General features: G+C 37.3%; 4 protein-coding genes across 4 annotated transcripts; 3 read left to right on the forward strand and 1 right to left on the reverse strand.

Moving 5' to 3' along the window:
• The first annotated feature begins 11,404 nt into the window (after positions 1 to 11,404).
• On the forward strand, positions 11,405 to 50,335 carry LOC105217072 (disks large homolog 5). Its single transcript, XM_054229011.1, has 9 exons — positions 11,405 to 11,506; positions 35,476 to 36,290; positions 36,367 to 36,499; positions 40,668 to 40,798; positions 47,859 to 48,154; positions 48,223 to 48,543; positions 48,611 to 48,782; positions 48,888 to 48,998; positions 49,330 to 50,335. Exons 2-9 carry the CDS (start codon positions 35,487 to 35,489, stop codon positions 49,408 to 49,410), a joined length of 2,049 nt encoding a protein of 682 aa, XP_054084986.1. The 5' UTR covers positions 11,405 to 11,506; positions 35,476 to 35,486; the 3' UTR covers positions 49,411 to 50,335.
• A 6,216-nt stretch (positions 50,336 to 56,551) lies between these two features.
• Positions 56,552 to 78,587, reverse strand: LOC105216985 (uncharacterized). The gene is made up of 2 exons (XM_011191817.3): positions 78,207 to 78,587; positions 56,552 to 57,351 (listed from the first exon to the last, which is right to left on the reverse strand). Exon 2 carries the CDS (start codon positions 57,287 to 57,289, stop codon positions 57,059 to 57,061), a length of 231 nt encoding a protein of 76 aa, XP_011190119.1. The 5' UTR covers positions 57,290 to 57,351; positions 78,207 to 78,587; the 3' UTR covers positions 56,552 to 57,058.
• A 13,087-nt stretch (positions 78,588 to 91,674) lies between these two features.
• LOC128921397 (whirlin-like) lies at positions 91,675 to 94,127 on the forward strand. Its single transcript, XM_054229012.1, has 4 exons — positions 91,675 to 91,869; positions 93,543 to 93,734; positions 93,809 to 93,901; positions 93,975 to 94,127. Exons 1-4 carry the CDS (start codon positions 91,816 to 91,818, stop codon positions 94,101 to 94,103), a joined length of 468 nt encoding a protein of 155 aa, XP_054084987.1. The 5' UTR covers positions 91,675 to 91,815; the 3' UTR covers positions 94,104 to 94,127.
• On the forward strand, positions 94,104 to 98,416 carry LOC128921403 (zinc finger CCCH domain-containing protein 13-like; the record flags this gene model as incomplete). Its single annotated transcript, XM_054229031.1, has 1 exon — positions 94,104 to 98,416. A coding segment is annotated over one exon (1,236 nt), but the record flags the coding sequence as incomplete, so codon positions are not given.
• Between the last annotated feature and the right edge of the window lie 2,641 nt (positions 98,417 to 101,057).

Genomic DNA, 101,057 nt, shown 5'->3' on the forward strand with positions numbered 1-101,057 from the left:
ACAATAACTCACACCAAAATTCGTGAAGATACCACTTCAAATGCGAAAATTTTCCATACAAGCCATTGATTCCGATCGTTCGGTTTGTATGGCAGCTATATGCTATAGGAAACCGATCTGCACATTTTTTTCGGAGATTAAATTATTTCTATGAGCAAAAACTCAGACCAAATTTCGTGAAGATACCACTTCAAATGCGAAAATTTTCCATACAAGCCATTGATTCCGATCGTTCGGTTTGTATGGCAGCTATATGCTATAGTGAACCGATCTGAACAATTTTTTCGGAGATTATATTATTTCTATGAACAATAACTCACACCAAATTTCGTGAAGATACCACTTCAAATGCGAAAATTTTCCATACAAGCCATTGATTCCGATCGTTCGGTTTGTATGGCAGCTATATGCTATAGTGAACCGATCTGAACAATTTTTTCGGAGATTATATTATTTCTATGAAAAATAACTCACACCAAATTCGGTGAAGATATGTAGTAAAATGCGGAAGTTTTCCATACAAGCCCTTGATTCCGATCGTTCAGTTTGTATGGCAGCTATATGATATAGTGGTCCGATATCGGCAGTTCCGACAAATGAGCAGCTTCTTGAAGAGAAAATAATATCTGCAAATTTAAAAAAAACTGAAGGACTAATTCGTATATATACAGACAGACAGACGGACATGGCTAAATCGACTCAATTCAACATACTGATCATATATATATTTAATAATTTTCAATTATAACAGGCAGCAGATAGATCGAGACCCACAGGGAGACAAACGAGTCACATAGGTTTCTCTGAAACATATTTGAATCTCACACTTCTTTCGAAGATGACTACTCATTCCTAACGTAAGCTGGCGCCTTCCAAGTTCCAAGTTTTGAAAAATACGATCTAACTCTATGACATTAATTAAGAATTTTTCAAGCGGCTATAACAACAACAATTAATACCAAATCATAGAGCCAGAGAAGCTATGCGAAGTCTATAATTGGAGGATCTGAAGCTAGCTGAGTTGAATTCTCGGAAATTCGAACGAATACATCCCGTGTAGTAAACTTTTTTAAGAATATATATACCCATATACTCCATATTTATTAGATATACCATCCAACTATATCCAGTTCAATTCCTTAAACATTCCTGGATTTGAAGCATGCAACAAATGCTTCTAACGAGTGCTCGCTCCATCATTTGTTGCAAAGAGCAGCAATTAGGGCATTTTGCCAAATAAAACGGTACCAAGCGCACACATTTCATAGTTTATTTTCATGTTTATTTTTTTTTTTGTTGCAACCAATTGGCCACTGGCGTTGTTGGCAACACAAAGTTGGCCACAAATTGCAAGTACATGCATTCTTATTTATTTATTATGATCATTAACTGGCAGTTGTGAGAGCGAATGCTGTGGATGTACGAGCAATTGTCTGTGTGTGTGAGTGCGATGTCCATAAAACTAATAGACCATAGAGTGTATGAGGCAATTAGGTTAAAATAAAAACGGAAAAATGCTAAAATAATAATTACTGCAAATGAGTTGAGTAATAAAGATAATGAATTATGGTTATAAAATAATGAGTACTTTCCAAGTACAATAATTGTATTTAACTGCTTGTATATATTGAAACTTTATTGAAATATGTGGCATATAACGGAATTTGCAATAATTGGGTTTGAAATTACGTATGAACCCAGTTTAGAAATGGTTGAAAAGGTTATTATATTCCGCTTAAAATACAAGGACTAAAAGTGTTGCCTACATTTAGGCGCGCCGATTTCATTTTTGTATCAGAAGATTACCCAATAAGCAAAATATATACAGTTGAACTTCCATCACTTAAACTTCTGTAACTCGAAGTTTTCCATAAATCGAACTCTTGAATTGACAATAAAAGTAAATTTTCATACAAATTACCTGGCATAACTCGAAGTCTCTCTAACTCGAAGTTTTTTGTGGATTGTGGTGATTCGAGCAACTGTATATTATTTACCTTCGAACACCATAAAGTAAACAACCGATCTTTCCATCAAGATTTATTTAGTAGCTTCTTGAGTAAAATAACAAATTCGACTGTTAACAGAGCCAAAATTTAAGAAGTCCAATTATTCCAACTAAAATGTGCTTTCCCAAAGTGAAGTTCACTCAATCAATTTCACCATTATTATTTTGCGCTCCTACAAACACACCCTCTTCAAGCCATCTACGTGTGTGATTTCCAAGTTCAGTTTACGAAATTAGCAATGGCACTTGTACAAACAAACATTCTCAGAGTTCTTAGTTACCAACTAATGTTGGCTAACTACGTAGTAACTAAAGGAATTTGAAATTGTTGTTGTTGTTTTTAGAGCATGCATGTAGGTAAATAAGTGAGCAACTGGCTTTCTTGCCAGTATTCACTTGCAGTTTAGACTATTGTAACGGCAATGCGAAGGTTAAGGTGATTCACTCAGGGCTATTGGCTTCAAGTGCAAGTTTGCGTTCACTCCACCAACAGCACTAACACCATTAACACACTTCGATAGCCAAATTGGCTTGGGTATTTATGCAAATTCTTGCCAGAATCGCTGCACACGTTTAAGAATGTCTGCGAAAGTCGAATTTTGGTAATGAATTTAGTGGAAAAGTGTGGTTTAGATTAGAGTTTCAAGTTTGGGGAGAATTTGTTGGTATAGAAGCACCGTTATTTATAGAATTAATTCACTAAAATTCCAGAATTTGTTAAACTCAATTCGTGATTAAAAAATCTTTGCACCAAATATTTGTTCTTAATATTTTTGAGCATATTTTTAGGCGCAAGCAATTTCACTTATATCGTGTCGTCGCTGTGAAATTCTCGGTTGGTTCAAGTTTAGATTTTTGGTAATTCTTTTGTTCAAGGAACTGTCTCTACCTGCATATTTCTCATTTAGTTAGAATATTTTGTAAAAAAAAACGACTTAGATACTACCAAAGAATTCTTATAAATAATCCCATAAAAATAAATTTTACAAGTTCGTTAGAAAAATCCAGAAACACTCCATGAAAAATTTTAATGATTATTATAACCCAGAAAATATGTTATTTATAGCGAAATTCCTTGCATAAATTGAACTGTGAAGAGAATCAATGAAATGCCGAATATTCATATTTTTGCACTCAATGCTCCCTCCTGTGATTTTAATAAGTGTATACAATTCTTTTTACTTGCCACTTGAACTCAAATCCTTGCTCACCCACCGAACTAAAGAATTCATCGCCATAACTGCAACTTCTGCATGCCTCAAGGATGCTTACATCTACAGCCAGCTTTGCGCACACATAAATTTCACTTGCAAACAGTTATGCTTACGAATTTATTCAATATCATTTGCATGCACGTTGTTATAGGCCAATGCTGTGCAGAACTTTCTTCTTCCCTACGAAGACAACTTATTAAACTAATGGAATCTGTTCCCAATTGCTATGTAGAAAAGTACACTAAGCGCCTGTACTTGAAGCGGCATGTTCTAGTGAATCCAGTGAATCTTGTGTCGTGTAGACAAGCAAATCCTTTCAAAGATATGTTGCATACAAATTGCAAGGCATTTCGAACGCGAACCAATATGCGCTCAATACGCCAAGCTGCAGGCATACACAAACACAATACCGGCTGTTATGAATTGCAAAAACAAAAGCAAAAAAAGAAAAAAATAACAGGAAAAAACAGCGAAAAACAATTTTCTTTGACCTTTTCCAATTCAACGGCAACAAAACGCCGCGGCACAAGAGATCTGACACGTACCACGAACGCTCACACACAAACGCACACTCACATATAGAGAGAGGCGTTGCATTTGGCACCAGGAGTTATGAGGCGGCATTCAATGTGCAATGTGCTATGTGATCAACCAACTCACAACCATTTCACTCCTCCTCTGTGCCACACCACTCTCCACCCCACTTGTGTGGCACTCGGCCGCACTTCAATTAAACTTTGGAAGTACGCAAGTGAGCCCTCAATGACATGCTCGACGCCGCGATTGCAATTGCGAGTGCAATATTTGACAGACAAGAGATCAGAAGACAACTGCACAAATTACTAGCTGAGGAATGTAGGAGAGTGTGTTGTGTACTCTGCAGGCTTGCGGGTGTACGGGGCGTATGAGTGACTTGACAGCGCGATGTTGCTGTGATTCACTACTTCAGTGTGTGTATGTGTGTGTCTCTTTGCAGTGAAAGAGGGTTAACAGTGACGTCATTATGAGCTCATGCACTTGTTTGCCCACTCAAGCGCCGTTAGCAAGCTGGTCGTCGTCGGTGGGTGGGTGTGAGTGTGAGTCTTCATGTAGGCGCAGCAGCAGCTGTTTGCTGTTCAATGTTGGTGTTAGTGTTAGTGTTGACGTTCGTGTTTATTTTGCCTAAGGGGGGTGTCCCATTTAAATTTGCCCCAAAAAACTATTTCGTCACAAGCGCACAACAACAACAACTACACACACGTAGTACTAACAAGTAAAAGTTAAGTATTTACAAACCTACATAGTACAACAACTCGTACATAATTATGCGCAGACATGAAGGCACCAACTGTAATGACCACACAAACACACACACACATAAACAGAAACAGAGTCATATGTATATACACACGGCACATATATCACATGGGGAGTCAAGCATGTTGGCGCAACATAAAAAGCACCAATATCAACACCATTTTGGAGCGCTTACAGCAAACAACGTCGAAAGCTATAAAAACAACAACAACAACAAAAATCAATAAAACCACAGACAATATGACGCTGTCGACGAAAAATAGTTGCTTAGTCGTATAATGAAGCGAAGGCGCATCATAGTGGTAAAAATAACAGCACAACAACAACAACAACAATAACAGTGGCAAATTGAATATGTTTTAACTTTTATAGGTTAGGTATGCCTTTAAATACATAGTAATGGTTGTGGGTTTTGCACTTAGAAGTGACATTAAAAATCAAAGCTTGAAATTAGCTTAAATTTAGAGAGTTCTGCGATAAATTTGAAAAAAAAATTGGAAATTAGTTTGAAAGTAATTTTGAGTAATAAAATATTTATTTTGCTCAAGCACATATAAATGCTAGAACCTAGAATTTTAGAGCAGAATAATAGATTACAAATTAAAAAAGTTAAACTACTATGAGTTTAGACATCAAGTAGTGAAAAAATAACTAGTTCGTAACTAGTGATAAACGAGTTAGTTGTTATCTAAAAGAAATTATTTAGAAATTTGACTTATAAAAAGCTGACCATGAGTCGATGGCACTGAGTACTATCTTGTTTTTACTGTATAAATTGTATAAAGTCTACAATTCACTGTCTTCTGATCAAATATGAACTTTTGAAACACTTGAAAACCCTGAAAAATTTTAGGTTGGACTGAATATATTATGATCTCATCGCATGAAATGACTTTACTTGGTTTTGATTTCGAAAGACTCTTGAAATTCGCTTCATAATCCCAATGCTTATTACTCTCTCAGTAAAATATACGCTTTCGCCAAATATTGAGTAAACATATTGCTTACTCTTAGCGGAAATTGTGAGAGGAAGCTGTTAAGTGAAGGAAAAATGACTTTCTACAAGAGGAAAAATCAAATTACGAAATAGTGGGAAGCTATTTTCAACTAAGAATTTCTATTCAAGTAGCCCAAAAAGCATAGTGGACCTACTACCTCCTACAAGCAACCAGCTTACATATTTACGCGTTGCATCACCTTCGCCAAATGACGTTTCGGCCTCCACCACATCCGCCGCATCTTCAACATTCCACTAAAAACCTCACAATCCTCTCACACACAATCCTCCTTTACATCCCTCAATCGCGCTCTTCACTTGCGTTCGTCATTGATGACTTTGCTTTTTGATTGCGTTTAATTGCATTGCATTGCGGAGGACATAATTGTTGTTGTTGCCGTTACTCTTGTTGCTATTTTGACATTTCGCTGCAGGCGAGTTCAATACATTCTTTTTTTTACAGTGTCCCAAATGACTTGCAAAATGTATGGACAAAAAAACAACAACAACCATATTAAAGAAAGAAAGCAGCAGTGACTGAGGCAGCTGGATGCTGTTGTCCGCAAAGCACATGTTGCCAGCTGCAACGTGCAACAATGCGCAACACATTGTGGCCACAAAGCGTGTGTGGCTTAACAACAACATGCAGCTGTTGGTGTCTAACCCTTTAACTTTGTTGAGTTTTGTTGTTAAAAAAAATTGTTTCAAATTAGAAAAATAAATTAGAAAAATTATCGAAATTTCATATAACGGAAAATATATTGAGGAGTGTAGTGTTGTTGGCAGCAACCGTCCACATAGCACATTACAACTACTGCTAACCAATCGCTCATTTGACATTCCTCTTCGATTATTGCATATTTTATACTGTTCTACACATTTCCTTTTTCCATACTCGTTGGTTCTTCTACTCGTTACTTCAGAAAAGCTTTTCAACACAGTTGTTCTCTTGGCGCATTCGTTGGCGCTCTGAGAACTGTTATTAGACTCGCTCATTTTTTAATTACACACTGGCTCTCTTTCACCTGTGCGTTCCCAGTGGGTGGGGATGCTCGGAATGAATTCAGTTTCGAACTATTGCAGTGTTTTGAAATGACGATTGATGGGGAGGACCTGTCGCTTGGAACACAGTTGGATTTTTTTTAAATGAATTTGCTGAATATAAGGATTTGTGTGAGAACGTTTTTTGAGATCTGGTACCAATATTAATGATTTGAAGTCGATGCTGAAATTATCGGCAATAGGGGAGATTTTTAATTTATAATTATCGGAATCTTCTTGGCTAAATGGGACTTGCTAAATCAAGGGATTGCTTAAAAAAATATTTAGGTCTCCACTGCGACAACAAAGGAAAGTTGCATTATAGTTGCTTTAGCTCTGATTTCTTCCAGTGTACCCCCACGGGACACCACACAAGTGGAAAGCGACTTCTTACAAGCAGAATTTTAAAAAATCCGAAATAGTAGCAATTCGTACAAGCAACTAGCAGACAAACGGGCAGACAGGCATGCAGACGGCGAGGGGCCACTGAGCGCCAAACATAAGAGCACACGAAGAGCCAACGACAGCTCTCACACAATTCGCCGAGCTGACGAATGCGTAGAGCTTTTGCTCGGTCTGAATTCGAAACACGCTATGGCCAAAGTAGTTGGAGTGGAGGAGCCTAACCGTTAAGACACGCACGCGAAACTCGGCTAACCAAAATTTCGATGCAGAAAAAATTGGTGTTTGAAAAAAAAAGTGAAATTGCAGATGCAAAAGTGTGCTCAAGTGCCAGTCGATGAGTGAAAAGTGCAAATTGAAAAGTCAAGCAATAAAATATTCAATAAATCAATGTCAAATCACACGAAAACTGTGCAATGGCAGCAGCATTAAAAAGCGAGAAAACGAACGACGACGGGCGAGCAAACGAAAAGTGAAAAAGGACATTCACGAGCGCGAGGACGCAACGCAGGCAGCAATAAAAATTGTGACAGAAGTTAAAGAGGAATAGATACAAAGTTCTAGCAGCCAGCAGCAAACAAGCAGGCAGTAGGTAGTCACCACGACCACCAAAAGCGAGAAGAAGTACAAGAACAAGAAGCAGCAGCAGCAGCAGCAGCAGTAAGCTTGTAAAAAGAGTGCTGTAAGAAGTGTGAAAACTATAGGCGGGGGGGCGTCGCTGTCCGCAAAGGCAACGAAAGAACGAGAACGTGTGCGTGAGTGGCCCGAGAGGCGGCTGAAGAGGCAGCGAGGCAGCGAGCAGCTAGTATGTGGTGCTGCGCGCTGGCGGAAAACACCAGCTGAAACAGCGCTACAGAGGCGCAGTGCCTGCTGCGAGGCGACACAACGTCTCTACACCGTGCAAACCCTTCGGCACTACAGCTATACCAACAACAGCGCAGACACGCTTGTAATCGCACAGCGAAATGGGCAACGCAAGGTAATGAGCCAAAAATGACGGAAATTAATAGGCAAATGCAAATTTGCAGAAAAAGACGGGAGTAAGCTGTGCAGGTGAGGAGGATATTTAGAATTTTCGGAAAGCCATGAAAATGTCAGCATGAAAATAGCGTTGCATGAATTTCGGGAAAAAAAGGACTAAAAAAAATACATTTAACGCGTTGGCATGAGTGTGGTACGCGAGTGAATAACGGGCTGAAATGAGCTTTTCGTGCGAACGAGGCATATTTTTAGGGGTTTGACGTGAAAGTTATGCCTGACTAAGGCGTAAAGCAACAAAAACCGAAAACGCCAGTTGTAGAAGCAATAAAATATCAAATTATTACTATTGACACACATAAAAACAAAAACAACAAAGTGAAAGGGACCTTAGCCTCCACACACCCGCCGCCATTCGTTTAATTGCTTACTCGCTGAGTAACCTTGAATGTGCAGTGTGGCAGCGCTGTGTTGAATGCTCACACACGCCGTGGGGCTATTGGCGGGGCTGGCAGCTAGGAGGGCGTGTAACACAGCGCATCTGAAATGTTGTTGTAATACAAAATCAAAACAACAAAAACATTGAAATTGAAAATCGCGGAAAAACAATGCCAGTTATGTTGCATGCCACATGGCCAAATGCTTGACGGCGGGGCGGACCCTACATGCCTCGCGACATTCGTTGCAGCAGCCAGTCACACGGTAAACAGCAACAAGCAGCATCTTCCCAGCGCCCACCCAACTCACTCCGATGACGCATTCCAGCAGCAACAGTCTGCTGCAGAAGGTTAACTCGTTGCGTGCGGGCATCATATGTACTGCCAGTTCTGGTTACCAGCGCCACTACACAGTGGACGACCGCTCCGCTTGCAGCGCGAATGCTGAGTGCGCAAGCAGCAGACGTGACTTTGAAGTAGCCAAGCAACTGAAGATTTTGCAAGCGTCAAGTGGCACGAAAGCCGAGCGCACAAGTGAAGGTGTAGCAACAGCAACAAACACACAGCGCCACAAGGACTACAAGCAGCCTCGAAACGAAACACAACAACAACAACAGCAAGAGCAACTTGTATGCACTGGCAACACTACACAGGCAGGCAGCAAGGCTTCTACCAGCGAGCAGCGAGTACGGTGGCTTAATGCGACTCAGCGCGAGCGAATTCGAGTTGTCGACGCTGTGATTGATGCGATTGAGCGCAAATTTGAGCGCTTCGCTCGTGAAACGTTCGTGCTGTTGGTTATGCTGTTGCTAGTCGTTGCAAATGCGACGAGTGCGAGTGTAGCGAGTGCGCTCGCCATGCTTGAAGGATGTCTGTTTATGCAGTCGTATAGCAATGTTGTTTCGCTCATCGTAGTGTGTGTGGTGAATTTGAAATTGTCAGAAATAGCGAAACATAAAGCAAGTGATAAATACAGTGAAACAAAAGCAAATCAACAACACAAACAAAAGCTGTGTGCAAGTGTGTGTGGCAGATGAAAAAACGTACAAAAGGCGAGTGTGAGCAAAACGCACGGGGGCCAGAAACAACATACAAAGCAATAAAGCGAGAATATGCAAATTGAATAAAAAAGTTAACGTAAGTAAAGAGTGCAAAATAAAATGAAAATTATGGCAAAAGCACAGCATTGTGCAGGTGAAAGAGATATCAAGAAATACAATAGTGTGGTGAATGTGCGGAAAAAATAGTGAAAAAAGTGAAAAATCCGTAAATAAAAATATGAATTAAATTACGAATATGTACTAAAAAACTAAAATGGAAGAGAAATTGTTTTGAATACAAATCATAAATGTTATGAGGTGAAGTTAAGTGGTTTAAGCGTGAAATCATTCAAGAAAAATATTTTAAAAAATATATAAAAAATATATTAAATGAAACTTGGTAAAACATTAAATGATTGCCAAGTGGTATCAGTAAATATCAATTGAAAAATATAAAAAAATATAAAAAATCTCCAATGCTTGTGAAAACAAAAACAAAAATTACTTGAAAAATATTTAAACAAAAATAAAAGATTATCCTTTCAACTCACGCCAGTTTGGGCAACTGCTACTACTACTCCTAACCTATGTATGTAACCTGCTGCCAATTCAAAACAATCCAATCCAAATAGCTTATAAATAATAAAAAAAAAATAATATAAAGAAGAAGAAAAACAAAGCAAGTAACTGTTATTTCCAAAAATATTGCCAAAAGATTCACAATTCCACAGTTCGAGTATTGCAAAGGTAGGCAAAGCCTTTCAAATTGACATTGAAATTCAAAGGCAGCGCTTCGGCTAGTGAGAACCTTGAGTATTTTCAAACACAACTGAGGTCTTAACATCACACTAACTTAACAATAAGAACTACCTTTTCGAACACACTACTCGTTGACGTTACTGCAAATTACCTCAAGTCCCACTTTCCCAGCAAATAAAATCCAACCAACAACAGTAGCAAACGCCTGCGGACTACGTCAGTCGCAGGCAATCGTCATCGTCTTGTCTTGTAGTTTGTTGTCGTCGCAGCGGCGGTAAATATTCAATTTAGAAAATCAGGAAACGTGTCAGTCAACGGGCAGCGCATACCGTTGTTCAGCTGCTCGGTCAGCGCGACAGTTCGTTAAATCATTGTTGCATTGCATTGGCTGGCAACGGTGTGAGGCTAGCGCGGTGACAGTTGACGCTGTATCGTGTGTCCGACACGTCCGTTATGCCAGCGACGACCGGTGGCACAAGGAAGTCAAGTCGGAAGGAAATAGGCAGGAAAGTAACACTTTGCATACCAAAGGCAGGCACCGGATGCAGTAGCGCAATGCATGGCAGGACAACTTTAGGCGCAACATTAACAACAACAACGAGAAAAGCACGCTGCAACTGAAGAAGTGCAGCGACGAAAACACGACGTTTTGATTGTAAAAATAACTGTTAACTGAGCAACCAACAAACCGACAACTTCTGAGTCATGCGACAGTTAAATGCGGCAACAAATACAACAAAAGCAACCATTGCACGAAGGCAAGTGATGCAAAGCAGATCAGACGGCGATATTGCAAGACTTGTGCGTTAACTAAAACCAACAACACTTGTAATAATTAAACGCTGCGAGTTCTATGACGACAGCGAGCGCCGCATTCAACAAATTTAGAACACAAAGGCTAAAAGAAACTACAACTCGTGCAAGTTAAGCGGTAAATGAAAACTTTCAGCAGCCAAGTGTCGCCGTCACAAGTTGCAGAAGTTTCAATAGAAAGTTGTAATAATAACAGCAACAACAACAACAACAACTTGTAATAATGCAAGCAGTGCAGTGTATTGCGCTTGAGTTTGTTGAAAAGTGTTCCGTTATAAAAGCAGTGGCTTAAAAAAATATGAAAAGTTATAAAAACAAGGCAAAAATTCAAGAAAAATGTAATCAACGTCATAATAAAAATAAAAAAATTTAAAAGAATTGTGAATTTAAGAAAAATTGCAATTACTGATGCTTTGAGCAAAAATATATTTAAAAAATAAAAGTGTCACAAAAATATACAAATACAACAACACGAAAAGTACCAAATCTACTGAATCAAATACATTTTGATTGAAAATAAGGTGAGTAGTGATCGTGGTAGAAAAATATACGTATATTAATTATAATTTGATTAAGAGGTTAGGGGTAGTGAGGATTTTCAAAAAATCATTTTTTTTTGCATTTTCGTTAAAAGTAAAATCTTAAAAAATATTATCTGAAAATTTGAAGTAGATCCGATAATTACTTTTCGAGTTATTCGACAAATAACAAAGAGCTCTCAGGCACACTCCAAAACACTAGTGTCAAACTTTAAATGCGTTTATCTCAAAACTATGTTTTTTTCAACTGGTGACAACTGTAACTCGATAACCGCCTGATCCGAAGGATTTTTTTTTCAAAATTTCGATTTTTTAACACCAATTAACTGTTGATTTTTTTCCGAAAATCTAAAAAAAATGTCCTGAGGCCGCCACTTTGTTAATTTTTGAAAAAAGAGCTTCGGATCAGGCCCAGGATTATCTATTTATAAAACTAATTTATTTTATCCGATTGATTTTGAATGAATCTCCAAGGACTTATGATTGTCACCGCGAGGACCTTTTTTTGAAACTGGGTCTACACAGACAGCTATAACTTTGGAAATTATAAATTTTTATTTTCAAATTTTCGTGACTTTAAGTCAAAACATTGTATAATAATGCCATATTATTACTTTTGTAAAATAACATGATTTAATAGCAAAATCATCAATCTCATTTTTTGGTGTCTCTGACTACCCCTAACCGCTTAATTTTAGGAATAAATAAGATCATTGAGATCATTTAATAACTGTTTCAAGTTTAAAATGTGGCAATTTGTCAAAAATATATCTATTAAGAACAAATCAGGTTCAATATAGATATAAATTTACGATATCCCTCATAAATCCATCCAAATGTGAGCCAAACCGGATAATTTTTCGTACAGCTCGACTCAAAAACCTGCAAAAAAATTCTATTTGTTTTTTTTTTTTTTTTTGTTATAAATACATTAAATATAATAGCAAAAATTCTTAAACTTCTCTGAAAAAAAATAATACGATATTATAATATAGTAATATAATATACGATATTTCATTATACGTATCAAATATAAGATTATTTCTTGGTCAGCAATTATTTGAATCAATATTTATTTAAAAAAAATTGATTGGAATTTTTTAAGCAATACATATCAAATTTTATTATTATTTTCATTACTTTTTCAAAAATATCACTTCTCTAACAAATAACGTGTAATTTTTACGATATTACACGATAAACGCATACGATACGTTTTTACGTTCGTCTTACATCGTAATTATACTGTGAATGATTGCCTGCTGATCAAATTTAGCCTAACCTAGCGCTTGGCCAACAGGTGGCGCGGCAACGACTAGCGCATATTGGCTGCACATATTGTTGTTATTGTAAAGAACAAGCAACACGAATGCAGCGATACATATATATACATTGTAAGACACTTCAATAGAACTTCTGCATATTAACAAATTTTCATTAATTTCGTCTTACCTTGAGGTTTTCGAAGCTGCAAAACCCAATTTGACGCTCATCCAGCGTGCTAAGCACTGCTGCACTTCAGAATATCTTCATTCTAATGCGCTCAACTGCATTGCCTTTGGCAGGCACACACTACACTGATTACTACACGGATTTTCTATGAAAACACTACGCCCGCACAGATATTTCATGATTTCCTAGTAGCGAACACTTCGAGGAAACACTTTCTACACAAGAAACTATATTTTCATAAGAATTACAAGAGAAATTGATAATTTTCACCAAATTGTTCACTCGCGGCAACGAAACCGACGCGTCGAGCTTAAATGGCGGCGGAAACTGACAAGCGCAGCACTGCATTTACTCCGAACGAATTTGTTAGGGGTATTCACAGGGTGGTGCGGAATATTATGAAACGAAAAGCAAAATATTTATGAGTTGCAATTACAACAACAAAAAATAGATTATTTTGTTAAAATCTTTCATTTTATAATTTAATGCACTGAGTGCCATGATATCAGCGGCTTCTTCCGCATTAGGTGTGTGTATGAAATTAAAGTGTAAGCAAATGCGTTAAGTTAAACAAGAGATATTAGTTGGTATTACTGTGGAACTTCCATAACTCGAACTTCTATTACTCGAAGATCTCCATAACTCGAAATTTTGGAGTGACAGTAGAGTGCAACTTTCATACAAATTTCCTTCCATAAATCGAAATTTTCGACAAGGGCAAAATACAAAATCTATTCTTTACTATCGAGGCTTTATTGTACGGAGGCGAACAAAAAATATAATATTACACTTATAGATTTCATAAATCGTATAACAAAGGCTTAAGATATAGACGTCAAGAGCCAAACAAAAGCAAAATACAACAAACAAAATTACAGAAAACATCTTTTATCGTATGTCCATAAAAATTTTTTGCGAAGTAACTAAATAAAAAAGGGTATAAATCTATATTTTACAGCTTTTTCAAAATTTATATGTTTTAATGAAATTTCTATAACTCGAAGTCTCTCTAACTCGAAGTTTTTTTGTAGAATATGGTGATTCGAGTTAGATTGTTGGCAACGCGTTCGAATTCTTTTTCGCCAAACAGTGAATACCACCAACACTTTTTCGGATAGAAAATGCAGCACTGTGTTCTGTCAAATTTCCGCCGCCATTTCAGCAAAGTGCTTCAGTGCGCAGCGTCTCGTGATAGAATTTAGTTAAAAATGTGAATTTAGTGCAAATTATACTTGGAAAATATAGTTAAACGCTTTTACAACAATTGTTGAGTGCAGTCTCTGTAAGAATTCGTGAAGTGCATGGAGGTTCCGCTGTTCCACTAAGAAGTCACTGCGTTGAGGCTGCCGCCTGCAGTAAGAGTTGGAATGTTTGTATGTGAGTATGTAAGTGTATGATATTGGAGTGTTTCTGGTAATGAATATTGTATTCTAACGGAATATAGTACCGCTTTATCCATTAATAATGATCGTTTATGTTAAAGCATAGGTTGGCGTTAATGAGCAAGAGTTCCTGCAAGTGACAAGCAAGCTGGAGCCCTACCTCTTTGACTTCTTAACAAAAACAACAAATTTATGCAAGTCAGCTTTTGCAGTGCCATCTGCATGTCAAAATATTACCAAAATCAAGCAAATTGTGGAACCCTGTGTTCTTGATTGCTCCTTGCGGCTGGTAGAAACAAGTGTCAGGTTGGTAATTAGAGTGTCATCTGTTGGTCGCTTGCTGAGATCTTTGCACTGTAAGTTGCTGAGAGATCACTAACTAATCACAATAGACAGCATATATGGATGTTGTAGCACGCAAATATATATTTATCGTAAGAACTAATAACTTAAATATCGTAAAAATTTGTTTTCTGTCGAAAGGATATATGAGATGTGTTCAAAAACTAACGGGAATATTAATTTTTTGATACAATATTTATTTATTCATCTACATTATTGTTGTTGCCACCTTCAAAATAGTCCCTATTTGATATTATTTGCTTATCCCGCGCTTCTTCCTAACGTCGAAACATTTCTTAAACGCAGTTTTTTGGATAGCCTTCGGCTTTCAGCGATTTCTTGTTTGTTAGGCGATAGCTCTTTAAGGCTCTCTTTATTTTTGGAAATAGCAAAAAGGCAACCGGAGTTATGTCGGGCGAATATGGAGGCTGGGGCATCGTTACAGAACTGAATATACAGTTGAATTTCCATAACTCGAACTGCTCTAACTCGAAGTTCTCCATAATTCGAACTATTGAATTGGCAATAGAAGTCAAACAAATTACCTTCTGAAACTCGGAAGTCTGTCTAACTCGAAGTTGTTTTGTAGATTATGGTGATTCGAGTTAGAGAAGTTCCACTGTATATGAATATCAATAAATAAAATGTTGACGATTGGACTCTTCTAAGGCCATTTTACAATCTTTAAATAATTTTGTATACGTTTGAAAAAGCCAAAGGTTATTCCATGTCTCTCAGTAGTAGTTTCCCTGGCCATGGGCTGAAAAAAGTGGGTTTGAGATATGCAAAATAGACAAGGACTTGCTAATAAATTGTTGATTTTACTATATACATTGGAAATGACATCCAGAGAGTATGAGAACCTCACAAATATAAATTGATTTTTGTGAAAACTTTCCTATTAAATCTCACTTCGATCTCAGAATTTCTTTTAACCTCAACACTTTACTGCAGAACATGAAACTTAAACTGTATCGTCAAAGCAAGTTGTATGCGAAAATTGATTTATTACAAACCAGTTTTAACCTGCCGCTACAGTTGTATAAATTTAACTGCTGCTTTGGCACAAACAACCAGACTCCACCGTGTAAACGACGAGTTTATAGATGCGCATTTACACATTTACTTTATTTATGTGACAGCTGAAGGAAATGAACAGAAGGCACACCGACCGTCCGGTGAAATATGTGACCAACGAACAAAGAGCGCACATAATGAATATTCTATTATTTGCTCACAAATATGTGTATGTGTGTATGTGTGTGTATTGGTTGGTTGGTTGTTAAGTAGTACAGCGCACTATGCGGCAGCGGCGGCGGTGGCGTATGTTGCACGTACACGCAGTTAAATATTCCTAGTCAAGCGACATGTGGCATATGGCTGATAATTCACACACACACACACACACACACATACATACAAACATTGAAATATCGGTGTTTAACTGTGTATGTGTGAGAGTGTGTGTGTGTTTGTAAAACCGACTTACCGTTGTTATTAGTTGGCATAATAGATGAAATGAGAATGCAAAGACAAATGGACATAAAAGCAAACGAATAATGCATAGACACAGCGCAGAGCAACAACAACAACAACGTCATTTGTTGTTTGTGAAAATATTAACATTTACAAATGTTTGCCAACACAAAGGCAAATGAAGGTTCGCATTCATTGCAGTAGCCGCCTGACTGCTGGCTGAGTGTGTCATTTCGCCACTGCGGCATGCGCCGACAGCCGGTGTAATAACGCATTCAAGCCGAGAGTGTCCATTGTAGTTGCAATAAATGAGGAGAGCAGGAGTGTAAGGGCGAAGAAGAGGCGGGTGAGAGGAAGAAAGGGAGTGAGGGGTGTCCGTAGCGTTAAAACAATGAAATGTGAAACATTTGTGTGGAACTTCAGCTTGCTTGTGCTATATTTATACAGCATGTAATGCTAACTAACTCCATCACTTTACACAAAAACAAATACAAACACAAGCGCAGAAATGTAGATTTACAGCAATTCTTTATTTTAGCACGAATGTCCTTCGCATTCGCATTCGGTGTTGTTTGGGGCTGTGCACTGCGCTGTGACTTAATTATTCCTTCTTAGCAGTGTTCTTCATTGTTGTTGCTGTTGTTGCCTTGTTTTGTTACTATTGCAGTCATTGCTCGCCTACTTTCACCACAAAAACAAAAACAAAAAAGCCCTAAACTTAGACAATAAAATTAATTATCCAAACATTACACTGCATTAGGCTATACGTTGTTCGTTGTGTGTCTGTAGGCTTTGATAAACTCAAGTGTTCTGCTGAAAAAACAAGAAAGAATCTTTATTAGTTACATACTTGTATTAGTATTTACTGCCTTATAAGTCCGTGGCAGCTCCTCAAGCAACTGAGTACTAGCTACTTAATAACCACTACAAACATACATATACTATATATCGAAATATCCTAATATATACAGTGGAACTTCTCTAACTCGAAGATAGGAATTCTTAAAAATCTGCCTCGATAGTAAATTTTTAAATTTTGTGTTATGTTCTGGTCGAAAAGTTAGATTTATAGCAGAAATTTTGTATGAAATTTGACTTCTATTATTATGGAGATCTTCGAGTTATAGAAGTTCGAATTAAATAAGCTCCACTGTAATTGCGTTTGTGTTAACTACTAAATTCCTTAATTTCCTTCGCTGCGTTTTCGATTTTCCTTTAGTTCGTGCACACGTGCACACTTTGGGACAACGCGGAGACATTCAAGGTCATTTGTTTTTGACTTCATAATTACTGGTAAAGGTAGATAGTTTATGGGAAAAACCAAAAATCGAAACCAAAAATATATTAGCAAGCAAAGTCCAAGCTGGAGGAAGCCGCGGAAGAGGACGTCCTCCACTCCGGTGGAAAGACCAAGTGCAAAGTGACCTGGCTTCACTTGGTGTTTCCAGGTGGCGCCAAAAAGCAAAACGGAGGACTGAGTGGCGCGCTCTGGTTAAAACGGTTCCTACGCCAAATATATGTATATATATCAGTCCAAGTAGACCCGCAAACCACAGCAAGTCTCTTTTGACTTCTTTCTCTCAAAGAAGACATATGAAACTTTGACTATACTTTATTTTTGTATTCTTTAAAGACATTCAGTAAAATATTTGAATAAACAAGTTTACAAAAATAATTAAACAGCACAGCACACATAACCTCAAAGATAAGAGGAGTCGTAAAGCCGTCCGTTATCTCTATGCAATTCACTTTACAAAGTTTTGTCGTAAAAATACTCATTAAATTCAACGTAAAAGCGCAATTAAACTTGCAGAGCGCGCAAGACAGACAGCAAATGTTGAACTCTGATAATGAAGCATAACTTTCGGCAGAAACAGTTTGATGTATTTGGCAATTTCTGGTATTTCTTTGGAAATTTGTTTTGAAGACACATCATGTTTGCCGTGGGTTTATTAAACAAGAAAGATGGGAGAGAATGGAGCAGACAAAAGTTGATCCGATGAGAATCTCTGAAGTAAACGCACGAGAAGCATACTTTTAGGCGATTTAGAGCAAATTCTTTGTATAAGTTAAAAAAAAAAATCAAAAGACGATCTCATTAATTTCAAGAGAAATAGTTCGAGTACTCAGCTACATTCTAAAAATCTCGTGTAAGTGTAATATTGATCTTATGTGGGATTTGAAGTGATCTTAAATGAATTACCAGATCAGTAGGTCAGTAATTGGGGTAAATGTATCGTTGTGATACGATCTTGAGTGAATAAGGTTTTTCTATAAAAGTCTAAATCTTATTATATTAGGTCTAAAATTTTGCTTCCGCCCCCTTTTTTTGTAAATTTAAGGCTTTATTGTATAAAAATGGTTACAAAAATTTTATTCAAAATATTGGCCGTCGCTAGCTACTTTTTTTGACCAACTTATTGGCAGCATGCGTATTCCGTGACGAAAGAACTCTTCATCTTTCGAGTCGATCCAAGTATAAATCCAATTTTTGACTTCTTCATAAGAACTGAAGTGCTCGTTAGCTAGACTGTGTGCCATCGATCGGAACAAGTGGTAGTCAGATGGAGAATAAGGCGGGTGGGGTAAGAACTCCAATTTCAGCGTCTCCAAATATTTTTTAATCACCTTTGCAAAGTGAGGCCGAGCATTGTCATGCTGGAGAATGACTTTACCGTGTCTTTCCTCGTACTGTGGTCGTTTTACTTTAAGCGCTCGGCTCAAACGCATCAATTGCGTTCGGTATCGATCTCCTATGATGGTTTCACTTGGCTTTATAATAGCTCATAATATATCACCCTCAGTGGGTCCCACCAAATGCAAAGCATGGCCTTGGCGCCGTGAATGTTCGGTTTTGCCGTCGATGTGGAGGCATGTCCAGGCTTTCCCCATGACTTTCTTCGCTTAGGATTATCGTAGTGGACCCATTTTTCGTCGCCAGTTACAATGCGATGTAAAAATCCCTTTTGGTTGTGCCTTTGAAGCAGCTGCACACATGCAAAGAAGCGTCGTTCGACATCTCTTGGTTTCATAAGTCATAAGGAACCCAGTTTCCTTGTTACTGAATCATCCCCATGGCTTTGAGGCGTTTTGATACGGCTTGCTGTGTCACTTGCAACGATTCGGCCAATTCCTCTTGGGTTTGAAACGCATCTTGGTCCAGTAATGCTTCCAATTCAGCATCTTCGAAAATCTTCTCCCTTCCACCACCATGCCGGTCTTCGACTTCATAATCACCATTCTTAAAACGTTGAAACCATTCGCGACATGTTCTTTCACTTAGGAAAGCCTCACCGTACGTATCCGAAAGCATTCGATGAGCCTCAGTCGCACTTTTCTTGTAATTAAAAAAGAAAAGCAAAATTTTCCGCAAATGTCGAGAATTCGGCTCAAAAAGTGACATTTTCAATTGAGAATAAGTTTGGGATGCAAACAGGTCTCTACAAATATTTTGTTGGTTTAAAGTTGACACAAATGTCCAAGATCGATATAAAACGTTTTAATCGATTTAATCGACCAGTGCTTGACACTAGAGACATCTATTGGAAAACGGCGGAACGGCAAAGTTGTAGACCTATCTTGTTATAATCAATTTAAATTCCAGATTTAGCCTCAACTTCGAATAGGCAGACATATTTATACCAAAAAGAAAAGGAAATTCAAATTAAAATCCCAATTGCTCTAGTACATGTGATCAATTTCCAATTCTTTTCCTTCAAAATAGAATTCTACATCTAAATTCCCATTTCATGGCGAAGAGCAAACAAATTGTGCTGGTCAATATCCAAAATCACACATGAACACACATTTAACCATACATGAAAGTATCTCACACCCTCAGTTTCAAAACCCCTCTTCGGTTCACACACACACAGAGAAGTTTACACATAAATTCCGAAAAGCGTATTGTGGCTGCCACAAAACCGACTTTGCTTTGAATTTCTTAATGGCGATTAATACATAAAATCGCATTGAACTTGCCACTGCTGCCACACAATTGAGGAATACGCGTATAACAAGAGCAAGGAAAATAAAATACAATAAAATTTACCAAGCTACACAACAACAACAAAATGCCGACATATACTAAATTTCCATTGTATTCAAGCAAGTCCAAGTAGGCAAGTGGTGAGTGAGTGCGGCTTTCGAAATGGAGCATTAAATGTGCTTACAAGCAAGCAGCCTGCCTACCACCACTCTCGGCCGGCCAATAAAGGAGTGTAATCCACTTTTTGTTTGCGTAGACATGACGATATGGCGAAGCAGTAGAAGCTTGGGGAAAAGTTTGGCAAAAGTAGCGCGCGCAAGAAGACATAAAAGTCCAATGAAGACTTAGACGACCAAACAAATGAAGCGAGTGTGGCAGCAGAGTGGGGTAGTAGCGAGAGAGAGAGAGAGAGAGAGGAGGGCCGTTTGTTGTGGTGCGTGTAAGCGGGTCATTTGTATGTTTTTATTGTGTCACCAACTTTAATGTCAAGCATTTCCGTTATATGCCAAAAGCGGTGTGTTGGTGTGTAGAAGAATCTCCAGTGTGTCAGTGTGTGCTGTCGGTCAGCATGAAGATTTGAGCAAACAAATGAAGTCGCCTCGCAGTGGATGCGTGTGTGTGTGTGTGTAAATATTTGAGAGCGTCAAATTGTGCTACTTTCTGCTGTTTGAGCCGTGAGAGTTTATGAGTTGTGCTGGCGAAGGACATCAAAGGCGCACTTTGTGTGTGTGTATGTCTGTTTATCTTCATATTTGCGCCGTAATGTATGCTTGCAGTCTATGTGACATGGTGAATATTTTAAAATGCTGCTGCCAAACATTTTCTAATTTTTTTACAGTATTCTTTACTCTTATTTGCGTAGTGCTCGTGTCTTCCAAGTTTCTCACGCTGTACACATTTACTCATAGCACAGAAAGTTGGTAGACATGCGTGCGTGTGACACACTTTGTAAAGCACTGCCAACCCTCTTAATGCCGTTATTCGCTACAATTTCGCCTGTCATGATTAGGTATATAACGGTTTGTGCTTGCCTGTGTGTAATTGTAGCCTGACTGCTATCCAATCAATAGTTCTTGTTAGACACAAAACGACGACAGTCGTGAGTCAAACACGTAATAATAACCTTCAAGTATTAATTTCATTTTCATGCCGCCTCATGCCACTCGCCACTGTCGCTACAAACCGTTAGTTGGTGTGTGTGTGTTGTTAGTTGTTGTAAGCACAACTAGGTTTCACTAATTCTTTTCGATTTCCTTTCTTCGATTTCACTTTTCTTGTTCGCAAACAATTTATTTGAGTTTTTATGCCTTCGTGTGTTCGCCGAGTATTGAAAGGCAGCGCACAAAAGTCGCTGTTTAAAAGTCACAGCGAACAAGCAGAGATGTGAAGAAGTAAAGTAGAAAAAAGTAGAAAAGTAGGAAATAATGTGAAAGTTAGCAGAAGTCAACTGAGTGGGAACTAAGAATCTTTGCAAGAATTGCAGTCACACATTCCACTTCGACGAGCTCCTTTACCTCCGCTACTTACTGAATTCCTTTTCTACTGCGAATTAATTTGTGCACTGAGCGCGAGAACTTTTTCAATAACATCGAATAAGCGGACGCATATAACGCACATACTAAGCACTTCTGCTGCATCCTAAGGCTGGCTGGCTGGCTCGTTCACTCGCTCACTCACTCGCTGGCTCACCCATTCGGAAGCCGCATTGTGCGAAACTCTTTTCTTAAGTTGTGTTGCAAAGGTGAAAGGTGGTGTAGTAAGCCACTTAAGTGGCATATTTCACATTTTATGATGTTGCTTAAGGTGTGCAATAACAGCGGCTTTAGAAAGTATGTGGCATATTTCATAAAGGAAATTTGTAGATGGCAGAGCATGTGAGCTTTCTTGAGTTGCCCTCCCAGAAAAGTTGCTCATAATGTATATGGTTTGTCTATAAAAACAATTTGTGGTTACAACGACTTAGGAACACCCGCCGTGCGTTAACTAAATATTAAAAAAAGTTCCTAAACCTCTCTCTCATAAAGTAGCTGAAGTGTTATGTGCTCGTTAATGTAATTATGCAGCAGCACGCTGCTTAGGCTGAGCACACATAAGAAAGTGAAGTTAAAAATATACGATTTAATTGGTCAGTTGAGCAGACAGCTGAGAAGACATATGACGTGTGTTCAAAAAATAACGGGAATTTTCGGTTTTCGAAAAAAATATTCAAAAATTTTAACAATATTGGTTTATTCGTCTTCAAAATGATTCCTATTTATTAGTTGAAATCAAAAAATACAAATTTTTCAAATTTATCTTTAACATTTAATGGTAATATACGGTTTTGGCATTCGTTTTTCCCATTAAGGGGCTATTCTGGTCTGGCATGAATTTTAGGCTTTTTTTAAACTAATATAAACAAATGAAAACATTTTTTCCATTATTATATATGTTTTTTTATTGACATTTTAATAATATAAAAAAATAGCAAGAAAAAAACCAAAATTCGTCGAAATATGGGCCGGTGGAGTGGGGGATTCAAAAAAAAAAAAACGGAGCGTCCTGGTTGACGTGATTTCAACACTTGTAGAGATCTAAAACACAAAAAGACAAGAAGATTCTTCATTAGCAAGGATGTCGTTATCGGGTTGACCATTTTCAGAAAAAAAACAAAATAACAAAATGGCGTCGACTTGAAAAAAAATTTTTTTTGACCCGATTTTTTCGACCTTTTCGAATTTTTTAAAAATACTTCAAATCAAAATTTTTGGAAACTCAAGGCAGACACGATAGAGAAATGTATAAAGAAGATATATACCAAATTTCAGGAATCGGTTCAGTAGAACTTGAGATATCATGTCAACCACCTCAAAAAAAGTAGTTACGATAAAAACGCGTTTAAAGTTTAGGAGACCGTTCGAATTTTCGAATTTTGAAAAATCCTTCCAAGGTCATATTTTCGAATATCTAAACTTTCAAAATATGCAAAAAAAAAGGATTTTTTTTTTCAAAATCCTAGACCAGAATACCCCCTTAAGTTTTTCTCACTAAAAGGAAGTACTCACCAGCATCTTTATAGATAAAATCCAAATTAATGTCTCATATATCAAGGAGTTTCGGATCCATTTTGCAGTTACAAAATTTTTCAGTTCATTTATGTGGTCTCCATATGACTGGCGGCAGTTCTCCCACATTTCCAAATCTCTATAAAGTCAATACCAAAAAGTTGCTCATACGCCACGTCCATCCGCATGGCTATTACTTAATAGTGGAGAATGTAGTGCCCGAGCAAAACGTATGTATTTAGCAAAATAAATAAATTATTATACAAAAACAATATAGAACCCTTTCTTGCAGTCCTCTTCACAGTGTTAAGTTATTAAGACGGCGGGTCACATGCGACCCTAAATTGCACACACACATACAAACACAAACAAATGCATATACAAGCGTGTGAATGACAGCGGCGCTATCGCAAATAGCCTAATTTCACTTTAAAAAGGGCTTATATGTACGTATATATATATGCGATTTCCTGCGCTAATACCCAAACACACACACACGCACACATATACAATTGAACTCAAACATTGCGCTCCCCACCTGCGCTTCTTCGCAGCTGCTCATCTTTCAACATTTCCCATTTTATGCCACTTTCTCTCATATTTGCTGCGTCTTAAGTGATTTTCGTGACGAGAGGACACTGTGGACACCCGTGATGGGGGGTTTATGTGAGGGACAACGAGTACAAGCGGCATTGCAGATGGTGCCCTTATACTTATTGCTAACGCCATAGATCCCAATGAGGGTCCACTGTGCATCTGTTTGCGTGCGTTTCATACGCCTTGAAAGTGAATTCCAAATGTGGAATTATGTGTGTGTGTCGAGCACATAAATTTGCGGCTACGACTGTGGCTGTGGCGGCTGCAACGGCAATGAAGGCGAAAGCGAGTCCGAAGGCAACGCTGCTACGCTGCGCCTGCCAGTGCATAAATAAAAAAGGATTATTCGGAATGTGCGAGCTGGTTGATTTTGCTTACTTTCGCTAAGCTTTAATGGGGTTGTTAAGATGCTGCTACCTATTCGAGCGCTTACCACTTTCTTTTGGCTGCGGTGCTAACGTGGTTTGCTTGCTTGTTGTTGCTATTATGCTTACTTAAGGGTTGTGTTTTTTCGCATATATTTTCTATTCCTTTTTTCATTTGTAAATCTCGTTGCGGCACACAGGTGCGCTTACTTCTATATATACGAGTATATAACGGTGTTTATGTATGTGCATGTGTGTGTGTGTGGCAGTAGATAGCGCCAAAGCATTTCTTTTCACGTAAGAAAAATAAGTTCTTAAGCTTTGCCGGATAGGTATTTCGTGCATATGACCGTTATCCATCCTTTTTCTGGTTATGCTGAGCCATTGGCGGAGGCAGTGAGGCGCGGAAATGAGACATTAAAATTGCAAATTTTCTGCGCCGTTCCATGATGATATTGGAAAATGCTATTATCCGCGACCAAATATTTTGCTTAATTTTCTTTTGAGCGCGTATGTATGGTGTGCCCCTAACTATGTGAAGGGATTTTAATTTTGATCAGACAATAAATTTTTGGGAAAAATTTAAGCTCTTAAGACTATAACTAGATGAGGAAATTACAATTTGAATTTATTATTTTATTAGGACGGTTTGAAGACTAAGGGTCGTAGCTGTTTTGATCGCTCTACCGATTGCCATATTTACTCAGAATATGTTGTGAATGTCTGGAGGTGAATGAGGACAAGACGAAATATCTCCTGTCATCAAGCAAACAGCAGTCGCCGCATTCGCGTCTTGGCTCCCACATCACTGTTGACAGTCATAACTTCGAAGTCGTAGATAATTTCGTATACCTGGGAACCAGTATCAACAACACCAACAATGTCAGCCTCGAAATCCAGCGCAGAATCACTCTTGCCAACAGGTGCTACTTTGGACTGAGTAGACAATTGAAAAGTAAAGTCCTCTCTCGACGAACTAAAATCAAACTCTACAAGTCGCTCATTATTCCTGTCCTGATGTATAGCGCCGAGGCGTGGACGATGTCAACATCAGATGAGACGACACTAGGAGTTTTCGAGAGAAAAATTTTGCGCAAGATTTATGGTTCTCAGAACATTGGCATTGGCGAATTCCGCAGACGATGGAACAAAGAGCTGTACGAGTTATACGACGACATTGATATAGTTCCGCGAATAAAAAAACAGCGGCTACGCTGGTTAGGTCATGGACGAAAACACTCCAGCTCTGAAAGTGTTCGATGCAGTACCCGCCGGAGAAAGCCGAGGGAGTGGAATGCCTCCGCTCCGTTGGAGGGACCAGGTGGAGAGCGACCTGGTTACACTTTGAATAACCAACTGGCGTCGAACTGCGATGGAAAGAGAGGAGTGGCGCGCTCTCATCGATTCGGCTATAAGCGGCTAAACGGTTCAACGCCAACTTGTTGTGAATGTCAAAGTTTTTTTCGAAGATTTATTCTCTCTTTAGATGTAGTAAGATTAAGGAGGTTCCACCTATTCGTGATTTATATAGCGATCTTTCATACAACAGATTACACGGACTATCCGGAGATTAATATTATTTTTTTCCTTTCATGGAAGTCTAGCTTCCTTGTTCTGGTTTAAGAACTCACCGTTCTTTGGTTTGTTAGAATCCAAAGTATGATGTATGTTCAAAAAATAACGGGAATTTTTATAAAAAAAAAAACTAATTCATTCGTCTATATTAATTTGTCGCCTTCAAAAGAGACCAATTGTCGAAATACTTCCAAACTCAATTTTCGGGATAGCCTTTGTCTCTTTTAGCCATTTCTCGTATGCTTGTATGCCGCTATTTTATGAACACACCCATATATAATTGTTCACACAACAATTTGAGGAAAATCAAAAGTTTGTAGAATTCAAAAACTTTGTCAATTTGGCCAGACAAAGCTTACCTGCCAAAGCACAATACTATGAATTGACCAAAGCTATTTACTAAGAATTCTTTTTAAGCTTAAAGACGACATTTAAATAAACCGTAACAAATAGAATTCGCGCATTAAATGTAGAAAAACTTATTCCTAAATACAGAAAATAAACAAAAGTTGTAAAACTTCAAAATACTTTGAAAAAAAAAAAATCGAAACTTAATCTAAACTTTGCGGCAAAGTTTGGCAACGGTCCCAAAAATTGCCGTTATATCGATAGGAATTTGTTTCGCAACACGCGGCGTTTGAAACCTTTGGCTTCATTTGCTTTTGCATTGGCGGCGAACAGTCATAACTTTTAATTTACTTCACACCTGGGGTCCATATGCTGGCACACAGCTCCACCCCTCCACCGAAACAACCTGCACTGATGAAAGTGCAAATAAAAATATGAATAGGGACGTCGCGCACCTGAGTCTTGAAAACCGCACCACAAATGCTGAAATGTAAAAAAATAAATATTAAAGCGTGAATTCAAATAACGGTGAAAGAGTTGTGTGAGATACATATCCCTGTATATGATATAGAATTATTGAAATGAATGCTTGGAATTGAGTCGGTGTTGTTGTCAAGTGGAGGCGCAACTAACCTCACTAAGCACACGGCAGCAGACGCCAAATGAACCAAACAAGCAATTGGGGCGCGAGTGGCAAACAGTAGAGAGGGGGAAATGCATAGAACGAATGAGTGCTGCTGGCGGTGAGGCAAAGGATGCGACGTAAAAAAGTAATAACTTTCGTGACATCTAGCATTGTGGGCCAAACATGCGCGCACGCACACACACACAGACACGCGAGCAATGAAACATGGCGCACTGAATATGCCATGTGTTTGTACATTCTCATTTCGTGCGCTCATAGAATTGACAAGAGTAATAACGGCAGCCAACTTTTTGTGCCGCTTTGTGCTGCTCCATTTACCTTCACGCTACAACATCACGCCACGCCATGCCATGCCATGCCGCTCCAAATTATGCCGCGCCACGCTACGCCACTCCAGCGCTGCCACGTGTAGTTCGTTGCTCGTCAGTGCACGAGCACTCCGTTCGCCGTTCACCGCTAGGCAAAGCGCCATCCTTTCCGGCGCTTGCATCATATCAATGTTCATATCAAGCATGTCATGGCGCTTTTTGCCACTGCGCGCCGCACGCCGTGCCACTTGTGACAGCGCAACGCCGCTGTCGATGTGTTATTCGGCTGCCAATAGAGACAACCGTTATTTGAGTTTTGAATTGTGCACGCGCCTGGAAGAATACGTAGATTGATGGCACTGACTCTACGAGTATGTGCTGGTGGTGCGGTGGGCACGACGCCGTTGGGGAGGCGCAGTCATTTGATTGGGAAGCGCAGCGTGTAGAGATGGAGCGCCGAGTGTCTCTTCGAATTTCGTCAAAAGACAGTTATTGCTTGATTTTCATATTTTTTAAGCCTCTTACAGCAGACAGCAATATATGGCTGAGCACTTTAATTTACGCTTCCACAAATGCGATGCGACAATATGCTATCAAAGTTTGTTACGTCAGCGCTTTGTGTGAACGATTTGTTGCAAGCAATGCTGACTTGAAGCAAGTTATTGAGCTATTAGATAATATGTCTTATGTCATATTTGAAAGGCGAGGAGTTAGAAATATATTTATATTGGCAAAAATAATGAAATCTCTGAAAAATTTTTGATGCGATTTTGTGTTATGTCCATATGTCCATTGATATTAGATTTTCCTGGAAACATCTATATTGAGCATACTTACTGTATTAACAACCTCCACTTGTAGTTCTGTGTAAATTCTGCCATGTTTTTGTTTTACAAGTTTTGTCTTTTTTGCCAAAATTAAGAAAAAAAAAAACGAAAACAGAAACAGAAACAGAAACGGAAACAGAAACCATTTAAAAGTTGAAAAGTTTATGCCTTCGTGCTGAACAAAAGTCAGCCAGGCAGACATTCCCTTGTTTCCTGTCGAAATAATTCTTTTTGACACAAACACACACACTAACGGTACTTGTGTACATATGTATGTGTGCAACATGCATGCCGCATTTGTTCTCACATTCCGGTGCTTTGTAGCCAAAATATTTGCTTCTTACCGAAATATTTGTTACATTTTTTGGCCAACTACACTCTCGCCCCTCTTCGAACACTTTGCCACAAATGACACATACAATACATGTGGCATGCCTCTTTGAGTTGTTGAGCTGCCTTTATAGTTCTTGCTATCTAATTAGATTTGCTTGTGCTTCCTATAAATTTAAAACACGCGTTCTTGGTAAGCCATAATGAAATATTGGCGCAATATATGCCGACGCTCGTATAAATAAGTTGACTCTACGCAGTATTCGTCTCGTAATTATATGGTCGGTGTGGCTGCTTCGCAGGCAAACTCACTTATATGGTACTTTTCGAATGTATGTACATACTCACATATGTTCACGCATAGTTATTTCGCTTCATTACATAAATATATGTATGTAAGAGTGCTCATTTCCGCCATCATATCCGCGTATCCGCTCTCCACACATATCCGTTTCCGCCGGTGCGTAGCGGTGCCGTCCTGCGCCCAGCGACGCGACTGTGGCATTACCACACACGTAAATTAGTTAGGCGACTGGGCGCTGTATCGGTAGGATATTAAAAGAAACTCATCTTTAAATTGGTCAAATGTATTATGTACAAACACAGCGATATACAAGCCCACATACATAAGTACATGGCGGACGTGACGACATGTCACGAACAAGTTTTCGTAGAAATATCTGCAACAAAGCCATTAACGGTATAATTTGATATTTTTACATCAATTTCCAAGCGTCCTTAGGGCTAAATATAACCTCAAAAAACAAGGGGAAGCCAGGTCCAAGGGTAAAACCATAAGAAACGTATCTGATAAGGATCTGATGAAGATACTTATGAAGCATAGAAGAGAGTATCCCGATTAATACGTCGGCTTTTAAAGTGCTAGAAAGTACCTTAAGCATTCAGTGAGGTTTGATCAAATATCATCTGCCATCCAATAAACAGTCAACCCTTTCGAGACTCGGTTCCCACTTCACTGTTGGTCACTTCACACAATTTTGAAGAGAATTTCACTTATTTTGGAATCAGCATTAACACCAACTGTAATGAAATCCAAGGCAGTATCAGTCTTACCAATTCTCTTTCTCGATGAATAAAGACCAAACTCTACAAGCCTCTTATTATCATTCCCATCCGAGGCTTCGAGTGGAAGGTTTTGTGGAGAATTTATGGTTCTTTGCGCATTGGCTACCACGAATATCACATTCGAGTTTGAGTTGTACGAGTTATATCGCGACATTGACATACACACGTAATAGTCAGCTGATTAGGTCATGTGGCCTGAATGGATGAGAACACTCCAGCTCTGAAAGTATACGATAGAGTACCCGCCGGGGAAAGCAGAGGAAGACCTCAGCCCCATTGAAAGACTAGGTGGAGAAGGCTATAATGACAAGAGCGGTGTCTACCCCAGTAAAGAAGAAGAAGAGTTGATCATAACAATGGTCAGTCTCGATTCTCTAAAAAATCCTTTGGTAACTAAAAGGAGCTGCCTTTATGACGCGATGTCTGAATTTGGTATCCCTACAAAACTAATACGGCTATGTAAACTGACGTTGATATTGATATCATCGGAAACAACAACCGCTCGGTTTGTTCTGTTTTTTCCAGACTAGATAAAGAAGCGAAGCGTATTGGTCTGGCGGTTAATGAGGACAAGACGAAATATCTCCTGTCATGAAACAAACAGTCAGCGCATTCGCGTCTTGGTTCCCACGTCACTGTTGACAGTCATACCTTTGAAGTAGTAGATAGTTTCGTCTACTTGGGAACCAGCGTTAAAAACACCAACAATGTCAGCCCTGAAATCCAACGGAGAATCACTCTTTCCAACAGGTGCTACGTTGGACTGAGTAGGCAATTGAAAAGTAAAGTCCTCTCTCGACGAACAAAAATCAAACTCTACAAGTCGCTCATTATTCCCGTCCTGATGTATGGCGCCGAGGCGTGGACAATGACAATATCTGATGAGACGACTCTTGGTTTTCGAGAGTAAGGTTTTGCGTAAGATTTACGGACCTCAGAACATTGGCAACGGCGAATACCGCAGACGATGGAACGATGAGCTGTACGAGTTATACGGCGACATTGACATAGTTCAGCGAATAAAAAGACAGCGGCTACGCTGGCTAGGTCATGTTGTCCGAATGGATGAAAACACTCCAGCTCTGAAAGTGTTCGATGCAGTACCCGCTGGAGGAAGCCGCGGAAGAAGAAGACCTCCACTCCGGTGGAAAGACCAAGTGCAAAGTAACCTGGCTTCACTTGGTGTTTCCAGTTGGCGCCAAAAAGCAAAAAGGAGAAACGAGTGGCGCGCTCGGGTGGATTCGGCTATAATCGCTTAAAGCGGTTTCCACGCCAAATATATATATATATATATATATATATATATATATATAACTAAACTACCTAAAGGTTATCTCTGAAGAGGCCTAACAATGCTCATTTGTTTAATTCCAACTGACTGATTGAGCTTCCAAGAGCTTTTCAGGAGTATTTTCCAAATGTTAGCTTGTCACAACCTCACTCAAGGCAATAAACATTTCCTCAACTAAATGCTACAATTTTCAAACAAAAAAGAATTTCCCAGTTAAACTTGATGCCCAGTATATTACCGTTATTGATGTAATTGTACTTTCCATTCAAATAAAATCAATGTAACCCACTTATATGAGAACACAATGTTTGCGTAAGGCAACAACAAGCACAGTTAGCGTAAAAAGCAATAACAACAAATGCATGGCAGCACAAATAATAATCAGAAAAAAATGTTGTCATAACCATTTTGTTTGCTTTGGCCGCCTCAAGCCCCCCTCCTTCGCGCTCATGTTCGATGGTTGTGTGTCGTATTGGGATTTGTATTCAGGGCGCGGCAAACGGAATTGATTTTTCTTGTTGTTATTTCTTTTAATTTCTTGACTGTCTGTCTGTCTGCTCTGTTTTCTTTTCTTAGTATGCCCAACCAGCTGTGTCAGCTAGGCCACGCACGCCACCGCAAGGGCTCCAAGTGAGATTTAGACTGAAGCAATGTGTTTTGTAACTGTAAACGAGCTATATTGTTAGGCATGTCTATGATTATGTGTGTGTTTGTGGGTAGGAGAGGCGCCTAGCGTGGTGCACACCCTAGAAAGGCGGCAAAGCCAATGCCCTCCACGTCTTGCAGCTTGCTTGGCGACAGTTGGCGCCTCCACTGTGAACTCAGCGCTCGAGTTCATTTTTCGTTTGCCGTTTTTGAGTTCACAGTCGTTCAAAACATTTTACTCGCAATTTGAATACCCACTCTCTGCACGTCCCGCAAGTCCCGCACAATATACGACTATCTGGTATCTGCTTGTTTGCCTCAATTTGTATGCTCGTCTTCGTGCCTCAATGCATCCCTGCGTTGGTTGTGTGTTTTTTATTTCTTTTTCTTTTTTTCCACATTACACGTAATATTTGTTTGCTGGCGCTGCTTCTTGCAGTCACATCTTTCGCCTCTTTGTGCCTCATTAATATTTAATTAAAAAAAATCAATATGTATGTCATGTAAGTCACACATTTTTGCCATTTTTCTGGGCTCTTTCATGCCGGCGTATACAAAAAAAAAGGAAATAAATAAAATGAAACATAGAATTCGGAACGTCTTTTCGACGCCTAACAAATTCTCATTTTTATGTTATGTGTTGCGTGTGTGTGTGTGCATGTGGTTGGCTTGGCTTGGCTTGTCTTCGTCTGGGTCTTTTGCATCTCGCTGCTTTGAAGTTTCATTTTATTTTCTCCACTCTTTTCAGGCGACTTGCTGCGAAGCCTTTGGATTTTTCTAGGCAATTTGGTTAAGCTGTTAGTTTTTTTTCGCATTTCTTTTTTTCTGCCTTTTTTTTGTTGTTTTTGTTGGCTTTTGCTATCATTTTTATAAATGGTTGACTGCCATATCAGCTATGCTCCGCCTCATTTCTCTGGCTGTTGAAATTTATTACCTCGAAACACATGGCCAATATGCTATCGCCCGCCAGTGCAGCTCTCTGTTTTTCATAAATTCTTAATTTCATACCGAAAAATGTGGAGCGGAAATGCTTTTAGACTGATTCTTGCCTGTGGTTGCATGCCGCTCTTTGCTGCTGAGCGTTTCTTCTCCATTATTAATTTCAATTTTTAAAGTAGAAAAGAAAGTAAAAAAAAATTGCTTGCTACAAGTGAGAAAAATGGGCTATAATGTCCTTAAAATGCAATAGATTTATGTTCGAAATTTATAAGGTCGGAAAGGGGTTCAAAAATTAGTCGCTGCTCAAGATATATGAATTTCTGGAATTTAGAGAGGATTATAGTCTAATAGAAGACGCGATTAATTCTTATCTAAATCCTGTCCGCTGTCTATTACAGCGCTGCTGTTGGTACTACGATGTGCTGGCGCTCACCCCTGGACCATTAAGTCTATACCTTATGATCTGTTGCATGAAATCCGGGCATCTTATTTATAAGGTCGAAAAGGGTCCCGAAAATTAGTCCCTAAAAGAGACTGCTCAAGATATATGAATTTCTGGAATTTAGAGAGGATTCTCTAATAGAAGACGCGATTAATTCTTATCTAAATCCTGTCCGCTGTCTATTACAGCGCTTCTGTTGGTACTACGATGTGCTGGCGCTCACCCCTGGACCATTAAGCCTATGCCCAGTGATCGGTGGTATGAAATCCGGGCATCTTATTTATAAGGTCGGGACCCGAAAATTAGTCCCTGAAAGAGACTGCTCAAGATATATTAATTTCGGAAATTTAGAGAGGATAATAGAAGAAACGATTAATACTTATCTAAAGCCTGTCTTATTCTCACGGCTGACTATTACAGCTCCTCTGATGGTACCACAATATGCTGGCTCTCTTCCCTGCACCATTAGGTCTATGCCCTGAGATAGTGTCTGCTCATTTTCAAGGTTCCCCGATGAAAATCGATAAAAGATCGAGTTGAGTGTGGTATCCTGCAAGTATTTGGCTGGGATTGTCCCTTCAGAAATCAAAAGACCCTCATTATAGTGTATATATATAATGCTTGAAATTTTATTGTGAAGCTAAGAAGGCTCGTGCTCTGTTAATAATATTAATGGCTTAATTTCCTGCAGAAGCTATCTACAAATGGAAGGCGCTCAAATGCCAACAGTGCTAATATTTCAAAGTATTATTTTTATTATCTAAACTTCATTAATTCTGTTCTTCTGCCACTCTCGGCATTCATTATCGCGTATATTCAGCGTTTTTTAACCTAAAAAAATATATTACTTCACAGCTTTAAACGGCAGCCATGGCGGGCGCATAGATTATGCAAATTTATACGCAATCAACTCAGTCGACCATTTGCTAACCAACGCGCTGATGAAGCGCTGAAATATCAAATAGATTGTTTTATACTTGCCACCTCGCAGTTTTTTACGCCATCCCTTATTCTTTTTTAATCTGCGCGTGATAATTTTATTGCCGAGATGTCAAATGCTCACGCTTTAATTTTGCGCTTCTTCGCAGTTTCCGCATAAAAAACTCGCTTTTCTGTCCTTTTGCGGATTCTCCCTTCTTTACGCTTGGTTTGCGTAAATTTTTATTTATTTTAATTAACCGGATTTTAATTGAAAACCACAAAGAGCTGTTGTCACTGAGCATTTAACTCGTAGTTGCACTTGCTGGTCGCGTGACTTGGCAGACTGGCTGACAATTTGTCTCCGTCCGTGTGTGCAACAAGTCCGCCGCGTCGCGTTGCAGGCCAAAAAGTCGAGCTGCACTTACTTGGAGCACGCTCTCCCCTCACTTAAGTCACTGCACACTGCACAGTATCGCCTTTCAAATGCCACGTTCGCACTTTTCCGCGGCAGCGCGCCAGTCGTAGTGCGTATTTGCACAGCCTGATTGGGCTGCCCGGTTGCTGGGCGTCTGTATTGGACATGCGAAGGTAATTTAAATTTTATTAGACCACATAATGTATTTACATTTGCATTATTTCAACTTACCACGCCGCGCTCGTGCGACCGCGAGGCGTCCAACTGCTGCGTTCCGCCGCTCGAATGCCTGTGCACCGGGGCGTATGAGCAATAACTCGTCTGACACTGGTCCTTTGGCAATTCGAGCAGCGCTCGAGTGCAACGCGTAAATCACAAAAATGCTCGACAACTACACTTACCAGCGTTGCACTAGCGCGCCTGTTGTTGTTGCTGGTTTTTTGTTGGCTACGCGCAGAGCAGAGTTTAATGCTGCGGCTTTCAACGCCATGTGCCGCGCTATGCGGTTGTGTTGCATGTCCTCACGGTGTTTTATGTCGCACTGTTAGTTATGGCTCCGACCGCATGCGTATATATGTGTGTGTCTGCATGCCAAGCCCACTCACATTACACAGTTCAAATGCAGAACGCACGCATTTGGCCAAGCAGCCAACTAACTGCAGTTGTATTGCCATAAACACACACTCACGCACATTCACGCAAACGCGCGTGCATGTTATGCCATGTAATTGCATGTATCTCGAAGCGAAGCAAAAGTTCAGTCGAGCGCAGACAATAAATCCTTCGAGAGTGCTTCAGCGCTCCTTACGCGCTCCGCCTTGCGCGTCGTGACTTCTGTTTGATTTCTGTTATTCCACAATTATGTGGATGCGTGTTTGCAGTGAAATTATTCAGTGCTTTTAATGTTCCAACAGATTGATTAAGCTGTGCTTTGGTCCGCTGGGGAACGCTAAACGCTGGGTTAGAATGTCAACCGCGAGCGGAAGAGCAGAGGAGCACTCTTCCACGCACATACTTTACATATGTCGTTGTATGGGTGTCGAGGGGATTAATAGTTGGTAAATAGTGCGGTTTTATTTATGCAACAACTGGTGGCATATGCGCTCGGCTATTGTTGGCCCTAAGTGCCTAAGTGAAGTAGGTTAGAATTGAATAGGTTGAATGAGAAAGCGCGTTGGCATTCTGCGGTGATGTATTTATGGTCCGTCTCTCATTTGTCCATGAAACTTAACTGAATGGAGGGTATATTTTTTAGATCTTCAAGAGTCATAGTAGTCCCAGCTCGCAGGAACTTGAATCGAATTGGGTTCGAGTCCGAAAATATGGAAATATTTAATTCTATCTTAATATAGTCTCACTTGGTCATTAGTTAACATAAGAAATCTCAAATATAACAGCGAGACTCTGCTGAGATCCCGCAAAGGTAAATGCATAACCACTTACCTATGAAGTCAACTAATCCAATTCCTTTTTCTCCAAAATTTTATTATGAGATTCGCTAACATTTTTCTTTTTCCTTTGTCTTCCCGCAGCGCGTCTTGTAATGCGCCTTGGGGGCGGCTTACCATACGACGGCGACCCCCCGACAATGAGCGCAGCTGGCAATGATTATGCAGAATTATGCGATCTTGGACCCTCACGATGGAGTTCGCGTGGCTATTATTATGCACCACCCGCACATGCGACCGCCTTACATCCTAGTGCCGCACCTGGCCTACAACAACCGCAATCCTCATCCAGCGTACCGACCGGCAATTCGGCCGGCCTCAGCGGCCATCCGTTGCGCACACCGAGCAGTTACGAGGCGGAAGACGTTTCCTTTGGCATGATTAGTCCACCGCCGGGTGTGATCGGTCCGTCGTCGGTTGGTCTTAGCGGTACGTACGGCATCGGTTCGCGTATTGGCAATAGTACGAGTTCGTTACGTGGCGGCCGTTCCGGTCTCTATTACTCACCGCCCGGCACATCGTACACAATTGTGGAGCGTCCACATTCGCCACATTACTATTACAATACGGCTGGTGCACCGACGAAGGGTGGCTCATTGCCGGGACGCGGTTCGTCGTATCTCTCATCGACAGCATCACCCACTAGCCATATGGCGGCGACGGGCGGTGGCGGCACGCTGCCCAACTCAACGGCGACGATGGGTGGGCGTGCGCACAGCAGTATGGGCATGGCGAATGGCAACAAGAAGCGACCCATTTCGCCGGAGCAAGTGCTGCGCATGTTCGGTGCGACGCAATCATCTTCAGTTCCTACAAGCAGCTATCACTATAGCAACGGCACAAGAGATCGTACCGGACGACGCAGCCCGGCGAGTAGTCCGCCCTCGACCACGCATCAGGTGGGTGTTGTGTCTAATTTAACGGTAAATTATTTGAATTAATTTTGTTTGTTTTTTTTTCGTTTTCTGTTTGCAGATGTATCGTGAGCGAGATCGAGATCGTAGCATAACGAATATACACGAATTAACCACACGTACCATAAACATGTCACGCGATCAGCAGATCGATCATGGTTTTGGTATTTGTGTTAAAGGAGGAAAAGACTCAGGTAATTGACATTATTCTTATTCCAAGACTGGCTTGGTAGCTTAGTTGAAGACTACGAGCAGAGATTGTGAAGTGAAGTACTTCTGCTGGTCGCCCGATAAACCCGAAAGGTTCTATACTTCTTAAAGGAGACTGTGAAGAATAAGTAGTGAAATATTGACTCTTACTTGCTAGTATACCAGTATCTGATTATCATTCTAATGTCGCAAATCCATTCCGTCAACTTTTTAACAAATTCAGCTTTAAAGGTTCTCCAACAATTCACGAACAAAAGCTATTAAAGACTTGCTGTTCCATCTTCTTCGCACGCCTTCAGCAGCGCTGTGACCTTGATCGACAAAGATTGCTTTTCACTGCCTTTCACAGGCTGGCACAGGCCCTCCAACACGCTTCCTAGAACCCTTCAGAAAACGCTGCATTCTCAAAACGCGCACGTGAGTGAGTCTGTGTGTGTGTGCCGGAGCGTGTGCTTGTGCATGTGACACATTTGAATGTAATTTGACATTCTTTGTTTTCCTTTTGCGCTTTGACGTTTCTCCTTGCCTGGCAGTCAAGCAGCCAGCAGCCAGCAGCGAGCAGACAAAACGAACATTTTCGTACATGAGTACACTGCGGTTTTTCCAGAATTCTGCTACGGTGGAGGGGGAGGCGTACGGGCAAAATAATAATGACAATAACAACAAAACTATTAACCACAAAAGTGCCACAGCAACAACAAGAATATCAAACAACAAAAACGCTCGTAAAGACGTCAATGGCAGCAGCGAGTGGCAAGCAGCAAGCAGCAACCGGCAATGCCGCAGTCGAGTTTATTTCTTTTATTTTCTACTGTATTTGCTACCCTCCTTCGGTGTCCTTCGGTTATTGTTAACAACACACAACCCACACCCGCACAAGCGCAAAACCAAATACTGCAGCGCTGCAGTGATATCGGAAAATACTTATGTTCCGAGCTGAAGCAGAGCGACACAATTGCAACGAGCCGCAAACCAGACCGCAAAAACAACGAGCGCAGGCGGCGAATTGCAGTTGAGCGCGGCGAAGGGCACGTAAGACACATAAATACCGTTACATACACAGTTACGTGAATTATTACGTTACGTGTGTATGTGTGTGGGTGTGTTATGCCGTGTGCACTGTGCCATACTTAACGCTTAATGCTAGTGATATTTATAACGTAACAGTTGTTGTGTTGTTGTAATTTTTAAATCAATAAGTTCTATTATAGCCAGCTCGTGCGGGGACATCGCTGTCATAGTAAAGATAGCCACTTGCAGTCATATACACCCACATTTCATGCGCACAGTTGCGGCTATGTACATAAGTACACTCCGTCTCGTAGTATTTATGGCGAGCATTGCAGTGTGCTGCTAAGACCCATATCAGCCATAATGGGCGGCACGTACTCGCTTGACATCGTTACAGTTAGCTGTTGTGACCCACACAAGCACGCACGGACGCCTACACGCATTCACTCTCGCAGTCACGCACACACACACACACACACACATATCCGCGTCAACCAGAATTTGCTCGACCGGCTTGCAACTGTCACAAGTGCGCATTCAACTGCAAAACAGGCTTAGGGCTATTGCCGAGTCCGTAACTCATACGCACCGCCACCACTGACCAACTCGCCTACGGTGCTTGCATGCCTGCCCACACTGGCATGCGCGTCTTCTTGCAATTGTTGTTGTCGCCTGCGGGGTGCCTGCTGCCTACAACACTTTTTAATTACTGCAATTTGATAAAAATCGCAGAATTCAACCTGTTGGCGCTGTAGATCCGCTCTTGCAGTTAATGTGTTTACGAGTTGCACTGGTGCATAACGGAGAGTTAATTGAAAAATATTTTTTTGTTTTTGTTTTTCAGCAAAGTACAGTTTATTTATTTACAAACTCGGCATGTGGTTGATATGATTTAAAGTGAATCCAATTGTTTATGCTGCGCGAGCTCAGCCTGTACATCCTGTCCGCTTGACATTTACTGCTGATCTTATGTTTTTGTCTCCCGAAGATTTTAAATAGATTAGATTAGATTTTATTAGACGATCGCACTGCGTCCTACGATCTATTGTGCCCTCTCCTATTTATCACAGCACACCATCCAGTCCTGTAGCTCTAAGAAAACTTAGTAACGCTGCAGGGCTGGTGGTCGCGATACTTTCCCTTTGGGGATATAGAGACCCCATCGCCTGCCTCCTTAATCCCGCAATCGCGTGACATTCCAGGAGTAGGTGCTCAGGTGTTTCCGCTTCCAAATCACGGAATCTGCACAGGTCCGTAGAGCAGATCCCGAGTTTGTTCAGATGACGCCTTAGTCTGCAGTGGCCAGTGTAAAGTACCACTAGTTGTCTAATTTTGTTTCTTGCTTGAATCTTTTGCGGTTGTACACCCCCTAGAAACAGTTTGGAGTGGCGAAGTCCCTGCAATTGCAGCCAGTAGCGATTCCTACTTTCCAATTCGCCTTCGAGTAGTCCATTTTTGAACAAAAGCAATGAAGGGCTCTGGCCGCACCACCGTTCTGGTAGCCGCGGCCTTTCTAGCTAGCTGCTCTGCGAGTTCGTTGCCTTGCATGTCTCTGTGTTCCGGTACCCAGAACAGTGTTTGTCTGTTGTTGCTGCACACGCTATTGAGTTTTCCGATGCAGTCCAGTACCAACCCCGAGTTTATTTCGAAGGATGATAGTGCCTGGAGAGCCGCCTAGCTATCACTGATGATGTCAATTCGTTCTCCGTGATAGTTCCTGTCCGATATTACTTCAGCGCATTTGCCAATAGCATAGACCTCAGCTTGAAAGATACTGGGAAAATGTGCCATGGACATCGACAGCTTGATACGTGGGCCCGTGAGCCCGGCACCTATACCATCTGTGGTCTTAGACCCATCAGTGTACCATTGCTGGGTTCTTTTTGCTTGCCTGCTTTTGCTTATAACTTCCTTAAGGGAGGAATCCTTTGATGGATGATTTTAATTACAGGAATCTCTTTGATGAAAATCCTGTTTGTTGTTGTAATTAATAATAATAATTTTGCCAGAGTAGACAGTCTTCGATTCAATATAAATCCCAGACAATTCGGTATATATAGACCTGGCTGTCTGTGCATCTCATTAAAGACTCGACTTTTATAGACATTTAGTATAAGGTACAGGTTATGTTCAATACAATTACTGCTTTTGAGCCATCATAAAGAGTCATTAACTAAAATCAAGTGGTCCAATATATGAAGATACCTCTTAAGTTGCCAAAATGATATACAGTGAAACCTCTCTTGGACGAACAGACATCGTCGAGCGATTTTGTCCGCCAAAGAGAGGTGTCCGCATAAGAGAGGGTCATTTGTTATAAAAGTTAAACTTGGTGCATGAAAAATTGTTCGCTCAAGGGAGATGTGCGTCTAATAGAGGTGGCCGCTAGGAGAATCTTCTCTGTAATCTTTTTAGTATTATTCCCTAATTCCTCTAAAAATTTTCGGATCATTGATTTCACTTTGACCAAAATCGCATATACAGTGGAACTTCTCTAACTCGAATCACCATAATCCACAAAAAAACTTCGAGTTAGACAGACTTCCGAGTTACAGAAGGTAATTTGTAGGAATTCTGACTTCTATTGCCAATTCAATAGTTCGAGTTATGGAGAACTTCGAGTTATAGCAGTTCGAGTTATGGAAGTTCCACTGTATTTCTCTCATTCATTCAAAATTTTTAATATTTTTTTCCAAATATGTTATATACAATATTCGGTTCTACTCGCATTTTGCTCCCCCTTACTTGTTCAGACTTTAATTTTGTATCAACAATATTTTACTTCTCAAATTATTATAAACTTATGAATAGTTACAGGGTAACTCATATTTTTAGAATTTTACATTTTCCAACAATAATGAAACTAACCTCAAAAAAAATATTTTCTAACTTGTACTGAAGATCCACTAACCTAAATGCTAACAACCCACTTTAAAATATTGCTGCAATTGTAAATTGATTTCGCCCCCTCTTCTCTTTCATTACTGCTGCTTCGCAACAACTTTCAATTACAACAACACCAAACCGATTGTGCAACTAATCACCACGACGCACACGCAATTCAACGATTTAATAACGACACTATTAATAAATATATGGCAATATGGCGCTGTGGGTGATGTGCTGTGGCAAAAACGGCAGGATTAGGCGTCTATATCTCACGCATCGAAGAGAATTCCGTGGCAGAGCGCGCCGGCCTGCGCCCCGGTGATACAATCCTAGAGGTGAATGGTACGCCGTTCACTTCAATAAATCACGAGGAGGCGTTAAAAGTGAGTATGACATACATACGTACTATTGGCTAGCGAACATTATCACCAATCACATAGAGACTACATACATACATAACTATCATAGCCAGCAATAACTACATACATAACTACCTGCCTGTGCGTTATAATATAATCGAATAATCAGGCAATCAATCAAACGTAGCACAATCATGCCATCGCATTGCAATCGATTGATCATTAAGCATAGATAGACCAAACACTTGCATGAATTCACACACTGACACTCATACACACACAAACTTGAACATAACCGCTGCTCAGCATAAAATCTGTATTCAAGTAGTTTTGTAGTCAGCACATACATACTCATATTCATACTCATACGCATATCCATACAAATGCGTGTATTTGCCATTAAAAATTTCGCTCATTCCATTACCAAATCATTAATACAGCTCAAGTATGTATATACACGCACACATACAGATACACAGAGGCAAACACATGAAATGTGTGAATATGGCGATAGCTCGTTAGCGTAATGACAATAGTTTTCGCCATACTTTGTGAATTTAATGCCTCACTCACGCACACACACACACACATGAGTATTTGCAAATCTGCTGTCAGATTATAGCCTTCATTTCGGAATAGCACGTGCATACGAGGTGCGTTCAAAAAATAACGGGAATTTTTAAAAATTTAAAATTTCGCCAGACATGATTTCGTATGACAGCTTTGCAATTTTCAAAAAAAAGTGAACCTTAGAGCGTCGCAATTTTTCAAGCATACGAGAAATAGCTGAAAGAGCCAAAGGATATTCGAAAAAATCGAGTTTGTGAAGTGTTTTGACCATTGGAAGAAGCGCTGCCAAAAGTGCATAATAACGAATGGCGACTATATTAAAGGCGTTAATATTAATTTAGACGAATGAATAACATTTTTTTTTCAAAAAACGAAAATTCCCGTTATTTTTTGAACACACTTCATACATCAACTGGCGTTAACAACCAGCACTCACTCACACACACACACCCATAAAAGCATAGATATTCATCATAAATTCAGTGCATTTCACATTCTCACACACACACATGAACACAAGCGCACTAACAACAACAACCACTCATTGTCATTTAAGCTTTGGAGCAGCCATTAAATTATACTAACAATGAAGTTAACTGTATGGAGCATTTGTAAATTTCATTTAATGTTGTTCTTGTACGGTTTATTGATTTTTAATGTAATTTCCTTTGCATATCATAACGAGAACACTTTAACACACACCCAAACATACACACTCATACATGCACATGCATATCATGCCTGTGTGATAATAATGCAGCCGGCGTTGAGCACATGTTGTGACACCCTGTATTCATCAATAGTAATCTCAATTGTCGTCGATCAGCTTACATGCACCAACAGCCAAGCATTTGCATATCCAAACACCCACAGAGACACATATACATATATATGTATGCATCCATTTAGCTCAACGTATCATTTATATTCAAAACCGCTCATTCACTTCATTCACACACACACAGAGGTTTGTTTGTTTGTATGCGAGTAATTCATCTGCGCAACTTAATTGAATCGATTTATGAATTGCATATCGAAATGTCATCGCTTTGTCAACATATTAGTAGCTGTAGTTGCCACCGAGGCTGCACTTGCATACCGGGTGAATTTGAGTTTGAGTTGCATGTATAAGTGCCGTTATTAATGAAGTTGATAAAAGATAACAGATATTCGAAGTTAATAGTCATGGAGAGTTGTTGAAATCTACTCAAATTTCAATATTAAGTTCTTATCATGATATAAGCCTCTGCTCTGCTAAATATTTATAAGCATTAGCCATGATTATAGCATACTTTTAGGCGCGTCATATACTTTTTCTTTTGCTTTGTGCTAAAAATGCAGACTTCTCGTCTGTCTTTTGGAATAATTCCTATGTTATATCCTATTTTGGAACACGAATTCTGATACTTATTGGTTTTTAGCACCTAAGATAGTTGTAGCTCAAATCAAAAAGTTGAATAACTGTAAATTTTGTAGAATACAAGAGAACACTGAGAAGAAGATAACATTGAAGAAGTTTGTTTCTTGATATTACAGACCAAACTATAGTATGTTTAATGTTTAGTTGATAATGTAATTATTTCCCTTCTCCACCAGGCATTTGGAACAGTAATTTAAAAAATTCTATAAGGTTCAAAAATTCATAAAAATTATTCCTGAGTATTATCAAACTTTTCAGAGTATATCATCCACAGAATGAAAATTCCTTTATTTATATATATTATATAGCAAGTGACTTGATAAGCATACATACGATGTGTGTTCAAAATGTAACGGGAATTTTTGGTTTTTTGAAAATAAAAAATACTCATTTATCCATATTTAAAATAGACTCCGCCTTTATACTTCAGGGGATTCCTTTATTTCTATATATTATGTAGCAAGTGACTTGATAAGCATACATAAGATGTGTGTTCAAAAAAATAACGGGAATTTTCGTATTTTGAAAAAAAATTTACTATACATCTATATTTAAAATATACTCCGCCTTTATACTTCAGGGGATTCCTTTATTTCTATATATTTTATAGCAAGTGACTTGATAAGCATACATACGAGGTGTGTTCAAAAAATAACGGGAATTTTCGTTAAAAAAAATACTAATTTATCTATATTTAAAATAGTCGTCGCCTTTATACTGCAGAGACAGAATGGACTGTCTAAACTCGTGAAATTTTAAATTTTACAATTCCCGTTATTTTTTGAACACACCAGGTATTTAAATATGAAAGAACATTTGGCAAATGATTGCTGCTCTCATCCACATAAGCAAAAGCAAATTGTTTGTTATTAAAATACAGCTAATTGCGAAGCGCACTCGTACCAGTACAACTCGAATCTGCACAGAATGAGGTAATAATAAAGCACCGGTGCCAGACGCCATTCATGCAACACAAATTTGTATTGCAGAAGCTACCAAAAAACGAAAAAACCAAAAAAGCGGAAAAAAGCGAAAACATGAGAGAATTTGATGCGCCACATGCAGTCGTGTTGGCGAATTTTAAAATGAAATACCAAAAAAATCTAGAGAAACTTCTAGCGCATACATACAGACACATGCAAGCCATGGCAAGTGGCTACATTCCCACATAGAAAATCACACGATTACACGCCCCCACCATCACTGCGCATTACAATTTTGTTTATATTTGTATTTTATATGTATATGTGTATGTGTGTAGCAGAGTGTGTCTAGATTTCACCACACACAAATTTCAATTGGGTGGCTTTGGGTGTCGAATGTGCATTAATTGGCCTCCACCAAAGATGCGCGTAAATGCATGGAAAAATATGCAAAATATGGTAGAAAAAAAAAAACAATTTTGAGTATGAATACAAAAGTATTTTTTTTGGCAAAAAAATTTAATTTCCACCTTCATAAAACGGATATGCAAAGTTATTTTCGCGAATTTTACACAAAATGCCAATATGCAAAATTCTGTATTTAAATATGTGAAAATGCAGCAACAAGCTGCGGGCGTTAAACAAACAAAAAATGTGTGCGAAATTTCGAAATAATTGAAAGAGTAGCAGTTAGTGGTAGATCCAACCTCACTTTTTCAACTCTAAACAGCGGTAGAACAGCTCCAGTGGTTGGCAATTAATTTTAATTAGTGTGCTAATTAGGCTAAGTGAACTGTGAATGGATATGGAATACATCAATTCGACAGCAAAGAATTAAGAACCTTGTGAGGTTTGGTCCAAAGCTCATACAAAAATAGGTTTTTTTATTATTCTGATGTATAAATATCGGTTTGAAGTTAAAAATCAAATCGCCAGTTGTTGCTTTAGTTACATACATAAGTTTCTCAGGTGGACCACTACCACTCCTAAACGCACCAGTCTCTGCCTCAACTTGTATAGCACGTTTTGCTACTGGGTTTCCAAAATCGAACATATGCCGAGCATAAACCTGCGAAATTTCACATACAAAATTATCATGATGCAGTTAACTGAGCACTTATTTACATACCAACACACAAACAAGGCATTTGCTGCTGATTTTACGCCGAAATCAGGTCAACTGTTAAACCGAAAAAGAGTTGACAGCAATTCGCCGATTTTCATACGAAATGTTGGTCAACGGAAAATGCGGCTACTACGCCAATAAAGTGTCGTCGATAATCGACATTAATATGGTGATTATCGAACAACAATTTGTGGAAGTTGGCAAGCTTTCATCGCGCACATATTTACATATATGAATGAGCTTATGGGTATCTATAGTGATTTGGAGCTAGCTGGGAGCCTCAAAAATTACTTTATTTTACAGAAATGTGGTTATCTGCAGTTTACAAAAAAATGAGTAGTTGTTGTAAAGATTTCTCAGTAGTTTAGAGCTCAACTCATTTTTATTATAGTTCCACACACCCTTGTAAATATTAGTGTAAGTTGTATTCATCACTTTGTGCGTAGCCTTTGTGTAGTTGCACAAATTAGTTTAGAAATAACTGTAACACTTTCCAAAGAAAAAAAAGCAAAAATCACCTTTCATCAATCGCTACATTCACGCACAAAAGTATACGTACATCTCATCAGCTCACGCTATATTTATATATATGGTATTATTGAAAGTACTGTTATTAATAATAAATATTCAAATAACAAAAAACCAACCAATTTCCCTGAAATCGAAAATTCAAAATTGGCAATTTTTTTGATTGAAATGAGTTCACATTTTGATTGAGTCAACCGATTGGCCATGTGACACAATGCCCTTTGACACTTTTAATACACAATGAGAAAAAATTGGCAATAGATAAGTTTTCGTTGAGTTCTTCGTTTGTGTTTTTGTAATGTCTTTGTTTTTAATTTTTTTTTTTTAATTTGTTTCAATTTATGAGATCTAGTGTCTCTGATTAAGTTCTTTGCTATAAGTTAACACACACTGACCAATTGCTGGTGCACATGGTTACAATACAGTACACTCACATTAGTATTCGTACAGTGTCAGTATTATGCTACAGTATTCAATTTGCACAATAAAACGCACTTTTTCCCGAACGCAGTACTCAAGCTTAGCAAAGTGGACACAAATGGTAGAAAAGAAATATAAAGCAAAAAACATTTTAATTTTTCAGTGTGTCAAAATCATAACGGTTAAAGTTTTTTAGATCTGGCAACCTTTTTCCCACTAAAAAATCCTTTTAGCAGTACATCCCTTAAAGCTTTGCTAAACGTTTGAGCATCCTCTCTTTCAAAAACCATCATATACATCAGATAAATTGACTTAAGAATGCGGTATAATCTATATCTATACTACTATTATAAAGAGGAAAAATTTGTATGTATGTTTGTAATGAATAAAATCAAAAACTACTGCATCGATTTCAAAAATTCGTTCACCACTGGAAAGCTACATTCACCTCGAGTAACATAGGCTATATTTATTGCTGGATTCTAAACTTTCTGGAAATAGTTCCCAGCTGAGGGTATCAAAAAGACTCCATGATGGAGAATCTTAATCTGAAACTGAAAATCATCGTCAAAATATTAGAAATACACAAGCTCACTTCATAATCCGAGAGAAAGACATCGGAGACTAGACTCAAAAACATAAGCAAAAATATCACGTGATCTTGTAATTGCATCACGCGATCAGGGTCGGGTCATTGACCTCACTCAAAAATATAAACAAAAATATCACGTGACCTTTAATTGACATCACGTGATCTAGGAGAGGTCAATGACCTGTAAACAAAAATATCACGTGACCTTTAATTGAGATCACGTGATCTGGGCGGGGTCAATGACCTGTAAACAAAAATATCACGTGATCTTGTAATTGCATCACGTGATCAGGGAGGGGTCATTGATCTCATTCAAAAATGTAAACAAAAATATCACGTGACTTTTAACTGACATCACGTGATCTGGGAGAGGTCAATGACATGTAAACAAAAATATCACGTGACTTTTAACTGACATCACGTGATCTGGGAGAGGTCAATGACCTGTAAACAAAAATATCACGTGACCTTTAATTGACATCACGTGATCTGGGCGGGGTCAATGACCTGTAAACAAAAATATCACGTGATCTTGTAATTGCATCACGTGATCTGGGCGGGGTCAATGACCTGTAAACAAAAATATCACGTGATCTTGTAATTGCATCACGTGATCAGGGTGGGGTCATTGACCTCATTCAAAAATGTAAACAGAAATATAACGTGACTTTTAATTGACATGACGTGGTCTGAGAGAAGTCAATGACCTGGGTCAAGATTAGCCAACGCAAGAAACGGGAAGTACATACATATGTATGGGATCGTGTGTAAAAATGTATAACATTTGAAATGTTTGTTTAAACCCATGCGAAGCCGAAGCGGTCAGCTAGTATAAGATAAATTCCTTCAAAATTCTGTTTTAATGTGATAAAAAATTTTCCAATAGAAAAAAATCTATTATGAACAAAATTGAGATCATGAAAGCGCCGATAAAAATATGTCCCCTCCCGTATGAATGCGCGCAATTCAATAAGCATAGCACAGCAAACGGAAATGAATAATTTATTGAGTCGAAATCCGTTCATTCGTTTAAAACCAACTGAGCTCCTCCCGTTTACCCGCTCCGCACATTCGCACTGCACAGCGTTGTATTCGCCACTGCAACAGACACGAAACACACATACAAACAAGCAAACAAATAAATAAATAAATCTAGGAAAACTCGTAGACAGACTGCACGGCACATATTTATACCACAGGCACAGGCACTTAAGCTATTTGACAATTGAGTTCTTCACTTATTTCTTACATTCAGTTTCCGCTTCCTTTTTAGTCGTCTGATTTGACATAGTTTCCCGTGAATTTTGCTTTTGTGTGCGCTTCATTTGATTTTCATTTCGGTTATATTTAATTCCGTTTAATATTTTGCTTGAGTTCGATTTCGAGTTGAGTTTTTTTTATTGATTTGATTGATTTACGCTATTATTTCCTTCGTTTATTTGTCTGTGCTCCTCCTTCTCTTTTCTCTTTTGTCTCTTCTATTGCCAAATTTTTTCTTAACGCAGAGATGTGTGCAGATATTGAAATCATCACGTCAAATCAGTATGACGGTGCGCTCACCACCGACGCTCAACTCCCACGCGCCACTGCATGGCTTCGGTCCACCCTCGTCGCGGGATCCCATGTACGCATCGATGGCGCCACTACTGCCACAATCGGCGGCCGGTCTACCGCCCGGAGCGACGATGATTGGCGGCGGTGGTCTACCATTTCGTCAGACATGTTCCTGGATGGACCGACATGGTCGTCCCGCATCGCCACCCATGGAGTATGGCGGACGGCATACGGATCGTCGTGAGCGGTGAGTTCTCGTTGTACCAAAGTGCAAAATATGTGATTTCGATTTCATTAAATACATAAATTACTTAGAATCCGACGCGTTGAGCTGCTCATTGAACCGGGCCAATCGCTGGGTCTCATGATACGCGGCGGCGTTGAATACGGCCTCGGCATCTTCGTCACCGGCGTCGATAAGGACAGTGTTGCTGATCGGGCTGGCCTCATGGTCGGCGACGAGATACTCGAGGTCAATGGTCAGTCATTTCTCGATGTGACCCACGACGAAGCGGTCAGTCAGTTGAAATACCATAAACGTATGTCGCTTGTGATACGTGATGTTGGTAAAGTGCCACACTCCTGTACATCCATTGAGATGGAGCCTTGGGACGCGTACAGTCCGACGGGGACGAGGTGGGTAGCAACTTTAAAAAAGAAAAGGAGTGTAAAAAAAAATTAATTTTATATTAACTGTTTGCAGAGCTCGTCGAAAAGGTCAAATAACCGCTATGGTGGAGGAGAAGGCACGTTCTCTGCTGCCACGCCATCAATTCGCAAGTCTCTCGTATTATATCGCCGAATATGCTGCGAGAGCGATGACCATAGATGCCTTTGTTGCCGTCTTATTAGAAATGTTAGACACATATGAGAAAGTAAGTGTGCGTTATTAAAAAAATAACAAATTCTTAAGAGAGTCATCTGAAGAATCATAATACGTACTCTTTTAAACTCACTAATCGCAAACTCTTTTCTAATAGCATACGTTAGTGACGGAACTACGCGAACTTATATATCCCGAGGATCGTACGCGATACGATGAGCTTGTTTATCGTAGAGAACGTGATCCGTACAGCGTGGAGAGGCACAGGGTGAGTTCACATTTTTCTACTAGTACTATATTGGTGCTTAGATACATATCTCTAAGGTTTATAGCAGAAAAAACTTGTTTTAAGGCTAGCTCAACTCAGTTTTTAGAGAGTTAAAAGATATGTAGAGATAACTGCTTTTAAAGATAACTATTTTAATTTAATTACTCTACACAAATCTAACGGTGTTTGGAAAATCATTTTATACTCTGAAAAAGTAATCCTTGGGATCTCAAAGTTAATTCTGTTGTAGTTATAAGGTTGAGTCTCTTCAATTGAATATAAATTATTACTTTACCTCTCTTTCTGTCACTCTCTTCATACAACTCTATAGCGTAAAGGAGAAACCGCACGTGATTTACCGGTAAGCTTTTTAGAAGATTTATTCTACGACACAGACACTATTTACTATTAGCTACCTGAAAGGTCTATAAGTGTTTTCTTCTGACTATGCGAAAAAAAAATTAAGAAAAAAATCGTAATTTATACTCTAAACGTTATTATTATTAGCTATATACTATTAGCCCGTATACTAAAACAAAATACTCGATATACAATGCAAACAACTACACACACAGATATTTATATACATATACTATATGTCAATGCTTTGCAATAACTAACTAACATACTAACACTAACTAACTGTGTAACCTAATAAATGGCATGTTAACTATACTATACTTGTTGTTGTAATGTAATTGTTGTATTAACCAAAAATTCTAGCTTTATACTGTATATGTATATGTGTAATAAGTAATGAACAGTTATCTTTAATAATATTAATGATTTAATTATGATTTTCACACACACTGTAACAAATCTGCCAAATACTCTATTTATCTATATATATTTTAAAACAAATTTTATTGTTGTTGTTTATGAAGAAGAAAAAATTGTTGTTCTAGCTTTTCTATTAGTTTTCTTTATAAAAAATACAAAATACTAAATACAAAAACAAAACTAAAAAACAACACAGCCTTAAAGAAGTCTTAAAGATTCACGAAGTAGAACACATAAAAGACAATAATGCAGACAAATCATCATAAAGCAGAACAAGAAAAACCGCAAAAAGTGAAACAATTTAAATGAAAAACTTAACTTTAATTTTTATTACAATGTACACTTGAAACACTTAATACTACAACAACTACAAAAACATTTACAAAGTGTATAATTTTTCATTTTTTATGCTCTTTTGTTCATAAAATATTTTTTAAAAAATACAATTTAACACTTAAACTGTAGCAAATGTACTAACCTTAATATGCCTTAAGCGCTCAGCCTCGACGAGCTGAGCATTCATTGTCAAAGAACTAATTAAGCGCTGCTGTAGCCCAGTTGCATTAGATTTGCATATAAAAAAAAATATTAATTATGAAAAATATGAAAACTCAAGCAGTTAGCAAACGTTATACAAGCAAATACAACAAAAAATATTCAATAAAGCTATGCAAATTTAAAGATGCCAACAATGAGTTTGAAAAGTCATTGAAGAATTCTCATATAAACATATAATATATAATATAAGCTCTTGTACATAATAATTTCATTCATTTAAGTAATGTGCCTTCATTGAAAATGTTCATAAATTGTCGCGCGGCAAATATGCTCGAGTGTGACATTAACCGCTCTACTACTGACGTCACAATAGCGCATCTCTCAACATTCAACTGCTAAAGTGACGTCATCTTACAACTAAATTCCCACATTAACACTAAATATGAAGCCGCAGTTCGAATAAGTAGTCGCAATTTTCGAAAATGTTTAAAATCAGGGCATTATTTGATCTTCGAATGTCAATTTTTGATTTTTAGCTAAAATGGTGTAAAAACTAAGATAATTTGGTATTAGCGAAGATATAAAAATTTTAAATAAAATTCGGGTATTCGCAAAGCACTTTTTAAAAGTTTATGACTAAAGCATTTCATCTTGTTTACTCTTTGTACCTAATCGCAATGTCACCCTTCTACTATTTCTTCTACAGAGAACTTAATAACTCATATTCTGAATAATCATATATTTTTTTCAGAAATTTGATACAAATGCACTTAAAAACTTAAGCACAACAATTTTTTCTTAACACCATAATTGAAAGAAGTTGAAGAAGGTGTCTCAACTTAGGCATAAACCTTGTGTGAACACAGATATGTTATTGACTGGTAGATCTTCAGCTTGTTGATTCTTGTATTATATACAAATTTTTAGTTTAGGTCTGATTACAAAAAAACAAGTAAGAAAAGGCTAAGTTCGGGTGCAACCGAATATTTTATACTCTCGCAATTTATTGATGTAATTTTATAAAGATAACACAATTCGACCCATATATTCGGCATAAAGTTCAATAGAATAACGAAAATCATCATAAATAGTATATGGGGACTGAGGTAATTCCTAAACCGATTTCACTCGTTTTCAACACCAAGATACAATGCATCGAAGACTACACGCACACTTAATTTTATATTGCCTATAATTAGGTATATGGGATCTGGGGGAAGTTATGACCCGATTTTAACCACTTTTGGTACAGAGAAAAACTGTTATAAGAAAAAAATTCAGAGGGTATGAATTACATTAAAATATCTGAGAGATTTGCCGATATTTTCGGTGAAAAATTACCCTTAGGCACTGCGTTCTTCATGTTCGATATCCGGGGCCTTGAAAAGTTATAGTCCGATTTCGACGATTTTTTCACAAGTGATGTCACGGATCATATACAGTATTTGTGTAAAGTTTAATTTCGCTATTTTCATTGGTTCCTTATGTATATCTTATAAAGTGAAGGAATCAGATGGGCTTCAAAATTGAGTTATATGGGAAGCAGGCGTGGTTTTGAACCAATTTCGCCCATATTCCACCCGTGTCATTAGAGTGTCAATAAAGTGTTATATACCGAATTTCATTTAAATCGGTCGAGTAGTTCTTGAGATATGGTTTTTGACCCAAAAGTGCGCGACGTCACGCCCTTTTTCCATTTTGTAAAAAAATCGCCGTGTAGTTTCTTTCTGATATTTCTTCTGTAAAATTTAGTGTTTCTGACGTTTTTCATTAGTGAGTTAACGCACTTTTAGTAATTTTCAACCTAACCTTTGTATGGGAGATGGGCGTGGTTATTATCCGATTTCTTTCATTTTTGGACTGTGTAAGGAAATGGCTAAATGAAACGACTGCAGAAAGTTTGGTTTATACAGTTTTTTGGTTTGCAAGATATATACAAAAACCCTATTTGGGGGCGGGGTCACGCCCACTATTCAAAAAATATTACCTCCAAATGTGCCCCTCCCTAATGCGTTCCTATATCCGAATTTTGACTTAGTTATGACACTGTATAGGTCATAGGTTTTCGCCATTTTGTGGGCGTGACAGTGGACCGATTTTGCCCATTTTCGAAAGCAACCTCCTCAGGGTGCCAAGGAATATGTGTTCCAAGTTTCATTGAGATATCTTAATTTATATAACCCCATATATAACTCTTTTATTTCTTGGTGACACAAACAACAGTTATGTTAACAAAACTGTAATACTCTGTGCAGCATGTTGCGAGAGTATAAAAATCGTTAAAATGATTCAAAGAAACTCAAATATTTATTTTTTCAAGTATTATTTAAAAAAATACTTTTGAATTATCAAAGCTTAATAATTCAAAATTTATGAATATTTGGAATTTCGAAGAAAATATGATCTGATTCTACTCTATGCTTAAAAAATAAGTGAAATTAATATCTTAACTAAACAAAATAAAATAATATCAATATCATATAAACTCAGAACTCATGTAAAATAATCCCTCAGCAATCACTCACCGTTTATGCACTCACCACAATGCAAAATTTAAGTCACCAAGCAAATAAATGAAAATTGGCAAAAAACCCATACCCAACTGCACCAGCAATTCACCAGTATTTCACCAGAAAATCTTTCTTCACGAAATCGCCTTTAATGCCTTGAATAACTACACCAAAAATCTTGAGTACCCCCTCCAACCACCAATGCACCGGCCACATTATGTTTATCGTGACAATCAAAATGTACTTAGTGCCACCATCACCATTCACCATAAATAATCACCTCAGCATACATACGTGCATACAACAACAATAGCACACACACACATACACTGTGTAACGTACACCCAGCAACGCTGTCCTCTCTCTCTCTCTCTCTGCCACCACACTCTCCAACTTTCTGTAGAGATTTATTGCCGCAAACTGAGTCACAAATTAAATTTATGAAAAAAATATGTAAAATTTAAAGCATATTCTTCCAGACATACTCGTACGTACATACAAACTATATACATACATAGATACATATGTATGCGGGCAATTATGTAGGTCGGCCACTCAGTTTCGTATATGCTTTTGTGTACATACATACAAACAATACTTGAATTGCCTTAAATATCTGCAGGTAACCGATGTTGACTTGGAAGTAAGCGCCGCCACCAGACGCAGTCCGTCGTCAGACTCCGGGCTGGGCATGACAGTGTCGGACGGGAAGAATCGGTACAGCAATTAATGAAAACGCAAAAACAAAAACAAAAACAAAAAATTTAAAAAAAAAATATATATCTTTTTCAAAAAACGAAATGTTTTCTTTCCTTCTATTCCATGCTCTCTTTGTTTCTTTCACTACATCCTTTTGGATTGCGCATTCCTTGAAAACCGTTCTTTTTATTTGATTTCTCACAATCGCATGAATGCTTGCCTCGCTGGCATTCGGCATTGTGGTGACCCACAAACAAACAAACAAACAAACATACAAACGTCCATGCGTTCGTACGTACATTTAGGCCAGCGCAACAATTGCCCTATCGCCCCATGTCTGCCGGCCCCGTATTGCATCGCTCATCCCACTATTACCATCATCCAGCGTCATACCCACATCCGCATCCACCACCACCACCACCACATCATCACTCATCGTTGCGCCATCTGGGCGGCTCGGCTGCAAGGGAGCGAGAGGCGCGTTACATGGCCACCGCCGCCGCCGCCGCGGCCAATACGAAAACGATCGGCACGAATACGCCAAGCAAGAATATGCCGGCGCAACAGCAGAATCAGAGTCAGAAACAGCAACATCCACAGCATGCCTCATCTTCATCATCGTTGTTGGGAACGCACAATCAATCAATCAATAAAACATATGCCACCGGCGATAATAACAACAAAACTGACAATCAGCATCAGGTGAAGCATAAATATGAAATAAAATGAAATGAACAATTAACAAAAAAAAAAAAACAAACAAGAAATTAACAAAAACAAAATTTGAAAAAAAAATCGTAGAAATGCAAAAGTGAAAGAATTTATTTGAACGTGACACACTTACTGCTGTCTCTTTCTAACGCACTGTAAGCAGCAATACACTAAAACGCTTTCAACTACTAACTACCAACCACTTAACTTAGGCTAGGTGCATAGTGGCGCGTAAAGTGTGGAGGTGTTGTACTTCCCGAAGTCACTTGCTTTCCTTTTCTTATAGTATTAGCCCCACTATGCACCTAACCTCAACACACGCACTTTGCTTGCGTGCATACACTCGCTATCTCTCTCTCTCTCTTTCTCTCTCGAACTTTTTTCCACCCCTCTCACAAATGTGCAGCTTTTGTATTTAAGTTAATATTCAGTCACTCTAACATAATTCTGTCTCTGTCACTTTTTGAAACACACGCGTCCAGAAATTGTACGGAAAAAGTCCTTTATTTTCGTTAGGATAACTCAATCTTACATATTTACTAAGCTTCGTGTAAACAAAATTTGAAAAATTGACATTCGATTGCAGGCAATATAGTTATTACCTTTGCCTAGGTTATGAGTTCTTTGGAGCCCATTTCATCATTCTACTCTATTATTTTAACTTTATTTGATTTACAGTTAGCCGTTACGTTTATGAGAAGACAGTACACAGCTGAAGTGTTTATTGATGATTGTTTGAAAGCTTCAAAAGCTATCGAAGCTCTTCATTAAAAGCTTAAAGCTTTTTTTTTACCAAAAATTTATAAAAATTCCTGAAACTTAAAAGTTCTAAATATAAATTTACTTAATTTCTTAAGTTAGCCCTCGAAGTCTTCAAGTGTCTTCTTCTCCTAAGCGTAACTTCTTTGTATATAAACCATTTTTTTACTTTTTACTTGTGTGTGTGTTAAAATCGATTATTTTTACAAAATTTTCTGAATGTCTGTATTTAAAAAGCTAACAAAAAATATTTAATTAAATCAAAAAATAAACCAATTATATTTTTAGTGTATTGGATGTGTCTTTGGTTTGCAAAAAAATATTATTTTTTAAGTGTACATATCTACAGTAAATATGGTGCTGAGCGCTTTTCTGTGATTACCTCGAAATGAGTTCACGGAAGAGTACTCAAAACCACCAATTTCCTACTCAATGGTGTGTATGTGTCGTAGTGTGTTGTTGTTATTGTTTTAGTTTGATTAGACACATGAACTATTTGTTATCATGAAAATTTCTCCTTTGTTCAATGGCATTATTTTTCGGTTTCAATCATGTACTTATTTTTTGTGTCTCTAGGAATACGGCTGTGATGACCATAGGTCCCGTAGAGGCAGTGAAACTCAAATACCACACTCGGAATACGAACAAGATGCGGTGAGTAGTGAAGTGCATACAGACACACATTGCAAAAAAATATATACTTAACACACGTCATAAACAATTTTTATCCACACTTAACACTGAATATAAGGAAATATGATTGAAATGGCATATTAGGAAGGTTATCTTAAAAGCTTCGAAGAGCTTTCATAAAATTTGAATTTTTTCGCAGAACTTTTATAAAGCTTTAGGGAGCTTTCAAAAGCTTTCATAAAGTTTGAAGGTTTTTGAGAGCTTTCATAAAGCTTTAAATAGCTTTTATAATGAGCTTTCATAAAACTTTAAATAGCTTTTATAATGAGCTTTCAAAAAGCTTTGGAGAGATTTATTAAAGATTTGATGAGTTTTTATAATGTTATGAAGAGCTTTCATCAGACTTGAAATTTTTGGGAGCTTTCATGAAGCTTTCGTGGTGAAAATTTCATTTTATAAAGCTTTAGAGAGCTTTCATAAAGCTTTCAAGAGCTTTTATAAAGTTTTCAAGAGCTTTTATAAAGCTTTCAAGAGCTTTTATAAAGCTTTCAAGAGCTTTTATAAAGCTTTCAAGAGCTTTTATAATACATTAGAGTGCTTTCATAAAGCTTTAGAGTGCTTTCAAAAAGCTTTGGAGAGATATCATTTAGCTTTGGAGAGCTTTTTTAAAGATTTGAAAAGCTTTTATAATGTTTTGAAGAGCTTTCATAAAGCTTTAGAGTGCTTTCAAAAAACTTTGGAGACCTTTATAAAACTTTTGAGAGCTTTCATAAAGCTTTAGAGTGCTTTCATAAAGCTTTGGAGAGCTTTCATAAAGATTTGAAAAGCTTTTATAATATTTGGAAGAGCTTTCATAAAGCTTGAAGTTTTTAGAGAGCAGTGAAATCACTTTTCGAAAAAACTGTGCATACTTCTTAAATAATAATTTGGCTTTCAATCTTATTGAAAATACTAAATCACCACTTTTTTCAAATAAAATCAACAATTTTATTGCGTCAATATTCACAAATTACCGTAAATATACAAATAAAAAATATAATGTTCACCAGCTGCTGGTGAAACGCTTAAATTCATATAACTTCTTAAAGTACATTAAAGACATACATATGTAGGTCCTAGATCGTTTCTAATACAACATATATGTATGTATTTAGTATATATATATATAGTTTAATAATAGCGTGCGTAAAATTAATTCTCCTCATTATCCCCATCACGTTGAATCGCACTCTGCAATCCGTCGCACATGCCGCCCCGCCGCCTTCAGCAACTACAATTACTTCAATATTTCTTCTTTCTTTCTGTTTTTCGCCGTCTCTTGACACTCATGCTCCGTCTTCTCCGCGCTCGATTTCATTAATTACACCAATAGAAAGCATCAAGATTGTGCTAATTGTATTATTGTTGTTGTTGTTGATGTAGTACTGCTAGCGGTTAGCGGTTGGCGGCTGCCGGTTTATGTGTGCGCACTCACATTTTCTCGTGCAACGTCGGTCGGAATTCCTCCGCTCCGCCTTGGTAACCGCGATTGGGATGCAATGCGCTCGCGGTGGTGATTATCTCATTGGTTGGCAAGTGATAGTCGCGCGGCGGCGTGTACGGGCGTACCAGGCGATGCCAGTTGTTCGGCGGACTGCCGTTGGGTTCGAATTTCGGGCGCGGTATCCGCAATTGCTTGATTTCTGTTAAATAAGAGTCCATATCGTTGCACTTCAGGTGTCCACGCGTGTGAGTGTGTGTGTGAGTGAAGGTAGAGCGCTGTGCTGCAATTGGAGAAAAGAAGTACACGTCAGTCTATTGTGAGATTTAATAAAGTCAAGTGTGATAAAACTAATTGTTTGAAAATGAAAATAGTGTTTGATACCAAATTGAATTAGAGTAGAATTTAATTGAGATCGAACGATTTTGGGGTTTAAGGGCAGAGCTTCTCTTAGTCAATATTGGAAGAAATTATTAAATTAATTGGTAGTCCTTTTCTTATAAAAACATAAAATTACAATTGTAAACGATTTTTCATCATCCGGTGCAGAAAGTGCCGGTCTCTCTACATTCCTTTTCGATCTTTTTTCTGATTTTTTCCATCCCTTCCAAATCCTTCGAATTTCAAATCCTTCGAGAGAATCATTCGGATCACCGCCAAGTAGAATTTAATTGAAAGGGAGCTTTGAAAGCTCTTGAGAACAACTTTCACGAAAATCATCAGTTCTGAAGACAGCAAATTCCTATTAAAATTGATATAATTTCATTCGATAAAAAAGCTGTGAAAGCTCTTAAGAATAACTTTAAATATCGCCATGCAAGTTCTGAAGACTGCAAATTGTTCTCGGTTGATATAATTTCGTTGTTTAATAAAGAAAACTGTTCGAATTCGAAAAAGCTTTGAAAGCTTTTGAGAATAACTTTCACAGAGGTAATTAGTTCTGTAGACCGCAAATTACACTCGGTTGATGTAATTTGGTTCGAAAGAAACGAAGCTTCGAAAGCTCTAGAGAACAACTTTCACTAAAATCATTAGTTCTGAAGACAGCAAATTCCTATTAAAGTTGATATAATTTCATTCGAAAAAAAGCTTTGAAAGCTCTTGAGTTTAACTTTAAGAAATATTTAAATAAATAACGCCATGCAAGTTCTCAAGACTGCAAATTGCTCTGGGTTGATAAAATTTCATTAGTATAATAAAGAAAACTATTCGAATTCGAAAAAAAACTTTGAAAGCTCTTGAGAACAACGTTCAGTAAAATCATCAGTTCTGAAGACAACAAATTCCTATTAAAATTAATATAATTTGATTCGAAAAAAGCTTTGAAAGCTCTTGTGAATAACTTTAACAAATATTTAAATAAATATCGCCCTGCAAATTGCACTCAGTTGATATAATTTCGTTGTATAATTAACAAAACTGTTCGAATTCGAAAAAAGCTTTGAAAGCTCTTGAGAACAACTTTCACAGAGATAATTAGCTCTGTAAACTACAAATTACACTCAGTTGATGTAATTTGGTTCGAAAGAAACGAAGCTTTGAAAGCTCTAGAGAACAACTTTCACAAAGATCAGCAACCAAGCATTACAGTCAGTAGATATAAATTCTTTATATAGTGTAGAGAAGTGTTCAAGCATGATAATTGCAATCTTAATTATAAAAACTTATTAAAAAGTCAGGAAATATATGTACATATGTCTGCGAGAAACCCACTGCTTGACAACTGAAAAAAATCGCAATTTAAACGAGAAAAAAATGCAATTACTTTGCGGCTCCGCATTGAAATCGCTGCAGAAATAGCTGTCAGGCGGGCAATTATAAATCAAAGCGCGGACTCACATGTGTAAAAAGTCGCAATGCAGTGAAATAGCTGCGTATATATATATATTTATATATATATGTTTATATATATGCTGGTGTGTGTGTCAGTGAATGCGAGCAGAGAGGCATGAAGCGTAAGCTTGTGTGCTCACCACCCAACTGGAAACGAAGCCAACAACTCCGCTGTTAATGTGCCGTTTAAAATGTGTTAAATGCAACGAATGAAAAGTGAAAGTAAAACGGCGGTTAGCGGTAACAGCAGCAACAACAGTAACAACAACAATAGCAACAACAATAGTAAGCAACTAGAAACTGAATATATACAAAACATGTGAATGCATGGCAAACCGACAAGTATGCGCTGGAAAAATGCAACAACAACATTTTCAAATAACAACAACATGCAACAACAATAATATCAGCAACTGCAATTGCACGCGTGCTGAAAACCCAAACAATTAACAACAACAAAAACACACATGTCAGCAAGTAGTTGTTACGCTTTTGAGCGATTATACTCGTAGTGTTGTAACAAACAACAACAATAGCAACAACAAATTGTTGCCAAAATTGTGGGCAGCCAAACTGTCAACAACACATCAACCCACCCAAAAAGCAGCCAACAACCAAACTAGACTGACTAACTGGATGGGTGGCTCTTGCCACGGCAAACGCAACGACCGTTATGCGTGTTGTAACGGTGCAAAGTTTTCGGCCAACCATGCAAATGTTGCATTGCAGCTAGCAAACCGTTTAAGCAAACAACCAACAATCATAAATTCAACAACAACAACAATAATAGTAGCAACAACAACTGCAAATACCCGCCGGCAATTCGCAAAGCGACGCGTGGTTTGCTTGCACTTTGACTCACTTGCTGTGCAATTACATTAATTTCCGCCACCGCATTGGCGGAATGACGGCTGCGTGACGCAGCAAATTCACAGTATGCAACATGCCAATCACAACAACAACAACAATAATAAGAACAACAACATCAAAGCGCAGTTAGCATATATTTGATGTGTGTGTGCTTGAGCGCCTTCGCGCCAACTTCACTCCCTCTTGTTGTTGTTGTTGCTAGCTGCTACTTTTTTCGGCAGTGCTGCGGAAAATGCATTGCAGCGATTTTCCGGTTTTTTTCGAAGTTCACCAGCCCACAGCTGGTTGTTGCACCACTCCATTTCAAGCCATTCCATACCATTTCGTTTCGTTTCGTTTCTTCTTCATGTTTTTTCCGGCTGTCACTATTTCGCTTTGCTGTTGTTGATCGTTAGTTGTTATTGTTTTTGCTTTTGCTGTTGTTGTTGTTGTCAGCCAAAACACACACAATGAGGATACAACATGTTTGGTTGTTCGGGGGTTTGGAGCGTCTAACATTGAGTGGCGCATCAAGTTCAATGCAACGCCTGTTTTGGTCGCTTCCTTCGTGCCTCACAGTTCATCATCATCATCATCATCATCATCAACGTCTTCGTCATTATATCGTCATTCATGCAGCTGGAAATCAAGCAAATTGAATTAAATGTGTCTGGCGGCCATTACAACCTTTTTTCAGTTCTTCGGCTTGGTTACTGTTGATTTTTGAAGTACTGTTAGCGGTAAAGGGCTCACTTGAAAGCAGACTCTGGCCACCGTATGTTTGTATGTATATAGCGCTTTGTTCAGCGCATGACGTAGTTCTCTCTGAGTGTTTTTTTGTTGTAAGTTCACATGCTTTTAAGCACTTCTATGTATGTTTGTGTGTGCATTTGAAAGCATTTTGTAATCATCCCAAACAAATTGACAGTTGACCTCAATTACTCTTTTTCACTTAAAAGTTTCAAAAGTTAGAAGCTTTTCTGTGGCATGTAGCATGTTGTTGTTGCAAACGTTTGGCGCGCAGCTGCTGTTCGGTAGAGATCAATGTGTTAGCAGCATCATTGAGCTGTAAAATATTTCAAGTATTTGAAGGGAGTCAGACAAATTCCTACAAATGAAAGTTGCTTTACTCAGACATATGTGTCAATATGTGAATAGGTCGGTAATTATATAGACATGTGAGCAATTGCATGTCCATCACTCGTTGGTCCTACAAGACGGACTTTTTCTTGTATTTTTCTCAACAATTAAATGCTGAGGAATGCACTTTTTCTTTTGTGCTCTTTTCTTCGTGTCACAAATTGAATTGTTAACCTATTTTCAGTTTTAATTATCTCTTCTTCTTCTTTAGTTTCATGTCATGCTTGACAGGAAATTTTGCGAGATTAAGACAAAGATTACTCGGTCCTCACTTTTTTGAACAACCGCGCGAACTAGCTGAACCTAATCAAGGCTGTGATCCTGACTTCACAAAGGACTGTCTCTCATAGACTAGATAAGTTTCAATTGGCCATTGTCCCATCGGGATCCACCCTATTGGATTCAAAATCTCAGCGGATGCTTGCTGTAGAAGTTGTCTGGAGGAAGAGGATGTGAAACCACACTTACTTCTGGAAAGCCCCGCCTTTGCGAGATCAAGTTCAAAGATTACTCGGTCCTCACTTTTTTGAACAACCGCGCGAACTAGCTGAACCTAATCAAGGCGGTGATCCTGACTTCACAAAGGACTGTCTCTCATAGACTAGATATGTTTCCTTTTGGGAACAGCCATACAGCCTAACCTTACCTAACATATGATCTGTTGCAAATCTCTGTAAATGTTGCCTTCGTTGCGTTCATAAGTTTAGGCGATAGGAGGGTTACGGAGTACTTTTTAAATTTGATTTTATATATACCTTCCATTGAACTCACTCATTTTCATATCGAGAGGTCAGTCAGCTAGGCTTTACGAATCACATGTATATTTCCAAATCACAAGAAACGTCCTAAGAATTGTAAGAAAACACCCTGAAACAGTCAATCTGGACCTGAAGCCTTCAAAATAGTGAATGAGGTAAAATAGCTTCACATGCAGATGAAAATCAATCCAAAAAATAATATTCACAGAAAATTTTCTTTATTCTTAAAGTGAAAATATGACAAGTCAACATATCATAATCATTTTCACACTCACACTCAGTCATTTCAGTGTTATTCAGGGCATTTCGAATGAAAAATATATCGCCTGTCAATCGTTTATCTGCCCAATCCATCAAATCAAACTGTCGCAGTCATTTCACAACATCACACACTTTTTCTAATGAATTTCGTTAAAATCGGCCAAACCCATTTGCATTCGCTGCATTACACACACACGCACGCGTGTCTGCCACATAATTTATTGCCACAGCCGGCCAACTGTTGCGCTGTCCGACCACAGCGCCGTCTATACGCCGACCATTCACTTGCGGCTATTTATGTGCATGTTAAGCGCGGCTGGCAGCGCCTGCCACAAAGAGTTCCGGGTTGCCTGCACTTATCGAGAGCGCGGTCTCGTTGGCTGCACGGCAATGGCGACCCATTAATTGTGAGTCCACCACAACAGTCCCCGAGCAAACTGCACTGCTCGTTTACTCTTTCTTTTTTCAACTTACGCCACCCACCGCTTCGCTCACGGCGTCACTCCTCCGACCCGTGCGCGTCCCATTATTGACACAGTTTCACAGACCAGTTTGGTCAACTCACCGCAGTGAGCCGGTGGTGGCGGCGGCGCAGAGACTTGCGGTGCTGGCGGTGGTGTTGTTGTAAGGTTGCATTTGCGGTGACGCAGCTGGCTCACTCACCGCAACGGCGGCTGACTTTTGTAAGTGTCTGCGTTTTCTTTTACGTTTTTTGGAAGAAACCCAACAGAATTGACAGCGTAAATTTACTTGGAAGTCCAAAGAAAGAAAGACGCATAAAAACAGAAAAACAGCAAAAACCACAAAAACAAACAAGAAAACAGAAAACAAGGAAGAAACTGGGTCATTAGTAAGCACAAATGGCCATAAGCGGCGACATGGCCAGCCAACCCGGTAGCGTGTACGCCACGCCAACCAAATCACAAACGAGCGCATTGCGTGTGTGCGGAGGCGAGAGGCGCGGTTGAGGAGATGAGTGACGCGGCAGTTGAGGGGATGGAGGGGAGCGGTGGCGGCGCAAAAAGTACAAAAGAAAGTGCAAACGTTTGGGTTAAGTTGCGAGGGAATGAGCGGCCAGCAGCGACTTACACTTAGTCACATACAACAACAACAGCGTGCACAGCGACTCTGCATGCAAGTGGCAAAACGAAAGACTTAAGCAACAAACTTTGTAATCATTGTTGCCGCTTTGTCAAGATTGCAGTCGTAAGAGGATGCAGTTCGGTGTTTGTTGTTATTGTTGTTGCTTTTCGTTCTTTTTTTGCTGTGGTTATTGCTATCAACTTTTTGGCATATTAAATATTGACTTTATACGAAGCGGCGTTCGTGCGATAACTGCAGGTGAACGCTTCTTCTGGTGTCTCTCCACAAAAAACAACTCACCCACAAAAAAAAATAAATAATGAAAATAAGTGTGAATCAACGCTGGCAAAGTCAAGTTTAGTATGCGTCACCCGGCTTGCTTGCACTTGTTGTCGCGCCACGCGTACCTCCCAGTCATGTTTGCCATACTTAACACCAGTCACATGTGCGCAATATCAATGAGTTGTGTTGGCGATTTGTTTTTCTTTTTCTTATATTTAATTTTACCGTTAATTTTTTTGTCTTTATGTAAACATAAAATTCCGTCTTTTCACTTTTATTGCTCTTCTGACACAGAATTTTCCCTTCATGAACTTGACGTCGACTGACCTCTGCGCATTATAAAAAAAATTATAAATTATAAAAGTAGAATTGAAAGCAAAATTAGTGCTAACGGTTTATAGCCACAATGTCACACAGCAAGCAGCGGCAGAATCTCATTGTGGCAACTTGGTGTGTTGAATGTGGCATGACTGTATATATGCATGTATGTCTCGCGGAGATTTCACTTTTCTCCAACAAAACACAAATTTTCTCCTTTCAATTTCCATTCATTCGCCACTACATAAACACCGTTAATGCATGTAAATGAGTGAGTTTGTGTGTGTGTATGTCTTCCGCGTGCTGTTCGCGCGCATTATTGTTGCTTTGGCGGTTTTCGCGCTTTCAAATGCAAATTTCTTTATATTAATTTACAAGACTTTTTTAGTTTTTTTTCACATTATTTTTATTATGTTTACTGTTACTTTTACTCGTGAGAAATTTGATATATATTTTTTACAATTTCTTTTATTGGTTTTATTTTCTTTCACATTCACAAACATACATACATTTATATACATATAGATACACTGCTGTATATGTTTGTATTATGACCAAATTGGTTCAATGTGATTATGAGGCTTTATTTTTGATATTTTCTTGACGCATAAAAGTATTAAAAACGCTATTGATCACTCATGCCCTTGACATATGGCGCTGGTTTCTTTGTTCACATTTGTTTTTGTTTTTGTTGTTCATTTCTGCGGCGATTAGGGTCAATGGCTTATTGTATGGTGTCTATTTACAGTTCAATGTTTTATTATTCATTAAGTTCATTATTTGCTTTTTTTGTTGTTGTAATTTGTGGCATTTTGTTTTGGCTATTTTTAGCGGTGGGTGTAATTTAGTATTGCTTGAGTTATTTTATTTATTTATTTTTGTTTTTTGTTGAGTAAAGCTGTAAAGTATTTTTCTTGTATTCATAGGCATTGGTTATTCTTTGTTTAATGTTTATATTTTATAAATATATAGATTTTCTTTATTTTTTATATTTTTTTATATATATTTTTACATATTTTCATTATTTTATTTTTTTTAATATTTTCATTATTTTTTATTATTTTATTTTCATTTTTTTTAATTCTCTTTGCCGCTGTTTACTTTTATTTACTTTTTAAATTTGTATTGACTAAATGTTAGTTTCAATAAATTCGTTATCTTTATTTGTTCTTGTGAATGCTATACGAAATTGGACTATTGACTATACGCTGAGTAAATATTGTACAACTTCAAAAATAATATTTTTCAATACTCAAAAAATATATATTTGCCCCCACTTTCACTCAAAAGATGTTAGAATAGTTTCAATTCATCTTCAGATCACAAACCGGTTAATTTCGGTTCTTTCTAGCTTTTATATTATATAGGTTAGGTTACTCTGGCAGGCTACAACGCCACACAGAGATCAGTTTTGGTCCTTTGTGAAACCAGATGGAGTGCCGTCACTTGGTTAATGAGGAGTAGTCATCCTTTAGGATGCCAGCGCTTGTTGCGAATTTCAAAAGGCTTTGTGGCTTTACCAACGAAATCTCTTCCAGATTAACGTAATGTGCAGCCGCCAAATGCTGAAGCCGTTGTCTTGAAGAGGTGCTCCATTGTTTCTCTGGTGCCTTGCTCTTGACATTTCCTGCAGTCTTCACGATCTATCAGCCCCATCTTGTAGGCGTGCGCCGCCACAAGACAGTGACCAGTGAGTATGCCGACCATATTCCTACATTTGTTTCTATCGAGCACCAATAGAAATTTCGTGTACTTCTTATCTACCGCCTTGCACATAACTTTTGCGGTTTTGCATACCGGTATATTCTTCCAGCGCGTTTTGAACTTTTTTACCAAGTTTCTGTCAAGATCATCGCATAGACAGTGTATAGGTCTATCTACGTTTATCATATTTTCGGCCTCTTTTACGCCTCGTTTGACAATCTCGTCCACTATCTCGTTACCTTCTATGCCCTTGTGGCCTGGCACCCAGTAGAATTGAAGTTGCCTATTTCTGGCGACATCATACACTGCTGTCCTACCACTTAAGACACTTTTGGCTGATATGCTGAAGGAGGATATTGCCTTGATTGCCGCCTGACTGTCTACGTATGTATATGTTTACTTTAGAGTATCCTGTTGGTGCGCTTAAGGATAGCTCAGCGGCTTTTCCAATTGCAAAGACCTCCGCTTGAAATATACTGCAGTGCTCCGTTAGTTTGAATGGTTGCATTATACCTAACTCCGGGTAGTATATCCCCGCGCCTAGCCCGTCCTCCATTTTCGAGCCATTTTATATTATATAGAATTTTGTATTATAATAGCTTTTTAGTAGTAGTAGAGTAATCTCTAAAAAAGTACCGTTATAATATAGTTTGTACCCAATCTAAATACTTTTTATATTATAGTTCTTAGACCTCTTGAAAATTAAATGAAATTATGTAATACAAAAATGAAAGCTATAACAGTGAAACATAATAACACAACCGAAACGAACTTTCAACGTAACCGCCAATAGCACCTTCCCTACTTTCGCTAATGATGTGATGAATCAATATAATCTGTCAAACGCCTGCCAAAAATGGTATGGAGAGAAACTTTCGTAATCAAGATAGACTCACATATATCATATATGGTATACTCTGACATATATAAACCATTTCATTTTTTTATTATTATTTCCATATTTGCACTTTCTCACTCTCCTTTAGTAGAGATCTTCGCGATCAGATGTCGCAATAGATTTATTTAAAAACATGACTAAGTTATTACAATTGAAATGTGGCTGTCAACTCCAATTCTCAAAGCGGTGAGGGTATAAAATTTACTAAAAAAATAGAAATAATATCAAATAATCGCATAAGAAGCTTATAACTGCACAACTGTTGCGTTGCTAATTGTTTTTTTTTTTTTTTTCAACTCGCTTTCGAGTTACTTGTGAGATGTTTGCCAAACGCTGCGCGCCATCAATATTGGCAATTATTAACGATTGAGCTAACAAAATGACGCCAAATGTGCGCTCGTATAATATTAACCCCTTTTAGCTGTCGGACACGAAATCGATGTTTTTCATTTTCTTACAATTTTTTTCTCCGTTTTTTTCTTGTTTTTTTTTGCTTTTTTTTGCAATGTATCGCTGCTCAGCGTTAGGCTGTAAATTTGCGTTTTTTTGTCAGCTTTATGAAAAAAAAACAACAAAAAGTCTGAGTTTGAGCTTAGTTACAACTTATTTTGTTGGCCAAAAAGCAGAAAACAAAATGTCGCTGTCAGTGCGCAATTGCTTTTAATCCGATTAATTTCAATGCCGCGAATATTGTGTGGCGACAAATTGAATTTCGATTTTTACACACAGAAAATAAAAAAAAAATAATTCAATTTGATTAGTTTTTGATAGAGCTTTTGTAGTAGTTTATTTGGATATCTAAATTACTTATATGTAGATATTCACTTATATAGGTATAAATATTTTTGTATTGAATTCAAAATGGCTACGTTAAATGAAATTGAAATCTTTTTCGATCCATGTACTCTCCTTCTAACAACAATTTCACACCTTTTAGCACTGTGATTATCTGAAATCAATATTATTTCTAATATGAGATTGTGGCTTGCCATGAAAAACCAAATAAATCGACTTTTACATATGCTGAGACTTCAAATTTTCGAATCTGCATCATTATCTAAAAACCCAAATTTCTATTTAAAATAATTTTTCATTTACAAAAAATTTCCAAAACTCCAAGTCGCCAATAAAATCAAATAAATTTTTCATCAATTTATACTTATCGTGTTTTTCATGTCAACCGCACATAATCGCTTGAACAAGATGAATTCACGCGCTAATTGAAAGTGTAGCAGTTGCTTATTTTGGCTAAATGTATGCGCTCAAATAAATATTTGCCAACTCTTAAACGCTCGCAAATGTTTACAGTTTGCTGATTTCAAAGCCAGAAATGGCCATTGTTAGGCAAGTAATTAAAGTAGAGTTGATGGTTTGGCTATAAAAGTGCGATTATATACTCTTCACTCTTCATAAAGCCATGAGCCCACTTAACTGGTTGGAGTTTTATCACTTTTTTAGTAATGAAAAAAACACATTTTAACTTCAATGTCACTTTTTGAGTTGAAAGCAAACAGATCTTGAAACCAAAAGCCAACAAACGAACTTGCAGCCAACGCTAGTCGAGTCAAGTTTAATGTGAAACAAATATAGTTGAGAGAAGTATTTTATTTATTTTGTGTCCACGAAATGCAACAGTGGTGCGAAATGCTGTTTTTGAGTGTAAAAAAGTGTTCTAAGTAATTGATAATGATGTAAATAATGTTTCTAAAACCTTTTTAGTGAAGGTCACTTATTAAATTTGTTGTAAATTCGTTTCATTTTCTGTCTCCTGGCTCACTACATGTTTAGCTTTAGCGATTGAAGTGTTATTAGAGACATCTTCTATTCGTTACTTCGCTACTCGCTTCTAAACAACTCTACTATCGAAAACCAGAAGAGAAATATCCACTTCCCACACTTACTCTACTCAATTAAGCCAATCACATTAATTGCTCAATTTACGTTTTATACCACTAGCTTGTTCGTTTCGACACTCTTTAATATTTTTTTTAAGATTTTAAAAAATTAAATTCTAATTATGCCATTTCATTTGCCACACCAATTTAGCTCGTAATTAGCCACAATCTAATCGATCGCTTACTAACTCAATTTTGCAGCGCGAAAGTCTCTTAATCACAATCAAATGACTTCCTACATTGTCTGGCATGCGACCTTGCGCTTAGCACAATTACCGCAATAACGGGCTATAGGCGTCAACACTGAACTGACACTAATTTAAAAACCCAGCAAACGCTGAAAATTCCCACGGAAAATACAAATGAAATGCAAAAGTATTTGTGCCGACATTTATCGGCTCACTTAATTGCACGGCGACACTTGCATTCCTCGCGCAATTCGAAATTCTTCGCAGCACAATTCTTCGGCTGAACTTGTCAGCGGCCAGTTAAGCGCTTCGAGTGCGCCGCACACTTGACCCACCGACGATGAAAAATGGAAAAAGTGGCGGACAAGTGCCGCAATGACCGTTGGGCAACATGATTCAGCAGCAGCAGCAGCGCGGCGCGTTGACCACGCGGTCACGCTGACAGCCAATTCAATGCACAGTTATACTCAAACATACAAACATATATATATATATATATTAATATGCGTTTGTATGTATGATTAAGTGTCCGCTAGCGAAATACACCCAACTACTCAAGTGTCTAAGTGGCCGTGACTCTTCGCAAGGCTTTTGTGCAATTTCTGCGCTTTTGTCTGTCAGCGCGCTACCCTCCCCGTGCGCCCTTCGCGCCACAATAACGGTTACAAATATTTCTTGGGTTTTTATTACAAGCGTTGGACGGCGCAGACTCTTTCATTGCGTCGCCGCTATCATTTTTGTTGTAATTAAATCTCGTTGGCGCTGTCAGTGTTGACCCAAACGATTCTTGTGATGATTTCTCGGCTCTGCCAGTCAGTCAGTCAGTCAGTCGATCTCTTCCTATGCCGAAATTGAAATTGTTGTGCGCGGAATGTACAAAAAAGACATCATATTTTTCATGCTGCTGGTGATTTATATGCCAGCAACAGTAGGCTGTCACACATACATATAAACAACTATATCTATATACGATTGAGAGTGTGTAGCTGTGTATGTGCTTTTTCGGCGGCTGCTGTGCGAAGCTGCGTGCTATCGCATCAATCCTAACAGCGTTAATGGTGGCAACCAGCAATTGAATGTTGCCACATATACACATACATATATGCCTGTAATTGGGTAGTGAGTACCGAAAGTTTGCCAGAATCCCGATGGGATTAAGTTTTCTTAATAATAAGCGAATCTTTCGGAGATTTCGGAATATCAAGAAGTAAATTATAACGGTCTTTTATACAAAATCTCTTACTTAATTTAAAAATACCACGAAAAAAATTATGCAATCCCGAAAACAAATATACCGAAAGTGAAATAACCAGATTCTCGGTACTATTTTAATTTTAAAAATAATTAATACTTTATTTGTATATTTTTTTTATTGTAAAATATTTTTATTGTAAAAAAAATGAATCCCGAAATCACCAAAATCTTGAAATCGATAATCCCGAAAGTCAAATAAACCTATTTTCGGTACTATAAAGTTAGCAAAAAAGAGAATTATTCTGCATTTAAGTTCTGAAAATAGTTTTTTAATAATACAAAAATATTAAAAAAAAAAATTGAATCCCGAAATTCCAAAATCACGAAATTTAGTGCTTTTAGTAATTCCCCAAATACTGAAATCGAGGAAATCCCGAAAATCAAATAAACCGATCTTCGGTGCTATTTAAATTCTGAAAACAATACTAAAATAATTTGAAAATATTATAAAAATTACAAATCATGAAAAGTTCGCCAAAAAGAAAATTATAACGGTAAATTATTCTGCATTTAAATTCTGAAAATATTAAAAAAAATTGAATCCCGAAATGACGAAATCCCGAAAATTCAAAATCCCGAAAATTCAAAATCCCGAAAATCAAATAACCCAGTCCTCGGCACTAAAAGCATTAACGCACACCGTACTTGTAGATAAACCGTTGTCCGCTTGTATGTTCTGACGCTTTTTGTTGCCTCTTCTGAATGTTACTTCACTTTGCGGTGCTCGATGTTTGGCTTTTGTCCGCTTTAATTGACTTTGACGGCGTTTTTTGTGCGCAGTGCTGTTGATACGCTACGCGTACAATCATACATTTTTTTCGTTTTTCACTTCAGTCAAACTTTGCTGGGTCATTATTTCAGTTCTCAGACAATTGTTATAACACACATATATGTATGTATGTTGGTCTGTATATTTCTATTTCTACATATGTATATACATATGTATCTATGTGACTTTATGATATTGCTTAAGTAATCCGTAGATATCAACGGTGTCATCAGCTCTAGTTTTTGTAGCAGCAACACACGCACACATTTGTCTGCTTTGTTGTGTACAGTTAATTAAGGATTTCACAAGCGATGGCATTGCTTTAATTATATCTTGAAAAATTATATGTATAATCTAACAGCGTGAAGTAGAACAAGCGTGATGAAGCTATTGAACGTGGTTTCAAATTATGTTTCCTCTATAAAATTAACGAAATGAATACACTTGCCATATATGCTTACTATGTATGTATGTAAATTTGTAGCTCAAAATGGAAAAAAATTGACTTTATTTGGGCATTAAAGTTTATTTTCGACAACAAAAATTGATGATTTTCGTAGATACGTACTTAAATGGAAATGTATTCGCTAGCTTTCACCCCATTCCTTAGCATTTAGCATCATACTAACTAAGTTGTACGAGCATAGCTAACGCTTTATGGTCAGTTCTTCTAAATCAGTTCCAGTTCAAATCCATTCTTATCCATATTTTCGTGTTTCTATCGATTTCTCCACTGCCACAAGTATCATAAAATACCCTCAAAGATTATGTTTTGAAGAAAAGAGATCAACTCTTGCTATCATTTGATATCTCTTTGGAGTCTATGAAATTTATATAAATGTTGAGATACCAGTCCTTCAAATAGAGCGTCAAATATATAAGCTAACATAACTAATAAATGATTTATGATTTGTGACATCCTTTCCGGTATCCTCGTTTTTGTAGCATAAGCTCTCACATTTAAACCATAATACGTATAAAAACTCCAATCGCTCACATTAGCTTGGCCATAATAAAAAAGTCAATTAGTAAAATACGCAAATTACAGCTATTAACTTTTTGTTGTTTTTATTTCCTTGATTTTAGTATTTATTTTTGGAGCAAGTGGATTTTCCGTTGCATTTACCGTGAAAACGGAAGCGCTTACATTAAACGCAATTTACAATGGTTCCTGGTAATAAATGTAAATAAACCTAATGCGTTTAACCAATTCGTTGCATAATGTATGTAACCAGCATATATAAATAAATAAATATTTATTAGTTTTTTCCACAAATTCAGATATGAATTTACAATAAAAAGTCTGTGTGAATGATTTTGTTGATTTTATTAAGGCCTGAAAAAAAGCGTTTTTTAGCAATTTTTTTTGAAAGAGAAGGAAATGATTGCGGTAAACGGAATTTTAAGACGATAGTGTACTATATTTAGGGCTTAAAAAACAATATTTATTATTAACAAATATTGAAATTTTTTCCAAATTATAAGTATTTTTCTGGAGCGCCTGGAGTCTGCACTTGTAAATCGGTGCCGGTGATGGATGTCGTGCGATGCATCTAAAACAGTCGAACTAAATTTTTTTTAATTTTTATAAGTTTTATGAACTAAGAAAATACCGAAGAAGTTATAAAATTCCAAATTTTTTCGAAGTTTGAAAAAATAATTCACTTTTTTATGAAAAAAATTTACTTTAAGTTGTAAAACAAGTAGTTTAAATAATACTTTTGTCCAACTTCAACTACTTTTGACTAGTTCAAATAGAAGATAATTTAATACTGAAGCTAGATCACTTTGGTTTTTTTCGATCGGACATATATTCTTTTTGCTATCGCCGGCACCGTTTTCTAACACTTGTGAAAATGAAAACTCGAGAAAACGCGCTTTAAAGTCTGCCTGAGTATTCGCACCTACTCGACGCTCGGCCACTAAAACTGCTCTAGCTTCGAAAATATGTCGAATTGGCCTCTGGAATTTTAAAGACATATTCTTGGATAGTTTTGTAAGAGATTTAAAACAAAACAAAAAAATTGATTTTTTGAAGCCTGTAAAGCAGACTACTGCCTTAAAGCATTGCAGGCATTCACCACAAAAATATTTACAAAGAAACGTAAAAGATATAATTAAATAAGTATTAAGTGTAATCTGAATTAATTTTCAATTTAGACCGCTTCTTAATGTAGTCAATTAGCAAATTGTGCAATTAGTAAGCACTTAACACTAATTGAAAAGTAAAGTTGATGCTGGTGCCGTCTTTAAAGACTTCACTAATTAGATAATTAAGTTATAAATATAATCTACATTTATTGTCAATTTAGACAGCCTCTTAACTTAGTCAATTAGTAAATTGTGCAATTAGTCAGCACCGTCTTTAAAGATTTCATTAATTAGATAATTTAGTTATAAATGTAATCTACATTTATTGTTAATTCAGACAGCTTCTTAATTTAGTCAATTAACAAATTACGCAATTAGTAAGCACTTAACACTAATTGACTCGCTAATGTTGATGTTGTTATCGTCTTTAAATAGTTAATTAATTAGTTAATCTAATTATAAATGTAATCTACTTTTATGGTCAATTCAGACAGCCTATTAATTTAGTCAATTAGCAAATTGTGCAATTAGTAAGCACAAATTGTTAATTGACTCGCTTCAGTTGAAGTATGAACCAAGCTTTAATGATTTCATTAAACTCAAATGGAGTGCAAGTTTCGCAAAAAACAATTTTTTATTACAAAAATGTCTCAATTAATGTTCAGCGAATTAAGCGCCAAACAACATTTTAATTATTTTTTTTTTCATTTTCTTTTTACACAAACGCTGTTGCAACACCCACAGCCACGAGTACAATGAGTAATTTTAATTTGAATTACTTTCATTCATCCGAATACGCGTACAAGACATGCCATTTCTACGATTGCTTTGTACTCGTAGGCACTTGCATGCCTTCTACGGCGCCTAATAAAGCAGTCTAATGAACTTCGAAACACTAATTACACTAGTTTGAATGCGCTAAATCATAGCACAACAAAAACAATTTCGAAAAAATTTTAAATTTATATTTATAGTAACGAAATTACATGGGATTCGCTCAAAAGAGCTCAAGTTCATATTAGCCAATTCTTACCGAAGACGCTCATTATATATTTTTGTCACGAAATACACGTTGATCATTATTATTTTTTATTGAATTTTGTTGTTGTTGTTGTTATTGTTTTTTCAGCTGCCCAATTGTTTTATGGACCATGACAATTTTTCATTTGTTAGTTAATCAAATCTGTTGATTGCGCCAACACTGAACTGAATCGAACTGAATTGCATTAACACACACACACGCACACACATACATTGTCAGAATTATAATTTTATGTCTTGCGTGTGTATCTGTGTTTAATATACAGCAGCTGCAGCTGAGTTAAGTAATTCGCTTGAATCTTTGCTTTGCACGCTTTTGTCTTTGCCTATGTTTTTGTGTGTGTTTGTTGTTGTTATTGTGAGTTTTTGTTTGAAAAAATTTCGTCAGCTCTCTGTCTAACTACAGCTGGCTTGTTGCTTGCCAATGAGCCAGTTGGTTGGCCGCCGCTTGCTTGAGTTGTATTAAATCATCGCGCTGAATTCAATTAAGCTCGTTAGTTAGTCTTTTTTCCAGCACTCAAATGCATAATATTTACTATTTTCGGCGGCGCAAAGTTTGGTCCGAATTCGCTCGTTCGCTCGTGCGTTCGTTTGGCGCTTGTGTCATGCGGCAGTTTGAGGTTAATTAAATGCAAACAAAAGCCGGATGGTGCAAAAGCGCCGATGTAGCAGTGGAACAATAACAACAACAACAACATCAACATCAGCAACTGCAAGTAGAGGAGTAAAGGAAGGCGGGAGATTCGATAAAACAAACCGGACTTTGTTTTTGGAGTCAGACATACATACATACACACCTAAATGCATTGGCTGCATTGGCTTCAGTGGCGCTTTTTGCTCTTATTTTGGCAATGAGATGCGCTACTGTGGCTTGTTGTTGTTGTACTGCTGCTGCGCGCGTATTTTTTATTATCTCACACGCCGCTATCGCTGCGTTATCGGCGCTTACAAGCAGCTTGTTTCGCATTTAATATGCTCGCATGCGTTTAAGTTGAGATTTTTCTTTTATTTTTTTTTTCTCAATTTTTTAGTTAATGAAGCTGTTGCCAACGCTGTTTTGCGATTTTTTTTTCACGGCCAACTTGCGTCTCATCGCCGTGCCATGCACTTTTCCACGACTATCATTTCGCCACAGATGGTGTTTTTGATAATGAATAGGCGGGCATTCACACACATGAGTTATCGGCGTTGTTTAGCTGCAGTTTCACAGTCTAAATAACTCGTTAACCAGCCAAGTGCCGGATGATGAGCCACACTTTGCACCGGGAAATTGATTTAACGAGGCAAATGCAAATTCAAGCACTTCTGCTTATGTGGAAACGCTACTGTTTACATGCATTGCCTTACAGCTTTTTGTTGTCTGCGTTGCGTGATTTGACTTACGAGACCACAAGCAGCACTTCGTGGCTCGCATATATTACATATGTGTCTCAATAATCGCGTTGCTTTTGGAAATAGGCATTTTTAATTGTCAATTTCTTAAGCGGAACGGCAGAGCAGTCAGCCGCAAGTGATTATGAAACTAAAGTGAAAAGACTTAAGCAATGACATACACGCGTGAGCACAAGACATGCCAAAAATAAAACACAAACATACACAAATCGTTAACTAAATATCGCCAAAAATACAACGTTAAACACGTGAGCGCACACGCTTTACCGCACGGTTACCAAATGCACAACGTCTGCGTCTGCGCCGTCCAACAGTTTACCGCGCTGCCTCACTGCCTCGTTATATCACCAATTTAAATGGTCGCACTGCATTGCTACGCATCGCTCAACACTAAGTGCTTCAAGAAGACACACATGAAGACGCTTATTATTAATTCTCCATACCGACGCCATTCCATCCACCTTTGGCAGTAACGACACGCAGCTTACACCGTGTTGCGTTGGCGTTGCTGCTGTGTTTTTGTGCAACGTTGCGTACCAAAACAGCGCCAAATAGAGAGATAACAATGCAACAACAACGATAACAACAACGATAACAACAACAAAATACAAAGGAAATAAAAAATATTTATAGCAATGTTAACTACTTGTAACTATTCGTACAAATCTAGCGGCGAAACAGAGCGTTGTAAGCAACCGGTTAACAACTACCACAACAAGTACAATAACAACAAGCTACCTTAGAAAACTTATTAGTCAGCACAAACAGCATAAAATAATAATAATAATAATATATTTAAAAGGAAAACTAAAACGAAAAGCAATAACAACGACTTTAGTGGCACTTAACCAGCAGCATATAAGCTGTCCGCGGGCACAGTGGGTCGGAGGCGTCAATTATGCAAAAAAAATGTTTGTTGTATTTAAAGAAAATTTCGTTTCAAATTATAGCAAAATTATTGTCTAGTATTTTTGTGAATATTTTTTCAAAATATTTAATAGTTTTTTAAATTAATTTGGATGCAATTTTTATACTCTCGCAACAAAGTTGCTAAGAGAGTATTATAGTTTTGTTAACTTAACGGTTCTTTGTAACACCCATAACTAAACGAGTTAGATAGAGGGTTATATATACCAAAGTGATCAGGGTGAAGAGTGGAGTTCAAGTCCGGATGTCTATCTGTCCATCTGTGCAAGCTGTAACTTGAGTAAAAATTAAGATATCTTGATGAAACTTGGCACACTTTTTTCTTGGCACCATAGGAAGATTGCTTTCGAAAATGGGCCCACAAAATGGCGAAAACCGAAAACACATAAAGTGCCATAACTAAGCCATAAATAAAGCTTTGTTATGAAGGATCGCACTATGAAGGGGCATATTTGGATGTAATTTTTTGGGGAGGTGGGCGTGGCCCGCCCCCAAATTGGTTTTTTTGTACATATCTCGCAAACCAATGAAGCTATATAAACCAAACTTTCTGCAGTCGTTTCTTTTAGCCACTTCTTAATACAGTCCAAAAACGAAAGAATAATAACCACGCCCACCTCCCATACAAAGTTTAGGTTGAAAATTACTAAAAGTGCGTACTCACTAACTAAAAACGCCAGAAACACTAAATTTCACATAAGAAATGGCAGATGGAAGCTGCACTCATATATTTTTACAAAATGGAAAATGGGCGTGGCGTCGCCCACTTATGGGTCAGAAACCATATCTCAGGAACTACTCGACCGATTTCAATGAAACTTGGTCCTTACATCCCAATGATATGTTGCCGAAATCGCACCATAGGTTTTTAAGGCCCCATATATCGAACACGAGGACCTCGGTGCTTCTAGCCTAATATTAGGGTTTTATATAATATATATGACGAATATATGGGTCAAATTGTGTATTATATAATATAAATAAAGTTAAATAAATAAATTGCGAGAGTATGTAATGTTCGGTTACACCCGAACTTAGCCCTTCCTTACTTGTTTTTTTCACTTTGGAGTAGTAAATTTAAATGATTATGAAATTCAGTTATAGATCAGATAATATCACTCATTTGTTGAAATACCACACAAACATATTTCTTCGATCTCTAATAAAAGAAAAGACTCGGTTAAGAATTAAAATCCTTATGATTATCGTGAATTGCACAAAAATTGTGGAAAATGAACAGTCACTTTCAAACACCTTCATACAGGCTTCATATTTTGACTTTTTTCGTTTTTTCATTCGTGAATAATCGTATGATAACGAAAATACTGACTTAAGAAATTCTATCACATAGAACATTCCACAAAAAGCATTTCCACTACAAAACCACTCAAAACTTAACACAAGATTAGTAGAAATACAATTGAACTTCCATAACTCGACCATCCTTAGCACGAAGTACTCCATAACTCCAACTCTTGAATTGGCAATAGAAGTCAAATTCCATACAAATTAGCTTCCTTGCCTCGAAAATCTCTCTAACTCAAAGTTTTTTTTTGTAGATTGTGATGATTCGAGTTACGGAAGCTCAACTCTAATTACAAAAATAATTTCTATATGAAATCAAGCATTTCTGCACACTGTGCCTCAGCTGTTCAGATACATATAAACAAAAGCTCCCCTTTACAATTAATTGCTTTGTTACTTTTCGAGCGCTGTGACTTCTTAAAAACGCTCGTTGACGTCTGCTGCAATTAATTTCTTAGAAATGTTACGAATTTATTTGAAAATGCTCACATGTGACTTACACGCAGTAGCAAGTAAAAAGTTGAATTTAATTTTTTTCTTCTGTTTTTCAACCAAAACAAGTCCAAAACACGGTTGGCGCACAAAATTCGTGGTTTATTGTTTGTTGTGTTCGATTTTCGCTGCCGCATGTGTTTCTCCATTGCTTCCATGTTCACTTTGCCTGGTCTATTTCGGGAAAGATGGCTGGCTGCTTTTATTTAGTTTGCGCAGCCAAAAATGGTTGCAATTACGTTTGCTTTGGTTCGATTTGGCCAACAACGACTTCGGTGCCAAAATGCCAAAATGCAAGCAGCGAATGAACAAAGCGCGCACCAAGCAACAAAAGCGCTGAAAAGCGTTCGCCTTATAAATCAACACGTATCGCACGTTAGTGGTCAAAATAAAGCGATAAGCCAACAGTCAACAGCCAACAACAAAGTAACAAAGGCAATGGATTGCCTTAGCCGGAAGTTTCGCCAAAGTTCGCTTTTCCCACGTAAATTGCACGCAATATGCCACAACGACAACAACAACACGAACTATACTATAAAAATCGCACGTACAACGCGCAGATAACCTTAAGCGCATACATTCATGCAACTGTATGTACATATGTATCTATTGGCGATTATGTGACACGTCTGTATGTATTTTGCAATAGCAAACCCACCTGTTGATTGATTTATCGCGTCAAAGACGTCAGCAACAAAAACCACACGGCCGCAAGTTGAAGTTGACGTTCGATTGCGGCGATAACGCCTGGAGATTTATGGATTTCTGCGATTTCTATTGCACTGTTATCAATGCCACCAAAGACGACGACGCCGATGACGACTTGTGGAAGCAACAGCAATTTCCAATTTCCAATTGCAATTATTTCTTTCTTTCCGTACTTTATTTTTTGTTTTTAAACTTTTATTTTGAATTCGCCTCGAGTCACAAGTGTTCGCGCTTCGAAAGCCAACACGGCTCGCCAACTGTTTGGGAGTTTGGAGTAGACAACGTACCGCACACGGTAATCAACACCGAACGACTGATGGCCAGTCGGCTGTGTGGCTGCCTTGAAAGCACAGCCAAGCAGCGCCGAGCCAAGCAAAGCGCACAGCTGCCGCAGCGACAAAGGCGAGCAAAGCGCCAAAGAGCGACCACAAACCAGTGCCGCGGCTCCACTGCTTGGGACCACCACCGTATGTGGAGTGTCTGCTGTTGTTGTTGTTGTTATTGCATATGCTTTTATTTTTCTTTGTTTTTGTTTGTTTTTGTTGTTGTTTTCACATGTGGTTTCTCATTCGCTTCGGTCACAGTGGGACCATAAATAAGTAAAAAATCAAATTCGAGTGATGTTTGTGTGTGCGGTGGCAACAACAACAGCATGTAGGCATTCGAACGCTCGAATCGTTGCCAAAAACCAAGAAACTAAGCACCAAAATCAGAGCCAAAGTTAGAGCTTTACAACAGACATAAGTTTCATGTGTCTTTTCTCATACAACACACCGAGCGCTGGTCCGTCGCTCCGACGGTCTGTCGGGCATTGCGGCACTCAGGCGGTGTCACACGGCAGCAACGCATTGAGCCGATCTGTGGAAAGAGCGAAGTCCAAAGTAGACGCTGCGCTGTCTGCATTACTTTTGAGCGCTTTCGTGTGATCTATATTTTGGCTATGGCGCTGTGGAGCTCTGTTGAGCTCTGTCCTGCATTGTTTGGCTTTGTTGACATCAGCGCCAGAGCTCTGCGCTCTTTTGGGTTAACATATTTGGTAACTGTTACGATTTGAGTGCGCTGCAGTAACAGTGGAGATAAAGAGAGAGTTGTTTCAAGGGCCAAAGAATGCTCTCTCTTCTGCAGGCTGAACATCGCATCTCATATTGACAAAATTGGCAGATTTGGGTTCCCCAACTTCTCCTGAAAGTTAATTAAATGAAGAGATCCCTGAATGAAACCAATGATCGAATATATGGACTCAGCATGCATTAGCCGTCATAACAGAGCTCAGCTCTATCAGAATCTATCACATCCCTGTCTCTAAGGAGTACGGAGGAAAGAGAAGTAATACTTAAAAATTCAAGTAATTTTTCACTCATTCGGCATTGAAGAAATCATAAGAACAGCACTAAAATCCACAAAAAAACGCCAACAAAATCTATTCTGAGCTGGCCATTGAGTAGTGTCCATTTCCGGCTTTTCACTGCCTTCACCGCCTTGGATGCTCAGCGACAGCTGCTGCTGACTGCAGTTTGGCCGCAATGTTGACCGTGGACTATGTGCTGTCGCCTATTGAGTATTTGCTTTGTTCTCGAACAATGCCAGACCCAATGCAGAAGCAGACAAGACAAGCATTAGCAACAGCAACAACAACAGCAGCCAGTGACATAAACAGGACTCAGGAAATTGAACGTAAAAGCTTCAATTTTTTGTTGTATTTTGGCAAGAACTGCATAACTGAACAACTGGGCAACAACAACAGCACAGCTTTGAATATAAAGAACCCCAACTGCATTCATAAGAACATTTCGCTTTGAAGGAAATCGATTTCTGCACTGCAATCGCCAAATGGCCGAGAGAGTAATGGACAAATCTGGCTAATACAACAACAACAAATAGCGAATAAACCTTTGATCTGCACTTCATTGTCGCTGCGCGTAAAAGGTATCCGAGAAAATGGAGTAAATAACTTAAACGGGTCTAACTAGATTGTCGGCTGGCCTGTTGGCGCGGTGAAACGTTGGTTACGGTTTGCACGCAGACATGGTGATGGCATGAAAACTACCGTAAGCGGCGGCAGATGTAAACAACATTGTTTACACAGACATACAAACATAAGTACATATGTATCTACATATGTATTGGATGGATATGATATATAGCTTCGCAGATATGTGTCATGTGCAAATTAGCAAAGCACTGAACTAACGTTATTAAAACTCTGTATTAACTGTCGCATTGGTGTATTTACCTTAAGTTAAGCGTTCGCCAATCGAAGGTGTGGCATATTGATATACCAGATGTGTTCAAAAAATAACGGGAATTTTCGATTTTTTTTAAATTTATTTTTTCATTTGTCCACACTAATTTTATCGTCTTCAAAATAGTCTCTATTCGCTATTAATGCTTATCACAGTATTACTTCCAATCCTCGAAACAGTGCTCAGACACGATTTTTCGAATAGTATTTGGCTCTTTCAGCGAATTTTTTCGTACGCTTGTGAAACGACGGCATTTGAAGGTTCTCTTCTCGAAAAATATATTTTTTTTAATAATGCAAGAAAATCTAAAAATATACAGTTACACGCAAATAAATAATTTTTATCTTGATAAGGGGAGTGCAATTAAAAGTTACAATTGCAAATATTTATCAGCAAATTGAATTTGGTATGTATGATATCACCACTGTGTTTGTAACAAATTGTTAAATGCTGATAAGACAGCCCTCGTTGTGTTAAGCACTGCTCGACAAGCGAAAATGATTGATAACAGCTGATAAGGGGAATGTTAAAATGTCATAACAGTTATATGGCACAACATAGGCATACCCTCTCATACAGACTTATTGAATCGCAATTTAAAGTGATTCCAGAAATATTTTAGTAATTATGAGACTATCTTGAGTTTGATGTATTTTATCGATATTAAATTCAGAATACCGAAAAAGTAGGAGTACCGAATCGATACAATAATCTGGATCTTGAGTCTAAGTTTACTCCATTACTCCCAAGCAAATGAATCAACAATAATTTCAAAGCGGATTATCAATCCTAAATAACTACCAAAAGCTTCCTTGAGTTACCATTAACCCTTTAGATAACCGATAGCCTTATAACTATAACTTCCTAGCTTCCCATTTGGTCAGACACCTTTAAAAAGGCATATGAAAACACTTTAACCTAAGCTACTTAGATTACCTACCAACTTAAGGGGCACACCTAGTGTAATGGCCTAAAAAAAAGGTGATTTTTGGGAATTGTTATTACAAAAAATACTTTATCAATTATTTCAAAATTTTAAGAATATACATATGTATTTATACATGTTTCAAGAATATGCAGTGAAATTTTTGAAGAAAAAAATAAATATTTTTTAAGTTATAGTCGATCTACAACGGCGCGAAAAAAAATGTCCTTCACTGCTGCAGTGATTTCCGGCTTCTCCGTGGATGAAATCTAAAAAAAATTCTCGTTAAACTAGGTAATATTGTCTGTACCAAAAATTGACAATATGGCGGCTTTTAAAAAAAAGTCGATTTTACCCAAAATTTTGGTCGTTTTTGGCCTGCCAAAATTGGGTTTTTTGATCAGATCAAAAATCTATAGGTCATTGTACAGAGAACTATATATAGAACATGTAAAAAAATTCGGTAGTGATCGGATCATTTGTTTTTGAGTAATCACTGCAGCAAATTCGGAAACCGCTGTTTCGACAAAAACGCGTTTAAAGATAAAATGATCGTTTTCACTGTTACCGAGCGGCTGCTCTTTAAATTGCTATAACTCAAAAACTATTTGAGATATCGATTTGAATTTTTAATATGTTATTTTTAATGGTGTAATCTACCGGTGTGCCCCTTAAAGCTCTCTTTAAGCCGATTCGTGTAAAAATTTAGCAGCATTTACTTATTATCTAAGGCAGCAACAACAACAAATGGAGTCCTAAGTAATTTAATCCTACTGCATAACAACTGGTTGCATAAATAATGCTTGCCGTAGACGCAGTCGTTAATCCAGAACCAGCGGCGTGGACACAACCGGATGTGCATGGGCATTACCGCCACGGTGGCACTGTGGCACAACACCAACGTGAGGTAGGCACCTAAAATGCACGTATTAAACAACAACAAGGCAGTCCACGGTAAACAGCATGAGCGAAATTTCTGAAACGCCTCGAAGGATAAATGGCAAAATGGCAAGCGAAAAAAAAAAACCAAAACCAAAAAAATTCCATCATAATAACAAAAGAAGCCTTCTTTTCGTTTTCTCTTTTCTCTTTTTGCTTTCGGTTGTTTTTAATTTTTGTTTTTTTTTTGTGTGTTGTTTACGTCTTTCGCTTGTTTGGCCAAAAATAAAGCGCAGCAGCAACCGCCGCATCCGTAACGAATCGCCGCCGTTGCGAGTGGCAATAAAAAGTGGTCCACAAACTGATGAGCCTGGGAAAAAGTTGGCGGCAAAACAGCGGCCACAGCAGCTGCTCTTGTTGTTGCTACAACAATGCAATGACGGCAGCAATGTTGGCAAAAAACCCACCGCCCAGGTGCTGAGCCCATCCGCGCAATCTCCGGTGCAACTCGGAGAAGCGCTGTGCCACATATTGCCGCACGCTTGTGTATGTGTAGTGGCAACGGCTGTCGCAATATGGACTTGTCGGTCGATTTCTCGTCTCGGCCGGCAGCATGCATTTGAGAACTTTTTTGTACTGATAAAAAAAACAACAACAGCTGCAGCATAACATCGCTCGTAAAGCATAAGTGACTTTGCAACGCATCGTTTTACGCAATCTTCACACACCTCACACAACGGCACACATACACACATTAGTGCGCCACAAGAACTGGCCGTCCGGCAGATTGGGCGAGATTTAGCAAGTCTGCAGATTTGCGCAGCTTAAGCTTTATATAAGAGTGTGTGTGTGTGTGTGCGCGCTTGAAAATATGTGATGTGTGTGAGCACACTTAAGCACACTCGCGTGTCCGCGAGTATGTGACTATAACAACAACAACAACAACACCTCGCCCATATCCTTCTCTGCGTTGCCTTGCGCCGGCGGCATTTCGATTTACCTCATTTTTTATTTCACTGAAACTCTGAAACTCCGATTTCGCAGTTGCGTCCCACTGCCGCAACAAACATTTCACGCCAACAATACACACACACACACTCACTCACGCGCTCATTTGCACTGGTTATGCCTATAGTTGTTAACCGTCTGCCTTACTAACTGACTGTCCGCCTGTCTGCGAAGTTGGTTCTTGGCCGCCGGTTTGACTGCTTGCTTGCTTGTTGGGTCTCTTCTTCAATACCCGTCTGGCTGTCTGCCGCGTTGGCTGCTTTACTTTCGTCATTTCTTGCCTTGTAAGTCTCCACTTTATTGTTCTGTCCAAGTGTTGGCTGCTCCGCTGCTTGCCGTTACATTCATTCGTTCATTTGTTTTGATTGCTTCTTCGTTGCGCTTGCAACCTTAACCCTCGTCGGCACATGAGTAATGCCTCGCGTGTGTTAAAAATGAAGGCTCGACGAGTATCGCAGTAATCGATAACCAGAATTTATTTGATATGTGAAGGTTTCTCGAACTCACATGAACATGATTCACACAATTTGTAGGCGCCCGCTTTTCGTGCGGAGTTCAAGTTCATGGCGCTGTTGGAGCGCCCGTTACAATGCGCGAACTAACTTTACAACTTAGTGAAGCATACTTTTAGGCGTTGTGTATGTGAAAAGTCTACATTTAGGCGGCACGTCAGAAGTTTTGATACAGAGTGTGGTTTTTTCACGGTAGTTTGAGGAAATATTAAGAGGAAGATGTTTGAAATTTCGATTCTAGAACTTTGAACTGTTTAGAAGGAAATATAGCAGCAGTAAGACTGGTTTAAGAGCTGTTTAACTATAGATCGAATCCAGCTTATATTTTCTTTTTGCTGACATTCGAGGAAATATCGTCCAGAAGGGACTGTTCTGTGGTATTTCCGCCAATATTTTCTTGAATATTTTTAAAAATTATTTATTGTGAAAAGAAATATTCGTTAGATAAAATTGTATGCATGTTTTGTAGCATAGCTTTAGGATTAATGCAATATGAAATATGTATTTTATTGTATCATAATAATATACCTCAGTCAAATAATTATATGTGCATGAACTGTTTGCAAAAAAATTAAAGATTACAAAATTGCAAAATATTTCTGAGTATGCAGATTTGTTATTATTAATGTATACGTTATAAAAAACAAAAAATTAACAAATTTCAAAATATTTTTCAAACTATAAAACAGAATTGAAGTTTAAGCTAATAGTAAATATTTATATGTGCATTTTACTATTTTTCCAGTAAAGCCTATACATTTGAATTTAATGAGTTTAACTGAAATAAATGTTTATTTTAATAATCAGTAGAATTGTCCTTATATTTTAAAACTAAATTAAGCCACTTAATCAGAGAATTAACTACTGACTGTAGAATAGTTATGTAAATATTGGCAAATTCTTGCTTTATGGCTAATGTAAGGTGACTCAAACTGCTTTCCGTTTTGGAAAACAGGAGCAGAGAGGTTCCCCCAGAGATCCTCAATAGGATTTAGGTTCGAACTCAATGCTGCACATTGTAATACCGGAATTTTCCGGTCGTTAAAGAGGTTCTTCGTGTGGATTGAAGCGTTATCCTTTCGATATGTCCAGTTATTTGCCATAAATATTGCCAGCAAATTTTATTAACTCGCTGTCCAAAAGATCTACATTGATATTAGTCTTCATTTGAGTGAATATAAAACATGTAGATAACTTTCCACAGCAGCAAAATACAGCCCATGAAATCATGGTACCGCTTCCAAAACATCGCTTGTAGTAGGACCGTCGTTCCTGGTGCGAAACTCGCCAATATTTCTTGCAATGACCTGGGCCAACCAAATTTAATTTTTTTTTCGTCACTAAAGACTGTATTCTATCACTCATCGGCACAGAATATGTATTATTTGCAAACCTCAAATGTGCTTTATTGTGTCTTTCTTTAGCGTTGGTTTAGGTGCCATGGAGGTATGTTTCAGAAACTGATTTTTATGTATAATTGGAAAAATTATATGTATTGTGATTTTCTGTCTTAACTAGGTCCATATTTGATAGCTGCTTATCAAGTCCGCAACTACTAGCCGTCGAATCATCCTTTCGCACCGCTCATCAATGTTGTTTTTCGTGCGCTGCGTCGCACTATACCGTAATTAGATGGGTTTTTAAGAAATTTTGAGATACAGTTCCGATTTCGCTTTGGTCTAGAGCCATTTTGGAACCGCTTTCATGCATTCCTATGATTATTACCTGTTCCTCGGCTGATAAACTAGTACCACAAGGCATTTTAGGCTTAAAGTTAAATAAATGTAATCAAATTTTTAATAATTCATTAAGTTAATGCACCTACAATAATTTTGAAAACAAATTTCAGCAAAAACAGTTTTTGCGGCGACACTATCAGTAAGAAAGATCCGCTAAACTGATTTTACACATATAAATATTTACTATGCAATATCCATGTCAGAAGCACATTCTTAATGTAACTGTACAACGAACGAGAAAAGTATGAAACAATTTTCGTTGCATAGTAACGGTAACATATCAACCTTTTATTCCACATTTACCGAAATCGAAAAAAAACAGTGAATAAGAAATATAAACAAAAGCAGAAATGCACATATAATTATTTGACTGGGGTATAAACACTTTGTACCACAAACATAACCTAAAATATACCTCTATATTCTAAAAGCTTCAAAAAATCAATAACTCGATCGTTTTCTCTTCTCTTCTTTCAAATGATCTGGAACTCACTGCTGTCTCATCTCCAAAAAACAACAGGAACAGGTAAGTTTCTCTCACATAGCTTAGTCAATCCCGATTCCTACGCTCTAAGTTCTATGCCTATCTTAACTCAACTAAATAATACTAACGAAAATGGCGATGAAACACACAAGCAAAAACAAAAACAAAGTAAACAAAGCAAAAACAAGTAACATCTAAGCATAGACTGATGGACTTTTTGAAAAAAATTGGTGTTTTCACAGGCCAACAAGGGATCAATAATAGTAAATATTTTTTTACTCAGAGAGTTGAGGTGTAATAACAAAAACAAAGAAAAACACACAATCGCACTTTAACCATTTATCAAACAAAGAACACTGAACGAAAGCCACATGAAAGTCATATGATTTAGTCGAACGAAATCAAAATTAGTTTAGAAATTCGAAAATCACGCAAAAATAATAAGAATTAGTGGTAGAGGATATATGTATTACATATTAACAGCGGTAACTAGGCTAGTGGCAGTGTTGTATTTAATCATAATTTTTTTTTTTATTATTTTCAAAAATAGAGTTAACAGTGTTTTATTGAATAGAGGACCTTACAACAATAGCAACAATTGTACATATTTAAACAAATTAAAAAATTAGCTAGCAGCTGTTGTTGTTTTAACTGAGTATTTATACCGAATAAGTGTGTTAGTTTATAAATCTATACATATATACATGTAGTACATGCGTACATATACATACATATATACTCGTAATATAACCCCCATCATATATACATATATGCCAGCATAGCTGCCAATGTACAATACATACATACATACATTTAGTCGTTATTAATTATAATTAGAAAATGGCTAGTGTTTTATATCCAGGTTGTTGTTAGCGATTTATCAAATTTAGGTCGTTTCTTTTACATACATGTCGTTACTCTGCTCACTGTAAGCCAACATCAACTCGTTCACCAAAAAATTTCCAAGTAGTTTCGTGTCTATATCTACGCTGTACCCACTATTTACCTATATGAACGTATATATCTACATATATGAATTTATATAAATAATTATGAATAATAAATAAAACTGTGACTCACCACTTCCGCTATTTAACTATTGCCTATACTATTTAACTACTACTTGCTTAGACACTATAATCTATACAAACTACGTAGTCTGTACTTTAGTTAGTATTTATTGGTATGGAATTAAAATTTGCAAAAATTACGTTAGTTTAAATATACTATATATATATATAGAAATGAAAAAAAAAAACAAAAAACAAAAAAATCGTTAAAACTCTCAATTTGTTGTATTTCGTTTTTTAATTCTTATGCATTTTCTTTCTTTCCTCTTTCATAACTTAACTTTTGATTTCCCACTCCCAATTCGTACGAAATCAAATTTTCCGCATAAAAAATTAAAAAAAAAAATACTGAAAAATCTAACAAATTCGCAACTCTAACTGTACTCAACTGTAACGAAATTGTAAACGTTTTAAATCGAAACCGTAAACCAATCGAAATCAAATTCAAACAACCAATCAACCAAAAACAAAAACAAAAAAAAAATATGTGTGTTTGTTTTTTCTTTTTTTTCTCGTTTATTCATTGTGCATTTTCAGGGTGGCTACTTAGATGGACTACGTTCACATTTGGGTGGTTTAACACAACGTGTCAAATCATGGTATTGGGGACGGCCTCTTGTAAGTGCAATTGTATTTTTCATTTTCCCATTCTACTACTTTTTGCAACCAAGCAACAACAACAAACAACTACATAAAAATAAACAACAATAAAAGACCAAAGAAATTTTGAAACCAGAAAAAAACTTACAATTCTTTTACGCCTGCAATTAACACATACTTAACTTAACTTAAACTTAACGCAACTTAACTTAAAACAATTTAACTTAACCTAACTTAATTAAGCAACTAACCCGTTTGTTCAATTAAACCTAACCTCAATTTTAATATAAACTAAAAACTAACTTAATTTTATTGTTGCATTCAAGTGTTGCACTGCATTTTCCTATTTAACAGTTAAATAGTTTACAATAATACCAAAAAAAAAAAACTAATTTGCACTGTTGTCACCAACAACAAAACTATCTATCTATCGTAGGCTTGTTTTGTAATTGAGTTTGTTAACTGCGTGCTGCCCACAATAACCATCCTCAATGTCCTCATACATAATACATAAACGAGTATACTGTACACGCCGCCCACCGCCGCAAGTTTGTTTCTTCAGTCTTTTGTTCTCTACGTTCTCTCTGCTTGCTTACAGTTTCCAAACATATCGAAAGCACGGCATGCAATCAGCCAACTCATGCACACACACACACCAACATATACCCACACATGCACCACACACACTCTCTCTATCTCTCTCAATGCTCTCAATCAACTCTCACTTCCGTAACTCTCACGTGATTTACTCTTTAATTATCATTTAATTATAATTTATTTCAAATTTTATTTATTTTTTTTTTTGTAGTGTTCCAATCCACTCCATTCCATGCCACACCATTCCATTCCCCATTTGTTCAACTCTTCTAAAGTTCAAAATAAAATCCAAATATATTAAATACGAATGCATAAAAACGAATGTAAGTATTGAAATAACTGTATTCTTTTGCAAAACTGCAACGAATTTTAATGGAATTTTGTACGCAATTACTGTAAATTAATGCGAAAACACATTGCATACGTAATCATGTTGTAATTAATTGATATGTGAAACACTTAACAGCTTGAAAAATATAATTGCACAGTTCAGCATGAGTCACCCAAAAATTACCGGAATTCCTAAAGCGACATTGGTTTGTAGAAGTCGACGTGAAGAGAGAGCAAGCTCACACTTTGCTCTGCTACGTGTTTGGGAGCATAATTAATTGCTGCTTTAGTTGTTGACCTTCATTTTTTTTTTTTTGGAAAATAAAAATATAATAGTTCAGAACATGAGGTTAAGCTAAAAGGTGTGTTCAAAAAATAACGGGAATTTTCGGTTTTTGAAAAATTATTTATTCATTCGTCCACATCAATATTGTCGCCTTTAAAATAGTTCCCATTTGATGTTCTGCATTTATGACAGCGCTTCTTCCAATCGTAGAAAAACATCTCAAATTCGACTTTTGGCCTGGATAGCCTTTGACACTTTCAGCGATGCGCTTTTAATGTCATCATCTCGTATAATCAACCTTTTCTCAAAAAAAAGTAGTAGTGTTTCCATTTTATTGAGCAAGTACTGTATATTATCATATTTTCTCATAACGAAATGCTCCAAAATATCTCCGAAGAAGACAAGGGTTCTCTAATTATTTTTATAGTTATTCCATGATAAGAAGGGGTGTCGGAATCTTAATTAAAAGTTTCTTTATGATGAATACTCTTAAAAAGTATCTAAATGGTTCAGATTATCAAATATACTATCAGTGAGAAAACTTCATACAGATGTTATAGACCTTTCTATAACATTTAAGCGATTAAGTTAACCAACATAACCTCACTTTCGATGGACTATATGCAATTTGTTTCCTTTATCCTAACATAACCTCAATACCAACAGTTAAATGAAACAAATCGGCTCTTTTCACTCTCTCTCTCTCTTTTTTCTCCTTCGAATAATCGAAAAAAAACTCTTAAAACCCCAGCTTCTCGCACGAAATCGCAGCAACTAATTATGCTCCCAGAAGAATAAGAACCAAAAGTGGCACAAAAATCGAAACTTAAAACCAAACTATTGTTATAACAAAAATATTACCATTATATCATTGCATTTTTCTATTATTATAATTATTATATTTTTTTGTTGTAATTTCTTAGTTTTGTTGTAATTTTAGTAAATAATCTGTATTTAAATTATCTGTACTTAAATTTAGAATAGATTTAGTTGCTCCACATTCAAATTGTTCACCAATGGTTATGTGCCCTTTTCGTTAGACGCGCCCTTCTCTAGCATCCGACACATATCACATATATAAATATATATTATATATACATATACTCGTACATACAATATATATAGTTTGAGTTGTGAATACCTAATTTGTTAGCTGTAGTTGTAGTTGTGTTTTTTTTACAATAACAAAACGTAGTAGCTGATAATTTTAGTTAGCGCTTTTAGTTAAGTAAATGTCTTAGAAATCACAAATAGTCAAAACAAAAAAAATCTCATTCTCAGCACCACAACATATTCGAACATAGTTACATACTTACTAACATATATACTATGTCACGTCATGTCTTCATTTGCTCGTACAGAATTCATTGCGACCGAAAAAGAAGGGATTCAAAGCGCGAGGATTGAGAGGAAAAATATATATTTGTATTATTTTTTATTTTGCTGCAATAAATATAATTATTTTTTTAGTTTTCTGTATCAAAATCTGGTACAAGAAAAATTATAAATTAAAAAAATATATGGCAAAACGCCTAAAAGATGCTTAAAAGTTTTGAAAAAATGCATTTTAATATATTCGCTGCCTACCTTTAGGCGCAATATTGTTTGCATGCTGACAGAGCAGATTTATTTCAATATACTATTTTAGAATATAATAAAACTTTATTTAATTATGAAATAAATTTTCAAAAACCTTCGGCTTTCTTTAATAAGTATAGTTATATATGGCAAAACGCCTAAAAGATGCTTAAAAGTTTTGAAAAAAATACATTTTAATATATTCGTTGCCTAACTTTAGGCGCAATATTGTATACATGCTGACAGAGCAGATTTATTTCAATATACTGTTTTCGAATATAACAAAATTTAATTAGATTTGATTCTATAAATATTCAAATTTGAATTATCCAATTTTTCTTCTTTTTTAATAAATATTTGTGAAGAATATATATTTTTTTATTTTGCTGCAATAAAAATTATTATTTTTTTAGTTTTCTGTATCAAAATCTAGAACTAGAAAAAATATAAATTTAAAAAAATATTCAAATAATTGGAGAAACTAGTTTATTTCTTCTTCAACTTAAAAACAAACAGTTATTCAAGGCAAAACGCCTAAAAGATGCTTAAAAGTTTTGAAAAAATACATTTTAATATATTCGTTGCCTACCTTTAGGCGCAATATTGTTTGCATGCTGACAGAGCAGATTTATTTCAATATACTGTTTTCGAATATAACAAAATTTAATTAGATTTGATTCTATAAATATTCAGATTTAAATTATCAAATTTTTCTGTTTTTTTAATAAATATCTCTGTTCAATTTCCCCCCACCTTCGCGCCTTTGGTCCGTCGCATTTCGTACAACATTTTCGAAACTCTCATCTTATACTTAGCCATACATGCATACATTCTTACATATATGTTGCAAAAAAAAAACACCAAAGAACAAGTTTTCAGTCTCGAAACCACAGCAAATTTTTACAAAAAGTTCAATGAAAAACAAAAAACAAAAAAGCTGAGAAAAAACGCATTCAATTTATAACAATTTTTCTACAGCAATGCATTATTATTATTGAAAAAGAAAACCCGTATTTTTGTTCAATACACCGATTCTTATGCAAAAATATTTCTTTATTACTTTTTTTATCTTCAAATGTTTGCCTACTCTGCAATTTGCCTAAAAACCAAAAACAAAACTAAAAACTAAAAAAAAAAAAATCAAAAATCAAACAACTTTTTTTACACATAAATGCAAAATTTTGACTAAATAATTGATTGGCTTAAAAACTCGCAACTCGAACACAATTACAAAAACATTTCGAATGAATTGAAAACCAATAATGATATGCATAGGAGTTGGCCACAAAACTCTCGAGAAGCTTCGATATGAAGGAGGAGGGAGGCACACTGCTGGGCGACAAAGGTGTACGCAGGCATCAGGTGAGTGCACGCAAGCCAAAGTGTGGTAAGACCGTAATAAGTGTTGAATATCATTTTTTATGCTCATTACTACTCGTATATACTCGTATTTGTTGAGTTTATTGCAAATTTAATAAATAATTAATCTAAAACAATGCAACGCTTCTCGCTCAAAAACAGCGTCATATTAGGTGAAACATTTTGGCATACTTTTTTTGTAATCAAGTAATTAAGCTGTTGCAACGCAAAGCCACAGCAACAACACAACAACAAACGCTCACTGCACTCACTATCTCATAACACAAGCAAAAAAAACGGAAGACAAACATTTCTCAATAGCATATACAGATTTCTCAATAAGTTTCTCAACAGTCAATTTCATATGCTCACACTCATGCTCAGCCAAATCTCATTTGCAGTCGTCATTACATTCGTGCGCTCTCGCTCTCAACGCCTTAGCTCTTATTTACGACAGAATTCACTCAGTTTGCATCCCAGATTTATTCAACAGAAATTTAACTTGAGTTCACTGCAACCTGAATTTTTTTTATTTTTATTTTTTATTTTAAATTTGTTCGCATTGAAATCGGCAAAACCTGTCGTACACCCAGTTGTTATGACTTATTTACTCGTACTCTATCGAAACGTAATATAAATAGTTATGCTCCTTGGTTACTGATTTTGCTGCCTGCTAACTAACTAACTAACTAACTAACTAGCCAAACTCTCACCTATATTAGTTAACTAGTATCTCTCAGTTTTACTAACTAGTGCCATTATTTTTTCAATATACTTATTTTTACTTATTTACATACAATGAAAATACCACACCCAAGACACTTACAAAATATATTCACTTTCAGCTGATAAATATAACTAAATTTTCTCTCTTTGTTGCATAGTACTGAGTTAGGAAAATACACAAGAATAGATAGAGAAATACTCTCTGTTATCTGCTCTTAGTAGAAGTTACTTAATCGATACTCACATAGTCTCTGCTCTCACAAAGGAATGGAGTTCACGAGAGTGAGCGTTTATAAGTATAGTAAGCTTGTAACCAATCAAAATGCAGATATGCTCTTCGTTTAATTCAATATCATTTCTCTAGTTATTATGGGTTTGTAAACCGTTTGAGAAGTACAAAAGTGTAAGCCCAAAGAACGAATAAACAAAAAATCTTAAGAAGCACGTGGAATTTATGAAATGAATATTATTGTCTCTAAAATACTCGAGAAATGTCACTTCAAAAATATGAGAAAAGTCAAAATAATTGTATTCGGTTGATTAGGAACACATTTCTTCAGAAATTATAAACGAAACCGACAACTGACTCATCTTGAAGCACCTTTAGTAGAATTATATGAACTTGTTAGCATTTTTTAGGTTAAATTCCAACCTATCCTATATCTCCGAATTTGAATGATTTGTATATATACTTAGCCTTTGAATCCTTTCTGCACATATAAATGGAGACCCATATGTCGCCTTGTTCGTTGTTTAGCATATGTGACTCAATGTTCTTCCTTTGAACACTGAACTTTGGAACCGTTTAATGCCAGCGACCCAGCAACTAACTGTAAATTGCTGTACCCTATAACTGTTTATAGTTTACTGTATATATATGTGTGTATAAGATATTATTAAAGAATCTTAATATTAATGTATTCCTGTTGATATTTTCTAATAACTTGCAGTCCATGCAACGCCTTTCGGCCGAGCAAAATGGTTCAACGACTGAACAAACACATGAACACAATCCAAACGTCGTACCTGATCATAGAGGCAACTTACACATTACTGTTAAGAAAACTAAACCAATTTTAGGTATTGCTATCGAAGGTGGTGCTAACACAAAACATCCGCTTCCAAGGATAATCAATATCCATGTGAGTACCCCCTCCCCCATCCAATTCTCCATTTATATTGAACCCTCTCTAAATGTACGATTTGTGTTGTTTAGGAAAACGGTGCAGCATACGAGGCGGGAGGCCTCGAAGTCGGGCAACTCATACTGGAGGTGGACGGCAACAAGGTCGAGGGTCTGCATCATCAGGTGAGTTCAATGTTAGTTCATATAATTAAAATCACAACATTCATATACCGCTCTCTCTCTCTCTCTTGCATAGGAGGTTGCCCGACTGATAGCCGAATGTTTTTCGAATCGCGAAAAGGCCGACATAACCTTCTTAGTTGTCGAAGCGAAAAAGTCGAATCTGGAACCGAAACCAACAGCGCTTATATTCTTAGAAGCCTAACATTTGCTTGCCCTGCCGGCTAATGAGGACCCATTGGAACGACAAAAACTCGAGTTCCTATTCGAATGGGGTATCGATTTAACGACAACGCCAAAACCAATGCCAACACCAATACCATTAACAAAAGCTAAAAATCCACCGCCACTGCCACTCAACATTAAATCCATCAACCATCCATCGACAACGCATCATCAAGCGTCGGCGACACACGCACACACACACACATCGCTGGCGCCGCAGCAGCAACATCATCATCATCAGCATCAGTCAACGACGCAGCAACATGGTGCCAGCAACACCAACATCACACCAACGACAACAACAACCACCACAACAACCACAAGAACGCATACACCACAAACAACACAAGCGAACACGGGGATTCCAACACAAACGACGAGCGCGAAATATACGAAGAGTCCAACACAACAACACCAACAGCAGCATCAGCAACAACAACACCATCAACGTACAACACCAACTACAGCTACAACAACACCGACGAAGAGTACACAACAACAGCAGCAACATCAAAGACTGACACCAGGCGAGCGCACGAGAGCGACGGCCACCACAAAAACAACAGCAACACCAACAACATCAGCGCCAACGTCACGTGAGCACACACCCACGCGCAGCAGCACACAATCGCAACAACATCAACACCACAATCAGTCATCCTTACAGCGTCAGCCATCGATAAGTCAGCAAAAGTCACAACAACAACAACAGCAACACGAACAGAGGCGCGAACTCGATCGCAAGGACTCACAACGCGAACGCGATCGTGCGAAAGAGCGCGAACACGAGCGCCAGCGTGCACATGGCGAAGCGCGTGAGCGTGAACACGAACGCGAGCGCGAACGAGAGCGAGGCCGCGAACTAGAGCACGAGCGTGAGCGGCAGCGTGATTATGCTCACGAACGCGCACGCGATTACCCACACGAGCGCGAGTATGCTCGCGAACGAGAGTATGCGGCGCGCGATCGTGAGTATGAGCGTGAACGCGAGCGTGAGATGTCACGCGAGACACGCCACAGCGACTATGAGCGTGAGCGCGAGCTTGACTATGCACGCGAACGTGAGTATGAGCGAGAGCGCGACTCCGAACGTGAGCATCCACCGCCATCAGCACACACAACACAACAACATCAACATCAACAAGCCCATCATCATCATCAACAACAACAACAAACACATTACAATAAAACTAATTATAATTCCGTTTACCAGTAAAAAAGAACATAAAAGGAAAACCAACAACAAAAACAAAAAAAAAACGAATTTGAGAAATTTTTGCTAACGAAATTAACCACCAACAAACAACAACAACAACAACAAAGAAACGAATGCTTGAAACAATTGTAATTACTTAACGCAGCAACAACAACAATAACAGCAATAGCAAACATGGTACAAACATTTGAAAAAACAACAACAACACAATACAACAGCAACAATAGAATACCATGCAACAACAACAATAACTTATTAACTTTTGAATTGTGCAAACTGTGTAACTTCCACGCCTTAAAGCAACACACTTATGTAGCAATTCCCGTTAGCAATAGCCCAGATTCTAGCAAACAACTTGCAACCAAATTACAACAACTATCTCTCTGCATAGCGCCGCCGTTCGTTTCACTACAGTACTCCCCCCTCCAACGCGTACCATTTTAGTAGCCTACGCTCTCATAGAAACGCTTCAAACTATTCTCTCAAAATCTCTCTCTCTCTCCCATCATTAGAAAAAACTCTTGAAAAAAAATATAAAAAAATTAAAAAAAAAATAATGTTTTGTGTGCTTAAACGGTTATAATTTTTAGCTTTTGTACACCGACTCGCTAAATTGTATTATTTGCGATTTCCACGACACTCACACACACACATGCCACACACGGGAGATACTCAGACAAGTTGGAGTTACATTTAAAGGCTTATTTTTGCTTCCGCCTTGTGACTACTATCACATATATATTATTTGTTTTTAGATGTTTGTGCTTAGTGTTTTAATGTCAGCTTCAAATGCTTCAAACGCTTAAATCTCTGTTCACAGCAGCAGTGAAGACTAGTTCCATCAAAGGATGTGAGTTCAAGTTTTGTGTTTATCATGTGTTCTCAAGGTGGTGTTGAAGCAACTCTGAGTTTAAACTGACTCTGATTGTTTTTTTGGTAACCGATATGTAAGATTCGTATAAGATTAAGGCAGTAGTCTGCTTTACAGGCTTCAAAAAATCGATTTTTTTGTTTTTTTTTTAAATCTCTTCCAAAACTATCCAAGAATATGTCTTTAAAATTCCAGAGGCCAATTCGACATATTTTCGAAGCAAGAGCAGTTTTAGTGGCCGAGCGTCGAGCAGGTGCGAATGCTCTCCGAAAACTTTATAGCGCATTTTCTCGTTTTAAAGTTCATTTTCACAAGTGTTAGAAAACGGTGCCGGTAATAGCAAAAAGAATACATATATGTCCGATCGAAAAAACAAAAGTGATCTAGCTTCAGTATTAAACTATCTTCTATTTGAACTAAAAAAGTTGGACAAAAGTATTATTTAAACTACTTGTTTTGCAACTTAAAGTCAATTTTTTTTTTCTTAAAAAAAATGATTTTTTTTTTCAAACTTCGAAAAAATTTGGAATTTTATAACTAATTCGGCATTTTCTTAGTTCATAAAGAAAAGAAACTTATAAAAATTAAAAAAAAAATTGGTTCGACTGTTTCAGATGCATCGCACGAACTTCATCACCGGCACCGATTTACAAGTGCAGACTCCAGGCGCTCCAGAAAAATACTTACAACTTAGAAAAAATTTCAATATTTTTTAATAATAAATATTGTTTTTTAAACCTTAAATATAATACACTATCGTCTTAAAATTCCGTTTACCGCAATCATTTCCTTCCCTTTCAAAATAAATTGCTAAAAAAAACGCTTTTTTTCGGCTTCTAAAGCAGAATACTGCCTTAAGCAATCAAGAGAGTTGCCAACTGTTCTTATAGTGAGCAAAGTCGCTCAAGTTTTTTTGCTCTCTTCCTGCTGCGCTGTTGAACATTTCGCTTTATTGTATATTTAAACTTCCAAATATATTCGTATCAATAAAACACTGCCACAAAAACAAACACAATATACACTTTTACACCAATGAGTATCTCGAGAGGAGCCCAAAGCAAACCAGCAAAACGAACAAATACAACAAATCCAACAAACAACCGAAAATATAAACATCCAAAAATGGTATAAACCCAACACTTTTTGTAAAAAAATATGAAAATATATAAAAAAATATTAAAAAAAAAAAATATTAAAAAAATATTTAAAAAAATGTAAAAAAACAACAAAAAATATTTAAAAATACAACAACAAAAAATACAAAAAAAAAAATTATTTAAAAAAAATCTAACAAACCATTACAAAAACAACACTGCAGTCGAATCCACCACACAAAACTGTAAAATCTACACTTATACACCACACCTACCGTTAACTAACCAACTTTTATTTAAAATATGTATATGTAGAAAGGTGTAATCTACAAAGAACACGCATATACGAGTACTTAGTTGCAACACTAGTCTCTACTATCTCTCTATATATTATATTATTATGTCAATGTATGTACGCTGTAGTCTATATTGTATTAATTATGTATTGTATTTGTAATTATTGTTAAACTAAATTGTATTATGTAACTAATTGTATGTATGTCATGTATATATCAGTTAATTGTAGTTTATATGTTTAATTGTAATTTTGTGTGTGTGTGCCACCAATTGAGCACTAACCTCTAAAATCTTGTACTTTAAGATTCACACATGCTGTGTAAATTTGTTTTTGACTTTACGCATTTTGTATAAGTGCAGCGCAGTATTTTTGGCTACCAGAAAGAGGTCGTTCAAGAACAAGCTTCCTAAATGTAGCATACCTACAGGCGCCGTAGAAGTGCTGCGCTGGCTTTATTTGTTTGTATGTCGAAGAATGACTTCAAGCTTTTACAGCAAACAGAGTTACAACAACAACAACACACACACACCGACACACCACACATACATATATACGTTGTAAACGCAGGCAGCTTTATATGTATCATACATATATGTATGTATGTATGTATGTGTTTAGTAGGCTTTGCGCGATTTTTGTGTGATTTTATGTAAAAGATTGCAGCAAAAATGACATCGAAGAGTTGAAATTGAAATATAGACAAGGTAAAAGGTTGAAGAAACGCAACTGCACAGGTATATTAATAGTAAACGTTGCAACTGAGATGAAATTCCAAATGCAAATGCAAAACAAAAAAATAAAAAAAATATTTACATAAAGAAGCCCACCTAAAGCCAATAATTAAGCGAAATTCTAAGATGGCAGTAGTAGGAGAAAACAATGTCGATAATATGTATGTATGTAGTAAATATTAAAACCAAATTCAAACACACGAACACAACCTAACCTCAAAAGCATAAAGTAAATAAATTCAAATAATTAAGCGAACTAGTGAATACAACCACAAACAAACAAAAACACACACACACACAACCAGAAAAAGCAGAAGAAGAAGTAGCAGAAAAATTACAAAAAAAATAATATTAATTGAATATTTCTTAGAAAGCACCACCTTGTACCCCCCCTGTATTAGTATGTGAAGCAAATAATAGCACATAGAGTCTACAAAATAGTTAATAAATAAATGAAAATTAGAAAAAATGAACAAAATCGAACGAACGATAGGCAAAGGATATTGAAAAAAAATGTGAGTAACCGTAGACAGCAGTTAGCAGATTGAAGATTGAAGATTGAAGATTGAAGATAGAAAACAGCGGAGCTATAATACAATTAGAAACCACTCTTAGAACATAACGTAAATACCTTAAATAAATAATTCACAAACAAATTTTAGTACAACTATGCACTGCACTTTCAAACAAAACAAAACGAAAAGCAAAAAGCAAAAACAAAAACAAGCAAATTTCGCAAAAAAAATTCGCTAAAGCAAAACGCAATTTAGCAAAAGCTATAAGGAAACATTATAGCATACATAATTAATATGTATGTATGTACTAATTGCAAAGTATCTCTCACATGGTAAACGAGTTATAAACATTAACAAAAAAAAAAAATACAAAAACAAAAACGCTAAACTAAATGCGCTAAATTACATTAATCGTACGTACATAATTACATCTTAAACAAACAACAACAACAACAAAAAAACGCATGCAAAACAAAAACAAAAGAAAAAACATCAACAACAACAGCAGTAAAAAAGAGGCAGCAAAGCAGCGGAGAAACGAAAAGTAGCTTAAAGAAATCACAAAAAAACTCAAATGTAAACAACATGCAACAAATGAGGTTGATTGGCATTAGAGATAAATGGTAAAAATAAACGAACGAAGTTGAATTAAAAAAAAACAACAACAACAACAGGCACAAAAACGCAAAACGCAATCGTTAAATTTGAGAAATGCAAAATATAAACAGCCGACAGGGCGCGATCAAGCGACGCTCAGTAGCAGCAACAGCAAAATGCAAAAACAACAGCAACACTAATAACAACAACAACAAGATTAGTTGCAACAGCAAGTCCGCTAATGTAATATAGCATAGCAAAATGCTTCGCTAAACTTAGCGCAAATTAGCTGAGACACAAAGTGCAGCAGAAGCCACAATTTAGTGCAAATTCGGACTTGAAAACAACAAAAAATTAGTTGAATTTATTGAAAAGAAAAATGTTTTAGAAAAACTGAAAAATTGAAAAAATTGCAAAAACTAAGCATAAGGAATTAGGCGCTGAAGTAAAAAAAAAGTAGTGAAGAATTGGCAACTTTTTGCCAAATGTACAAAAACAAAATCGTAAATTTTTTTCAAATTTTATGCGCTTCAAAAAAAAAGTAAAGAAAATCACCCTACCCACCCCTCTTACTTACTTACTTGTACTACTATTAACTAACTAATCTTGAACAATTTGAAATTTTTGCTGTACGTTTGTTTTGTTCTTGTAAATATTTTCGGCTTTTATAGAAAATTGTATGGAGAAGACAGGGCTTGAAGCAGAATCGTGCTTCTTTTCATCTAGCATTAATTAGCGCATTTTGTTAATAACAATTGAAGATTTATTATATTTATTAAATTCTTCATTAACCATGCGACACAACAACAATTGCAAGAAAGAAAAGCTTTTGAGTTTGCCATTTCAAAATGTTTAAGGCAGTAGTCTGCTTTGCATGTTTCAAAAAATCGTTTTTTTTGTTTTGTTTTAAATCTCTTCCAAAACTATCCAAGAATATGTCTTTAAAATTCCAGAGGCCAATTCGACATATTTTCGAAGCTAGAGCAGTTTTAGTGGCCGAGCGTCGAGCAGATGCGAATGCTCAGGCAGACTTTAAAGCGTGTTTTTTCGAGTTTTCATTTTCAAAAGTGTTAGAAAACGGTGCCGGCGATAGCAAAAAGAATATATGTCCGATCGAAAAAACCAAAGTGATCTAGCTTCAGTATTAAATTATCTTCTATTTGAACTAAAAAGATTGGACAAAAGTATTATTTAAACTACTTGTTTTGCAACTTAGTCAATTTTTTTTTCAAACTTCGAAAAAATTTGGAATTTTATAACTTCTACGGAAATTTTTTAGTTCATAAAGAAAAGAATTTTATAAAAATTAAAAAAAATGTGGTTCGACTGTTTCAGACGCATCGCACGACCTCCATCACCGGCACCGATTTACAAGTGCAGACTCCAGGCGCTCCAGAAAAATACTTACAACTTAGAAAAAGTTTCAATATTTTTTAATAATAAATATTGTTTTTTAAGCCTTAAATATAGTACACTATCGTCTTAAAATTCCGTTTACCGCAATCGTTTCTTTCCCTTTCAAAAAAAAAAAATGCTAAAAAAACGTTTTTTTCGGCTTCTAAAGCAGACTACTGCCTTAACTAAATTCTTTGCTAATATTTCAGTTTACAAC

Source organism: Zeugodacus cucurbitae, chromosome 4 (genome assembly GCF_028554725.1).
Source record: "Zeugodacus cucurbitae isolate PBARC_wt_2022May chromosome 4, idZeuCucr1.2, whole genome shotgun sequence".
Classification (NCBI taxonomy): Eukaryota; Metazoa; Arthropoda; class Insecta; order Diptera; family Tephritidae; genus Zeugodacus; species Zeugodacus cucurbitae.

Excerpts from the sequence above, each read along its gene's own strand:
- LOC105217072 (XM_054229011.1), top strand. The coding sequence starts at position 35,487 with ATGCGCCTTGGGGGCGGCTTACCATACGACGGCGACCCCCCGACAATG. Across the intron at positions 40,799-47,858 it reads ATCACGAGGAGGCGTTAAAA|AGATGTGTGCAGATATTGAA; the intron begins GTGAGTATGACA and ends TTCTTAACGCAG. Across the intron at positions 48,999-49,329 it reads ACAGCGTGGAGAGGCACAGG|CGTAAAGGAGAAACCGCACG; the intron begins GTGAGTTCACAT and ends ACAACTCTATAG.
- LOC105216985 (XM_011191817.3), bottom strand. The coding sequence starts at position 57,289 with ATGGACTCTTATTTAACAGAAATCAAGCAATTGCGGATACCGCGCCCG.
- LOC128921397 (XM_054229012.1), top strand. The coding sequence starts at position 91,816 with ATGAAGGAGGAGGGAGGCACACTGCTGGGCGACAAAGGTGTACGCAGG. Across the intron at positions 91,870-93,542 it reads AAGGTGTACGCAGGCATCAG|TCCATGCAACGCCTTTCGGC; the intron begins GTGAGTGCACGC and ends AATAACTTGCAG. Across the intron at positions 93,902-93,974 it reads TCGAGGGTCTGCATCATCAG|GAGGTTGCCCGACTGATAGC; the intron begins GTGAGTTCAATG and ends TCTCTTGCATAG.